Source organism: Lepisma saccharinum, chromosome 26 (assembly GCF_977018435.1).
Source record: "Lepisma saccharinum chromosome 26, izLepSacc3.1, whole genome shotgun sequence".
NCBI lineage: Eukaryota > Metazoa > Arthropoda > Insecta > Zygentoma > Lepismatidae > Lepisma > Lepisma saccharinum.
The window spans coordinates 33,145,580-33,289,758 of record NC_139254.1 but is presented as its reverse complement, the minus strand read 5'-3'; the positions used below and the strand labels follow the sequence as shown (position 1 = coordinate 33,289,758).

The 144,179-nt window shown below is 37.7% G+C and overlaps 1 protein-coding gene across 2 annotated transcripts; it reads right to left on the bottom strand.

Annotated features, from left to right (window-relative positions):
- Positions 1–44,646: 44,646 nt before the first annotated feature.
- On the bottom strand, positions 44,647–132,257 carry LOC145979545 (retinaldehyde-binding protein 1-like). 2 transcript variants are annotated; one of them, XM_083112515.1, is made up of 8 exons: positions 132,226–132,257; positions 63,327–63,506; positions 59,965–60,056; positions 58,043–58,193; positions 53,251–53,444; positions 52,738–52,848; positions 51,117–51,261; positions 44,647–45,019 (listed from the first exon to the last, which is right to left on the bottom strand). In XM_083112515.1, the coding sequence occupies exons 2-8, from the start codon at positions 63,481–63,483 to the stop codon at positions 44,952–44,954; spliced, it is 918 nt and encodes a 305-aa protein (XP_082968641.1). In that variant the 5' UTR covers positions 63,484–63,506; positions 132,226–132,257; the 3' UTR covers positions 44,647–44,951. The 2 variants fall into 2 exon arrangements, with proteins under 2 accessions (XP_082968641.1, XP_082968642.1); XM_083112516.1 differs by lacking the exon at positions 52,738–52,848.
- Positions 132,258–144,179: the final 11,922 nt, after the last annotated feature.

The window sequence follows — 144,179 nt, the reverse complement described above, 5'->3', positions numbered from 1 at the left end:
AAATTCGATCTGACAAACAAATATTACAGAACAGAAGTAAAATAACTCCACATTTTATTAATGAACAAGTTTTAGTATTGCCTCAAACTTTTAATTATGTAGAAATATAATTAAACCATTACTACAGAGGGGAGATACCACATTCTTATCTCATCTCTAATTTTGTATTTTGCAGACGCCTGCGAAATGACCAATTTGAAAGTATAGCAGAAAGTATAGTGTCTATATTCCAGACAGAAAGTGTTTCAGTTTATTATATTCCTCCAGTTAAAAAGAGAGATAGCAGAGTGAACAAATCCTGTATATCAAAGGGAAAGTTGGTGGACAAATACAGAAATAAATTTCGAGAATTGAGAAGTGTTGGGATTCTAGGCAGTGTATCCAGGACAATAGGCCTATCAGAAAAATCAGCAATTGATGTGGATACTACTATTTCAGGTAATTTCATAAATTTTGTCTGAATTATGATATTTAATGTGTGTTTTTCATCAACTTAAAAATTTTCCATTTCTTTATCCTTTTTATTTGTTTAACAGTGTAAATGTTCTCTAAAACCCGTTGTACCATTTTACAAATATTTGCGATAACAAATCTGTTACATGTAGTCACCTATTTTCTGCAGAGTAAGGCAGATTTAATTTTTAGTAAATGGGGACATACATATTAATTTTTGAAGTTCTTGAAAGGTTCTTAAAAGAACCATTGATTTGACTTAAAGTAGTATGGAATAGAGTTAAATGTGCTGTTATTCATTGATATGTTCCATTTGTAATGAAATTATAACATGGACGAAAAATGAAATGAAGAGTGCAAATCAAAGTCTTATAGGGCATGGTGGGAATGCCATCACATTGTAATCTGGTTCAATTCCCAGATAAGGCACAGTGCACTGGCAATAGCATTATGAGATTGTATTTTTTTCAGTTCTTATAGTTTTCTCATTACTGTGATTGATATTACACATAATTTACATTATTTTCATTATTATGTGTATCATTATGGAAGTTCAGAAATTTATCGGAGTGGAAACTATTGTGTAATATTTCCATATTCTCTGTTTATCTTAAAGACGAACAAGAAAACAGCAAGTCCTGGCTGGCAAATAGTTGCGAACCATGGCCAGAAGTACTAAAACATTGGAAGAATACTTGGAGCATGAGGCAGGAACAGAATCTGAAAAGTGATGGAAGCACAGTGCAACATTTTATAAAGGATTGGCCAGTACTACAGCACAGCTTGGGATATACATTGGTAAGCACACATCTCATTTCTTAATAAATGAATAAGTTGAAAGATTTGTAAAAATCGGAAGTGTTCAAAGCTTTGTACACATTAAACATTTGTGCTTTTTATTGTCCCATTTTTTGTTATATTATTTGGGTGCCACACACATCTATCTTTCCCAGGAGCTTCGTTTTCATATTTTCTGCTGGTGTATACAGTATTTCCAGTGCTATTTATATATATTAGGATAATTTGTGACTATATTTTTTTATAATTTATCGTAATGATGTTATCGTATTGGTAAAATTTGTCTACAGTACATATTCTCTCATAGGGGTTTGTAGGTAAGGAAAAGTTACATGTGCATATTGCATTGTGCCATGAAGTCACATTTAAGGGATGCGGGGGTTAGGGCCCTACAAAGTGGTGACGATTAGCCATTTTTGCTCCAGTATTAGGGCCTCGTAATGCTAAGCCTCGTCAACTAAAAAGTAGTAAACTCTCCTTGCCCCCCCCAAGTTTTAAAGGTGATGTGATCAGCACCATGCTGTGGCCACCTTTACTTCCCAGGGTTACCCCAGGTACCTATTTATATTCGGCTGAGTGAACCCCAGAGTCACTTTATGCAGGGACAAGGCCAAAAGATCTCTGATCTTACATCACCCACCCCAGGAATCGAACCTGGGTCTCTGATGTAGCAGTAAAATGCCATAAGACCACTGTGACTCCAGTTCTCTCACTAATAGCATATAGGTTGCAACTTTGTAGTTATGGGATGAATGTATGAGACAAGGAAGGCAGTGTATCCCAGAATATTAGGAAGTGCCTCTATGTTTTTGTTGTTTCTTTTGAAGAAAAGATAAAGAAACAATCATATATCGGAAGAGACTGGGTGACGAGGGTCAGTTTTCTTACTGCCTTACTGCAACTAACATGATTTCAAAAGGTATATGTGGGCAGTATGATTAATATCCTCCTAACCATTCACATTAAAAGACTTGAGACACTGTAAGATATTCACATTCACTTGATGTAAAAAATCCTGGTCATGGTGTATTGTCGATTTCACAATATGGGATAGAAGCACAGGACAAAGCTGTATAGAAATAAATACATCTACTTTTGTTCTGTCTTTTGATTGCTACTTATGTATATTACTACTTCTTTTTTTTTTTTTTTTTTTTTTTTTTTTTTTTTTTTTTTTTTTTTTTTTTTTTTTGTCTTTATATAGATAGAATCAGACTTTGAACAGGCACATCCAGAAAGTGTATTTGAACTTCTGACACAATGGGAAACTTTTTTCCAGAATTTAAGATCCTTAAAAAGTGGCTCAACAGATGTCAATTATATGAAACTAGTGTCGTTGTTAGATGGTGCTAATTTAAGTGATGGTAAGTTCAGAGTTTCATCATATTTCACCTGTATGATAAGAATGAAAAGAAAGAAATTAATCATTTCAAAAGCTAGGCATGAATACTTTATCAAATTCTAATTGGAGAAGGAATGGACGTATTTCATTATATACACTGTTGGCTGTTATTAATCTTAAAATTTTTAAAGAAAATATAAGTGAAAACGAAACGGATTAAATGTTGTTGGAAGTGTTTTTTATTTTCTTGCAATATACACCATTACAATTCACTCATTTACACCGATGTACTTGTCTTGCAAGATTGCCTCTTTAAAAGAACCCTTGACTTTACTTAATGTAGTATGGCATAAAGATAAATGTGCTCTTATTCACGATAGGTTAAATTTTTCGATGGCGCAGTGGTAGCGCCATCGCCTTGTAATCAAGAGGTCCCGGGTTCGATACCCGGTGGAACCATACAGTGGTTCGGATCCCACTTTAAACTGTAGGTCCAGTCCCGATTAGCTTTCTGTACATAAAGTGGACTTAAACACCAACTCAACTCAACGTTAAATTTTTAATTAAACTATAACATGTTACCATTGCTTTTGAAGAGATAGTGTTTAGTTCTTCATAAATCATATACCATATTTCTAGAAAGTGCTCAGGAGTCAGAAGTTTAGTGGACTGCTGTTTATCCATAATTATATAAATATTTCAAATAGAAGCATGCAGGTTATATTATTCAATTAATTCAGTAACATATTCTGCCTGCATGCTTCCAGTAGGTCTAGATAATATTAAGTATTTTTGTTAATGGATAATATTTTCCTTTGAAACATTTTCAAATTTTGCATTGAGAAAATGTTGAGGATGTGTAATCAATTACCTAAGTACCCTATTGGAACTATAATTTCAGATTCAAAGCATACAGTGCAAATCATGTTGCTTCCTTATATGCAACCACCTCCAGGGAGAATCAGGAGTGTGAGAAAGCAATGGAAACCATCCATCTTGGAAAGCCAGGAAGGAATTATATGTCATGCAAAGGTATTTTTGTTCACAATTCTTTCCATATAGATAATGTAGTCTCAGTTAGGGGTATTGGTGTAAAGAACTCATAGCATTGGAGTAGACAGCCATATAGTAGCTTGATAACTACATGGCCTCTGCTTGGCTGACTCACTACTCAAGGTGGTGTTCCAGGTTCAAATTTTAATATAATGCTTGACAATTAGCAGATCTCCCACGTAACTGATGCAAGCCAAGTGGGAGGCAAACATTTTTGGTGTTGATTCAGCATTGTGATGTCAATAGGAAATCTACATCGTAAGAAATAGAGCTCTGATTTAAAAAAGACAGATAACAGAGGGAGTGAGATTCGATGCAATGGGCTGCTGTTTCACAGAGTTGGAAGCTCGGAATGTGTATCTTATATCTTATATCATTACCAGTCACCATAATGGGTAAGATAAATAACCACATATTTTTTGCATTCCTTTTAACAATTACACACACACACACAGACACATATACAGAAGGAAGAGAGAGACAGAGAGGAAGTAATCTAGACTTCAGTGTCACACTTGTGGAATGTAGTGTTCACTTTTAGAAAATTTTAAATACGGCATCACAAATATATTCAACTTTCCATTTTATAACTTAGTATTACAGGTATTCTTATATTTTTGAGGGGAGGGGGTGTTAGTGTCTGACAAAGGGAGTGTCTCCAAGCATCACGACAAAAAAAATGTTCATTTACTTGTAATAACTGTTAAGTTATGAAAAGGAAACCACAATGCAAGCAATATGTACAGCAGGATGCATAAGTATTCCCAAGCAAATGGTCCCAGAACGTGTTTATTCTCTTTTTCAGTGATTGAAACAAAATACCAAACGAGCTGCTAACAACTTCTACACCAGCATACATTCACAGCCAGTCCTTAAAAACACGTCGGATGCAAGAGAAAAATCAATGGAAATAGTCATGGGTGATTTGCCAAGGAATACTTATGCATCCCACTGTATATACAATATGTGTAAATTGATAACAGTTTGGATTAAATAAATGCTAAAAAAAATGCAAATTCCATATGGTTTATTTTGAACTGGACCTACAGTGTAAAGTGGGATTTGAACCACTGTCTCTATGTTACAGAATGTTATCTTGAAAATACATTCTGCAGCAAATATTTCCTTACATGTAAGTCTTGAATGTTTTCTTTATATTTATTTCAACATGTTTGAGGGTCATAGAATTTTGTAATTCTGATTGAACTGACCAACCAACCGGCTCTGTGTATTTATTGTATTTTTTCTTTCTGTATTAGATTCCTGGAGACATTAACAGACTGAAATACAACAAGGTGCAAAAAATGCAGAATATAGGCCTCACAGTGCAGCCTTACATAATTGTAGTTGGGCCATCAGTGACTGAAATTCAGAGTTGTTATGTAAATATTGACAGCACATTGTACAAGATGACTTCAGTTTTGAAGAGCTTGGATATAAGTTTTAAGGCTTTTCATGTTCTCAATGCATCATATCCTCCAGAATCAGAACATATCTGCTTACTTATTCAACTGGCAATCTATCACATAACAACAAAATGGGATTCAAAAATTCCAAGAGTGTTTGAAGCACTCAGTGCTCTCCAGTGCATTCAGTGAAGGTGCAGTTTGCTGAGAAAGAGAAACTAATTTTGATCTTAACAAATAAAAGTATTCAATACGTTGTGTAATATGTAATGAAAGTGTAATATGTAATGAAAGTGTAATATGTAGTGATAGTGTAAAATGTAGTGTAAATATGTGTAAGTGCATTATAGTTGATTCTTCCATGTAATATTCTTGCACATCAATATGTTTACTTGCTATAGGTGCAAAAAAACTTTGGGTACTCCTAAATTGCTTCTTTGGCACATAAGTTACAAGCATTCTGGCACTTATTTGACTGCCTATCATTGTGCTCAAGGAACTTGTCAAAGAAGTTTCCAAAATGCATACACGTTTCGGAGACATCTAGAAACTAAACATTGCAGAAATAATGTTGCAGTTACTTATACTAAGCCACAGATATCTGGGACAGTGTGTCAAGAATTTCCTGCTAACAGTGGTCCTAAAAGTACAAGCACCAATGTAAATTCACTGAAGTCTGTACCTATTAACAGGTTTGTAAATTCATTGCATGCTTCTGCTGTATCGTTTATTGCTAAACTACACAGTAATTCCAGCTACACAAGAAACCAAGTTCAGGAAACAATAGAATATTGTACAGATTTTTTTACGCTACGGGTTACTTGACTTTCTGACTTGTAAAATTGAGTCTCTTCTGGTTGATAAATCAAATGAGACAACGGAAGATATGAGATGTTTATTGCAATCTGTGATGGGTCCTTTTGATAAATTACATACAGAACATCTCAGGTTCAAATATTTTACAGAATCAAAATTTCTCATTAAACCTAGCCAGTTTAAAATCGGTGAATCTATCTGTAACAAAATAAAATGTGGCCAAGTAGTTTTGGATATTGAGCATCACTATGGACAGTTCATTTCCATGAGTAAAGAGTTAAAAATCTTTTTGGAATTACCAGGGGTCTTAGACGATATATTTAAAAATATGTATACCCTCTCAGATTGCGAGGAACCTATAACACATTACATACAAGGTCAATTCTGGAGGCAGAGGGAGAAACAATATGAATATGAAATTCCATTGTTTTTATATTTTGATGATTTTGAAGTAGATAACCCATTGAGTTGTCACGCTGGTAAAAATAAGTTAGGCGCAGTGTATTATATAGTGGGTGGATTATCTGCAGAGTATTTGTCAACATTAGAAAATATTTTCTTGGCTTTGCTGTTTCACAGTGCAGATAGAAGTACTTTTGGCAATGAGTCTGTATTCAAGGAGCTAAAAGAAGAGCTTGTGTCATTGGAAATTCATGGGTTAACAGTTAATCACAATGGATTAGAAAAGCAGTTGCATTTTAAGGTAAGTTTGATACTAGGAGATAATCTTGGCATGAATTCTATTTTTGGGTTCATTGAGAACTTCTCAGGAAATTTTCCATGTAGTTTCTGCAAAGCGCACAAGAATTTGATACAGCAACTTGAAACCGAAAGAGCAGAGTTGATGAGAAATGAACAGAATTATGAAGCTGATGTTTTAGTAAACAATTATACCGAAACTGGAATTAAAGAAGAATGCATATGGAATGCACTTCCTGGTTTTCATGTCACAAAGAATGCTGCTGTGGATATCATGCATGACATTCTTGAAGGGATTTGTAGGTATGATATGGCTAGAATAGTAAAAAAAATAATTGAAAATAAGTACTGTACATTAGAAACTCTTAATGATAGGCTAAAATTCTTTCATTACGGCTTATCTGAAACAAGTAATATACCACCAAAGATTACGATGGAACATCTGAAGAAGGGTCAAATTATGTACTCAGCTTCTGAAATGCTTTGTTTTGTGCGTTATTTTGGTCTGTTGATAGGTGATCTTGTGCCTTCGGATAATGATTTTTGGTGTTTATATGTTGTACTTGCAGAAATTGTAGAAATTGTAACATCTCGAACTTACCAAAGTAGCATTTGCATATTGTTGGAGGCACTAATAGCTGAGCATAATTTTCTGTACAAAGAATTGTTCAAGGAGAATCTCAAGCCAAAGCACCATTTTCTTACCCATTATCCACAAATAATGAATAGAATTGGGCCCTTGATAAATATTTGGTGCATGCGTTTTGAAGGCAAACATAGAACACTGAAAAGTTATGCACATGTTGTTGCCTCAAGGCGAAATATAGCCTATACATTAGCCTTGAAACATCAATTGCAATTCTGTTTTAGAACTCTTAGTAGAAAAGGATTACAAATTGAAGTTGTTTACGGACCTGGAGACAGTATTAATGTTAAAGACATTCCGAATTTCTATCATTTCAGTCATAGAGTACCAGTTAATTTAAAGGAACAAGTTTATTCATGCTTGTCAGTAAATGTAAGAGGGATAGATTACAAAGTAGGGGATGTTTTGCTCATTTCTTTTGAATCAGATGAACCACTATTTGGTAAGATACAATATATTTTGGGAGATGACAATAAAAGTGTAAATTTTGTTGTAACATTAATGAAAACAATTGGTTTGAATTCTCATGTATTTGCATATGAAGTAGAGCATACTAATGAGTGGTATATCTTTGTTTATGACAGTGTATGTCAATATTCTCCAAGTAATGTTCACATTTCAGGTACTGGCAAGAAATATATATCAGTGAAAAGTAGCTTTTGAAACTCCACTATGTTTCTTAATTTCATATATGTATCAATGTAATTTAATTATAGTTCAGTTATTTTCTAAAGTAATTTTGTACAACTACTGTAACATTAATGAAAATGTCCTCAGTAGTAAATTTTGTGTACTTGTGCACTGGACTTGTACCATTAAAAGAGTATCATAATTTGTTTTCTTTAATTTCCATTTTCTTTTAAATTCATTGAATATTTTTCTATGTGTTAAAAATAAACTGGTGCCTCGCGTAACAAACATCCTACATAACAAACATCAGCACGAGATGGAAAATGTCCCACATTGCAAACTGTGCATAAATATAATCACACATGATTAACCCATCAGCAGATGTAGGTCATTATCTTGCATGGGAAGCATGTGGGGTACTCTATTTCATCTACTAGCAGCGACCAGGCTATATAATTCGTTAAAAACGATTGTTGTAAATACACTAAAGAAGAGACCGATCAAAACATGAAATGCTGAAATAATAATGAATTAGATATTTGTACTTGCATATATACTGTTATGTGTGTACTTTTTATAACTATTGTGTGTACAATATTTTCTATAACTTCTAAATTAAACAATCCTAGATTAGTTATTCACCCCCGTTGAGGTCGATAAATCAACTGATTGGAAAAGATCGATCAAAGATCAATTGATGACCAAGCAGTGTGGGCAAGCAAGGGTGTTGGTTTTGAGTGATGACGTCATAAATGGGTGGGGTTTATTTTGTTAGGAGGGATTTGATTGGTGTGACGTCATTGAATGGGTTGTGATTAATTTGTGAGGAGTGTTTTGATTGGTTGTTGGGGGGGGAGGAGGAAAAGTCGGTGGCGGTTGGGGAATTGATAAGATGGTTTCCTGTTGTTAATGATGAGGTGACGGTTTTCTGGGAATGTTGATATGGGTTGAGGTTTCCTGTTGTTAATCAGGAGGTGACTACGGTTAGTTTTCCGGGAATGGTGATATGGGTTTCCGTTGGGGGGCGTAAATGACTGTTGAAGTTGATAAGAGTCGACGGTTGAGAAGATAAAGGAGTTGGAAAGGAAATGTGTTGGGATGTTGAAGCGATATGGAGAGATTGTGGAACACGTGTTGGGACATGTCGGGTGTTTCTTGGAATGGGCATGTAGAAGTTCGTGGGAACGTTGATAAGGTATGACTGTGTGCAGGATACGTTAGTAGGCGGTGGAATGGAGAGCGGGCAAAAAGGAAAAAAAGTTTCCGAGAGGCAGCATGTGAATAGAATAAAAAAAGTTGTGTTCTCGGAGGAGGTGGAGATTCATAGTATACCGGGAAAAGAGGAGGACCGACGAGGCACGTGAGCGTTGGATGCCTTGCGCGAGAGAATGCGCAGAGAATATCAGGGAATTTGAGGAGGGGTAGGTAGGTATATAAGATGTTTTACCGTGTTTCACGTACACAGTTCGGCAGACTGTACGCTATCAGATAGTAATCATCTGCGATTTTGCTGACACTTGTTCCTGGACGAGCTAGGTATAAAATCTGTATTCCGAGGTGAGTACTATGGGTTTTGTATCCTGAATGCTGTCATTTGTCGGTGGGATGATTGGAAAGTCATCCCCACCTGAACCGGTAATTGATGGTAGTTCGCTACCTACTTCTCAATGTTCACCAAGGCCGCCGATGCGTTCAGGTGTGAGTACGGAAGAGAATAGGGATGTGTCGAGCTGGATTAGTGAAGAAGAATTTTGTAAATTGTGGGAAGAAAGGAATGCGGCACATCATGCATACAAGAAAGTAAAAAACAGCGTAAACGAAACTGTATCGACGGTGCTGGTGAACCTTTGAGAAAAAGGAAGCCGTTTGTGTTCAAGAATCTAACGTGCAATCTTCTATATGGGTATACGGAACGTCCTCCAGGTGAGACGATGTGTCTGGCATATCCTGTTACGGTTTCTGGTCGAGGAAAAGTGAAGTCTGGTAAACCAGAGAAGGCTGTAAATAACGGTTCAAAATTATTAATTTTCGATGCTCCTGTGAGGTACAGGGAAAGCCTTTTGGTTACTTTTTATATCTGATGAAATTCATCCACTGTTACTGAAAATAAAGATGTTTTGATGTAAATTGTATAATACTGACGCGTGCATAAAATAACAGTTTCTTTTTTATTTTCAGATGGCATTGTTACCTTTTGATTTCGACCTTTTGCATGCTGACCTTAAAAACGAGAATCGGAAGGGAGAAAGAAGAAACCTATGGAATAAGAACCAGGCTAAGCAAGCGGAGAAACATATTGCGTGTTACGTAGACTTTTGCGAAGAAAACAACTTAGCTGAAGATCTGTTAAAAAATCTGGAAGAAGTGTGCAAAGATATGGAAGTAAGAATCGACAATCTGATAAAAATGTTTTCATGTATAATCGGGAAAAAAGAAAAATCTGCTGTATTCGGGGATTTCGTCGAAAATATAAAACGTGGGCAGTATGTACCTTCCCATCTATCTCTTCGAGTGTGCTTTGAATTGATGGAGTTATTTAAAGGTGTCAGACAGCAGAAAGAAGAGGAGAAAATGGGGGACGAGGAGAAAGGAATGGAGAAGAGAATGGTGGAGCTTTTGAAAAAGAGAAAATTGAACAGCTAGAACTAACATTACTAATACACTAACACACTGTTCAATTTTCTGCGGTTGCATTCGAAGAGATAGATGGGAAGTTTATTGATTTGTTGCAATACAATTATTCACCTGTAGAGTTTCATTATGTGTAACAATTTCTGTGTATATATTTTGTAAACTGATGATCGACACTATTGATTTGTTGCAACACTGATATTATATAATTACTCACCTGTAGAGTTTCATTACGTGTAAGAATTTCTGTGTATATATTTTGTAAACTGATGATCGACACCAATAAAGGTTGCGATGTATAAATATGAACTTATTATTTGACAAAATGAAATTAAAATAAGGTACTTACATCGTCCCCGTTCTCCATTCTGATCCTTCGTTAACAATTTCCAAGTGTGAAATGATCGTAGAGAAACATATGCAGCTGCCGCAAACACAGATTCCAGTATCATATCGCCTTTCAAGATAGTAAGTTGATTGCTGAATCTGGCTAATTGGTATATCCGGTAAACTCTGATTGCAGTATCATATCAAATTGGTGTCAACACTTGCGAGATGAACTCACTGCTGACTAATCGGCATATCCGGGAAATTTGGATCGCAGTATCATATCAAGTTGGTGTCAACAGTTGCGAGATATCTAATTGCTGCATGTGGTTGATTGCTTGGCAGACTCTGATAGAAAAATAATAAGGGTTTTCTAATATAAAGTTCCTTCTTTCTGTTTCCGAATGTAACGGTATGAACCAGTGTTGTAATATCGGTAGGAAAAGTCTACAAATATGGATGTTATTAGTTGAGGCAGGTGTCTCCCATAATAAAGATGTATTTTATAATATCGGTTATATATGTTTTATAATGGGGTTATTGATTTGGTGTTATAAGTCCACTTTATGCACAGTAAGGCTAATCGGGATCGGACCTACAGTTTTAAAGTGGGACCCGAACAGCTTTTACAGGGAAATGCACAGTAAGGCTAATCGGGATCGAACCTACAGTTTGACTTAACCTTTGACCTTGGCCTTAACCTTTGACCTTGACCTTGGGATTGACCTTGAACTTTGACCTGACCTTGACTTTGAAAATTTCAAATTCGAATATCTCGGCTTCTAATTGAGGTAGAGGGATAATTCAAACGCTATTATACTCAGAAAAACATGCTCTTTCAGATGAACCAGGTTTCATCCTCCGCCAGTTTTCTATTTTCTTTATTTACGGTCGGAGACTCTTGATGTTACAATCAAATGAAAGGTCTTGCCGTGCAGATTCCGAATATGCAATCACTTCCGGTCTAGCTGAATTAGGACTGGCAGGACGATTTTTTAAATTTTATTTCCGGTCGGAGACCTTTGATGTTACATTCAGACGAAAGGACTTGCCGTGCAGATTCCGAATATGTCATAACTTCCGGTCTAGCTCAATTAGGACCGGCAGGACGACTGTTTAAATTTTTTGCATTTATATAAGTAGTTATGCACCCCCGTTGAGTCGAGTAGTTATGCACCCACGTTGAGTACGATATTTTTTTATTCTTTTTTGAAAACTTAAAATCGCTGTAACTCGGCTCCTAATTGAGCTAGGAGGATGATTGATAGCTTGTTGGACTCGGAGTGAAGTCCTCTTTCCGGTGAACCAGGTTTCATTGTTCTAGGACCAGCGGTTTCCTACTTTCTTTATTTTCAATCGTAGACCCCCCTTCCGACCACTCTAATGAAAGGTCTCGACGTGCAGATTACGAATTTGTCATCACTTCCGGTCTAGCTTAATTAGGAGCCGAGCTATTTCCTTATCTACGTCCTTCTTCCTTTGTCGATAGATAAACATTTCGGACGTTCCTTCGTTAAGAATTTATCTACATCCTGTGTCCTGTGTTTACAGATAAACATGAAAACCGTTACATAGCGATATCTACGAGGAAAACATGTGGTGAAGAGAATATGTCATCACTTCCGGTCTAGCTTAATTAGGAGCCGAGCTATTTCCTTATCTACGTCCTTCTTTCTTTGTCGATAGATAAACATTTCAGACGTTCCTTTGTTAAGAATTTATCTACATCCTGTGTTTACAGATAAACATGAAAACCGTTACATAGCGATATCTACGAGGAAAACATGTGGTGAAGACGGTTAACCATTTCCAGGATAATTACATAGGGTCAGTAGAACCGTTAGGATCGGAGATAACTGTTGCGTCATGTTTGCGTATATAAAGAACGGCGTTCTCTCCACAAAACAGTCTTCGTGAAATAATCATTGTACGATCATGGACGTACAGTTATCCGCTGACGATCTGTTAGTGCTATATCGTGACGGATATTACACAACATCTGCACAATTACGGGAAGTGTTGGCGATTATTGCGCAGAAAATCATCGCGGGAGAAAGTATCTCTTTGGTCGAGGAGTATGACCACTTACTACGGACAGTGACAACATCCGCACCCGATCTTTCAGGAGGAGGATGGACAGATATTCCCGAAGAGTCCCCAGGCCCCCCGTCGACACCTGATTCTGTATCCCGAGTCACCAAAGAGGCGCAGACATCCGACACAGGAACTTCTACAAACGCTGCATCCAGATCACACCCGGAGCCTTTGCCAGGACCGTCATGGAGACCGGACCCCCCAGCAGAACAGCCATCAAATGGGAAAGGTAAGAAAAGGAAACGTGCTTCAATGTCTCGTGAACAGATAGGGAATATAACATTACATAACATTCAAGAACGTGAATATCCTAAATTCCGTTCCAAGGGACGACGTGTTGAATTCAGTTTCTCACACCCGCCAGAAAATGTCGATCCTCACACTTGGATTCGCGAAGGTGTTGAAAATCTTCTCACCTACGTTAAAAAAGACAGCAAGGATGAAGACAAAATAGGTTTAACTTTGTCTAACATATCTGACCCAACTGTGAAAGATATTTACATCGGGTGGCATAGATGTGATCAGTTGCATAGTGATATGGTGTGGAACATTATGTACAAAATACTACAAAGTGCAAAAACCTTCACTGCTACAGATCGCTTAATTTTACGAGCAGACCATGTCAATATACCTGTTGGAGGTGGGGGTAATCGAACATATTGTTTACCTAATTATATGTTAAGCACTCAAAAAAGAAGTATCGTCGGTGTGCCGAATAGAAAAAAAACCACTCTGTTTAGCTGAAGCGCTGGTCATAGGGAAAGCCTATGCTGATAACGATCCTTCCTATACTCAATACAGAAGAAACAGAAATCTTCTCAAACCTGTTTTTGAAATTATGCGGAAAGCCGATGTAGATCTGACAGACAATACGTGTGCCGGAAGTGGAATTCCCGAACTGAGAAAATTTCAGCAAGTTCTCCCAGAATATAAAATTATTGTATACAACAATCTTCGTGACGTTAAAGATGTTTTGTTTGAAGGACTGGTTGAAAACGCTTCCAAATTTATATATCTTCTCTACGATAACCTGAGACAGCATTATGATGTGATAGTGAACCGTGTTGGAGCATTTGCGGCAAAACAAGAATGTCGCGGGTGTAACGAACTCATATTTCAGAAAGCTCATAACCATCTGTGTAAACAGTTATGTTCTATGTGCCGTTCAACTCCACCGTGTGTGCCTGAACAGGGTGTTCGTAGAATATGTCAAACATGTAACAGAATTTTCAAAAATGAGAACTGCTTCACAAATCATGTTTCTACACCGTTCCGAAACGGTACTGTCTGCAGCGAAATCCAACAGTGTCCCCGATGTTTCAGAATTATTCTCTCGAACAATAGATATGAGAAAGTACATAGATGCAACATGAAATATTGTACGGTATGTAATTGTGTGAAACCTATAAATCATTTCTGTTACATGTCTATACCGAAACCTAAACAGAACTCAAAATTTCTATTTGTGTTTTACGACTTTGAATGCTACACTGACATTAGTAGTGTAATTGATGATAGAACCAGGACCACTTATAAGTGTAGAAAAGGAGAGGCTATTTGATTGAACAATCCGATTTGCCTACACTTAAAACAATGGCAAGAGGGGCTTATACCCCAATTCTTCAGGTGTGATATGCCCTGATTTTTTAAGAATTTTGAATTCAAGTGTAGAAAAGGTGAAGCCTCTCAGACAGATTTGCCTACACTTAAAATTATGTCAAGTACCCATATCATCTTATTGTTTATAGTGTGTTTTTTCTGTCAAAATTCCAGGAGACCCAGTAGAGTGTGGTGCATAGCCCCATGGTTTTTATTGCCTTGTAATCAGGAGGTTCGGGTTTGAGTTCTCATAAAACGTGAAGCCTCCCCTGATTACAAAATGTTAATATTGTTGCCTTGTAAACAAGGGGCTCGGGTTTGAGTCCTGATAAAATGTGTAAGATTGAAATACATGTGGCAAAATAATATGTCCACACGTGAGATTTTGAGAATAATTATTGCTAGTTGATATACAACTGATAGCTCCCAGATCTGAAAACCTGGTAAAAAAGTGTTATACAACAGCATAAAAAGAGCAAAATTATTTTATATTGGGGATCACCAGGGCCTAGTTATTGTTTTGGCATAGTTCTGTTTTTTTTTGGACCAAGAAATTTTATATAAATAAACTACAAAAATGCCAAAACAAAAATATTGCAATCAGTGTAATAAAAATATATCTAGTTCTCATTGGGCCAGGCACCGGCATAATTGTGACCGTAAGAAATGTAGAAAGGCCACAAAAATATGTCCAAGATGCCATAAAATATTAAGCAAGGCATATTACAAATGGCATAAGTGTAATTCTTATGTACAGTCATCAACATTGCCCCCACAACCATCTACATCTGGTCTGAAAAGAAAGCATGAAGCACCTGTTAATGCTGGACCTGCAAAGCAGCCACGCTATGAACCCATCCATAGCAGTTTCAAAGGCCAATTAAGGGATCACTGTTTTGAATCAGAGCCAAAATGTGGCATTAAGAATTTTTTGAACAGTGTAAATCCTAATGTGCAGGCAATTCTAAATGAACAAAATGGCTCTTATAAGCTGTCTCTCAAATTGTTTGCACAATATAAGAAGCCAAATGGCACAAAATTTACACAGCCCCACATAACAGAAACTGTACCTGTGTACCTAAATGCAAATTCAGACAAAATAATAAGCAGTTTGATAGAACAATTGAATATTAAACACTCTGAATTTGCAGCAAAAGAGTCAGGATGGAGCCTATGCGGATCTCCACACAAGTTATATGTTAATATTTCTGAATTCAACCCATTACAAGGTTCCACTTATGTGCCATTACCTGCCAATATCAAAAACAAAACAGCCGTGGTTAATATAAAAAATAATGATGATAAATGCTTTTTGTGGTGTATTTTAGCTGCTTTGTATCCAGTTTCAAGCCATCCTGAGAGAATAACTTATTATAAACAACATGAAAATGATTTTGATGAGGCAATGGAGGGTTTAGAATATCCAATGTCTGTCCAGAATATTGATAAATTTGAAAAAAAGGCCAGGAATATCAATGGAAAACAATTACCTATTAATGTATTTATTTGTTCTACTGGCCGTGGCAATTGCTTGATAGAACCTCTCAGAATCAGCACATTTGATGATGAATCTGCTATTCCGATTGATTTGCTCTTAATTGAAAGGGATGGCACAAATCATTACACTCTGATACATAATCTTGAAGCTTTAGTCAGAACACAACTAGACAAATTTAATAGAATATTGTGCAGAAGATGTTTGTCTGTATTTGATGGTCAAAAAATGGTGAAAGGGGTTCGGGAAGAGAATGCAGAAATTGCTAAAAAGAAGTTAATTGAGCATCTGAAATACTGTGGGAACCATAAACCTGTTCATATGGTGATGCCTAATCCAAATGAAAATGCCAAATTCAAAAAATTTGAAGCCTTGTTGGAACACCCAGCATATATTGTCTGTGATTTTGAATCAAACCTCAAACCTCTTGCATTCTGCAATCCAGATCCTGAAGAATCTTCAATTACACCATATCATCTACATGAACCTTCCAGCTTTTATTATGTGGTTGTACAGGATGGTGTTGTTAGTAAAGAAAATTTATACATGGGAGCAGATGCCATCAAAGAATTTGCACTTAGAATAGAAAATGAGTGCCATGACATAGCATCTAATATTTTATTAAAATCAAAACCTATGTTGCCTTTAACAGAGAAACAGATTGAAGATTTCAACAATGCAGAAAAATGCCCGGTATGTGATTCTGAATTTTCAGATATAAATATCAAGGTGAAACACCATTCTCATACAGATGGTAAATTCTTAATGGCCCTGTGTAAAAGCTGCAATATTCAGATCCAGAGACCAAAATTTGTTCCTATATTTTGCCATGGAGCATCCAATTATGATTTTCATCATTTGATCAGATATGAGAGGTTTGACAAGCAGAATTTAAATATTTTAGCAGAAAATGATGAGAAATATATTGCTATTAGCAAAATAATTAAAGTTAATGGTGTTCCTATTCACATAAGATTTCTTGATTCATACAGAATTTTATCGGCTAGCCTGGCCACACTGGCCACTCAATTATCTGATGATCAATTCAAAATTACATGTGCATTGTTTCCAAATCAGGGTGTATATCCATATGACTATGTTACAGATTTTTCTAAATTTGATGAGTGTTCTCTGCCACCAAAACAACAGTTTTACAGCAAAATCAGAGGATCTAGAATCACTGATGAAGATTATCACCATGCCCAATTGATGTGGAACAATTTAAAATGCCAGACATTTGGTGATTATCACATGGCTTATTTAAAACTTGATGTGACCCTCTTAGCTGATATACTTCAAGCATTCAGAAAATCATCAATGCAAAATTATGAACTAGATCCAATGTATTTTTACAGTGCCCCGGGCCTAGCATGGTCTGCAATGTTTTTAAACACTAAAATGCAATTGGATCTGATCCAAGATCAAGATATGTACTTGTTTATGGAGCAATGTATAAGAGGAGGCATGGTGCAATGTTCTCAGAGATATGTCAGAGCAAATAACAAATATATGCCTGATTATGATCCAGCACTGCCATCAAATTATATACTGTATGTGGATGCAAACAGCCTGTATGGTTATGCCATGATGCAAAAACTGCCATATGCAGGGCTTGAGTGGGTTGAAAATTTCAATATTGAGAATCTTCAGGATTTTGATGACAGTGACTGTGGCCTCTTCTTAGAGGTTGATCTGACAATTCCTGATGATTTACACAACAAATTTTCTGATCTGCCCCCAATTCCCGAGGTTAAGTGCTCACCTGGCTCTAAACAGAAGAAGCTCATGATGACACTGGAGCCAAAACAGGGCTATATCATATATTACAAAAACCTCCAGTTCCTGATGAATCATGGTGTTCAATTGACCAAAGTTGGAAAAGTTTTGAGGTTCAGGCACTCAAAATGGTTGGAGCCATATATTAATACAAACACAGAGCTTCGACCATCTGCAAAGAGCCAATTTGATAAGGCCTTGTTTAAATTGATGGTCAATTCTGTGTATGGCAAAACTATTGAAAATGTCAGAAAACATACCGATGTTAAAATAATTACTGACCCAGCCTGAGCAAAAAATTGGTTGCAAAGCCTAATTTCAATTATAGAAGAATTTATGATGAAAATATGGCACTTTTCAACATGAAAAAACAAAAATTAAGTTTGATAAACCTATTTATGTAGGGGCTGTGATATTGGAATTGGCCAAATTACATATGTTAAAATTGTATTATGATGTGCTGAAACCTTTTTATGGTGATTGTGTAAAATTGATGTACATGGACACTGATAGTTTTGTTCTTGATATTCAAACAGAAGATGTTTATCAAGATATTGCACAGCCTGAATTGTTTCAATACTTTGATACCGGTGAACATACAAGGATTCAACACCACAACAAAAAGGTGCCTGGCAAGTTAAAAGATGAGACACTTGGTGATGTTATTGTGGCATTTGCTGGGTTAAGGGCCAAGATGTACAGTTTTGAAACATGTAGTGGCGCTGTTGCAAAAAAAGCCAAGGGCATTGGCAGAGTAACTGTTGAAAAAGAGCTCCAATTTGAAGATTATAAAAATTGTCTCAAATCATGTAGCACAATCAGAACATCAGAATCCAGAATTCAGAGTGTGGATCACTTATTGACTAAAAATGTTGTAAGAAAAGTGGCTCTGGACCCACATGATGACAAGAGATGCATTTTATCATGTGGCATACATACTTTGCCATGGGGGCATTGTGATTTGAAAAATGGAAATCAATGCCCAAACACAGAGCATGATTTGAAATAAATAAACATGCCTATGAACTTATTTGGGTTCAAAAAACAGGCTATTATGGATCTGCCAACACCACAACCCTCTTCTGATATGATATCTAAACTGAGTGGCTTGTTAATTATTCATCTGAACAGCATACTTACAGAAGTTGATGATGAAACAGGCAAAACATTGTACATATTTAACAATAATTTAAATCATTACCAATTACCTGTAGGTGGGCAATTTCAATTTATTACAACTCCTGAGGGTGATGTCAAGATTTCAGTAGGGAGAAATATTTATAGAATTAAGCACTCAAACATGATTTCTGGCACTGTATATACTGTTTCTGCTGGTGACTGCTTATATATTGAGGTCCCGGGATCATATGACAAGCTTATACCCTTTTTTATAGAATTAAGGATCAGATACTCTATAATAAATAACCACTAAAACAAAAATGCCTAATGATATATTTGGCCATACAAGGCATGAAGATCACAGTGATGAGATTCTGATGCTTGATGTCAGAGTCAAGAAATTAAGAACTGATTTACAAGCTTTACAAACCACACTCAATGCCAGTCTTCAATTAGAAATTACAAATTTGCAATCACAATGCATGGACCCTCTTCTTAAAATTGATTCTGAACTCAAATTGTTGCTTCAGAAATATACTGATCTGGCAACATTAGATAATTTTCAAAGTTTAGAAGAAGCTGTAGCAGCTCTTCAAGCCAAATTTAAGACCCAGGCCACCAATTCTGAGCAATTGAAACAACAATTGGAAGAGCAGATAAATAATGTCCAGGCACAGCTCCAAACAATTGTCAAAAGCATAAAATCACAAGAAGATTTTGATCTAGTGATTTCCACTCTAAAAGAACAGATTTAATCACTCCAAATACCTAATCTGGACCCTCTGAACAATGCCATAGCCGAGGTTAAAGAAAAAATTGAGACACTTGAAAATTTTATGAACAATTTGCCATCTTCTGATGCTTTGAATGCAATAACTCGGAGTGTTGCAAATATTAAGCTGCAACTTGAAACATATGAAGATTTTGGAAAAATTCAAAGTACCATAACCCATCTTGAAGGTACAATAGCAGCAGTGCAAAGTGATTTGGCAAATGTACAAGAATCTCGCCTGCCCGGTATTGTAGACACCCTTGTAAGTGTCCAGGAACAGATCACAAAGCTTGAAAACCTCAACACTGAATCTGAACTATCTCATTTTCATAACTTGTTAGATGATATCCAAACAAAACTTGAAATTTTACAACAATCCACACCCACTCAGGCAGATATAGCCCTGCTCCAAAATGCTATGCAAAATGTGGCTGATGCTTCTGAATTAAACAATGTGAAATTGGCACTTGAATCTTTGCAAAATACTGTGTCAAATCTGCCTACATCACAGGAACTTAAAAATATTAAGAGGGCAGTGAATAGGACATTGAAATCAGAAGATATCAAGAATATCCAAGCAGAGATCAAACATCTCACTCAGACAGTGGCCACTCTACCAACCAATCAACATATTAATGAACTGCATGCCCTGTTTGAGGATATCAGAAGGCAAGTCCATGATCTTAAGTGCTCAAAATTCAAAATTGGCAGTTATTGAAAATTTGCAACAAATTGTAGCTAATATCAAGCAACAGCTAGGGACCATGGAATCCAATCAAGCAAATGCTCTCTCTGTTTTTGCCACCCAGCTACAAGAGATTGTGCAACAATACAAGAAACTTATTGTGGACATAAAAATCAAGCCAGGCCATGATGATGTTGTTAGGACCATCAATGAGCACCTTGAATCTGTAACAAGCAGATTGCTTACAGCAGGAAAGGAAATAACAGGCATAATGGAGAATCCAAAACATACAGTAATTCTTGAATTGTACAGCATCCCCAACAAAGAATATGATTCTCCATTTACACACGGTGGCAAAATATATATGCTGTCCCCTGCACAATTTTATTACCAATTTTTTGTTGGGGGCACATTGAGACCAATCAAGATCAAATATTGGCTTCAACCACAGGCACACCACTACCCTACCTTATCAATAACAAATGCTGATAACTGCTATACTGAAGATGATGGCTCTCTGGAATTTAAAATACAAATAGGGGCAAATTATATTTAGAAAATCCTGTAGTATCAGCTGCTGAACACCCCATAGTTGCAATATTCTTGTTTTCATATTATGTCTAGACAAATTATTGTTGATGAATTACACAGACAAGCCCGACATAATTTTAAGAGACTCCCAGTAGTCACAAAGGGCATAGATGATTTATGGCAGAGCGACTTGATTGAAATGGCAAGTGGACAGTTGAAAAACTTAGACAAAATCAACAAGGGCTACAAGTATCTACTCACTGTAATAGACACATTTTCAAAATTTGCCTGGGCTGTGCCACTCAAATCCAAGACTGGAAAATGTGTTACAGTAGCCATCAGGACAATCATCAATCAGAGTGGAAGATCCCCGCGCTATTTGCAAACAGATAATGGCAAAGAATTTTATAATTCAGTGTTTCAACAATTTATTAAAAGCCAGGCAATAAAACATTATTCGAGTTACAGTGATCTCAAAGCCTCAATTGTAGAGAGATTCAACAAAACCTTAAAAAATCTTATGTATAAACAATTTACACTTCAAGGTAATTATAAATGGATTAATATTCTTCCAGAACTTCTACATAAATATAACAACTCGGTCCATTCCACAATCAACATGAAACCCTCTGAAGTAACTCCATCTGATGAGCAAAAATTGATCAGAACTGTTTATTATCCTAGATACCAGCCAACAATAAGAAAAGCCAAATACAGGGTGGGTGATCAAGTAAGAATCAGCAAATATAAGCACTTATTCAAAAGAGGTTTTACAAGAAACTGGAGTGCAGAATTATTTACAGTGGTTCAAATTAAACCTGGGACCCTTAACACATATATAATAAAGGATCACCGAGGAGAAATTCTCAAAGGCAGGTTCTATGAACAAGAGCTCAGCAAAACTAAACAGCCTGACACATATCTCATAGAAAAAATCATCCGCAGAAAAGGCAACAAGTTACTTGTCAAATGGCTAGGACTTCCAGAACACAGCTGGATCGATGCAAACAAAATTATAATATGAGCACCTGGGATGTTATAAAGAGGCTGCCAGAACCTGAACAGCAGATTAAGAGAAATGGCAAGTTGCTGCCTGAAAATATTAGATGTCTTATTGTTGGGCCATCTGCTTGTGGTAAAACTACACTAATGGTTGATAATTTTTTATTGGTACCCAACTGGTTAGACTGGAAAAACAGGCACTTGTATGTCTTCTCTAAGAGCTTGGAACAATTAAAATATCAGCAGCTGATGAAGCTATGTGATGGAAAGGATATTGCCACTTTTGAACCAGATGTTAAGCCACTTCATAAATGTCTCGATAATTCTGTTGTTGTGTTTGATGACATTATACTGGATAATCAAAACAAGGTTAGAAATTTCTTTACACAGGGCCGGCACAAAAATATTGATTGCTTCTACCTGGCACAGACTTTTTCAAAAATACCCAAGCAACTGATCCGAGACAATAGCAATTTTATATGTGTGTTTCATCAAGACCATACCAACCTCAAACACATACATGATGAATATGTAGGTGGGGACTTGAGCTACAATGATTTTTCCAAATTTTGCAGTAGGTGCTGGAACCAGGATAGTTATGGGTTTGTCACAATTGATATGACAAGAACACCTAATACTGGCAAATATAGAAATAAAATCAACAATTTTCTAGACATTGAAACATATATAAATAAACATGAAAAATCCAATTATTGATGATCTTAAATTAAGAGATTATCTTGTAAAAAGATTTAAGGGATGGAAATCAGAGAACCGAGGAATTTATGAAAAACACAAACAAACAGAACAGCCCATAATTGATGCTATTGGTGAATTAGGTAAGAATATCAAAACTGTTACAGAGCAAAATCAAAATTTGATCACAGAGCTTGTACCTGTAGCTGCAAGGAACATATTAGATTATCCATTCACCCCACTTTCCAATATTCATACACCTAGTCCTATTGCTCCTAGAAGAATTGAAGCTACTCAGGATCCTATTGAATTGGGTCTTCTTGCTCAAAAATATTTAACCACACCTAAAGACAATAAAGATGAGGTGTTTGGCTTATATGCTGACACAGTGCTTGATGGTAGCATCATACATAGAATTGGCAATTTCAGAGTAACTTTAATGGGAGATAATCTGATTGTATATTCAGAATCTCGTCTCGGAGAAAAAGGTGCTTTTGTTAAGTACCCCGGCACACCTGGATTGTGGGAACTGATGACTAGGAAGAGACCTGGCAGCTATACAGATCAAGATTATGAACACTACAAGGAAATATTAATAAAATCAGATGCTCTATACCAGAACAATGATCCCACACAAAAAAGAGTGAAGTCTAGCAGTGGGGCAAAATACAATAATTTAATCAAGCCCATATGGTCACAAATCAAGACTGGCAGTGGAATCAAACAATACAACACCCTGCCTAAAGAATTTGTGTGGGTTGATGATGTCAGGAAACTTGTAGACAGGTTATTGGTGATAGCTGGGGAGGAAAATGCTGGCAACCACAATTTTTACAATGGAAAGGTTGGAATTATGGACATGATAAGCACCAAATTGTCTAATTTTATAGTGAATGACACTAAGGGGATTGGATATCTTATAAAAATTATTAATACTCTACCACCCATTTTTTGGAATATTTCTGAGGGTCGGGGCCTTGTTAATGACATTATAAACAAGCTGCCATTTGAACTACACATTCCAGGCTATCAGTATTGTGAAAGTATTGTGACAGAAATTTATGCCTCCTAACACTATAGGAATAATTCCCAAAGGAGGTTACCATCATGCAGATCAGATGTCGAAGTTTGCATTGAAATGGCTAACCTACGTTGAAGAACAGAATGATGTAATACTTCTTCACGGCGGACGTACTCGTGAAAAATATGTCATAGGAGGATGTTACAGGGTGGACGTTTATCACGAGGAGACGAAAACAGTGTATGAGGCCCTGGGCTGTTACTGGCATGGTTGTCAACGTTGCATATCCGTTAACAGGGATATGTATCCGAAAGATGACGATGAAACCGATCAGGATAGTAACAGTCAGAAACACAGTGACATGTTGAACACTGCAGCCTTCAGATACGAGACAACATGTCGTAAACTTGCGGCTTTACGTTCTGAAGGATACCATGTCGTCACTATGTGGGAATGCGATTTCAACAAAATATTGAAAGCAGATCCTGAACTGAATAGATATCTATCGACACATCCTATTGTTTGCTGCATTCCTTTGAATCCACGAGACGCCTTATATGGAGGAAGAGTTGAAACAGTCAGGACTTATTACAAGATCAAGGAAAACGAGAAATTGCAGTACAACGATTTTACAAGTTTGTACCCTTATGTGAACAAATACTGTGCCTATCCTGTCGGACATCCTACAATATTTCTAGGAAATTCTATTCCTCCGGCAAATGAGGTTTTGAACATGGAGGGACTCATCAAATGTACTATTCTGCCACCGAAAACCCTTTTACATCCTGTTTTACCTACAAAAATGCACGGAAAACTGATGTTTGTATTGTGCAAGGAATGTGCTTTTAGATTAAAATGTGAAGGTACATGCAGCCATTCCGATGATCAGCGTATACTTTCAGGAACTTGGGTCATAGCCGAGGTGCGTAAAGCTTGCAGTTTAGGCTACAAAGTGATGTCAGTGTCGGAAGTGTGGAAGTATGAAACATCGATGTACGACCCTGTCACAATGACTGGAGGACTTTTTTCTGGATATGTCAACACCTTCTTGAAAATAAAACAGGAAGCGAGCGGGTGGCCTTCATGGTGTCAGAACGACGAGGATAAGCAGAAATACATACAGGAATATTTCGATAAGGAGGGTATTCTGTTGGAAGAAAACAGTATCGAAGTCAATCCCGGGAAACGTACTCTGGCTAAACTCTGCCTTAATTATTTATGGGGCAAGTTCTGCCAACGGGACAATCTTTCCCAGACAACCATCATCAAGGAATCGAAGGATTTCCTCGATAAAATGACTGACCCAAATATCGTAATCGGAGGAGTCGTATTCATCAATCAGGACACCGTTTTAGTGAACTGGAAATATGTTGAAGAGGCAGTCAGTCAGAACAGGAAAGTAAACGTTCCTATCGCTGCCTTCACAACATGTCATGCTCGTCTGAAACTTTATGAACTTCTAGAAAAATTGGGTGACAGGGTATGTTATTGTGATACAGATTCAGTAATTTACATAGATAGTCCTGAAATGGAATACCATCCCCAGACAGGTGACGCACTAGGAGAACTCACCGATGAATTGGCAGCTTTCGGCACCGATGCGGTTTGTGAACAGTTTGTTTCAACGGGACCGAAAAGTTACAGCATGAAAATAACAAAACCGTTCTCCGAAGCACAGTATATCTGTAAAGTGAAAGGGATTACATTGAATACCTCCACATCAGAATTGATTAATTTCGATACCATGTGCGACATGATAAACAATGAGAAACCTGAAGTTATGGTCGAAAATATTTTCAGAATCAGAAGAACAAAACAGTTCCAAGTCATCAGTACAAATGAAAAAAAGCTGTTTCAGCCAGTATTGTTGAAACGACAATTCGACCATGAACATTTATCGTTTCCTTTCGGATACTGTGCAGACTAAAATATGTCTGTAACGGTCCAGAGTTCGAACTCTTCGGGGCTGATATAAAACATGTTCGCAGACTGACAGACCTTCATTTTTCTTCAGAATCTGTAAGACGTTTCTTCAGCATGATTCCTAAACTTTCTCATCCTTTCACCATGATGGTTTGCGGAGCATCAGGAAGCGGAAAAACTACTTTTGTGACAAACATGGTCGATTCCATCGTTCATCTTGTAGAAGGATCCGTCAAGAAAATCATATGGTGTTACGATCAGGAGAACAGTATTCCGCAAAGTCTTCGAGATGTGCAATATCATAAAGGTATCGTCGATTGGCAGTCGTGGAACGGAAAAACTCCTACACTCATAATCCTGGATGATCTTATGATGGTTGCACAAGGGGAAAAAGTCGCCGACCTTTTCACAAAAGGCAGCCATCACAAAAACATTTCGGTGGTGTTCATAACACAGAATTTTTTCACCAAGGAAAAAATTGCAGGGACATTTCGTTGAACGTGAAGCACTTTGTTATTTTTAAAAATCCCCGAGATATGTACCAATTCACTGTTTTTGCAAGACAACTTCATCCTCATCGCATGAAGGAACTCGAAAAAGTATATATAGATGCTACCACGCAACCTTACAGTTATTTGTATATTGATCTCTCACAGTCAACACCGGATCCTTTACGTTATCAAACAGACGTTTTCAACCAGAATTACTCAACTGTATATCTTCCTCAGGAATGTTTAAAACATCGAGATGAGGAAAACGAGGAAGACACGTACCAACTCACGTTCTAACAGGAATAGACATTCCACTTCTTTCAAGAAACATTCACCTTTTTTGCACGTGTTGAAAAATTCGCCGCCCAAAATCCGTAAATCATTATTGAAAAGTGCTCCGAAAAAAACGATACGTTTCATCAGCGAATGCTGCCTGAACGTTTTAAAAGGAAACGTGAAAATTAAACCGTCCGCAAAACGTCGTCTGACACCTTACAAGTCGGTCATACGCAATCTAGTGAAACCGAAAGTGAACATCGAGAAACGCAGAAAGCTTCTTGTTCAGAAAGGAGGATTTCTACCTTTACTTCTAGGATCCTTGTTATCGGGTCTTCTCGGTACTCTCATTCCTCATTGAGAAATGACATCTTCTTACAAAAAAATGATCGTCCTTTCACCGGAACAGTTAGCACGTATTCGTGGTTCCGAATTGTGTGTGACTCAAAAATTATCCGTTCTAGATAAGAAGATGAATGATATTCTAAAAATGAAAAATATATCAGACGATCAAAAATGGCGTCTTTACAGAAAGGAACTGGACGAGTATTTATGGCTGAGTCGAAAATCCAAAGAACCATTACAGATTCCTATTGTTCAAGATAACGACGGTTCTTCTACTATTTCACCAGAATCGACGTATTTTCCTCAGAATCTGGCAGAGACATTACCCCGTAATACACGTCATCAGTTACAGAATATCATCGATGAGTACCAATCCACGGCACAACATTTGATAGACGAACGTCAGGAAAAAACACTTCCGGATCCGAAAACATTGAACTTCTCATCGTCGCCAACGGAAAGCCCTGGACCGTCTCATCGACAGAAGAAGAAGAAGAAAGTGACCGTCCGTGTTTCCAGGAAAACTACACCTTTTCTGAGAACACCTGACGCTTACAAACTGGTTCCTCTGAGAAAAAGCCGTAGACAGAGAGATCGGTCATGGGAGTCTCTAAGTTGAAACACAATAAAATTCTCACCAAAATATATTACGATCCCCGACACCATGCTTCATTCTCATCTGTAGATCGTCTGTGGAAAGCGGTACGGGATAAAAATATATCGCGCGATACGGTGAAAAAATGGTTGATGCATCAGGAAACCTACACTCTCCACAAACCTGCGAGAAAAAGGTTTCCTCGAAATCATTACAATGTATGGAACATAGACATGCTTTGGGAAGCCGATCTCAACGACATGACATCGATACAAAAACATAACGACGGATACAAATATCTTCTGACAGTGATCGACGTATTTTCAAAATATGCCTTTGCATTACCGCTAAAAAATAAAACAAGCAATTCGGTAACCGAAGCTTTTAAAACTATTTTCGAAGAAAACAGACGGAAACCTATTACACTACAGACCGATCAAGGAACGGAATTTACAAATTCTACATTCCAGAAATTTTTAAAAAATGAACATGTACAGTTCTCGACAGCAACAAATTACCCTGTGAAAGCGAGTGTAGTGGAACGTTTCAACAGAACATTAAAAGAACGGATGTGGAAATATTTCACCTCAAAACAGACAAGACGTTATGTAGATATTTTACCGCAACTTCTCGAAGGTTACAATACAGCTATCCACAGTTCCATAGGAATGGCCCCTCGAGATGTCAACGAAACAAACGTTTACATTGTGTGGAAACGTCTTAACAAACCTGACAAACATGTCTCGCAACCGTCTTCAGATCTGAATGTTGGTGATATTGTACGCATTTCTGTCGTCAAAGGACATTTCGAGAAAGGATACGAACAAACGTGGTCACGAGAACTTTTCAAAATCCATGCCCTTGTTCAGCGAACACCTGTACCTGTATACATATTAGACGACTTAAATGAAGAACCAGTAAAAGGTACATTTTACAAACGTGAACTGCAGAAAGTTTATTCGGATCCTGACGAAGAGTATAAAATTGATAAAATTTTGAACACCCGGGGAAAAGGAAAAAAATTGGAATACCTGGTTCGTTGGCTCGGATATCCGCCTAGTTTCGATTCATGGATCAAGGCATCTTCCGTAAAACAGTTATCGGGAAAATAATTTCCAAAACATATTTATATCAAAATATAACGGTACGGCGATCCAGTGAGTCTTCTGTGTTCGGCGAGAATGGATGATAATTTCTACGTTTACCTCCTATCATCTGCATCGGAGGAATTTTTTCCAGACAACACACTCACCCATTTCACCGTAAAACTTGCTAAACGGATCGATCTGTCTCCAGAATTGTGGGAAGTCGGATTGGCAGAACTACATTATTCAACTCTATACGACAATGTTTTGGAAACTGATTCTGGAATGTTAACTCTTCCTGTTCGGACATATGCAAGTGCTGAGGACCTAGTCTCTACCATCATCGAATCTCTCCCCGACGACCTGGAAATAAGGAGATCCGTTCTCGAGAAATTCTGGCATTTTTTGACGGAACCGCAATGGGGAACATTTGGATCTACTACCTGTACGGATAACACACTCTATATTAACGAACAACCATTTTATTTTCCTGCAACAACATATACGATAGAGGATCTGATTTATTTCCTGAAAACAGACCCTGCTAATGTAGCTGTTCCTACTCATCTCAGGTTTTTCTTCAAACAGGCCGTGTACAAACATCTATCCGTGATAGGGGTTCCGAAGCCTGAACCTGACGATGCTCCAACAAATACCGTTACACCCATAGACGAAACTGATGACTATGCTAAATTTCGATATGACATATTGAAATCTATTTATTCTACGCACGCAATGTCCAATAGTGTTGTGGATAAAAACCCATATATATTTATTTACTCTGATGTGGTGAAACAACAATTGGTCGGGGGAGAAATGGTACGTCTCTTGCGTCTTACCCGAAAACAATGTTCGGACACAAATACGTCTTGCACAGTACCCGTAGCCCATCAAACATTCGACCCGATTCATTACGTTCCTCTGGATAAAGCCTCTTTCGAAACAATAGAAATTGCGTTGTACGATAGAAAAGGAAATTTCTTACCTTTGAGAACTGGGTCCGTACCCACCATCGCTGTTTTACATTTTCGTAGAAAAGCAAAGTCCTTTTAAAAAACAGTAGACAGCTATTTCTCTCAGTCTTTGTCGAAAAGCGAATGAATCACCATGAATTCGCGGACCGAATATTACAGTAACCAAATCCGTGGAGGAATTGGCCCCATCTATCGTTCAACTAGAAATCAAAAAGGGAGAGGATTGGGGTCACTTTCGCAGGACTGTTTAGAATGGTGAAACCTCTACTCTGGAGCGGTGCAAAGGCGATCGGAAGAGAAGCTTTAAAAACAGGCGCTAACATTATCACCGACATTGCAACAAGCCAACAAACTCCGAAAACTATTGTTCGTCAACGGGTACGTGAAGCAGGTCAAAATCTTCAAAGTAAAGCACAACGGAAAATCGACTCTCTGGTAGGTTCCGGTATAAGAAGGAAACCTGCAACAAGAATTGCTCAGTTGATGTTAAAACGTTCAGCCACCCGTATTAGAACATCTACGATCCGTAATAAACGAGCATCCAAGAAACGAAGGAAAACATCTGCAAAATCTAGGAGAACACGTAAAAGAAAAATCAAACAGAAGGTCTCAGGGAAAGATATTTTTGGATAATGATGGAGGATAACATGTGCATGATCTCGCAGTTCGACCTCTTCCGGAAAAAACCTATTCAGCAAAATGTGGAAAAAACGTACACAGCCACCTACAAACCTATCGCATCCATCGATAATCAGAATATAATTCAGTTTGTCATACCGGCGGCAGGAACTGATTTTCTAGATCTTTCATCTGCATATCTCCGTCTGCAAACGCAAATGGTTAAACAGGATGGAAGTCTCATGAGTGCTTCCGAAACCGAAAATGCCCTCACAAAAAACTGCGGGGTCGTGAATTATCTTCTCCATTCACTCTTTTCCCAATGTACAGTGACTCTCAACGGCATTGCTGTAACAACCGCCGATAACAATTACGCATATAAAGCGATCTTCGAAGCAGCTATCAATTACGGAAGCGATGCCGCAAACACGCATCTCACGAATGCCCTATGGTATTTGGACACACCTGAACATCAAGATGAAATCACTGCCGGCAACACAGGTTTCACCACCAGCAAAAAATTTTTCCAGTATGTTCCGACGACCGGAAATCCTACGGAAGTGACAGCAGTGGTCGACCTTATGGGAAAACTTCACATAGATTTCTTCCACCAGTCAAAATACCTGATCAACGGTGTTGAAGTACGCATAGATCTAGCTAGATCACGTGACGCTTTTTACATTTGGGGAGACCAGACATCACCTACAGTAAGAATAAAAATTTTAAAGGCTGTTCTCGAAATAAATCACATCATTCCTACTCCTACCACCAGTTTGGCCATAGACAGAGCACTCACTTACGCTCCTGCTCATTATCCGTTCACCAGAAGCGTCATCAAAGCTTATTCTTACGTCGCCGGAACGCAGCAGATTTCGATCGATAATGCTTTTCAAGGTCCTTTTCCGAATGTTGTTCTTTTTGCTATGGTATCCACCGCCAGCTTTCTCGGAGACAGTAAGAAAAATCCGTTCGACTTTAGAAGTTTTAACCTATCTTCTTTCCATCTTGTGAAAAATGGAGAACTCGTACCTTCCGAACCTTTACAAATCACCACAGGAGGAAACAGCGGATTGATAACACGTGCCTATCAAACTCTATTTACCGGTACAGGCATTCACCACGCCAATTACGGACACCAGATCACACGGAAAATGTTCGAGAACGGATTCTTTTTCCTGATTTACGACATAACGCCAGACTCTTCAGGAAACGACACGCACACCAGTCTCCAGGAACAAGGCATCATCGGAGCCGAGATGCAGTTTTCTCCTCAGCTGTCGGAAAATATAACATGCCTTTTGTATGCTGAATTTGAATCTGCAGTAGATATACCTAAAGATAGAAGTGTCATCCTCCATCAGTGAGACCGAATTTTCCATAAATATGTGTGCCTGTGTTTCTGACTCCCAGTGTTACCGAAATAGCTCTTATGTAAACATTATACTGCTTGTGATGGAAAAACCCACCAAAGTGATAACCCGTACTATTAAGCATAGTAGTGTTTCTTCGAAAGTGACAACTTCAAAACCTGTGAACATACAATTGTTTCCCGAACTATTTGACAACAGCCCAGGAAGCATAGAAATGACCAAAGACAGACACATTATTATACATTATTGAAAACATAAGCAGCATGAACACGTCGCAGATCAGACAGATTCTATCTCGAAACTGTTCCACCAGAAACATTTTTTACGGTGTTTACCCGAGAGATCTTTTACCTCGGACGTTTCCTAAGCCGGCCTTGGTCATTGCAAACACTGACAAGTCCGACTCCCAGGGTACACACTGGGTGGCCTTCTATTTCGACAAAAACAATGTGGCCGAGTATTTCGATTCATACGGATTTCATCCTTTCTATCAAGAATTCGTAACTTTCCTGAACAGTCATTCCTCGGTCTGGACTTACAACAGCATTCCCTTACAGGGGATATTGGCCACAACATGCGGTCATTACTGTTGCGTGTATGCTTATTACAAAGCACGTCACGTTACAACCAAGGATTTCATCCAGACATTTCCACCAGGTATCAGTAAAGATGGATATTTCCTACACCGTTTTCGTCAGATCTTCAAATGTTTACCACATTACAAGTGTCCCAGAGGGGAACAAATGTGTTGTTCTATCCACACGATCCAGGCTCGTGTCATGAAGAAATCTATTTAAAATGTGTGCTGCGTATCTTTCTCTCAGTGCCATCGAGACAGTTCTAGTGAACACATCATGGAACCTCCTGCTGTTTCTATAATGGAGAAACACGACAAACTTGTGACGCGCATGACTAATCAGGATGATGTTTCCAAACGTAAACCTCGAAAACGTGTGCAACCCATTAAATTAGAAACCATTACTATCAAGAACGAGGCGGCTGACGAAGGAATGGATGTGACTACGGACTGTGATTTCATAAAGAGACGTAGGGAAATTGGTTTTTCCACAGACAAAATCGAGTGTCCTAAACTACATGACGTAGATGCATGTTTAGATCTCTATCTTGCAAACACATATTTTCTGAACAAGGAAAAAAACAAGTACGTAGCCATAGGATTCGAAAAGGAATCCCCTTTCAATTTGGTGTGGGAGTTTTCGCAACAGGGGAGATCACCCGTACGCATCCATTCTAAACAGATTAGAGAACTGTGTGCTTCAAAATCTGACTTACTGAATTACGTCGACACTGGTCGACGATTCAATTATTTGGTTACTGGAAATATCACCGTTAGTGGTGTAAATTTTTTCGGGAAACGTTGCATCTCGATGTATCAACATCATTCACCGGATGCTTTCATTTTCACAGCCTCTGAACTACATTTATTTATGTGTAATCTTTTCAGACCTCTGCAAAAATTAATGAACGAACGTTATCATAAATTACAACCCGAAATGGAGGCTTTTGTATATTGTATAAAAAAGAATATGGTTTCAGAAAAAAAAGATGTACCCGATGTATTGAACTATTTTTATGTACTTTGGTACAACGAACTGATGATTGAAATATATCTTGAGAACAATCTTGGACACACATTGGTATTGTAAATAAAATCTGTTATATATTTGCTGTTGTAAACTATCCATTGTATTTCATATTGTAAATAAACCATTGTTACTTTTATGTATTATGTAAAATTACCATTATCGATGTCCATATGTAAATATATTTCACATCGTGATCGAATCATATTGTTAACCTATATCTACAATTATAAATAAAACATTTGTAAATGTTCAAAAAATATTTTATTTCTTGTATTTATTACAATAGAAACTGTACATCTTCCAGACATTTTCAACTGCACAATTTTTTTTCACGTTCTCACATTTACTATGTTCTCTGCATTTTCCTGCAGTCTTTTTCACACTATCCAACTTTGGACATTCAAGTTCTTCGATGTTGCGCACAGATATTTTACCCATACGTTTTTCTCCAAGTAATTTTTCCAACCATTTAATTTTCTCCATACCTTTGACGTACACTTCCTGATTCACAAGCATAAAATATAAATCGTCTCCTAATTTTTCATACGGTAGCCACCCATCTCCCCAGTTCAGACCGTGTTTGTTGGTACGGAGCCAGTAATTCACCCGGCGATACTTTTCACTCAACAAGTGAAAACCATATGGAGATTTCACTAAACAGTCAAATGCGCTGTCGAAAGGAAATTTTAAAATCCCTACTTCTTTCCACACAAATTCTCCTCCTGCTCCGCGAAGACCTTGAATGTCCAAAAAACAGGCATCCATTTTGTTCAACAGGTGAAAACAGTTAAGGTATCTTCAATGCTGCCCCGGCATACGGCACACTTGTCCAATTGAGAGGCACAGAGACCACAGGCTACAAAATGTCGACACGGAAGAATTACCACACTGCAAGAGTTTTCAAAACATATTTTACAGAGTAGCACAGAATCCACACTCTGATTATCGGATGTTTTTTCAGAAGTTTCCACACTGTCGCAATATTTGCAACTTTTCGAATCACTGTGTAACGCTGCAACACTCTGTATGTAACTACAGGCTGGTATTGCCCGGTAATGTTCTAGAATCGGGCAATCTTCGGATGTCCAATCACACACTCCGTACCCACAATGGAAACATATTACCCTATCACTGAATCCTGAATAATAAAAACCTGCAGTGACTAATTCTTCAGCAGTCTGACGTAATCCTATTGGCCACTTTCTGTAAGTCTTGTATCTCGCATTCACCGACATATAATCGGTGGTAAAAGGACCGCCTGCTATCAGACGAGTATGGTAAGTATACACTCTCATATGTCGAACAAAAAAAACTCGTTTGATACTGTAGGTATCGGGTATGAAGGTTCAGCCAGAATATTCTCAAAATCAGATACTGTAGGTGAAGGGGTCCTTGGTATCGGCGATAAAGGTTCAGCCAGAATATCCTCAGGATCGTCGGGGAACAGCCGTCTGCGAAAATCGAAACCTTCGGGAGGAACCACAGGGAAACAAGGATGACCTTCTAAGTTAAGTAACAATGGACGATCACAGCCAGAACACCATACGGAATTTCTGTCTGCCAACAAAGAAAGCCACTCTTTCACTCTCTTCTTCAAAGCTTCGCCCAACTCTTCCTTCCTGCGACGTAGTTCGCAGATACACCCGTGACTCGGAAATCCTGTTCTCTCGTCACCTCTTCTTTTCCTCTCTTCTATCTCCTTCAAAGTCTCGCAGCGACGGTGAAGTCTTTTTCCTGAGCCGTTGACCACGTGACATCCACACCAGGGAGATTCAGGTATCGCTACATACATAAACGGGAAATAACTCAGCAACCGATCCAGGGCCGTTCGATCGCTGTCCAGATCGCCGCAAGACCGAACAAGTTCCCAGAACTCTTCGTAGCTGATCTCGTAGAAATTCACACCATTATCAGACAAACGTGTACCGCTTACATCCATCCTCACATGATACTATTATCCTCCATCCTTTCTATTTATACCCTTTTCCCTCCTACGTCACCATTTCCGTTAAACAGACTTCAAACTACAGGGCTCCGCCCAAAACATGTTCGGGCATGTTCACACAGAACCGTTACACCACCCAGAAATTGCAAATTCATCCAAACCTACGCCCAAAACATGTTCGGACATGTTCTATTCAGACAGAAAACCGTTACACCCATTTCCAGGAATCTCAGACTCATCAACAGTCTCAAAACGGGAGTATTTCAGACTCATCAACGCCATCTGTTTTCAAACACCGGAAACACGTACTCCAATTTATATATGACGTCACACGCCAAAATAGCGTAACAAAAACAAAATGGCGTCACAGGAATTAAAACAATTCAAAATAATAATATAATAATATTTAAATTAATAATAATTTAATAATATAATCTGGTCACGTGACTTCCATTTTGTGAAGTTACAAACAGTCACGTGACTCCCAGAAATTGCAAATTCATCCAAACCTACGCCCAAAACATGTTCGGACATGTTCTATTCAGACAGAAAACCGTTACACCCATTTCCAGAAATCTCAGACTCATCAACGGTCTCAAACGGGAAACGCCCCCCAAAAATAGCCACCTATCTTATCAACACCGGAAACCATTATCAAGTCCTCATTAACAACAGAAAACACTTCCCGCAATCTCAAACTTATCAAAGCCCCAAACCGAAAACGCCCCCCTTAATCAACTCCACACCGGAAACACTTATCAATCTCCTCATTCACAACAGGAAACCCATATCATTATGCCCCGCCCACTTTTTCCCAACAGCCAATCAAAACGCTCAAAACCCCCACCCTTGCTTGCCCACACTGCTTGGTCATCAATTGATCTTTGATCGATCTTTTCCAATCAATTGATTTATCGACCTCAACGGGGGTGAATAACTACTCCTAGCATTGAAGGTATTTTGATATTCCCAGCATTATTTTTTTTCTTTTGCAATGTTCAGAGATTTTTTTTGACCTGGTTAATAATTAAATTTATTGCTATGTACTCTCTCCTGGGAATCTTTTGGGCTAGACAGTGTATATCGGCAGAGAAGGGGACAAAGTGAACAGGTGGAAAGAAAAAAGCAGTACACGCTGCTGCAAAGGCTGGCAACTGAAGTCACTATCCCCAACCATGCAATTCCATTGCCTGTCACATTGGTGGAGCCCTCTCAAGTCACCATTTGTGCAGAGACTTGTTTTTATTTGCTCACTCCTGAGATTCCCGGAACAGAGTATAGTGACCTGTGAGAAACAGTGTTCTGCTCAATGAACAGCCTGGAACAGATTTTGTTCATTATTCGAGACACCAGTTTGTTTGTGTGTGGATGTGTATATGAGTGCAAGATGAAATAGGTCTCTGAACTGAAGTCACTTTGCCATGTTTTTCACAACCAGCTGATTTGGTATTTGATGCTGCTGCACTATACCCTAGCCATTCTTAATTGTTTTATTTAAATTCCTCATACTGAAGTGTTTATTATTACGTTAAGGTGGTATTTTTTTTTCAATGTCACTGCACAGAAATTGAGTAGACCACAAACATTTTGTAGCTAGAGTGAAATATGCCATAAAACATGATGCAAAAAATTATAGTGAGATTGGAATGTGTCATTGATTGATTGATTTGTTGTTTTAAGTCCACTTTATGCACAGACTGGCTAATCGGTATTGGACCTACAGTTCAAAGTGGGATACGAACCACTATGTGCCTCCACCGGGTAATGAACCTGGGACCCCTTGATTACAAGGTGACGACGCTACCACTGTGCCACAGTCCCGCAATGTGTCATTGCAACATATACAAGACAGTACCTCAAAATATAGTTCCCCTTTTTTCGCTAAGTGCCAGAGTCGAAAAGTTCTTCATCCCATAAAAATAGTGTCCAGGATTATTTGCTAAATAATTGTTATATTTGCATAATTATAAATATATCGTATTATTTATTACTTACCTTCTCAGGTCTTAGGATGATGATAAAAGTATCCTTAACTTGTAAATGTTAACAAACATGAAACTTTTAGGAGGGCAAGCACCCCCCCCCTTGCCCCGCCAAGTTACACCAATGCATACATGTGTGTGTGTGAGAGAGTGGTATACATATTATGTAAAAAAAAATATATAACAAATGAATTTCACGATAGTATATATTAAAAAAATAGAGTGTGAAATCCTTTTAAACAGGGGGACAATTCCCCCCACCACAACAATTTTGTCCTACAAAAATCCAGTTGGTAAAGGAATTTGTTTGCTTCTTTACAAATACCGCATTTTTTTATATGTAATATATACCTAAGTATATGCATCTATACTATAATCAGGTACTTACATTATATATTTATATTATATATACCTGATATATATTTCATCAGGTATTTATATTACATACATAAATAAATCATTTATTTTTAAAGAAGCCAACCAATTTCTTTACCAACTGGATTTTTTTAGGACAAAATTGTTGGTGGGGGAAATTCCCCCCTGTCCCCCCGGGGATTTCATACTTTTTAATAATCATAATTCCAACAAAAGATCCTTTACTGCCAACAAATTGATGTGGTTGATGGTACCAAACATCTTGCTCAGAGAACTACATCCAATTAGATACAACAAACAGAAGATTTGGTTGGATGAACAAATTTAAGTCAATCAAATAATTTTGTACTCTGAACCTTCACGTTTTGCTCGCGTATAACAAACAAGGGATTTGGTTGCTGTAACTAGGATTTGTTTCAGCCAACCAGACTTTTTTCTCAGTGTAGAGATATGTATTATTCGTGAAAGCATGAAGTAAATATATTATTTTATACGACATCATGTAAATTCACTACAGCATTAAATCCAATGAAACAAAAGGAAATTATGATAGAGAATGTTATTGGATATGATTAAAATTGCCACTTTTATACGTAAATAATTAGTTTTATATTTAACACACACATTGTAATTAAATATAATGAACGTCGCATCAGTGGCACATCAAAAATGAAAAAAAGACTAATATATATTCTTGATTTTAATCTTCAACCTGTTCATCTATTGATTCATAGGTGAAGATACGAAATTTATATTAATTAATTTTTTTTATTTTATTTTTATTATTGTTATTAATTAAACTGATTTTTTTCATATCTGAAAAATTCTAGTTAGAGGACCAGCGTATTGTGTATGCCCCATGCCCTGAACCCACGTAGGGCAGGCCCTGATGTGACTATATATGCAGAATACATGCAGACAATGTAATCTATGTAATAATGTAAACAATTAGGCGTTCCAAGGAAGGCTAAAAGGGCAGGTTCTTTTAGAAGCAGAATTGCATTTTCTTTCGTGTTGACTTGCTGATACGAGCATCATGTTAAGTATCACATACATATTATTCTCATTAGACAACGTTTGTCTCATGAATACAACCTGTATTTACTGGATATTTTATTTTTTTACGAAATGTTTATGCTTGCAAAAATTGTAACTTCTTTCACTTTAATTTTAATTTCTTAGTTTTATTTTAGGCTATGAGAAGCTAATCTGGAGTTGATTCAGACGCACAGTTTAGTGAAATGCACATCTGCGAAATGTCCTCCCACCCAGATTTCGAACCCAGGCGTAATTATACTATATTTCGTATTATTACCGAACAGCAATAGACAAAACATGTTAAAGGTTGAAACTAAGAATATGGCAGGCTAATACAATTTTCCCAAAAAATATTTTCCACCTTTGATAACATTTTATTGCAAAACTGAGTGTGTTCGATATCACCCCCTCAAGCGACAGAAGGCTCCGCTATTATTTTACCTGTTAAAGTGTCATTTTAATATTATAACCAATAACAGGCTATTATAATTATCTTTTGTTTACTTTGCATTGAATTTTCACGCTGTTGTGATTGAATGATTGATTTGCTATATTTTGCTTCGCTTTTATGAAACTTTTAGGCTAATTGCGAAGATGGAGATAAGTGATAATATAATGAAATTGATGACATAGACACACACAAACATCCATGTTCATGGTAGGTTTGAACCCGGGACCCCTAGCGTCGTAGAGCGATGTTCTTACCACTCCGCCACGGGGGGAGGCATGACGCTGCTGTGGAACACACTTTCATGTAAAATAGTATTGTCACTTTATGGTTTCATTCTATAATTAAACGAATAGTGCACTTTAACAACTTTTTATTAAAATACGCATTTTATGTACTTCTTTGTTAGAATATAATTTCAGCAATTTAGGATATATTTCAATCTGTGTAAACAAACAGAGAAGTCAAGAGAAATGAGATTACTTGAATAATTGGAAGCAACAGCGTCCTAAAAACTCGTAAGAACTGGCACGTAAACAATTGCTTTATTTCGCGCAGGGTCCGAGTTCTCCCCCCCCCCCTCCACACACACGCGCCTATGGTAATATATGATAATATACTGCAGTTACATATTTATCGGGACCTTGTGGAATAAGCACAAATGGAGAAATTATTTAATTCTAAGCTATTTTGTGTCACAAAGGGGCTATCTTTCTTTGCAAAAGAGAAAAGTTCCGCTAGGCAATATGCGTGTAAATTTTGTATTATCCAATATATATATAGCCCCAATCCCACCACTCACTCACTCACTCACTGACATAAATGTTCTCCATGAAGGAAGCCCCGGAGGCGAAAAACGCCCGATTACGACCCTCCATGAAATCGTCCCGAAAGGCCGAGAAAATTAAGAAATCGCTCACTTTGCCCTTCCTTTAGGGTGAAAATGCCCTTTTTTCACGTCCTTAGCAACCGTTTCCAAGGCTTTTCTTTTTTGCTCACATTGTTTCCTTCAATTCTTAATTGTCTAGCTACATTATATTTCTCACAGATCAATAGCACACAGATGAATCAACTCCTGGCTTTGAAAAGGTGCCTGAAACAAGGGTGACATCTACATAATAAGGAGTTTCAGCCCAGATACAATTACGTATATATTGGTAAACTCAACGCGTAAATATCTGCATTGTGCTTGTTTCAACTAAATGTTTAGGGGGTATAATGACATGCAATTCCTTAGAGCTTGCCGTGCTTGTTGTTCACCATGGAAAAGGACGTTGCTAGGGAACTTAAAGAATGTTTATTTTCACCCCGAAAACTAATGTAAGGAAATTATGCTAGACTTTCCGAATTTCAAAATGCGAGCATCAGAATTTATTACAGAGACAAGGTAGGCATTTTAAGGGAATGACGGAAAACAGTTATTATCCAATTACGTTCAAAAATGTGAAAATGACAAAAGAAGTAAATATAACATTTTCAATTTAGTGTCGCAATTTAATTCGTAAATGCAAAACATCCAACTAATTATCTTGAAACGGTTATTACTTACTCAGTTCATTATGAAGAAAATAGACAATAATAGTTTGAATATTTGTACCTTATTAGAGCCCATACACACATAAAGTTACTTTCTAAACTTTTCAAATTAGCGAACTTGTACACATCCAATTCAACACCATCTAAAACATGATTGTGATCACAACGTGGCCGAAGGTCACGCATGCGAGCGTACAAGACGTGGCCAAAGGCCACGTCGACAGTACGCGAGTCAGCTTATACAGCTCTAACTTTTCTCTGAAAAGGTAAACAACTCGTCTGTACAAAAGTAGAATTCGTTTATAATGTTTAAGTATTCCTTGTTAAGTTCCAAGTGAGCTGTAATGCACAGGTTACGGCTTGTTAACATCTTAACTACCATCAGCTGTTCAGCCTGCCTGACCACTTACGGGCTACCTCCTTCCTGCTCAAATTGTTTCAAAGATGGCTGTCTCTTTCCTCTCTAGTGTTTATATATATAGCTCGTTGGATGGAATGCACTGTTCTGTTAGAGGAGGTTCACCCAATAGTGGCAACATTTGAAAGTTTAACATATACCCAGTGAATTCTGGCGACCAGAAGCAAAATAAAATCTTTACATGTGCACAGTTTTTCCACAAAATCTATGAAGTTGATTGCATTTAACAGAAAAATATCAACTGTGATATGCATTTCATACAGATTAAAAAAATGAAAAAAATAATAGTATCAAAATAATATAAAAATCAAATAATATAAAATAAAACTTAAAAAAGAATGAAATTAAATATATTAAATAAAATGAGGATGATTGTGTCCGAGGTTAAGTATCACATAATGCATTGTGTCCCAGTCTATGTCTGGTGCTTTATTTTTAACAACACAGTGTAGTTGGGGGAGGACAACTAATAGCTTTATGCACTGGATTTTGAATGATCATTCCTATTCCAGAGTCCTCGGAGCTCCGCCTCTCTCGCGATATATTTCTTCTTGCCATCCACGATGATCACAATTTTTCCATCTTGGGTGTATACATTCTTAGTATCGAACTTTTGGATGGCTTGACGTATAGTAGTTGCACTCTTGCCATGCACAGGTCTACCCTGATTACAACGCACGAGTTCTTCAGTTTGCTTTTCTTCCTGAAGACTGCCGACCATGATCTGTAGCTCGTGAATTTCACAATTATGGGTCTTGTTGTTCCGGAGCGTTTTTGGTCAACACAATGCGAGCGACAAATATCTTCCTCTAATTTTTGGACCTAGCTCTTCTTCAAAAAGCGAAAGCGCAATATCGTGCGTGTTTTCGTTCTTCTTCTCAGGGATCTCGAAGAGGCGGACACTGTTACGTCTCTGGTATTGTTCTAGCTCGTGAAACTTTTCGTGCAGCTCCTGTATCTCAACATCTTTGCTGCGGAGCTCCTTGCGTAGGTCTTCGAACATGTCGCTCTTGAATTTCAGCGAATACTTAAGTCAACAATTACTTTCGACACTTTTGGTGTTTGGACTACCCGCTTTACCTCGTCGCATATCTGTTGCATAAGTTCACCCTTACCTGCATTGCCAGACGGTGATTTGCTCCAGGAGTTGCCCCCAGGTACAAATTGATTTGAGGTTGGATGAGCCCCGAAGCCGCTTAATGTAAATGCAGGTTCGAAGCTCGGGCTGCGCGTACGTGTTCCTTGTGTATATCTTCATAAATTGTTATCCTCACCTTCGCCATTAGCCAAAGATGTGCGAAGTAAAATAAACCAATCAATCTGTATAATATCAATATTTCATATTCGTATATCTAATATGGCCTCCCCGATGGCGCAGTGGTAGCGTTGTCGCTTTGTAATCAAAGCGTCCCGAGTTTGATTACAGGTGGAGCCACATAATGGTTCGGATCCCACTTTAAACGGTAGGTCCAGTCCAGATTAGCCTTTCTACGCATAAAGTGGACTTTAAAAAAAAACTAAAAAAAGGCTCAAAACTCATGCATCTAATAGTTGTTTGTGAAAAAAGAAACATGAAGATAGAACAATTAGGCACATTTTGCACATAGACAATTGAAACTCCCCACAAGGCACTTCCAAAAAAGTTAATCTGCGCTGGACTATGTGCGTTACAAGTAAGTGGTTGCTTCCAAACACTAACAAATTCGCACCCTAAAATGTTTATCTCTCTCTATAAAGAATATCAAATGTTGATTGAATAAAACTTCATGCAATACTTCTTAACTGTGTAGCTAATAAAATAATCGCACAAGCATTTTAAGACAAGAAATCGAGAAAACGTAGCATGCATGATGAAATCAATAACTTTCTTTTTAATTAAAAAAGTTATCAAATGTGCCTTACATTCAGTCACTAAATATTTACAATTTTAAAATTTTCTAATGCAATTACTTTTATGTAAAATATATCTGCTGGTCGAAAGTGGTGATGTTACACGTTACCGATGTTACAGACACAGAAAAGCTCTCAATATTTTATGCGTCCATACACTTGAAGAACAGTGAAAAGGGTAATGGTGAAAAAGTTTATCCATTTTCTTTGCAGTAGTGTAGTGCTTCTAATGGTAAATGCGAACCATGAATGAAATAAGCAGAACAGGAGCATCTTTGGTACACTTTTCTTGTTTCATCAAGTCTGCAAAATTCTCTTCGTTTGTCCATGGTGAAGGGATTGTTCCTTCAACACTTTCAATTGGTATCTATTTACAGAATTGCTCTTCAATGAACTCTCACGAACAAAAACACATGGTAAATGTTGGAATGTTGTAGAATTATTTAATTCCATTGTAAGAGGCGTATGTTTCAAGGGGACAATATAATAAATAATATTTTCTTTCACTGCCATTTGTTTGTGCTCTTAGACATGGCTTGCTTTATTAAGGCCGGAATCCTGAAATGTGGCAACGCTGTCTCGCCGGCCTAGACATCAAGCTAAGTAGCATGGACGCGAATAGCAAAATTGATGTTGACTCTTAAAGAAACACGGGAATCTGTGTAAAATCATAGGCGTCCGGAAGGGGGCAAGGAGGGGTCGTGCCCCCCTCCCCTGGAAAACGAAAGTCAACCAAGAATTATGTATTTCACACATAATTACATTTTAGTCACAATAATATTAGTTAATTATTGCATTAATACCATAAATTCAAATTTAAGCAAGGTTCTTTTTAGGGAACTACACTCTTTTGGGGGAAAATGTGACTTGTTTGCCCCCCCTGGAAAAAAATACCTTCCTTGTCCTCCCTGGAAAAAATCCTGTGGACGCCCATTTGTAAAATGTTTTCCTTTTTTCAAATCTGGACAGAAGATTGACATTACGATGTAAGTGGAAAACATACATTAACATTTGAAATATAAATTTGCAGTTAAATAACTTGAAATAAGCAGAAAATACAATGATAACTTTGCATTTCATACGCAGTATCAAGTATGGCTTGCCCATATTTTATTTGCTAGCATTTCGGAATGACATTCGAATCTAAGAACTAAATATTTAAATGATGGAAGTTGTAACATACTGGACTTAAAGTTTTAAAAGTAAGGTGTACGAAGTAGTTGTGGATGTGATATACCAGCATGAACGAGTGTTACATTCAGAGTTTAAATAAATCTTATGTAGCCTACATATTTCTGTACAACGTCTTTATTTTAGCAGTATATGACATAATTGCTAAGATTTTGTACAACATACAGCACATTGTATTTACGATGTGCATATGTACAAATATTTGTTTTGTTTGCATATAGCCCATGTATGTACATACAAGACTAAAATAATGCCGAATGCTGGTGACTATCTAGTCCCTGCAAGAAAGTGGATAATTTTGCATTTTTTAGAAATTAGAAAGTGTTACATTTCCGTTGTTTTTCCCTTGTGGAGATATGTTACAGTGAAGGAATTAGTGATTTTGTGTTCTACAGTTTGTGTTAGGCTAGGCAATTTTATGCTCTTAGAGGCTTGTTTGAGTTTGTATTGTTTCCCGAATTCTTGTTTGAGTGCTGTAGTTTAATCCCTGTACTTAATACAAGTAAAAGCTTAGCATGTGGTGCCTCATGCCCACAGCGTGGAATTTGCTTTTTGCGTAAACATATTTTAAGCCTCTATGTCATGGTTATAGCTCTTTGACGTCCCTAATTTATTTTACACATGATAATTATGAATATTAATTACATCAATATGGGATATTTATTATATTCGATGATTCACCACATTTGAAACGTAAGGAATGCTCCGTGAAATGTTTATATGCTGCTCAAAACATGTTGTTGGTTGGTCGATTTGGTGTTTTAAGTCCATTTTATGCACAGTAAGACTAATTGTGACTATACCTACAGTTTAAAGTGGGATCCGAACAAGTATGTGCCCCCCCCCCCAGGTATCGAACCCGGGACCCCTTAATTACAAGGCGACGACGTTACCACTGCGCCATCGGTGAGGCACTGCTCAAAACATATAATGTATATTTTTGACAACTTGATAACATATTGCTTTACTTAGGAAAAATAACGTTCAATACACTAGCGAATACAATTTGAGCGAATGAAGTTATTACGGGATGAATAGGCTACAATAAATTATTACTTTTTTTTTACTTTTGGACGTTCATTCTCTAATGTTTCTTCCGAGAAACATCGGCCGGATGATGTCAGGGTTTACAGGGTTGACAAATTGAAGGTCCGGCCTCTATTAAAGATGGCCGTGTCTTAGAGGATCTCATTTCTTCTTAACTTTTTCAGGTAGTTGAAAAAAGGTCATCTCTTCTTACAGTGGTAAGCAATTTATTTCTTCGACTTTTTCTTGCCTTTATCCTTCTTACCGACGTTTTTCAATCCATATGGAATCATTCCTGAAAATTAAAAAAAATGTAAATCTTTTATATATTTTATTATCTAAAAGTATATATCAGAAAGAAAAATATATTTTTCACTGTTGGACGAAGAACACCTACATTACCATTTAACTTGTACGTTTTACACCAACAATATAAATACATTGACGTAGTACCACGGTAGATCATAATGCAAATATTCAATTGTACACGTCTTTAATAATAAAGTTCCAAAAACTGCGAGTTATTTAAAATGTTTGCATGTATTGTATACAGGGTGGCTCAATAAGTCACTTAACACCCCCAGTACAAGGCCACTGCAGCGCACAACATGGAAATGGTGATGACCAATCAGTATCAGGCCAAGGGGGAACCACATTGACGCCACCCACATGGTTGGCGGCCATCTTGATGTCCGCTATCTTGAATTCAACTTCAGAATTTTAAATGGGAAGGGGGTCGTGCGACATATCAAAATGGGCTAGAATTTCACGAGAAATGCAATGGTGAAGGTTTTTTCGACGTATCTTTAACCAGTAAAAAGTTATGACTGAATTTTTGTACAAATTTGCTCCTTTTCGAGGTGTTAGAAAAATGCCTTAAAATATGTTTAGCGCTTCGGTAATGCATCGAGATCAAAGTAACGTCTATGGAGAGACGTTCGCATGCCATTGCACATTATTTTAATCGGATACATCCATGAAGAGCTGCACATTATGAATGGTTGTCGCGAACAATTTACAGTGTGACGCTTCCGTTGAATTAAAAGTCCTTCACAGTGACAAGGCTAATGTTTATGTTCATAAGGAAGTTCATAAACAGAATATTCGATGATTTTTATCTGATAACTAACTTTGGACAAAAAACTGGTTCATAATGTTCCCATAAGTGTTCTGGTGTTCTTCCCTATTGAAAAAACTCTGTAAAAAGTACCTTCTTTCATAAGCAAGGATGAAAAAAACTGTTTATTTAACAAATCCAAGTAGCCATAAGCATTTAAGGTTCCGTTGATGGAAAATTGACTAACCAATCGTGTTCCACACAGCACGCCACACCATTAACTTACCAACACTAACCATTCAGCTTTGATCTGTCAAAAATGGGTTATCAGATAAAAATCATCGAATATTCTGTTGATGAACTTGCTTATGAACATAAACATTAGCCTTGTCACTGTGAAGGACTTTTAATTCAATGGAAGCGTCACACTGTAAATTGTTCGCGACAACCATTCATAATGCACAGCTCTTCATGGATATATCCGATTAAAATAATGTGCAATGGCATGCGAACGTCTCTCCATAGACGTCACTTTGATCTCGATGCATTACCGAAACGCTAAACAAATTTTAAGGCATTTTTCTAACACCTCGAAAAGGAGCAAATTGGTACAAGAATTCAGTCATAACTTTTTACTAGTTAAAGATACATCGAAAAAACCTTCACCATTGCATTTCTCGTGAAATTCTAGCCCATTTTGATATGTCGCACGACCCTTTTCCTATTTAAAATTCTGAAGTTGAATTCAAGATGGCGGACATCAAGATGGCCGCCGACCATGTGGGTGGCGTCAATGTGGTTCCCCCTTGGTCAGATAACGATTGGTCATCGCCAATTTCAAATTCCATGCCGCAGTGGCCTTGTACTGAGGGTGTTAAGTGACTTATTGAGCCACCCTGTAGACGCTGAGAGTGCGGTTTTGAAATGAACCTGTTTGAAATGAGATCAAGACGTCAGGCGTCAGTAAAATTGAGATGAGACTGAAACATAACTTCCAAGGGTACAGTCTTGTACAAGAGTATATTAATTTTGATTTGATTTAGTTTATTTTACTTCGCGTTTTGTGCCTCTTGGCTAATTTGCGAAGATGGGGATGAGTGATGAAATGATGAAATTGATGAATGGACATTCACAAACAACCAAGCCCGACCGGATTCGAACCCGGGACCCTTGGCGTCGCAGCGCGATGTGCTAACCACTCGGCCACAGGGTCGGGCACAAGAGTATATTAAATTGAAGGGTAAAGTGTATGGAAATTAGACCTTGCGAAATGATATATTGTAAAATCAGACGCTATTTGCTCCTTGTCTAAAAACACAACAAATGTTTATTTATTCATGCGATGACTTCACTCAGTTACGTAGAATCAAACCAAAAGTTCTTAAATTCTCTCCCTCCTCATTCTTAAATACTTTGGTCAAGGTCATTTTTAAGTCAACTGTACGTAGCACAAGAGATTGTGTATGTTACAAACGCAACCCAAAATATAGAGTCGTATTTGAGAAACAAGTTAAAGCTTTATTTGCTAGGTGACCAATATGCTCCATGGGGATTAATCCGAACTTGGTCATGTTCCCCGGCTGACGAAGATTTGCGAATGAGTGTATCTCATGTCACAATTAAAACTAGCTTTTTAATTCATTTAATTTATGGAACTGTTTTTGGCGTTGTACCTTTCCAAATAGATAGATCGATAAACATTGTTCAGTTATATTATCAGCACTTTATTTCAAAAATACATTTCCACAAATATTTATTGCGTGTTGGTTATCATAATGCTTAACGTTTTCAATTCGTACTCTTATTGATAGACAAAACTACAGATGGAGCAGATAATGATATCCCATTATACAAGCATTTAGTATTTCTTCCAATCTACGAAATTAATATTCGTGTCTGTAGTAGCTTCCGACCAATAAACACAGACCGAAAGGTTCAATTGTTGACATGAAAAAGCCCATGAACTGGCCGGACGAGAAGATATATATGACATGAAATGGATAGACAATTCTTTGAATTAATCAAATTTCATATTTATCGTAAAATGTTTTCGAAGATTGATTGTTGACTTACATGTATAGTTGTGTTTCCCCGACAGTCAAACAGACAAGACAATTATATTAAATTATATGTCGCTAAGATAACTTGCAATTGTTTTAAAATTGACAAAATTTTAGATCTTCATATTTCTTAGTTTCCGATGTGCTGTTCTCAACAATTATTGTCTCTCGCAGCCAGACATATCGTGTTGGTAGATATACATCAGTTGACGAAACGTTTTTGTGACTTGTGAAACTGTCCGATTTATTTATTATTTTCCATGAACAGACGGACGGAGAGTCTGACGTATACTCTAAAAAATATATGAATAGCGATATTTATCAATAACAAGAGACTTTGTAATAGAATTCCACTTGGTCATGAACGAAAATTTCAAAATTGATAAAGTACTTTCCAGTTCATTGATATATTGAGTAATGCTACCCGTTAAATTAACGACAAGTTTGCTTGTAGGAAGTTGCACTTGATATCAATATCAATATAAATATGTTTATTTATCATTAAACATTTCAAAATGCAATAGATATCGTTATTGTAGGCGTCTGCAAACTTATTTATTTGTGGGTGTTTCAAGGGGAGTTTCAATTGCATCTCTGGAATATACTAGTCTAATTGTCATAATATCATGTTCCTTTTCCACATAAATTATTACGTATATGAAGAAAAAATTTCAACATTATGTCCCTGAAAACTATAGCACAGGTTTTTCTATCTTGTGACGTTATTTACATTATTTGTAAAATGAAAGTAAACAATTAAGAAACAATATTCTTACAGAATAACCAACTCTAGCAAATGTACTAATACGATACAAAGCTACATCTCCACAGATAACATCCGGCGTCCCCAGTTTTTGGCACCCAATCGCCACATACTTTCCCTTAGTATTAAGAAGTCGTATTGCAGGGACTAAAGTGGATAAAAGTGATGGGAGCAACTGCCTCTCCACTCACCCCTATTCGATAGCCTTACACCCATGGTTACAAAAATAAAACTCCTCAATATTGCACACTGCAAACATGTGCAGCTTGCATATGTACACATCAAACACGTTGATTTAGCCAAGCACAAAATTGAAACTTTTGCAAATTTGAAAAATCTTCGATTTCCTTTTCGCAATTTATCATAGGTTCATATTTAAGCATTTTATAGTTCGAGATAGTTTGGGGTTGAATGGTCCCCATGGCACCTCCACTGCGTACGGGCCTGTATGTAATATGTTTAAAAATGTTAAAAAATATATTTTAATTATCACAAAGATGTGTATATACTTGCAAGGATGGCTTAGAAGTCGGTCGACTCGAGCGACTGCCCAAGGTGCCGCCCTCAGGGGACCCAAAACAGGATATTCCCCCCTGGAGTGGCGCCAGAGCCAGTGCCAGAACACTATTTTCGGATCTGCCTTCAAAAAAATGTATTAGAAAGAAGGGGAGAAATGGAAAACTGATGACAATTAGGCAACAATTGCAAACCATAAAACAAGCATGGCAGGAACATAGAGACACACATACATACTCAATTTAGTGTGAGTATGGAGAATACGGTATGATATGTCATAAGAATGATAGAATCCCCTTTGAGTGCAGTATTAATTAATTTATTTTGTGGAAAATCTCTTCTCTTATCCGGTTTTGCAGTACCCCTCTAACTTTTTTTTTTATAGTGAGCTGTCTGTGGCAACAGGTTGAACATTTTAATTACCAAGTGTCTGTAAACATGTTGTATTGTGCTTATTATAGTTGATCGTGTGTCTACATTATAACTAAATTTTGTGTTATGTCAATGCAGAGTGTCTTAGATTGAATTCATGAACATTTTCTTTGGTAAACATTAGGCAGTTATGTATATATAAACATGGCATAGCCATTATTTTATATTGTTTTAAAAGAGGTGTGTATCAAACAGGTTGATCAAATAATCCAACCATATTTCTTAATGCCTCTTTCTGCGAAATGAACACATTTCCAGCAGTTGAAGATTTGCCTCATAATAAAATCACATAAGCCCAATGTAGAGCCTTATAAAATGGTACCAATAAATTATCAGTTATACAGAACCGAAGTCTATTTAATACGAGTTTTAAACCTCTAGATGTGGTGTTAAATTACCAGCGAATGACTGCATCTTCGCTGTGCTCTTCTGAGACACTGAGAATTAGTCTTGTAATGTAAACAAACTTCAATTCTTATATAATTTTGACACATTTAACTTTTGTCGACATCAGTGGCGTAGTAGCTAACACAACGCAGTCCCGGTCATGGGTGTTCTTTGTAAATGTTTCTTCACCAGTTGTATCAAATCATCATACTCATCGTCGCGATTAGCCAAAAGTGGAAGAAAAGTAACGCTAAATCACAAATATTCAAATGAAATCAAACAAATCATTTAACTTCAGAATTTAACAGCAACGTGTGGCAGGTATACATCGTATGCAACTCTGAAGTAGTAACTAGTCGAAGTTGCTACCAGGGGTCCCAGGTTCGAATCCACGCCTAGGCATATATTTTTGTAAGTGTCCGATCATAAATTTCATCATATTATCACTCATGCCCATCTTCGCAAATTAGCCAAAAGTGGCACAAAATGCAAAGTAAAATAAACCAAATCAAGCAATCAATCAACAGAAGCAACTACTTGATTTAAATGAGCAATGTGTTCTTTTATTATTCTAGTTTCAAGTGATTAGGTATTAGGAAAAGAAATTCCCATTTCCATTTTTATCACTTGCATTCATCGTATCCTACGCTCGCATTTTCTATTAATCAAATGTCCATCCAAATTTCATGCACAAACAGAGGCAAATAATGTAACAACCAACTACATAGAATGTGTGTGTGTTTGTGTGTGTGTGTGTGTGTGTAAAGAGAGAGCGAGAGCGAGAGCGAGAGAGAGAGAGAGAGAGAGAGAAAGTCAGTCTTAAGTGGCTCGCCTACTCCTCCGGATCCATGATCTTGTGGAACTTGCAACATCATTAAGCAAACAATTATAATTTGAAGTGAATTTGCATATTCAGATGTGAAGAAATCAAAGCCAATAGAGGATATATTCATGTTTATTTAAGTTGTATTGTAAAAAGTCAGCAATGGAAGAAATGAAGCAACTTTTTGCAATTTTTGAATTTCTTTGGAATATCTTAGATATTGAAATTGAGATGTGAATTGTATGTTCTGTACTTTACGTAGGGTGCACAGAGTAACTCATCGAACGGCTACAAATTAAGCAGAAGAATAAAAATTAAATTCATCTAAAGCACGAAAAATAGATATGTTTATACCTATGAACAATTCCTCGTTATCTAAAAGCTTTTTATAGAAAGTTGAGTTGTCGAAGGAGGGAGCCAATCCTCCGATATCAACTGGGATGATCTCCGGATTCACCATTTCCACAAAATCCTGCAGGTTACTTCCATGGAAGTGTATCTAGAATAGGGAATACATATATGTGATATAAATCGATTTTCTAAAAAATATATCAGTTTTGTATTAATTAGGGCTGAGCAAATGCAACTTAAAACAGATACTTATACCGATACCGATACTTATACCGATTCCCACCGATACCGATACTAACTAACCAACTAACTAACTTCTTAAACCCAAAGGTTCATGGCTACAGAAACACAGGCCTTCCATCTGTGCCTATCCTGAGCAAGATAAACATATTCTTTTCCATCCCTATCGATTTCCTTTAGGTCCATCTCAACGTTATCACTCCATCTTAGTCTTGGCCTTCCTACTGGCCTCTAACCATTAGGATTCTCAACAAGAATCCTGTAAACTCTTCTTTTCTCTCCCATTCGTGCCACATGGTCTTCCCACCTAAGTCTTCTTGATTTAATCATTCTAATAATATCTGGACATGAATACAAATTATGGAGTCCTGAAATATGGAACCTTCTCCACTCACCTGTCTCCTCATACGTCCAAATATTTTACTAAGGATTTCATTTTCAAATAATCTAATCATGTTCCTCTTTCAAATTAAGGGATCAAGTTTCACATCCCTAGAATACTGCAGGCAATATTACTGTTTTGTATATTTTAACTTTCAGTTTCTTAGATATTAAACGAGAAGACAAACGTTTATGAAGAAAAAATAATCATGCATTTTCTGAATTAACCCTGCTTTATATTTTCTCTTTAATATAATTTTTATTTGATAGTATTATTCTTAAGTACTTGAATTTGGAAACTGGTTCAAACGAGTTGTTTTCTATAATTAGATATTGATTATTACCTAACACTTGGTTTTGGTCTGCAAGCATATATTTAATTTTATCTTTGTTAAATTCCAAACCTCTCTCTTGAGCTGCTTTGAAAAACATTGTAGCATTATAATTGGTACCGATACTGATACTTGAAAATTGCAACAAAAAGGTTGCTCAGCACATTGATTTGTATTAGTGAGTAAGTATTCCTCTAATTACAAACATTAACGATTTAAAAATACCTATTATGTAATCACAAAATACAGTTTTTTAAAACAATATTGCTGCAAATCAATGGAATCCTCGAATTTTGCATAACGTTCAGAATAATTAGTCTCCGCGAAACTGTAGCTCGACATTTTGGCGGACCCAGCGAACGATAAAAATGCCGGAATAGTATCGGTAAATAAAATTTAACCGATACTTTCCGATACCAATACATCGGCATAGATACCGGCTCAGCCTTAGTAATAATTTCTGAATATAATGAGTAAACAAATTTCATTTTTCTCCAGTGAAATATTGGATATTCAAGATTTTAAGTTCAGTTTATGCAGAGTGGGATAATCTAGAAAGGATATATTTAGCTTATAGTCAGACGTATATACTGTGCATCGAAGCCGAGACCCTTACATCACAAGGAGGCCAAACCCCCACTATCACTACTTCATGTTGTATATAGACTTACCCTACTAAGAAGTTTTCCAGAGAAGAAGGGCTTGAACAAGTTGTGAACTAATCCGAACCAGAATGGTTCATTTATTATATTCACTTGTTTAAAGCGAAGTGGGAAACTATCCTGTGAAGAGGTTGGAAAATGTATTAAATGCATCCTCTTATATTTATAACGTAAACAATCATTTTTTTAAAAAATGTTGATAAAGGTTTTACAAGAAAATTTCCATGCTAAAATTTATATAGAAATATAAGAAACAGAACGGTAAATTGTACTTTTAGATAACAGATGAACAAGTAATTTACAATAACATAATTCACTAACATAAAAAGTAATACCAGCCCAGCTGATCGCAGACATCAAATCAAGTATATTTTTTTTCCATTCTTGGAGAGCATTTTTCTGTTTTTCTTGAAGTTCCAGTTTAAAAAAACTGATTCTATAACTATTTTAAATGAATGTACACTGTATTCGTTACTCGGATTCGTAGGCAAATAGTACAGTGAATATATGTAATGTAATCACCTGCAGAAGACCACCCCAAGAGCGTATCAACTTGGGAGTGCATATTCGTAAGTGTTGAAGGCCAAAACCTCCCATGTCAAATACCATCACAACACCCGACACTTGAGTGATGGGGTCCATGACACACTGCTCCAATGCGACATACATTGCGTTGAAGGACTCAGTTGGAGAAACCACACTGAAATCATTCGGACCTAAAAAAATGCACGTATCAACATTACTTACTCGCAAATGTGTGTGAAAAAATATGCATGTATGTTTTTAAATTTTAACACAATCACACAATACCCCCTCACACACACACACACACACACGCACACCACACACACACACACATAAATTAGTATCTATTGGTGTGCGTATGTTTGTACACTTATAAGCATGCTTTATTTTAAGATGTATCCAGGCCTAAATTTTAAAGATAATTGTGTTCGTATTTTCTACATCTACTTCTCTGTCCACGTCTCCAGAAGAAGTGAAACACATCCTATCTTCAATGCCTCAAAATCGCGCCAATGGTCCTGATGAAATGCCTTCTATTTTCCTAAAAAACGCTGCTTCCTCTCTCGCTATTCCCTTCTCTATTTTATTAAACAGATGCTTCAATGAGGGTACATTTCCAGATTCATGGAAAAATGCTAACGTGATACCATTATATAAATCTGGAGACAAGTGTGCTGTTTCTTCTTATAGACCTATTTCCCTTCTTTCACCACTTTCTATCGCCTGTGAAAAGATAATAAAGGACCGACTCTACAAATTTACCTCTCCATATATAAATACAGCACAGCACGGCTTCTTACCAGGCAGCTCCTGCTTAACCAACTTAAGCATTTTATTATCTGACGCTATCAACTCTATATCTGAAAATTCTCAACTGGATGTAATATATCTGGATTTTTCGAAAGCTTTTGACTCTATAAACCACAATTTCCTGCTTCATAAATTATCCCACCGTTTCAATATTCATGGAAACTTTCTCTCTCTGCTCAAGCACTACCTCCAAAACAGACAACAAAAAGTTGTTCTTTCCGGAATGTCTTCTTCTTATCAAGCTGTATCTTCTGGTGTACCTCAAGGCAGTGTTCTTGGACCTCTTCTCTTCATCCTGTACCTTGATTATCTCCCAGAATATCTTTCCGAGTCACGCAAGAACCTTCTCTTGTTCGCTGACGATTGCAAAATATATAGTAAAATCTCCAATTTCAGTGACATGACACTTCTGCAAAAGAATTTAGATTCTCTAATAAAGTGGTGTGAATTATGGAACTTAAAACTCAACCCTCAAAAATGTACCATGATGACCTTCTCCTTGAAGAAAAACACATTTAATACTAAATATTTCATAAGAAATAATTGTGTTCAAAGAGTTGCCGCACAAAAGGACCTGGGCGTCATATTTGACGAGAAACTTTCCTTTTCTGAGCACATCTCTACAGTCACAAGGGGTTCAATGCGTATGCTGGGTCTTCTCTATCGTTTCACGGAAATAAACAACTTGACTGCCCTCGGCATCTTTTACAAATCTTTTGTGTCACCTAAAATTGAATACTGTTCTCCGATCTGGTCTATGGCATGCCCCTCAAATTCAGATAGACTTAATTCCGTCCTAAATTTCTTCCTGGCCATTGTTCGACACCGAATTCCGTCCACAAAACACTTGCAAAAGTCCATCCTCCTGCAAATGTTAAATATCCAAACTCCACAAGAGAGACATAGACAGGCTGACCAAATATTTCTACATAAAATAGTGAATGGCAACCTCAGAAGTGACCGCCTTCTTCAGGAAATTCACTTTCGTGTGCCTGCCCGTTCAACAAGAAGCACTCAACTTTTTGCTTCTCAGAAGCCGAGATTGTGTCTCATCCAGCGCTCTCTGTTCCATAGACTGCCCAGTGAATATAATAATCTAGGAAGCCAAATAGACATTTTTGAAAATCTGGACAGTTTTAGAAGAAAGTTAGCAAAAAATATGTAAGTCTTTTAACCACATGTAATTTTTTTTTATGTTATTATTTTTGATGTATTATGTTATTATTTTTTTGTCCTTATGTTCTATAAAAACGTTCCAATGTAAAATGGCTAACGCTGTATTTGGAATCTTCTATTAAATAAATAAATAAATAAATAAATAATTCACTCGGAAGTCATGTGAATTGAGGGGTCTGGTGACAGAGGGGGCTATGCCACTTTGACAAGAAATGGAAATAAATTGAGTTTTCTAAAACATCGCGTTGAGTCATAATTTGTATAACAAAGGGTAATTTTTTCTGAACATATTGTCAGGTAAATTATTCAAAAGGAAAAGTATGAATTTCAATATAAATACCATTTATTATGAACATGTATGGTATATTGTTGTAGTATACCCATGTGGAAAAATCAATCTAGCACATCAAATAATTTGAACAAGGCTTAAATACTTTTGCCTGAGTGTAAATCATGTTCACAGGGTTACATATGATCTACATTAAGACAACTTCATATATCTTCTGGAGGATCTTCACTCTCCATTGTTTCTGTGGATTTTAGTTTTTGTTAAAGACCATGACAAACTGGAGGAAAATAAGGCATTATTGCCATGAGATCTTTTAACTTCAGGGCTGATATTAAATCTAGCACATGTTACTGCAACACAACCTCTGCCACTCCTATTGCGGACACCATCAGTAAGTGGCATAGCTCCTTCTCTCACTCAAAATGCTGGTAAGGACGTATTCAAGAACTCAGAAAATCTGCTGCAGAACAAGCGGGAGCTATGCAACATAGTTGTAGTTCAAATGATAGATGACAGATGGTAGTAGAAGACTGAAAATGGCAAAAAATAAAATTTTCAAGATTTGTGGCATAGCTCCCTCTCTCACTAGACCCCTCAATTTATTAAAACTAAAGCCATAGAAAAATAAAGATATATATATTTTTAGAAAACGCAAATGGATAATTTGTTGTTTAAAGACAATTATACCATTCCATGGGCTTGTGAAGAAGCATCAAAAGGGACGTGGTTCAAACTGACTGTCGCTTATTGCAAGTTCACAGGTCTGGATATAACCTCGGACTCCTTACTCCATCTTCTCTAGTAAGGGCATGTGAGGTGAACTCTAGGCACGTGTGGCCTATGTAGTCTGTGAATCATTTAGACATCCAAGTATTCGGTTAAATTTGAAGGTTCAAATTATGCTTTATGTTGTTGTGTAAGGACAGGAAAAATCATGATTGCAGGTAATAGATATGACTACCAATCAAAAATTGTGGATGTTGACTGCTAAACGACCATATTTCGGAAAGAAATGGTTCTACTTAAATGTAAGCCTAAATGTGTCTTATTTGTCTGATCATCTAGAGTTTTTCGACAAGAGCAGCCGCTAATTAATACGTCATGGATTACCAAAAAATATATTTTTTTCTGTATTAGCTTTATGTTTATCCTAAAATTACAAAAAAAAACTTGGCATCTGAGAAACAATATAAAATAAGCCGCAATCAATATTACAACTATATTAGTGATATTGGCACTAGTTAGGTGTAAGTGCACGTCCTCAATTTCGCATGTTGTTTTGCTTGTTTTTGCTTGGACAGTTTGTTCAACTTTGCCGCGAGTAGAAATTTTGAACAAATATGAAATGAAATTTTCATGGCCAATATTGAACTATATTTACAAATATCAAAGTCTTAAGAAGATTAGAATCGGAAGCTTTATCCCCTATTCCATCTGAGAATTCTTGCTCATAAGTCATGTTCATAAACGCTTGAAATGAACAATCACAAACCAACAAACGGTGTGTTTATGTGAGAAATCAAAATCATGAAAGAGGGCAGGACAAGGGAAAGATAGTGAACATCCACCATTTGCATTGGCCGTCATTTCTATTAGCTAACGTTTTCACATGGCTTTCCGTACTCACTCACCCATATACAACTGGTAATAAAGAAAATTTTAACATCCAAATAATATCAGCATAATGGCAGCCCTAGAAACTAATAGGAATTCCGAACACAATTGTTGCAATATAGTACGTTTGAGTCTCTTGCTCTCCAGACATCTAACTACAAAGAGAATGCGAATAGAGTCCAATTCTTTCGAAGAAATTCCGACATCCCGAAGTGTACAATGCGTCGTAAGGAGTTTTAAACAGTGCAATAAACTTATATGTACCAGACCATTAAAATGTGGTTGTCATGAAACAAAAACGTTATTGTTATGCATAAATTATATCTACAAAGTCTGATGGTTTTCTTGAGCTCCAGTGTTTCCGTCTGGGCCATTAGCATGGCAAACTATTACGAGAACTTGAAGCTGTGTATCGGACAAACGTCTAAAAGTTTTATCACTGTACTTAGGCACAAAATTCAATCACAGTGTCTACAAAATTCCAAAGTTTGAATCAATAAGATAATGTAAAGTCGTTCAGACAGAACTATTGTGATAAAAAAATATTGCACGTTTTTGTTGGATGGGTTCGTTTTTTTTGCAGGAATTCACTCCACAAGCGCCATCTTCATCTCGTTACAGTGCCCTGCAACTATCAAAACGTCGAAGTTTTTGTGGATGCGGCTTCACGCCGCCCACGTATGCATTCTTGTTTGATTTCTTTTTATTTTGGGGGGCCATACAGTACAGAGGATTTTCCGTCCGACTTGTTGCTGTGAAAATGAATTGCTAGGCGGAGCAGAGGCGAAATTTGGACCTCGTTAAACAAGCTGATTGACCAAGCAAACAAGTAATCATGCATGCATTGCTATAGGATAAACGGGACCAGTTTAAAGTGGGGTTGAACCGGGACTTTCATACCTATTCGGTAGATGATGACTGTTCTCCCTTCGTCGTCTCGTTCATCCAATACGGTGAGAGCCTGTTGGTCGTAGAACCTCTTCAACGCTCTCGGACTCTCCGGCCGGAGGATGTCAGGGTACCTCTCTTTCAACTCGTAGTATCTTTTGAGCTAAAGAAGAAGGTAATTACTGCTAACAAGTTTAACTTGACTCTACTGCCCATTTAAATTTACTATAGAATATGTCAAACTACACAAATAAATTGTCACAATGAATCAACAAGAATTTAAAGAGTACGGTTGGATGTTTAACCAGATATGTAAGTATGAACTTAGTTAACATCTGCATGTTCCTGTTGAACGTCACCTTACTCAAAAGACAATAACTTCATTATTAAATAAAGAACCAATAATATTATTCCAAAATTTTGTATTTATAACTAGTGTCATTTTAACACAAACCTATGTATTCGTGTACACATTGAAACGCACCCACCGGCCTGTGTAATGTTGTAATAAGATTGTTTCTCTTCACAATCAAACTTTTCAGAAGTTTGGCAACGAAGAGAGACACTGACTCACTTTACAGCCATTATACGTGTGAGATATACTTTTATCAGTTCAGTTAATATAAAAAATATGCATTTAATATCTAATCACTGCAATAGAATTTCTAAATAAAAAACTTATAACATAGATGATATTTTAATCTCCCACCTTCAGGAAAATCAACTCATTTGTACACAAGATAGAAACAATATCTCCAACTCCAATATGTGAAATATCATTAAACTTACATTTCATGGCATCTTCAATGTCGTCTACAACAACGAACATTCACCTCATTCTCTTCGGTTCTGTCGTATCCATAATTAGCATGTAACTTGCAAAATTGCTCCATCATTATGCTTCTTTTTTATAATAAACCAATATCTTCATTATCATATTTCTTTGTCTCCATAGCCGAACCTTTTAGATTCTTACAATTTTAAGAGTCTCATACGAATTTTGTCATTAACAGCAATTTCAACAGAAATTGTATCGATCACTGACAAGGCCGTTATAACATATTACAAATACAATACCTAAGGTAATAATCACAAATGTGTAACCTACATCCCTTGCATTTCCATTGGAGTACAACATATCAATGAAAGGTGTGAAAAATTCAACACTAATCCTCAAAACATGTCTGAAACCCATAAGAAAAGAAACATGGTGCCAATTTTCTATGTAAATGTTCATGTATCCTCTAATATCCTAACACATTATTTAACTGGTTAGGAAAAAACTGATTTTAAAATCTTCCGCCTAAATTTATCTACACAAAAGAAAATGAGTATTATCCTATTACCCTTAACGTTTACCGGATATATATATATATATATATATATATATATATATATATATATATATATATAAAAATGTACAATCTTGATTTTTTAGCTGTCTTCCATTTTCAATTTTAAGCTGAAAAGAATATTTTTTTCACCAATACATTACTAAACATTTGCTAAGCAGTTTCTCAAGATACAAATTAGGAATTCTTAGAAGAATATGTTGTTCACGCAGGAAAATAGTAACAAAAGGGCACATCATTATATTTCCCTAAGCTTGCTTAATTTATCATCGACACACGAAAATTGGTAAGTGGTAATTGTGAACAAATTTTATGTTTCTATTTCGTACATTAGAGATTTCGAAAGTAAGGGGGAAAATTCCTAAACTAATTGACACAGATCATCGACTTACCCTATTTTCATGACCTCTACCGTGACTATAGCCTGTCATGAAATTCACCATATTATCTATCTGAGGCTGCAAGCATATTTGTATGATGAAAAGTTTCGCATCAAATTAATCGAAGTGTCTGCTGACGCTTTAATAGAACAAAAAGGAGCTTTAATAGAACAAAATGATTATGTATGACAGAACAACTTACCAACTTTATTGCCCTCTCCTGTTCAAATTTTCTAGCTCTAAGAAACGACAGCAGGAAGCAGTCATCTAACCTCGAGTGAATTCTTTCCAGCTCTGTAATATAAATAAGGAAAATTCTAACACATTTTATATACCGAGTGAATCACCTAAAGTTTGCACCCCAAATATTTCAGAAATGCAAGGTGCTATTGATGTGCTGTTTTCACAGAAATGAAGTGTAACAAAGGGCTCATAATGTACACAGATTTTATAATTATAATAATGTGTATTTATTTTAGAAAGATACATTTTTTCAAATGGAACAATACCTATTGACAGTAACAAATTAAAACTAGAGAAAATTAGAATGTCAATGGTGTTTCTTTCAGGATTCTAGTACAAGTAGTTTTCGATCTATCGTAGTTTGAAAATTGTACAGAACGGAAGTTACTTGCGACATGTGTCAGTACTAACGTAAGGAAAAAGTGAACAAATAAAGTCGTTGGATTGTGAAGAAGAAATAGAATTGGCCTTCAAAGTTTATGTTCAAAATGACGCCCACCATCCTCAATACAAGCTTCCAGTCTGCCATGTAAAGATTGATGCATACATTCTAGCATTTCGTCAAAAATTTCAGCGCAGGCAGCAGTAATATGACATTTCATATTATCCGGTATTGTCAGTATGTCCTTGTAAACAGTCTCTTTTAGCTTACCCCAAAGAAAAAAAAGGGGGGTCAAATCTGGTGAACGGCCTGCCAAGCTACAGGTCATCTTCGTCTAATCCAACGATTTGAAAACAATCGGTGAAGATAAGCTGTGCACTATGCGCTGGACAGCCATCATGCTGATACCACCTAGTCTGGAGTGGAACGTCTTCTAACGTCTGTGGAAGTTGGTCTGTTAGGAGGTTGAGATACTTTTGAGAATTTAGTGTTCCTTCTGTGAACAAAGGGCCTATGAGCTGATGATTCTTTATTCCATACCACACATTTAAACTCCATGGACGCTGCCGTTCCACTTGACGAAGGCAATGAGGATTGTTTACCAACCAATAGTGCATCTTTCGGAGGTTTACTTGGCCATGATTTGTAAATGTTGTTTTATCACTAAACAAGACACATGATAAATCTTCTGTATGTTGTCTTAATGCCCATGTACAAAAGTTAACACGATTCTAGAAATCATTTCCATGCAGCTCTTGATGGAGAGAGGCATGATACGAATGGAATTTACGACGGTGGAGAACGCCTGACTTATGCCACTTCCTCGTACGATTGCACGGGAATAAACGTGTGGATGTACAGCAACAGCAGCGAGAACTTTAATTTCACCCTCTTCTCCAGTTTGTTTCTGTTACGTTTTGTAGGTGCTACACTTTCAGTTTCACGTAATTGGTTGAAAGGTTCACAATTAACTGTCGCGATGGGTGACGTCTGTTGGGATATTGTTCCGCATACAGAACAGAAGAATTAACAACATTCTTCTTACATTCTCCGTACACCATCAACATGTCGGTTTTTAGCATTGGTAAACACTATCTTCCACCACGTCCGACTTATTGCACTATCATCACGTAACTGACAAGGAAGTCGCAATGCAATCAGTGGACTGTAAAGGAAACTAACATACGAACATAATAGCTTTGTAACTAAGCAGTTGAATGGAGCAGACAACTGCAGGTCTGTACAATTTTCAAACTACGATAGCTCGAAAACTACTTACTAGAGTCCTGAAAGAAACACCATTGACATTCAAATTTACTCTAGTTTTATTTTGTTACTGTCAATAGACATTGTTCCATTTGAAAAATGAAAATAAATACACATCTAATAATTATGAAAATCTGTGTATAAGCTACAATTATGAGCCCTTAGTTACACTTCATCTCTGTGAAATCAGCACATCAATAGCACCTTCCATTTCCAAAATATTTGGGGTGCAAGTTTTAGGTGATTCACCCGGTATATCACATGATATTATAATATTTTTCCACCTTGACATGGCTCTTGGCCAAATCTTTTGCCCTTGCCGTCAAAGTTTTCGGCCACGTTTCGTGTAATCTCGTGTTAGAGATGGGGTTCCTCATTGCTCTTAATGTCTTTCAAAAGGTCAGCATTTATTACTAGAGTAAGAAGAAAGACTAATACGTTCGCGTTTGAAAAATTTAGAACGTAGTGTTATGTGCGTACGTACTCATAAGGTTATATGCGTACGATGGTGATATAGTTTCCATAAACACTTCACAATATCAAACCCCATCACATACACTCACACATTTTTAAACAGCTTCCCACACTACTTCATACACATTGACACCCAGCATCACATTCTGTTAGCTGGATGGCTGATCGCATTTAATGGTCTATTTAGAATGTCCCAAACGAAGTTTCCTAGTTCGAGTCAAGCTCTGAAAGTTCCTATTAATTCATCAATTATATATATTCATCACGTATCACCTTGTAATGAGCTGTAAATTGTAAGTAAACTGGCATGTTATATCTAGGAAAGATTTCTTTCTAGCAGGCGAACGAAGTTGGCAATACTACTGCAAATTCCATTTAACGAAGTTAATACTTCACGGTGCATAAACATGATAAACATTTTTCACAATTATGGTATTACAGTGCCTCCCATTCTCAACCTTTCATCACTTTGGGTCTATCACCTACCTCCCCTCCACTCCCGTAACGCTCCAATTAAGATACGCCACCGGTCATAATTCATTAACAACCAGGATTTCCAAGCATTAAAAACTGTCGAAATACGGTGGCAAAAGGAACAAAAATTTGGAAATATGGACTAACTAGAAAATTGAAAATCTAATATCAACTTCATTTATGATATTTCCGAAAGTATTGTTTTACATTTGTGTTTAATTTATGTTAGATAAATCTGATAAATTGTGTGCATATAGGATATGCTAGGTTAGGTAATGCAGGACAATATAAAGATAGATAAATAAAGGTATAGTATGATTAAAATGAATTGATTAGATCTTGTGATTTGTAAAGGTAAATAATAAGACTGAGGTTAAAATTATAACAATAAGTAATTCAAGAATCTTCGTGAATGTAGAATGCTTTAAAAATGAAATAATAATAGGAATTATTATATTCACATTATTAATGGAAAGTATCGGTACATTAAATTGGCTTAAAACAAACATCAGCACTCAATATACAACAGATTTCGTTTTTAATATAAGCAAGTAAGCCCACTTTTTTGGAAGTACAATAGATTATTTGGTTATAACACTTTAAAGAGAAATAGGTACATATGGAATGTACATTTATGCCTCGGTAGTACTTAATTTACACATGAAGGGGCCAGATTATGTGGATATTTAAGAATTAACTAGAAGGTGAATCAATTTTGCAGTTACCTTGAACTTTTTCCCGAAATATCTGGATTTCTTGAAGCAATGTTTCAGAATTCTCCCCTAGTTCTTCCCGGGCTTTTTCTGCCCATTCTGCTGGAAGGGGAGTGTATCTGAACCTTTCTTCAGAAAACAAAGATGACACGCGGGGTTCTAATGTCATTGTCGTTGGAAAAGCTCATCTATCTGAAAAGTAAACGTGAAATAATTCAGTGGTGTTATGTTATATTTGAGCACACGCAATACACGATTATGATATTTATTTTTACTACCTTTCCTCTTAGACTGGGATAGTTCTGTCATTGTTTTCTCCTTATAAGGAATAAGATTGAGATTGAACTTTGTCCTGGACCAGCAATGAACAGAACCACAGTGGACCTGTATTGAGACTTTTCATTTGTGTCGTTCCAAAATATGTATATATTGTTGAGATATTGTGATTTAAAATACGAGAAAACCTCGTCAAGAGATTATTTTATGCTTGTTTATTCACTGGAATTGTCCGACCGGCGACCAAACTCAAGAATGTGCAAACTTCGTAACTTCCTCAAAGCATTGACTGAGAGGCAAATACCTGGATCTAACATGATCCAGCGTTTTCGAAAGGTGTAATAACCTTTCGAAGCAAAAGATTATGAAAGCAAGCTCTTCCCGGAGCTCGCTCTCATTTCTCTTATTTTACTAGTACACGTTACAACGAACTAACTACAACGACGGTGTACGAAGTTTACGGCTGCATAAGCCTGCAGCCATTCGCGCGGGATTGCTCGGAATAGTGAGTCAAGGGTAACAGTATCGAACCTTGGCATCAGTCACAATTCGGTCTGCAAGAAGCATCTGGACAAGAACAGCATTCGCCTACCTGGTATGAACAAGCGTGAATAACCTTAAATTCAATCTTCAATATCTCCTTTCTCTTAGTCGGAGCAGGTTCAACTCACAAGTATATTTAAGCTCTACCTAAATGTGTTATTGAAGCATCCCTGTGACCTCAGATCCCTGGTAAAGATGGGATTACAACAATATATTACTGTTTAGGGACAAGTTGATATTTAACTTGATATTTGGCTTGTTTACATGCTGCTATTACTAATTTATACATTGCTGTTTGCATATTTTACCCACGCTCCAGTGGCGTCGCGTGAAGTAAATCGTTGGGTTTTCACACCCAGCCTAAATTAGGAGAAAATTTTACCCACCCTTTCCTCGCCAGACCGAGATAGGCTACAAACACATAGACAATCAAGAAAATCAATATTTGATAACAATCACAGAGGAGAAAACGCTAAACACTAAAGCTATTTGAGCATACAATTAACAAATTGTAGGGTACAAGGAAAAAATAATAAAATGAAGTGAAACAAGAAATATGAATATAATAATGCATGTTTTATGAAAAATACGAACATGGGACCTTGTAATGTGCTAGCCACTCCGTCAGAGCAAATCCATTTATGAAACACAAGTCAAGTTTCATTTATTTCGATTCAGTGGCGGCGATTGAGTTCCAAAACCGGGGGGGGGGGGGGGGCAAGGTGCCAACAAAACTGTGAGGGAGAAAAATACACAATATTTCCTTCTAGCATAGTTTGGGAGAAAAAGGTGAGGGCAAATGCCCCCTCCCTAATCGCCGCCACAGTTTCGATTTATCGTTTCCGCTTAACATCCCCCTCTCCCGTCAATACACCCAAAAACAGAGAAAAATTTCTAAGATAAACAATGAATTCTTTCCAGTTTGAATTACTGAAATGCCTTTTTCTCTCCTTATTTAGTGTTGGAAATTATTTTACCTATTCCTAAGAATTAACCAGAACAATGAAAGCCGGGCCCCGTGGCGGAGTGGTTAGTACATCGCACTACGACAGCAGGTGTCCTGGGTTCGAATCTCGGCCTGGGCATGGATGTTTCTGTGTCCAATCGTCATTTTCATCATATCAACACTCTTCCCCATCTTCGCAAATTTGTCAAAAGTGGCACAAAAAGCGAAGTAAAACAATTCAATCAAAGAAGAATAAAGAAATAAATGAACGAAAAGAAAAACAAGATAAAATATAACAAAAAACAACAACGCAACAGGAGTAAATCGAGAAAAAAACGAAAACGCAAAACACTGGGATAGAAACATTTTTTTCGCCCTCGGAACAAGTTGTCTTTGTCATTCTTCCTCACCTTCCCTTTCCCCTTGTTGGACAAGAAACAGATGTGAAGCCCAGTTTGTACCGTGTGTTCAGTGTTGGCAACTCCCCAATCAGGTAAAGTATGTTGATTAAGCTCTTAAATTTTTCTAAATGCAACTAAATTGTGCTCGGATGACTTAGGTCTTAAGTTCATTTTATGGATATATTTTGGGTGCAGTTATGATGTGAACATGCGTTGTTAAACAATATTGGTAATATCCCCCATTAAATTAATTGCAATGGTTTAAACAATGTAATTGGTCCAAACGCTTGAAAAAGTTTGAGAACATTCGACGACTGCAAAAGGAGGCGGCTTGTTTTATCTGTGACCCCAACTTTCTAGCAATTTCCTTCAATAAAAAGTTGTTCGTGACCTAAGTAAGGAACGATAAAGAAAATATGAAAAGAAGACGGTGGACCAGATGTGGCTGGATCTGCATGCTACCTTTTTTTTGTAACAAATAGGATCTGCGATTTCTTATTTTTTTCAATATATATTCCTTTGAATTCAATTTATCTGTCTCCTAGGGACGCATGTTTATAGATGATGCTATATTTTACCATTATCCCAAACACAGGGTGCTAGATGCCAACGAAGTTCAATTTTACTATGTTGAGCACAATTATGCTAGGGTTGGCATCACTGCGTGAGGCCGGACTCACTGTGTCCATTTCGGGCGAACGCGCAGCTGAAATTATGCTTTCCCGCATGAATCACATAGAATGTTATGGGACAAGCTGAGGCACTCGTAGAAGTGGCTCAACATGCGACGATAGAGCCTCTGGTAGATATGGAAATTTGTGTAAATGATCGTAAGGCCTAGAATTTCTGTTTTATTGTATGAAAGCGTCGTTTAATGAAATTATAAGTAGTAAAATAATCCATAAATAGCCTGGGTAGGCCCGGCCTCCTAGCCTCTCATGAGGTTTCGCCGCTGGTAAGTAAATGTGTGTATGATCCGTGTCTGTGTGTAATGGAGTAATGCGTGGATTCTTTAAACATGCTACAATCTACAAAATTGTGCAATGTTTGTTTGTTTAACCGATTATATATTTTAAAAATAATTTGAAATCCTCCACGAAACCTGCAGAATATTCGTTTTTTTGTCCTTGCCCCGAGCAAACCGTTTTCTGTCACTTTTAAATTATAAACAGATGTTGACGAAAGGAACACGGTCAACTTGAACAGGACAGAGAGTCAAAAACAGCGTGATATGACACTTCCAAAGTTAACCTCGGAAGGCATGTGCGCCGACGTCCGTCTTGTTTTCCCCTTTGCTTTTTTCGGCTTCTTCCGTCGAGCTAGATAGAACACGGGAAGAATACAGCAGGGGGAGTTCACTGCGCCAGACGTGCCCCGGGCTCTCGCTGCCTAACCTGGTGACCTTTTCTTGTCAACAGTCGAGGGAAATTGAGAAATTTTGAGCATTGTGAAGACTTTATTAACGAAAATAGCTGCTTTGTAAAATAAGTATATTGAAATTTAGTGTTTTATTCTGCAGCAAAGAAAACAAATTGAACATTTTCCTTTTTCGGTTGGGGGTTCGTGTGTTCCGTGAACCCCCTTCAGGCGACGCCTCTGGACACTGAAAGACGCACGCAAGAAGAATTAAAATCATACACAAAAACAACACTTTTTTCACCGCGGGAGACGGCTTCGGAAATAGTAAGATACCGACCGAACCGAACCGAATACAAGCGGAAAACAAAGATGATCAAAATTTGCCGACAAAGGAGGGCAGCACATGAGCTTTACTTGTCAATCCAACTTTTTACTAAACAATACTCGCGAAAATACAAGCACCGCAAATGGCACCCCTTGTGTCGGCGCTGGGAAAGGACAAACTTTTGAGGATGGACCGCCCAAACCCTCCTCTTCGATTTTATGGCAGGAAGATGGGAAAGAGATGAAAGGCGTTGGTGGGGGACGGGATCCCTGGGCTGGTTTACTCTCTTTTGTTGGAAATATTTCCACTTCCTGAAATAGAGATATGCAGTTACTTTTATTTTTACTTCTTCAGAACACTTTCCTTTGAGGTCAATATCTACCGACGGTTGCAGATTATGCCACAGACTAAGATTATGCTACATTTTACTGTTATACCAAACATAGGGTGCTAGGTGCCAAAGACGGTTAAATTATGATAGGTTTAGCACCATTATGCTAGGGTTGGCATAGCTGGTTGGTAGTATCTCTGTGCCTTTTACTCCTGCCACTGTCGCTTTCAGTTTTTCATCAGCGTTGATCAGATTTTTCATGGATATACGGATAATAAACCTTTTACTGCTCCCACAAAAATAGGCAATAATTAGGCTGGAGAGTTCAATGAACTAACCGATCTCTAACTATGCATTGGTAATGATCAGGCTGGAAAGTTCATAGGAACTAACCGATCACTGATCAATTTTGATCAAATTTTTCAAAATACATAGCTCCTAATTATACAGTCATGAATCAGAAGGGTTGGTCGTGGAAGATTCACTTTTATTCACTGCATTACATTTTCGTCTCATCCTCGTAACTTAATGTAACTTCATTATATTCATAATCAAATATACCATTATTTTTGATACGAAAACTTAGCTTCTTTTATACATTTTGTCAGTGCAATCTAGCGACTACAGATAACATCAACATCATAATGTATCAATCTTTTATTCATAACACTGTATTTCGGTTTTATATCATTTTTTCATTATTGTTGATGTCTAATGAGTCTATTGTTATATTAAATGGGTGTGTCTGTTATTATATATTTTTTAAAAAATGTACCCAGCTTACAATAAAAGCTTGCTCTCGTAAGCTTTCCGCAAGCTAGTGTGTGCTATCTGGGAATATTCCTTGGAGATTTGTGATGTTATAAGCGAGCATTGGCCCGATTCTTGTATGCAGTGTATTGTAGCCTTTCTGATTCTAATATTTTAAAAAGTTTCAATCGCTAATAGTAGCAAATAACAAGACGCTTACCAAAAAGAAAAAAAGTCAGAATCTTCTGATTCACTCGGCCCTCAGGCGTAAAACACACGAACTGAAAATGATGTACATGGCTACTGCCTATGCTAAATATATATAAGGAACGGGTTTTCCCGGTTGAGCTAAGAAGGATTTACTTTATTTTAGTCTCTATTGTATTGTAGCGTTTAGTAAGACTAAATCGAAATTTTCTGATTCTAAGAAGAAAAATATTAAATAACTAAATAAAACAAGTAAATAAGTTTAGAAACTCTAATGCTTCAATGCAATTATTGTTTCAATTCCAAGAAAAAGTATAAAAAAAGTATATACAACGGGAATACTATATGACCATTTTTTAGGTGCGTACGGGACAGAATTTTTTTGGGTCGGACGGGAAATGTTTTGAATCCCGACATTCGGGACGTGTCGGGAAATTCTCGGCACGGGAAATGTTCAAAACGTCCGGAAGCTCTGGAAATCTCGAATTCTACAAGTCATTTTTACTATAAGTGATTATTTTCGCATTTCTTGTACAAAAACGAACAATTTTAGATAAGTTCCAGACATTTACAATGCAGAAAAAGTCGAGAATTAAAGACTTTCAAAAATTACCAAAAATGATTAGTGACGCAGAAGTTATTGCAGCAGAGAATGATTTAAGTGTCCGTGTGCATAAATGCATTGAGACCGAGGGAAGACATTTCGAACATCTACTGTAAGTTGGTAAATGTGCATCACACTGGGTGCTTTAGCTATTCTTCTCGTTTTCGTTGTTCATTGGTCTCTGATTACTCTTTAGTTTTTCTTATCATCATTTCAGTTAGGCCTATTTCTCTTGTCAAACAATGGTTAGGCAATCAATTGTGAGAAAAGGACCCTTTTCGTTGGCGAAGCAGCCGTTAAACATTAAAACGAATTCCTTATTTTGCGTGACAGAAAACCATTCGTTGCCAGTCCTAAGCCTGGAGAAAGTGTGAAGGACGGTCAAAGTTGCAGCTCAAACAAAGCTTACAGTAGTACGGTGTTTCAAGACCGGACCCATTACCATAATTGTTTGTACAGGATCTTATGTACTCTGTCCAGTGTTTGTGTTTTGCTATTTACGTACGTAATTCCTCACTTTGGAACACCAACTTCAGAGGTCGGAATTGTTTTGATCTTCATTTTGAAACCGGTCAGTGGATTACAAAATCATGTTCGCATCCTTTTCACGTTTTCTGTGACCTTTAAAAAGAGGTATTACTCGACCCCCTTGCCATTTGAAATTTTCGAGTTCTTCCCTACCTTTGGACCCCCTTTTTTGGGTCACTCGGATTCATCTTTTTTTAGTCCCGCAGTCATCATGTAGCATATCGTTGGAAAGCTTGTGTCCTGCACTTTCCGAAACTGTTATGGTGCTGCACTTATCTTAATTGTTAAGCTCGGTATACTCGATTAGGGTCACCTTCCTGTTTTGCAAATCCATTTTCTACACGGAAAACGGTAGGTGGTACACACAAATGTTTCATATGACAATCGTATTTTCCCCCGCCTTTCCGAATCTGCATTCCTAACATACCCTTCCCATTTGAAAATCGCACGAACGGGGCATGTGCCCCCCACTAAAACAACAAGGGGTGGCTTTCGGGCTGTTGCAAATACTTTCTACGGATTCTTGGGCTCAACTTTTTGTTTTAACTTGATACGATCTCCCGTTCTCGAGAAAAATGTAGTGTCTGTGTCGCTCTGAAACACTCTGTACATACCTAGATTCAAATAATATGTAATGTTGATTACAATTGACAGTATCTGTAAGTGACATTAGTAGACCCAAATGGAGAATTGACAAACACCAATTGGAGCTCGGTGGAGCTCGCCTTAATGGATTTCTCTCGTAAGGCATGAGCTCCATTTGATGGCGCAGTGTTGCCAGCTTCTTACTCGAAAAATCACCAAGGTTTTTGGGGTAACCTAACCTAAAACAAGGAGCTGGCAACTTTTTTCTCGCAGTGTTGCCAGCTTCTCACTCGAAAAAATCACCAAGGTTTTTGGGGTAACCTAACCTAAAGCAAGGAGCAGGCAATTTTTTTCTCGCAGTGTTGGCAACACTACACCCGAAAGTAAAGCTCGGTGGGGCTTGCTTTGATGGTTTGCTCTTGTAAGGCATAAACCCCCCCCCCTATTTTCGGACACAGTATTACCAACATCTTACTCGAAAAAATCGCCAAGGTTTTTGGTCTAACCTAGCCTCAAGCAAGAAGCTGGCAACCTTGCTTGAGGCTTGTTTTACAGTGCATAAAGCAAGGTTGCCAACCTACTGGTATTTTTGCCATAGCTTTTTACAAAAAAGAGAGAGAAGAGAGAGAGGGAAGAGTTAAACAGCCGACAGTTTACCTACAGCTTTTTTTTGTCTAACCTAACCTAAAGCAAGGGGCTGGCAATTTTGCTTGAGGTTTGCTTTACAGTGCATCAAGCAATTTTTGGTAACCTACATATACTAAACAAAGAGAGCCGGGCACTGCCGTAAAAGAGAGAAAGATGGATGGGTGGGAACACTGCACGGGTTCAACGTCATCAAATAAAAATCGCCTTAATGGTTTTTTCTTGTAAGGCATGATTTCTATTTTCTCGCAGTGTTACCAACTCCTACCTACACTTTTTTTAGTTGGCAAGAGGCTAGAGAGAAAGAAAAACCTATAGCTGGGAACAGTAACCAGCGAATGCGCCATATCGTAATTTTCCAACTCCCGGGGGTTAATGTTTGTATATCGCGACCTTCGTAAACCTCTCTCTCTCTCGGGGGCGATGTGCCACACACACGCACACACACACACACACACGCGCGTGCGCGCATATGTATTGTAACACAAACAAACAAACAAAATAATAATTGTTGTTTTTAGGAGGCCTGGCCCCTATAACCTCGCCAGGGTGCGTGGTGCCCAACCAAAAATGTAAAAGTTTTCTAATGGCTGCGGTTATAGATTACCGCACCTCTGTAGGGTTTCACGTGTTTTTTTTTTCTATCTACAATCATATTTTTCTTATATATTTTTTTAATTTTTTTACAGGGTTTATTAAAGCACATATTTGAGGAAAACAACGCCACCCATATATAAATAAACCCCTCAAACTAACACTAATTAGAATTAGCCTACAAAATTTTTCTCGTAAGGCATTTTTTGTAAACACTCTACCACCAACAGATCACATATAAATAAACATACCCCGAAAAAAAAGGAAAAAAAATGCGCTCCATGAAAAGTTGCCCTGTGTGCAAGAGAACCATGTCAAGCCAACATTTTGCAAGACATTGTCGCACCTGCGTGCCAGGCAGGCATTTGGCTGCCACCGAACCATGTCCCAGGTGCGACAAACATATTACTATTGGTCATCTGAAAAGGCATATCACAACATGCAAAGTCGTCGTCGGAGCACCTGTTCCACAACCGTCGACCAGCTCGACCAAGAGGAAAGCGGTAGCCGACTCGCCACCACCCGCCAAACGCGTCAAGCCTGCGATGAAAGCAGACCGGTCTGCTTTCGGAGGAATATTAGAAGATTATGTCCGATTGTCGGACGGCTCTTGCGATGTTCGTAGCTTTTAAGAGGAGAAGCGAGCAGAGATAGTTTCTATTCTTAGTAATGCACTGGCTACGTACTCCTCCACTAAATTCTACGGTACGCTATGTTGCACATACAAGAAGCCGACCGATGAAAGATACACTTTTTTTCATGCAACGAAAGCAAAAACGCTGCATCTGGCGGATGGTGACAGCATTGGGGAAATTTACGACAAGTTTACCGAGGAGCTGCTTGTTAAACAGGAGGAGCACGAGGCCACAGGCTCGGGCGGTTCGCTGTGTGGAGAACCCCATAAATTGTGTGTTACTTTTAGTCAGTTTGCACCAATGTCCGGGTCTAGTTACGTCCCTCTACCACCAGATGTTGCAGCAAAGAAGGCTGTTCTGAATATTCAGAACAGGGATAACAAGTGCTTCGTCTGGTCGGTGCTAGCAGCGTTGCACCCCGTCGACTGGAAAAATCAACCGCGTCGCGTTGGCCACTACGAGCAGTACGAGTCGGAGTTGGAGGATGCAATGGTGGGAATCGACTACCCGGTGGCGCTTTCGGATGTTGGCAAGTTTGAGGCACGTGCTCGCAACTTACAATTAGCCATAAACGTTTACGGTCTCACCGAGAACAAAAATGAGGTCCACCCCATCCGGGTGAGCAACGTGAGCAACAACAACGAGGTACGAGAAATCAACCTCCTGCTCATCAAGGACGAGACACAACACCACTACACCCTCATTCGCTCGCTCTCCCGGTTGGTGTCGAGTCAAAAAAGCAAGCATCATGGTAGCATACAAGTTTGTCGAAGGTGTCTGATCACTTTTGACAACCGACAACAAAAACACCAGAGCTTACAAGGAGAAAACATCGCTGCCGAAAAGCTCGCCCTTCACATGCGTTACTGCAGTACCAACAAACCTGCACGAACTATTCTACCCAATCCTGATGCGACAGAAAAATTTAGCATGCACAGCGCCATGGCAAAGCATCCTGCCATCATTGTAGCGGACTTCGAAGCCTTCCTCGAACCTCTCTCCACCTGCTATCCCGATCCCGAAGTTTCTTCCACCACCCCTTACCAACTCCACGAGGCCTCAAGTTACGCCTACGTTGTGGTGCGGCGAGACCAACGTGTTGCCCCCGAGCCGTATGTCTATCGCGGTCCCGACCCGGTCAAGCACTTCTTGCAGAGGATGGTAGAGGAGGCCCAAAAGATAGGAAAGGTGTTGCTGTCCCCCAAGTGTATGCGACGACTTTCTCCTAAGAATAAGCGTAGGCACGAGGAGGCAACCAACTGCCCTGTTTGCAACTTGGTCTTCACCGACGATAACAGTAAAGTGCACCACCACGACCATTATGGTACTGGTAGCTACATCGGTCCGTGGTGCAACACGTGCAACTTAAAAGCTAGGGACCCGCGCTTTATTCCCATCTTCTTTCACAACGGCTCGGGATACGATTTTCATCACTTGGTACCCCATCTCGGCTACGATGATAGTCGTATCAGGGTCTTAGCACAGAACGAAGAGCGCTATATCAGCGTGAGTAAGTGGGTGTCTATCCCCGAATTGGAAGCAACTATCGAGCTTCGGTTTCTTGACTCGCTGCGTTTCCTCCATGCAAGCCTTGATGCTCTTGCAGGCAAGCTTAGGGACGAGCAGCTGACTATCACTGCAGCTAGTTTTCCAAACTTGGATGTTGGGCTCATCAGACGTAAGGGGGTCTACCCCTACGAGTACGTAACGGACCCCGACAAGTTCAAGGAAACATCGCTCCCTCCACAGGATAAATTCTACAGTCGGCTGAGAGGCTCTAACATAACAGATGAGGAATACCAGCACGCCCAGTCCATGTGGAAAGAGTTAGGTTGTCGAAATTTTGGGGATTATCACGACGCATATTTAAAGCTTGACGTGACGCTCCTCGCGGACGTTTTGCAGGCGTTTCGCGCGACAGCAATAAACATCTACCACCTAGACCCTGCCTACTTCTACAGCCTCCCCGGACTGGCATGGTCGGCCATGCTGCTCACGACCAGGATTAAACTCCAGCTTCTTAATGATGTGGAAAAGTTACTTTTTTTGGAACGAGGCATCCGAGGCGGTATGGTCCAGGTGACGCAACGCTATGCACGTGCTAACAATCAATACATGGCCACCGGTTACGATCCCTCTAAAACAACAAGCTACATCCTCCACACAGATGTAAACAACCTGTATGGATTTTCCATGATGCAGAAACTTCCGTACAAGGGATTCGAGTGGGTTAATCCTTCGGATTTCGACATGAAAAATTTCGAAGATTGTACATACGGATATTTTGCCGAGGTGGACATCAAATTCTCTGAGAACCTCCATGATGTATTCAGCGAGTTACCACCTGCTCCAGAATTTAAGCGTTTACCTAACTCGAATCAACCCAAGCTTATCATGGATGTTGAGCCCAAAGAGAGGTATGTGCTACATTACCTGAATCTTGCTTGGTTGATGAGGCAAGGTGTTACAATTGGTAAAATTCATCGCATCCTCAGGTTCGAGCACAGTAACTGGTTAGTACCCTACATCAAAGCCAATACCGAACACCGCATCGCTGCAACCTCGGAGCTTGACAAAAACTTCTTCAAGCTGATGAATAATGCTGTGTTCGGTAAAACGATGGAGAACGTGAGAAATCGCGTGGACGTTAGGCTGGTTACCAATGCGAAGCGATGTCGTAAGCTGGTTGAAAGCCCGTTCTTTAAATCAAGGACTATTTATAATAAGCAGTTGGCTCTGGTCCACATGGATAAACCTGTGGTGCACCTGACAAAGCCAATTTATGTTGGTGCTACTATTCTGGACTTGAGCAAGTTGCATATGTTTGAGACACATTATGGTACAATGTGCAAACATTATGATCGTGGCATTTCTCTTTTATATACAGATACGGACAGCTTGGTCTACCATGTTCGCACAGTTGATGCATATAAGGATATAGCGTCGATTCCACCTTTCATCGAGCTTTTCGACACATCAGGCTATCCCCAGCCGAACCAGTACGGCATCCTGCCCCGAAACAAAAAAGTGCCCGGTAAACTCAAGGACGAGAAGGACGGGGATGTTATTCTTGAGTTTGCTGGACTTCGGGCCAAAGCCTATGCAATTCGGGCCGGGGGGTCTGTCACCAAGAAGGCCAAGGGTGTAGGTAGGCAGGTTGTACAAAAGCATCTCGCATTCGAGGATTATGTTGAATGCCTGAAAACTCGCTCACCTGTTCTACGAAAAGAGTATCGAATCCAGAGCGTCAACCATAAATTGACAACCAACATTGTCAGGAAGATTGCTTTGGATGCGCACGATGATAAGAGGTGCATCCTGAAGTGCGGAATTCACACACTGCCGTGGGGGCACTATCGCTTAGCAGAAAGCAAAACCTGCAACATATGCCCATCTTCAACAGAAAATTCATAAAAACAAAACAAAACAAAAAAAAATTATTTTGTTACTCAGTAAAAAAAAAAAAAAAAAAAACACTTTGACTGTCATTACAAAATAAAACTTTGACCGTATCCTTAAATAACCAGCATGCCTATGAACTTGTTCGGTTTCAAAAAACAGATCATCATGGAAACTGCACCGTCCATACCAGATCATGAAGTCTTACCTTCTGTGTTACCTAAACTCAACGGTCTGTTGATCATTCACCTCAACAGCATTTGGACGAAATTGGATGAAGACGTCGGCAAAATTTTTTATGTTTTTAATAACAATTTACATTTTTACGAAATTCCGATCGACGGGAAACTTCAAATCACCGTGAATCCGGAGAACGCAGGCGAAATCAAAATTTCTACCGGCAAGAACATTTTTCGAATCAAGCACGACAAGATGCTTTCTAACATTACGTACGACGTTTCCGCTGGAGATTACCTGTACGTGGAACTCCTCGGAGATTACGACAAACTCATTCCTCTCTTCGTAGAATTACGAATCGTCTATCCTATTATAAATAACCGTTAACCAAAAATGCCTAACGACATTTTCGGCAACACCAAGCGTGTAGACCACGCAGAAGAGATTCTCATGTTGGACATTCGAGTTAAGAAGTTGAGGACCGATTTGATCGCTTTGCAGGAGACCTTAAACAAAAGTTTAGAGTCGGAAATCGCTACGCTCCAAACGCAATGTCTCGACCCCATTCTGAAAATCGATTCCGAACTGAAAACGCTCATAAAAAATTATGTCGACGTACCTTCTTACGACAGCGTTCAAAATATACAGTTGAGCGTGGATTCGCTTCAAAATGATTTGGCCAAATTACAGCAATTTCAATCGAAAAATGAAGATTTGGAAAAATTGAAACTCGAAATCGAAGAACGAACTTCCGCAATCGAAAAGAATTTCTCCGAACTTCAAACCGTGGTGAACGATATTGATGTAGAACGCTTGCACGTCGTCGTTTCCAAATTACAAGAAGAATTCACCGGCACGTTGGAAGAAATTAAATCCAAGTTACAGACTTTGGAAGATACCATGACGAACCTACCATCGTCGGACGAACTGCAGGTCATCGGTAAAAGCGTCGCGAATATAAAAATTCAATTGGAGGCCTATCAAGATTTCGAACACATTCAAACCACCATCGCTACGCTTCAGGCGTCCTTGGAATTGATCAACGAAGAAATTAAAAATATTCACGCTGAAGCGAGCGCGTTGACGAGCATTCAAGACACGTTGAGCATGGTTCAGCAGAAGATCGAATATTTAGAAAATTTGAACGTCGAATCCAATCTTGCTCATTTTCATCACGTACTGGACAACATACAGGGTGACTTGGATTCGTTACGGACGAGCGTACCTTCGAGCGAAGATTTGGAAAAATTGAAAACGGCGGTGACGGCACTATCCGATTCGAGCGATATCAAAAGCTCATTGAGCGATCTCGAGAGTAAAGTGGCCAATCTCCCCACCTCCAAAGAATTACATGCTTTGAAAAGAAACATATCTCGAATGCTGAAACGACTGGAAACGGAAACGGCGAACGTGGAACAGATTCGAGACGAAATTAGTTCGCTGGTGTCGACGCTGCCCACTTCGCAGAGCGTCGCCGATCTTCACATGCAGTTTACAGAGATGCGAAGCATCGTGAACGATCTTACCGAGAAGAGCTCGAAATTGAATCAAGTCGAGAACCTTCAGAACATCGTCGTCAACATCAGAGATCAAGTTGGAGTGCTGGAATCCACGCAGGACTCGACGCTGGCCTCTTTCGGTGCCAAGCTGCAAGAACTCAACGAAAACTACAAGCAGTTGAACGTGGAAGTGAAAATCAAACCGTCATCTTCTACAGTAACGGATACCATAGTCGAATATTTGTTGCTCGTACAAAATACACTGGGACAGCTTCACAGCAACCTCGTTAGCGTCGACACTAAATTTGCTAAACTGCATTCTCTGCAAGCCATCGAAATCAACAGCGTACCCAATCAACAGAGAATCTCCACGTTCGTCGAGGGTAACAAACTGTACATGTTACATCCTTATCATCCGTACTACAAGTTTCTCCTCGATGGCACGATTCAGATAAACGAATTTTCGTACTGGTCTCACGGCAGAAAAGCTAGCGTTCCCACCATGACTTTGATATCGAATCGTGGTGTCCAGAAAGCAGGAAACATTCCTCTGGCACGTTGGAACGAAACGCGCAACATATATGAAATACACGAAGACGAAGATCTCACCGTTTTCGACGTGAGTGCCGGCGATAAGCTGATCATTCAAAACACGAGCGAAGTGCAACCCTCTTTGAATCCCATCACGCTTGTGCTTCTCTTGAAACGTAATCTCTAAAAAAATGTCTAGGCAAGCCATCGTCGAAGAATTGCATAGACCTGCACGCCGCAACTACGAACGTTTGGCTGTGGTAACCAAGGGCATCGACGACCTCTGGCAAAGTGACCTCGTGGAGATGAGTAGCGGCAATTTGAAAAACGTACATAAATTGAACAAGGGCAAAAAGTACCTTCTCACCATCATAGACACGTTTTCAAAATTCGCATGGGCTCTACCTTTGAAGGCGAAAACGGGAACATGCGTCACGGAAGCATTCAAGACAATTTTTTGCGAAAGCGGCGGCAGACGACCACGGTTTCTGCAAACGGACAACGGTAAAGAATTTTACAACGCTGTATTCCAAAAGTTTATTCAAAAACACAAGATTCGACATTATTCGACCTTCAGTCACATCAAAGCCAGCATCGTGGAAAGATTCAATCGAACCTTGAAAACACACATGTGGAAACGATTCACGCTTCGGGGAAATTACAAATGGGTCGACATCCTGCCGGAACTCGTCGACACCTATAATGATACGGTACACAGAACGATAGGCATGAAGCCAGCCGACGTTACCAAGTCCGACGAGCAGCGTTTAATTTCTACAGTTTACTGTCCAAAGTACACACCCACGACAAAAAAAGCTAAATACAAAATTGGAGACCAGGTGAGGATCAGCAAATTCAAACGCACCTTCGAGAAGGGGTTCACAAAAAATTGGAGCACGGAACTCTTTACGGTGGTTCGAGTTCTACCTGGAAACCGACACACGTATATAATAAAAGATAGTAACGGCGAGATTTTGAAAGGAAGATTTTACGAAGAGGAACTCTCTAAAACGAAACACCCCGACACGTACCTCATCGAGAAAGTATTGCGTAGGAAAGGTGACAAACTGTTTGTCAAATGGTTGGGACTTCCGGAAAAGAGTTGGATCGACGCGAACGAAGTGATCTTGTAAGTACGTGGAACGTGGTGAAGCGTCTACCGGATCCGGAAAGTCAAACAAGAAAAAAAAAAAGAACGGCGAGTTGCTTCCCGACAGCATCCGCTGTCTGATCGTAGGTCCTTCGGGGTGTGGGAAAACAACACTGCTCGTGGACAATTTTCTCCTCGCACCGAATTGGTTAAATTGGAAGAACAGGCACCTGTACGTGTTCTCGAAAAGTTTGGAGCAATCCAAATACCAGCAACTGATGAAAGTGTACGATGGTCTGGACATTGCAACGTTCGCCTCGGAAATAAAACCACTCGACGATTGTCGTGAAAATTCAGTCGTCGTGTTCGACGACGCCATCCTGGAAAATCAAAATGAAATTCGCAATTTTTTCACGCAAGGTCGTCACAAAGGAATGGATTGCTTTTACCTAGCTCAAACGTTTTCCAAAATTCCAAAACAGTTAGTGCGCGACAACGCTAATTTCATATGTTTGTTTCGTCAAGATCACACCAACCTCAAGCATGCGTACGATGACTACGTAGGCGGAGACATGAACTACAATCAATTTTCGGAAGGCTGCTCTTCTTGCTGGAACAGTGACGATTTCGGATTTGTGACGATCGACATGACGAGAAAACCCAACGACGGAAAATACAGAAACAAAATCAACGACTTTCTAAACGTTGCAACGTTGTGAGAAACGACGTGTATAAATAACATCATGACGAAACGAAAAATCGAAGACGAAAATCTCAAGCTTCGCGATTACCTCGCGAAACGCTTCAAAGGTTGGAAATCCGAGAATTGCGGATTCTACGAAGAGAAGAAACGTCAGGATCAACCTGTGATCGATGCCATCAGCAGTCTAGGTAAAGAAATTAAAAGTGTCACGGAACAAAATAAAAATTTGATTAATGAACTCGTACCGCTCGCAGCTAAAAGTTACGCCGTACCCACGCCTATTTCGAGCATTCCTTCGACGCCGTTCGAACTGAAGGATGCACCGGCACGACGTCGAGCCATAGGCAGCACGTCTTCGGATAAAATCGAGTTGGGACCTTTGGCACGAGACTACCTGAGCACGGGGAAATTCGACAAGGATGAAGTGTTCGGATTGTATCCCAGCATGGAAACCAGCGAAGGCGGTGGTGTGGTGTGGAAGATTGGGAAATCGAAGGTGACCTTCGAAGGCAACGACATTAAAGTCAATTTAGGCGACAAGGATAGTTGGAACAGGTATCCGGGTACGGTGGGACTGTGGGAACTCGTCGCCAAAAAGCAGCCGAAAGATTACACCGACGAAGATTACCAAAGTTACAAGGAAATTCTGATCATGACGGATGCCTTGTACCAGAACAACGACGCCTCGCAGAATAGGGTGAAATCGAGCAGCGGCGAGAAGTACAGGAATCTCATCAAACCGATTTGGAACCAGGTCAAAACAGGCAGCGGCGTCAAACGCTACAACACGTTACCCAAAGAATTCGTTTGGGTGGACGACGTGACGAAGCTCGTGGACCGATTGTTGGTGATAGCCGGCGAAGAGAATGCAGGCAATCGTAATTTCTACAACGAGAAGGTTGGCATCGTGGACATGATCAGCACGAAACTTTCCAACTTCATCGTGAACGACGACAAGGGCATAGGTTACCTGATCAAAATCATCAACACGCTGCCTCCGAAATTTTGGAACGTGGCCGAAGGAAAGGGACTCGTGAACGACATCATCAACAAGTTACCTTTCGAGATGCATCTACCTGGCTACCAGTACTGCGGACCGGGTACCAAACTCGAGAAAAGATTGGAGAGAGGAGACAAGGGTGTGAATCCGTTGGACGCGGCATGCAAAGATCACGACATCGCCTACAACACCACGCAGACGGATCTGGACGCACGTCACGAAGCAGACAAGAAATTGGAACATTCGAAATTGGAACATTCGCAACTTTCGAAAGGTTCGTGAGCAGAGACGCATCGTTGGGTGAACGGGTCGCCGCACTAGGCACCACCATCGCCATGAACACGAAACAAAAATTGGGGTGGGGTATATAAATAACATACAGTGAAAAAAAAAAAACAACATGTCTCGTATAACTGATTTGCCACCCGAGCTACTATCTAAAATATTCAAAAAAGTAGTAAACAGAAATGTTAATAAACTTGTAATCGTAGCAAGAACAACGCCGGAATTTCGCATCCCTTGTGAAATAGTTCTCAAGGACCATCTTCGGGAGATCAGCGGTCTGAGGTGCGGTGATCTCAACATTCTGCTTTCGGCTGCAGGGGAAAAATTGAACGAGAGGTCGGACGAACTGGCGATGCGGGGAAGAAGACGGTACACAGTAGATTGGTACAAGTCTGAGCAGGAGAGGAAAGATATCACTACGCATATCATCGCGTTTTCCGAAGCACGGACTTTCTTCCTCTGTTAAAAAAATAATAATATATATACGTGTCAAAAAACTTGATATATAAATAACACACATCGTGAAAAAAAATAATCTTCGGTATATATAAATAACACACATCGTGAAAAAACAATTAAATTTCTCTCTAACACTCTGAAATTTTTTTTTGATATGACGACTGAAAAAATGAGTGATCTCCAAGCATTAAAACAAATGCTAAATTTGTCAGTCGAGTATGTAAAAATTCAGGAATTGGAAGTCGACAAACCTTACACGATAACTTCCGGTTCAATCGTTTCTACCCAGTATGGTCCCAAGGTACGCCTGTTGCTCAACGCACAATACAGTCTATTTTTACCAGATCGATACGCTAACATGTTATCCGACGAGAAGCTAGCTATCTTAATCGAGAACAAAACTCGAATCGTGTACAAGGGGACAAAGGAACTTCTTGGCAAGAAAACGAAGCACGTAATAGAATTTGTGTAACGACTGCGAGACCTTGAAAATATATAAATAACATACCGTAAAAAACTACACAAGAAAAAATCTCAGAATATATATAAATAACATACCGCGAAAATAACACATAGAGCATCAACATGAAGCCCAAGGGTGTCGTGTACCAGATACCATATTCAAATCTAAAAAATCTAGGTGCTCTCGATGGGTTACTCACCAAGAAACAACGCGAGAAGAAACGTTCTTGCTTGTCGAAAGGACACGGAATGAAATTACTGCTCAGCACACCTCAATTGAAAAGATTGCAGCGTTCGCGGAAACAGCAAAAGATCGGAGGTTTCATATTCAGCATCCCGGCCATCCTGGCAGCATTGGGGGCCGTTGGAAGTTTGGCCGGCGGAAGTGCCGCCATCGCGAAAACCGTCATCGACTCGAAGAAGAACAAGGCCGAGTTGGAAGAACAGAAACGTCACAACCTGGCCATGGAGAAGAAGGGGAAGGGCGTGATGAAAAAGTTTAAAAAAAAGAAACAGAAGCACTCACCAACCGAGACAATGAATCTCTGATCGAACCGTTACAAATCAAACACTTCAGAGGAGTTTTCATGTCCGACTCGTTACCTTCAACCGTCAAAAGAAGAGAATGTGGAGTAGTCAACTTGGACGGTCAAGAAAATCCAGGCACGCATTGGATATGTTACCACAAAAACGATAATGATAAAGCATTCGTTTTCGATTCTTTCGGAGGCGTTCCACCTACAAATTTAGTCTATTATCTGAAAACAAGCAAAACCTCTATATACTACAACGACGAACGCATTCAAGATTTCGGAGACGTGAACTGCGGTCATCTCTGCCTCTCCGTGCTCGCCTTTCTCTCTAAAATAAATAACCCTACGATCGAGGATTTCCAGAAAGTACTGTGGAACCTGAAACTGCATCACTAGGATGGGCGTGTTCCATCTCACGAGCGAATCTTCAATCTTGAAACTCACGCTGCACGACGACATCGTCTATCCTAAATCCGTGGCTCTGCGTGCATTCTACAGCATGTACCTCATACCTAATGTTACGCAGCACAACAACAAAATTAGCGTCGGAAGCGAACACATCGTCGTCACGCCAGGACAATACAATCTTTCCACTTTGCAAGCTCAATTACCCAAAGGCACATACCTTTCTCAAAATTCGGTCACGCACAGAGTGGAAATCCTATCCGCGACGGAGACCGTGGACCTGGGCACCATGGGAGAACTTTTAGGTTTCGAGAACGACACCAAACTCGAAGCTGGCATCAAGCACGTAGCAACAAACATTCCTAAATTTTTGGCCATAGAGACTCTGAACGTACACTGCAACGTGGCAGAAGGTATGATCACGAAATCTTCGGACGGATTGTTAGGAAGTCACAAGCAGACGGGAATCATAGCCACTTTCAAACCAAGTTCCGAGTTCATGGAACCGATCATCTACACACCCTCTTCGCCAATCTATTTTCCAGTATGTCGCAACCGCATAGACGACATAGAGTTGGTGGTGACGAACGAGAAAGGAGAGGTGGTGGATTTCGCAGGTGCCACTACGACGGCCATCGTGGAGATCAACGTATAATAAATAACCATACATGTAAAATGGAGCAAATCGAAAGTTACGAATTGCAATCTTTCCCTCCCAACCGTCGCACGTTCGCCAATCTGAACGAAGGGAACAGGGAGATCGAATACGAAGTGGACGTAGGCGATGGGTTCATTCATCCTCACAGAGCAGACCTCTACCTTCAATTCGACGTGGTGAAGAAAGAAAGCGGAGACGCGTTTCCCGCAGCAGCAAACTTGATACTCGTGGACAACTTCGTGCCTCACCTGTTCTCGCAGGTGGAGGTGAGGAAACACAACACCGTCATCGACAGAATAGACTATCCAGGCATCACGTCGACGGCAGTGGGAACGTTGAAATTATCCAAAACGGACGCAGCATACTATCAAGCGGGAGGATTCGAAGCCGGGACCAAAATATCGACGAGAAGTCACACGGTGCTCTTTCCCATGCGTCTGCTGCCAGGTTTCTTCTCGGACTACAAGGAGATCATGTGGAAGGGAGGACTGAGGGTCACGTTTCGAAGAGCGGCCAACGACAACGACGCACTAATGCGATACGCTACTTTGGGTCCGGACGGCACCACACCGATAGCCAACACTCTACCCGAAGCAGCCAAGTGCGTCATCCAAAGCATGGAATTGAGAATGCCGGTGGTGGAATACGAAACAAACTACGCCCTCAAGTACAAAGCGGAGATCTTGAAAAGTCCGCAGGTGCCGATTCACTTTCACGGTTACCAGTGCGTGCAGAAAATGGCGTCGGGAAGTCACATGGAATTCGACGTGACGACGCAGTTCAACAACATACAGTTCGACATGCCAGATTTCGTCGTAGTGCTTTTTCAGACCGGGAGGGACAAGAATCAGGAAAAAGATTCCAGCAAGTTCGACGACTGCAAGATCAAGAACATTTATCTGAAGAATGGACGCAACGAAGTGTTCCCGCGCGAGAATTACAACCTCGACGTGACCAAAAACGATTACCTCAAACTTTACGAAGCTTACACAGCTTACAAACGCGTGACCGAGGGAAGCGTGGACATGTACTACACGCCCAGCGAGTTTAAAGCACGGAGACCCATGACCGTCATCAACACATCTAAGAGGAAGAAGGTTGTGGTCAACGATCGAACCAACATCAAGGTCGTCTGCGAGTTCCAAGATGCCTTGCCCGAGGATACCCTATGCAGCGTCATCCTGATTGCAGAGAAGTCCTTCACCTACGACGTGAAGAACGAGAGGGTCACAGAGCAGTTTTAACAAGTTTTTTAACATCTTTTCTTGCACAATAAGAAATTTTCTGCACTAGCACAATCAGTTACAATGGCACAATACGAATTTCACTAGTTCAGATCAGTTACATTAGTTATCAGTTACAATATCTTTTTTTGCACTATAGCACGAGACAATCAGAAAATTTGCACAAAAAAAAATTGTTTTTTTTTTTTACACATGAAAATTAACAATAAAATTTCTTTTTTATCGTTTCAGATGCTGTCGAAACATCAAAAACACATACACACACACTAGAAAAAAAGCATGCAGCTTTATTTGTAACACACACATACATTCTCCATCTCCATCAAGAAAATATTATAATAAACATAATCATTTTTATCTATCTCGCAATAAAACTCTATATCCAAAAATATCACAACATCAAATAACACTAGAGTCGTTAGTACACGTTGCATGCATTACGGAGGTCCTCTGTAGGGTTTCATGGAAGTTTGGGGGAAAAAAAAAACACGTGAAACCCTACAGAGGTGCGGTAATCTATAACCGCAGCCATTAGAAAACTTTTACATTTTTGGTTGGGCACCACGCACCCTGGCGAGGTTATAGGGGCCAGGCCTCCTAAAAACAACAATTATTATTTTGTTTGTTTGTTTGTGTTACAATACATATGCGCGCGCGCGCGCGTGTGTGTGTGTGTGTGTGCGTGTATGTGGCACATCGTTCCCCCGAGAGAGAGAGGTTTACGAAGGTCGCGATATACAAACATTAACCCCCGGGAGTTGGAAAATTACGATATGGCGCATTCGCTGGTTACTGTTCCCAGCTATAGGTTTTTCTTTCTCTCTAGCCTCTTGCCAACTAAAAAAAGTGTAGGTAGGAGTTGGTAACACTGCGAGAAAATAGAAATCATGCCTTACAAGAAAAAACCATTAAGGCGATTTTTATTTGATGACGTTGAACCCGTGCAGTGTTCCCACCCATCCATCTTTCTCTCTTTTACGGCAGTGCCCGGCTCTCTTTGTTTAGTATATGTAGGTTACCAAAAATTGCTTGATGCACTGTAAAGCAAACCTCAAGCAAAATTGCCAGCCCCTTGCTTTAGGTTAGGTTAGACAAAAAAAAGCTGTAGGTAAACTGTCGGCTGTTTAACTCTTCCCTCTCTCTCTTCTCTCTCTTTTTTGTAAAAAGCTATGGCAAAAATACCAGTAGGTTGGCAACCTTGCTTTATGCACTGTAAAACAAGCCTCAAGCAAGGTTGCCAGCTTCTTGCTTGAGGCTAGGTTAGACCAAAAACCTTGGCGATTTTTTCGAGTAAGATGTTGGTAATACTGTGTCCGAAAATAGGGGGGGGGGTTTATGCCTTACAAGAGCAAACCATCAAAGCAAGCCCCACCGAGCTTTACTTTCGGGTGTAGTGTTGCCAACACTGCGAGAAAAAAATTGCCTGCTCCTTGCTTTAGGTTAGGTTACCCCAAAAACCTTGGTGATTTTTTCGAGTGAGAAGCTGGCAACACTGCGAGAAAAAGGTTGCCAGCTCCTTGTTTTAGGTTAGGTTACCCCAAAAACCTTGGTGATTTTTCGAGTAAGAAGCTGGCAACACTGCGCCATCAAATGGAGCTCATGCCTTACGAGAGAAATCCATTAAGGCGAGCTCCACCGAGCTCCAATTGGTGTTTGTCAATTCTCCATTTGGGTCTACTGACATTCTTGAAAATCCATGACAGTTTCGAAACATTTTTCTTAGGTCACTTATTTATAAAATCAGATTAACCGCAACGGCAAATGAAAAGCAGTAACTCTCCAAAAAAGGATCGAGGAGGTAAGCGACGAGCGAGACTATTTTGTTGGTGCAGATTCCATTTTTATATGGCCTATGTTCCTAAATAGCAATAGTAGTGTAATTGGCTATATAACTGGGGCGATAAATGATGAGGTGTTTTGACGGAATCGAAATATTTAAAACTAAGGCAAAATGTCTATAAAATTTTATTGTTACTGTGTAAAACCAACGATTTTTGTAAAAAAAAGCTTCCGAGAAAAGATGACCACCTCAAATTGATGTGGCTAAACCTGAATTTGCTAAAATTGCTGTTTATAAATTTGTTAAAAATATGGCTTTTCTCAATATTGTTTTAACTACACTTAAAATTAATCCAAGATGCTCTTAAGAGCTACACCTACCTACACACACCCACACACATCTATCTATACCCTCCCACACACACCTATACCTATATATATTTACCCATACATATATATACAAGTCTACTTCTGATCTACTTCTATTGCGTCATGTTGTGCAACAAATTATTATTCAATATTATGCAACAAATTATTAGACGTGTGTTGTTTTCTGATTGGTTGGTTATGATGTAATGGGTGTCTTCTGATTGGTTCACTGTTTCAGATGCGATTTGCGCTTAGGCTATTTAAAGAGTTCTTGCATTACAGATCAGTTAATATTGTGAGAATAGTTGAAGAGTATAGAGGTGTTGTTCCAGTGCTCCTCATATTATAGCTCTGTTTGGTTTGATATACTGAATTTTTTATTATTTATATTAAACATATTTCTAGTATACTGAACAAGAATCTTATATTTTATATAAAAGAGTTTGATATTTCTTACATCCAGCTGTAATTAGTTTATATTTAGAGTTTTGGCTTGCAGCTGTTGCAATTTGTTTCCGTGTGTTTTACAAGATCAATACATAACACATGCTATTGGGTCATTGCCTTTCTATGCATGTCTGCACACGCAATTGAGGCAGGTTAGTCTTTCAGTAGGTCACTGCTTTTCTGTCGATCAATACTTATTCCATCTTCGTGCATGTAAGCTATATTGGCATTACAATTTGTCATAGTTTTATTAAGTATAAAATTTTAATTTGAATCCCAAGAAATTTGATATAATAAACCTAGGATAAAAATTAATAATATTAACATATTAAATATATACAATAATTATACAAAATACACTGCTGAACCTAATTCATATTTTATATTAAATATAGAGTTTTAATTTAAATCCCAAGAAATTTTATAACTAATAACAAAAATGCCAAATCAAAAATATTGTGATCAATGCAATACGAATATTTCTAGCTCTAATTGGGCTAGGCACCAAAAGAATTGTAATCCAGACAAATATAGAACTCCCACAAAAATATGCCCAAAATGTCATAGAAAATATAGTCTGGAATATTTCTTATATAAACATAAAAATAATTGTTCTGCACAACCATCTACATCTTCATCTGGTCTAAAAAGAAAACTTGAAACACCTATTAATTATAAACCAGCAAAGCAGCTCCGCTACGCACCTATTCATAGTAGTTTTAATAGTCAACTAAAGGATTTCCGTTTTATATCAGAGTCAAAATGTGATATTAAGAATTTTTTGAATAATATAAATTCTGATGTGCAGGATATTCTAAATAAACAAAATAGCTCTTATAAATTATCTTTCAAATTATTTATACAATATTAGAAATTAAATGGAACAAAATTTACACACCCCCACATAACAGAAACTGTAGCTATATATTCAAATACAAATTTAAACAAAATAATAAGCAGTTTGATAGAGCAATTAATTATTAAACACTCTGAATTTGCTGCAAAAGAATCAGGATGGAGTTTATGTGGAAGTCCAAACAAGTTATATATTAATATTTATAAATTTAACCCACTACAAGGTTCGACATATCTGCCATTACCTGCCAATATTAAAAACAAAAAAGCTGTGGTTAACATAGAAAATAATGATGAGAAATGTTTTTTGTGGTGTATTTTAGCTGCTTTGTATCCAGTTTTAAATAATCCAGAAAGAATAAGTTATTATAAACAACATGAAAATGATTTTAATGATGCAATGGAGGGCTTAGAATATCCAATGTCTATTGAAAATATTGATAAATTTGAAAAAAAGGCCAGGGATATCAATGGTAAACTATTGTCTATTAATGTGTTTATTTGTTCTACTGGTGCTGGGAATTGCTTGATAGAACCTCTCAGAATTAATACAGTTGATGATGATTTTGCTGTTCCGATTGATTTGCTTTTAATTGAGGGGGATAGCACATACCATTACACTTTCATACATAATCTTGAAACTTTAGTAAGAAAACAAGTAAATAAATCTAATACAATATTTAAGTTGTGCCGAAGATGTTTAACTGTATTTGATGGTAGAAAAATGGTAAATGGGCTTCGTGAACGTAACATAGAAATTGCTAAAAACAAATTAGTTGAACATTTAAAATATTGTGGAAATCATAAACCTGTTCATATGGTGATGCCTAATCCAAATGAAAATGCCAAATTTAAAAAATTTGAAGCTTTGTTGGAATACCCAGCATATATAGTTTGTGATTTTAAATGAAACCTCAAACCCCTTGCATTCTGCAGCCCAGATCCTGATGAATCTTCAATTACATCATACCAGTTACATGAACCTTCTAGTTTTTGTTATATAGTTATACGGGATGGTGTTGGTAGTGAACCACACTTATATATGGGACCAAATGCCATCAAAGTATTTGCACATAGAATAGAAAATGAGTGCCATGATATAGCATCTAATATCTTATTAAAATCAAAACCTATGATGTCTTTAACAAAAAATCAGATTGAAAATTTTAAAAATACAAAAAAATGTCCGGTATGTGATTGTGAATTTTCAGATACAAATATCAAGGTGAAACACCATTCCCATACAAATGGTAAATTCTTAATGGCTCTGTGTAAAACCTGTAATATTAAGATCCAGAGACCAAAATTTGTCCCAATATTTTGCAATGGTGCATCTAATAATGATTTTCATCATCTGATCAGGTACCAGGGGTTTGACAAGCAGAATTTAAATATTTTAGCAGAAAATGATGAGAAATGTATAGCTATTAGCAAGATAATTAAAGTTAATGGTGTTCCTATTCACTTAAGATTTCTTGATTCATACAGAATTTTGTCGGCTAGCTTGGCTACTCTGGCCAGTCAATTATCTGATGATCAATTTAAAATTACTTGTGACACGTTTCCAAATCAGGACTTGAAATTAATTAGGCGAAAAGGTGTATACCCATATGACTATGTTACATATTTTTGTAAATTTGATGAGTGTGCTTTGCCAGCACAAAAAGCATTCTATAGTAAACTCAGGGCCACCGAAATCACTGATGAAGATTATCACCATGCTCAGTTGATGTGGACTAATTTAAAATGCCAGACATTTTGTGATTATCATAAGGCATATTTAAAACTTGATGTAACTCTTTTAGCCGATATACTTCAGGCATTTATAAAATTTTCAATAGAAAATTATAGGCTAGATCCAATTTATTTTTATAGTGCTCCAGGCCTAGCATGGTCTGCAATGTTTTTGAATACTAAAATGGAATTGAATTTAATCCAAGATCAAGATATGTATCTTTTTATGGAGCAATGTATAAGAGGAGGCATGGTGCAATGTTCTCAGAGATATGCCAGAGCTAATAATAAATATATTTCTGATTATGATCCAGAATTGCCATCAAATAATATACTTTATGTGGATGCTAACAGTTTATATGGGTATGCTATGATGGATAAATTGCCATATGCAGGGCTTGAGTGGGTTGAAAATTTTAGTATTGGGGATCTTCAGGATTTTGATGATAGTAACTATGGCTTGTTCTTAGAAGTTGATCTGATAATTCCTAAAGATTTACACAACAAATTTTCTGATTTGCCCCCAATTTCTGAATTTAAGTGTTCACCTAATTCTAAACAAAAAAAGCTAATGATGACTTTGGAATCAAAACAAGATTATGTAATATATTACAAAAACCTTCAGTTTTTGATGCATCATGGTGTTAAAGTGACCAAGGTTGGCAAAGTTTTGAGATTCAGGCACTCAAGATGGTTGAAATCATATATTGATACGAATACCGAACTTCGAACATCTGCAGTAAGCCAATTTGATAAAACTTCGTTTAAATTAATGGTAAATTCAGTATATGGCAAAACAATAGAAAATGTTAGAAAGCATAGTGATGTTAAATTAGTTACCGACCCCAGCCGGAGCAAAAAATTAGTGACAAAGCCGAATTTTAATTATAGAAGAATTTATGATGACAATATGGCACTTTTTAATATGAAAAAAACAAAAATTAAGTTTGATAAACCTATTTATGTAGGGGCTGTGATATTAGAATTGGCAAAATTGCATATGTTAAAATTATATTATGATGTGTTGAAACCTTTTTATGGTAATAGTATAAAATTAATGTATATGGATAGAGATAGTTTTATTCTTGATATTCAAACAGAAGATGTTTATAAAGATATATCATATTCTGAATTAATTAAATATTTTGATACCAGTGAACATTCAAAAATTCAACCCCACAATAAAAAGGTGCCTGGCAAGTTTAAAGATGAGACACTTGGCGATGTTATTGTAGGATTTGCTGGGTTAAGCACTAAAATGTATAGTTTTAAAACATGTAGTGGTGCTGTTGCCAAAAAAGGTAAGGGTATTGGTAAAGATACTGTAAACAAAGAGCTTGAATTTGAAGATTATAAAAATTGTATCAAGTCACAGAGGTTAATCAAAACATCAGAAAATAGAATTCAGAGTAAAAATCACTTGTTGAATACCAATATTGTAAGAAAAGTAGCTCTAGACCCACATGACGATAAGAGATGTATTTTATCATGTGGCATACATACTTTACCGTGGGGTCATTGTGACTTGAAAAGTGGTAATCAATGCACAATAACAGATCATGATTTGAAATAAATAAACATGCCGATGAATTTATTTGGGTTAAAAAAAAGCTATTATGGACCTGCCGACACCAGCACCCTCTCCTGATATAATATCTAAACTAATTGGTTTCTTAATTATTCATCTCAATAGCATACTTACAGATGTTGATGATAAAACAGGTAAAACATTATACATATTTAACAATAAATTAAATCATTACCAATTACCTATAGGTGGTCAATTACAATTTATTACAACTCCCGAGGGTGATGTCAAAATTTCAGTAGGGAGAAATATTTATAGAATTAAGCACTCAAACATGATTTCTGGTACTGTATATACCGTCTCTGCCGGTGACTGTTTATATATTGAGGTCCCGAGATATTTTGACAAACTTATACCTTTTTTTATAGAATTAAGAAATAGATATTTTATAATAAATAACCACTAAAACAAAAAATAAAAATGCCTAATGATATATTTGGCCATACAAGACATGAAGATCACAGTGATGAGATTCTGATGCTTGACGTCAGAGTTAAAAAATTAAGAAGTGATTTACAAGTTTTACAAACCACACTCAATGCCAGTCTTCAACTAGAAATTACAAATTTACAATCACAATGCATGGACCCTCTTCTTAAAATTGATTCAGAACTTAAATTATTGCTTCAAAAATATACTGACTTGGCAACATTGGATAATTTTCAAAATTTAGAGGAAGCTGTAGCAGCTCTTCAAGCCAAATTAAAAACTCAGAATATCAATTCTGAACAATTGAAACAACAACTAGAAGAGCAGATTAGTAGTGTCCAGGCACAGCTCCAAACAATTGTCAAAAGCATAAAATCACAAGAAGATTTTGATCTAGTAATTTCCACTCTAAAAGAACAGATTCAATCAGTACAAATACCTAATCTGGACCCTCTAAACAATGCCATAGCCGAGGTTAAAGAAAAAATTGAGACACTTGAAAATTTTATGAACAACTTACTATCTTCTGATGCTTTGAGTGCTATAACTCGTAGTGTAGCTAACATCAAACTGCAACTTGAGACATATGAAGATTTTGGAAAAATTCAGAGTACTATAACTCACCTTGAGGATACTATAGCAGCAGTACAAAGTGATCTGACAAATGTACAAGAAACTCTAGAATCTCGCTTGCCTGGTATTGTAGACACTCTTGTCAGTGTCCAGCAACAGATCACCAAACTTGAAAACCTCAACACCGAATCTGAGCTATTTCATTTTCATCACTTGATCGATGATATCCAAACAAAACTTGAAATTTTACAACAATCGACACCTACTCAGGTAGACATAACCTTGCTCCAAGATGCTATGCGTAGTGTGGCTGACGCTTCTGAATTAAGTTATGTGAAATTGGCACTTGAATCTTTGCAGAATACTGTAGCAAATCTGCCTACATCTCAGGAACTTAAAAATATTAAGAGATCAGTTAATCGCATACTGAAATCAGAAGATATCAAGAATATCCAGACAGAGATCAAACAGCTTACTCAAACAGTGGTCACTCTACCAACCAATCAACATATTAATGAACTTTATGCTCTGTTTGAGGATATCAGAAGACAAGTTCATGATCTTACAACTGAAAGTTCAAAATTGGCAGTTGTTGAAAATTTACAGCAAATTGTAGCTAATATCAAGCAACAAACTAGGGACCATGGAATCCAACCAAGCAAATGCTCTGTCTGTTTTTACCACCCAGCTTCAAGAGATTGTGCAACAATACAAAAAACTTGCTGTGGACATAAGAATAAAACCAGGCCACGATGAGATTGTTAGGACTATCAATGAGCATCTTGAATCTCTAATAAATAGATTGCTTACAGCAGAAAAAGAAATAACTGGTCTAATCGAGAATCCTAAGCATACAATAATCCTTGAATTGTATAGTATCCCCAACAAAGAATATGACTCACCATTTACAACAGGTGGTAAAATGTATAAGCTGTCCCCTGCACAATTTTATTACCAGTTTTTTGTTGGAGGCACACTTAGACCAATCAAGATCAAATATTGGTTACAACCACAGGCATATCACTACCCTATTTTATCAATAACTAATGCTGACAACAAACCAAAAATCACCAATATAGAGTTAGAGGATTTTACAGATCCCAATACATTAGAAATATCTTATGCTGAAGATGATGGTTCTCTGGAATTTAATATACAAATAGGAGACAAATTATATTTAGAAAATCCTGTAGTATCAGCTGCTGAACACCCTATAGTTGCAATATTCTTGTTTACATACTATGTCTAGACAAATTATTGTTGATGAATTACACAAACCAGCCAGACATAACTATAAGCGACTACCAGTAGTCACAAAAGGCATAGATGATTTATGGCAGTCTGACTTGGTTGAGATGGCCCCTCATGGGGGACACCTGAAAAATTTAGACAAGGTCAACAAAGGATACAAGTATATACTTACTGTCATAGATTCATTTTCAAAATTTGCCTGGGCATTGCCGCTAAAATCTAAGACTGGAAAATGTGTTACAGAAGCTTTCAGTACAATTATTAATCAGAGTGGAAGATCACCACGCTATCTACAAACAGATAATGGCAAAGAATTCTATAATTTGGTGTTCCAACAATTTATTAAAAACCATTCAATAAAACATTACTCGAGTTACAGTTATCTCAAAGCTTCTATTGTAGAAAGATTCAACAGAACTCTAAAACATCATATGTATAAACAATTTACCCTTCAAAGTAATTATAAATGGCTTACTATTCTACCAGAACTTTTAGATAAATATAATAATTCAGTTCACACTACAATCAACATGAAACCCTCTGAGGTAACTTCATCTGATGAGCAGAAATTGATCAGTACTGTTTAGTATCCTAGGTACCAACCAACAACAAAAAAACCTAAATACAAAGTTGGTGATCAAGTAAGAATTAGTAAATATAAGCACTTATTCAAAAGAGGTTTTACCAGATATTGGAGTACTGAATTATTTACAGTGGTTCAAGTTAAACCTGGGGCTCGTAATACATATATAATAAAAGATCACCGAGGTGAAATTCTCAAAGGCAGGTTTTATGAAGAGGAACTCAACAAAACTAAGCAGAGAGACACATATCTGATAGAAAAAATTATTCGCAAAAAAAGCAACAAAATACTGGTCAAATGGCTAGGTCTCCCAGAACACAGCTGGATCGAGGCAGACAAAGTGATACTATGAACACCTGGGATGTTATAAAAAGACTACCAGATCCTGAACAGCAGAATAAGAAAAATGGAAAGCTGCTGCCTGATAATATTAGATGTCTTATTGTTGGACCATCGGCTTGTGTTAAAACTACACTAATGATTGATAATTTTTTATTGGCACCCAACTGGTTAGACTGGAAAAACAGGCACTTGTATGTATTCTCTAAGAGCTTAGAACAATTAAAATATCAGCAGTTGATGAAGAAATATGATGGACTGGATATAGCCACTTTTGAATCAGATGTTAAACCACTTCATGAATGTCTGGATAACTCTGTTGTTGTATTTGATATGATATTATACTGGAAAACCAAAACAAGGTTAGAATTTGTTTTACACAGGGCCGACACAAAAACATAGATTGCTTCTACCTGGCACGACTTTTTCTAAAATACCAAAACAACTAATAAGAGACAACAGCAATTTTATATGTGTGTTTCATCAAGATCATACCAACCTCAAACACATACATGATGAATTTGTAGGTGGTGACTTGAGCTACAATAATTTTTCTAAGTTTTGCAGTAGGTGCTGGAACCAGGATAGTTATGGGTTTGTCACAATTGATATGACAAGAACACTTATTGTGGTAAATATAGAAATAAAATTAACAATTTTCTAGACATTGAAACATATATAAATAACCATGAAAAGACCAATTATTGATGATCTTAAATTAAGAGACTATCTTGTAAAAAGATTTAAGGGATGGAAAGTAGAGAACCGAGGTATCTATGAACAACACAAGCGCACAGAACAGCCGATTATTGATGCTATTAGTGAACTAGGTAAAAATATTAAAACTGTTACAGAGCAAAATCAAATTTGATTACAGAGCTTGTACCTGTAGCTGCTAGGAACATATTAGATTATCCAATCACCCCACTTTCTAGTATTCATACACCTAGTCCTGTTGCTCCTCGAAGAATTGAAGCTACTCAGGATCCTATTGAATTGGGTCTTCTTGCTCAAAAATATTTAAGCACACCTAAAGACAACAAAGATGAGTTTTTTGGTTTATATGCCGACACAGAGGTTGATGGTAGAATTGGCAATTTTAGGGTAACATTTATGGGAGATGATTTGATAGTATATTCAGAATCTCATCTTGGAGAAAGAGGTGGTTTTGTTAAGTATCCTGGAACACCTGGATTATGGGAATTGATGACTAGTAAGAGACCTGGCAACTATACAGATCAAGATTATGAGCATTACAAAGAAATATTAATAAAATCAGGTGCTCTATACCAGAACAATGATCCCACACAAAAAAGAGTCAAGTCTAGCAGTGGAGCAAAATACAACAACTTAATCAAACCCATATGGTCACAAATCAAAACAGGTAGTGGGATCAAACAGTACAACACATTGCCTAAAGAATTTGTCTGGGTTGACGATGTCAGGAAACTTGTAGATAGGTTGCTGGTGATAGCTGGGGAGGAAAATGCTGGCAACCACAATTTTTACAATGAAAAAGTTGGAATTATGGACATGATAAGCACCAAATTGTCTAATTTTATAGTGAATGACACTAAGGGCATTGGATATCTTATAAAAATTATTAATACTCTACCACCTAAATTTTGGAATATCTCTGAGGGTCGGGGGCTGGTTAATGACATCATAAACAAGTTGCCATTTGAGCTACACATACAAGGCTATCAGTATTGTGGTCCAGGTACCAAACTAGACCATAGATTAAACATAGGAGACCCTGGTGTTAATCCCCTAGATGCTGCTTGTAGAGACCATGACATAGCATACAACACACATACCGACCTTGACAAGCGACATGTAGTAGACAAGAAATTAGAAGAAGCTGCTTTTGGTAGATTTGTAAGCAAAGATGCTTCTTTGGGTGAGAGAATAGCAGCATTGGGGACCACCATAGCTATGAACACCAAACAAAAATTGGGGTGGGGGTTGTAATAAATTAACTAAATTAGCTACAATTTAATTGTGATAGTTAATTACAGAATATGTATATAATAAACAAAAAATGAAAGCCAAGGGTGTTATGTATCAGATACCTTATGCAGGTCTTAAATCTCTTAAAACTATTGATAGTCTTCTAACCAAAAAGCAGTGCAAGAAAAAAAGCTCTTGTATTGCCAAGGGACATGGTATGAAATTATTAATTAGTACCCCCCAATTAAAAAAATTACAGCAATCTAGAAAAAAATCACATATAGGTGGATTTATATTTAGTATCCCAGCTATTTTAGCAGCTTTGGGGGCTGTGGGGAGCTTGGCTGGGGGATCAGCTGCCATAGCAAAAACAGTAATAGATGCCAAGAAAAATAAGGCAGAATTAGAGGAACAAAAGCGCCATAATCTGGCCATGGAAAAACAAGGCAAAGGTGTTAAGAAAGTTATGAATAAGTTAAAAAAAAACAAGAGCCGCTTACCAACCAAGATATTGAAGCTTTAATAAAACCACTAGGCATCAAAAATTTTAGAGGAGTATACATGTCTGATTCTTTACCAGAACAACCACTCAAAAAAGAGTGTGGAATAGTTAATTTGGATAAGTACAAAAATCAGGGCACTCACTGGATTTGTTATCTTAAATATTTAAACAATGAGGCATTTGTGTTTGATTCATTTGGAGGTATTCCACCTGAGAATTTAGTAAAATATCTAAAATCAACTATTCTTTATTATAATAATACCCGTATTCAAAATTTCAAAGATGTTAATTGTGGACATCTATGTTTATCTATTCTTAGATATCTGTCTCAAATAAATAAACCATCAATTGAAAATTTTCAAAAAGCTTTGTGGTATCTAAAACATCATGGGAGTATTCCATCTTACCAGCCAAAATTCAATATTGAAACTCAAACTACATGATGATATAGTTTATCCCAAAACAATAGCTCTTAGAGCATTCTATGGCATGTATTTGATCCCTAATATTACACACCACAACAACACAATCACAGTTGGTGACCAAAAAATTGTTATTACTCCAGGCCAGTATAATTTGTCTACTTTAAATGCTCAGTTACCTAGAGGTATATTGTTAACTCAAAATTCTGTTACTCACAGAGTAGAAATTGTGTCTGCTACAGAAACAGTAGATCTGGGTACTATAGGAGAGGTATTAGGATTCGAGAACAACACAAAACTTGAACCAGCCATCAAACACACTGCTATTAATATACCTAAATTCCTGGCCCTAGAAACTTCGAATATTCACTGTAATGTGGCCGAGAGTATGATCACCAAATCAAATGGCATAGGCACTAACAAACAAACTGGCATTTTTGCAACATTCAAACCTAACTCTGAAATTATGGAACCGATCATCTATACTCCATCACCAACATTATATTTTCCTGTGTGCCATAATAGAATCGACTACATTGAGTTGATGGTCACTAATGAGAAGTTGATTTTGCTGGAGCCACAACAACTGCTATCATAGAAATTAATATTTAAATAAAAATACATACAAAAATAAATAAATAAATAAATAAAATGGAAAATATTGAGAGTTATGAGCTACAATCATTCCCCCCAAACCGGTGGACCTTTGCAAATTTAAATCAAGCCAACACAGAGATTGAGGTTGACCTTGATGTAGGAGATGGATTTATACACCCTCACAGAGCAGACCTTTATATTAAATTTGATGTTGTAAAACTCGATGGTACAGATTATCCAGCTAACACAAATATAAGATTGGTAGACAATTTTGTGCCACATCTGTTCTCTGAAATTGAGATTAGAAAACATGGTGTTGTAATAAACAGAGTAGAATACCCTGATATTACCTCTACAGCTTTGGCCACACTAAAATTATCCAAGACCGAGGCTTCTTACTACAAAATAGGTGGATTTGAGGCTGGTGATAAAATAATATCTAAGAGTCACACAGTATTGTTTCCTATGCGCCTGTTGCCAGGATTCTTCTCAGATTACAAAGATATTATGTGGAAGGGTGGTTTAAGAATTACATTTAGAAGAGCTGCCAATGATAATAATGCTTTGCTGAGGTATAGTTCATTAAACTCTACTGGGGCAGTTCTGCCTAATACCCTACCTGATGAAGGCAAATGCCTTATTCAGACTATGGAGCTAAGAATTCCAGTAGTTGAATATGAAGCTAGTTATGCTCTTAAATACAAAGCAGATATACTAAAAAATCCACAGGTGCCTTTACAATTTTATACATATCAATGTGTGCAGAAGCCTGCCACTGGTAGCTATTATGAATTTAATGCTACAAACCCATTCTCCAGTATACAATATGACATGCCGGATTTTGTGGTGGTACTGTTTCAGACTGGAAGACACAATAATCAGGAAAAAAATTCAAGTAAGTTTGATAGCTGCAACATCAAGAACATATATCTTAAAAATGGCAGAAATGAGGTGTTCCCTAGAGAAAGTTATAACTTAAACATGTCCAAGAATGATTTCCTCAAATTATATGAGGCATTTACAGCATTCAAAAGGGTCACAATTGGGAATACTGACATGTATTACTCACCAGATGAATTCAAAACACAGAGACCCATGTTTGTCATCAACACCTCAAAAAGAAAACAAGTTGCGGTTAATGACAGGACAAACATTAAAATTATCTGTGAATTCCATGATACACTTCCTGCTGACACCATATGTAGTGTTATTCTTATAGGTGAAAAATCATATGTTTATGATGTAAGAAATGAGAGAGTCACAGAGCAATTCTAGAAAACCTCTGCATATTACATTGTCTTAGTATTAGATATACAAGTTGTGCCTGGTCTTGAATTAAAATATTCCAGGTTAACATATTAACATAATAGTACAAAAATATTTTGAATAAGTATTTAACATTATATTACAGTGTACTACTGTATAATCAAAAAACTCTTAAGAGCATCTGGATTAATTTTAAGTGTAGTTAAAACAATATTGAGAAAAGCCATATTTTTAACAAATTTATAAACAGCAATTTTAGCAAATTCAGGTTTAGCCACATCAATTTGAGGGGGTCATCTTCTCTCGGAAGCTTTTTTTACAAAAATCGTAGGTTTTACACAGTAACAATAAAATTTTATAGACATTTTGCCTTAGTTTTAAATATTTCTGTTCAGTCAAAACACCTCATCATTTATCGCCCCAGTTATATAGAGACACTACTAGCAATCACATGCAAATTTCTCTGGAGTCTTCACTGTTGTAAAACCGGCAATGAAACAGGAGAGAGCTGAACAGTCTGGCATCTTTAATCAGTCGAAAGCCATCGGCAGCAATTTAGAACGAATTTAGAATGGAATCTTACAACCTGCCACTCATGGAAGCATATACAATACCTTCAAGGTAGAATGCTATTCACATGCCTGCCAGTTACATTATCTACTCTTCCACGTGGAATATCAATGCAAAATTGAAACCAGAGATTTTTTTTTTAATTTTAGTTCTTGCGTTTATGATTCGCAAAAATTACATAACAGTAATTCCACTTCACATTTCTTGATTTTAAGTAGTGTCGATAGGAAACATCCTTAAGTTCAAACAGTACAGCTCTCATGAATTTCGATCTTTGAAAATGCATTATTCTTATAAATTATTTAAATTAAACATTTACATGCCTGTACACATAGCAAACTGTTTGTAAGGAACATGGCTTTACTGCCTGCAGGAGAGAATTTGACTTCCCTTGCGCTTGCATCTGACATTTTGAAATCGTTAAGGGGAGGTTTAAATTTCCAATCCTGGGCCACGCATGAGTGTGTTATTGTTGTTGTAGCATTATTTACCTAATCTAATCCTTATTCATTCTCAATATCACTATTAACTCAAGAAATAAAAAGGCGACAAAAATTGAATATAAAGTTAATTTTCCCTGTGTGTCGACCAGGCTAAATATATAGGTTTTTGAGAGCTAGCTTCATTCTTATCATTAGCTCCGAAAACTTGATAACCTCACAACGATATCTCCAGATAATGAACTTCATTCAGCAGCATAAAACTTCAAGATGTATTTTACGTAATACTTTTCTTTGTACAGTGTCTCTCAAAAGTTTTAGGACAACGACATTTTAAACTAGGCAACCCAATTTACACAAGGCGTTGGTGGGTTGCGTGTAGAGTTAGGCTCAATTTCAGGGTTGCCACATGAACAATAAATATTTATAAAATACGCGAAAGAAATAAAAACAAGTATTAGTGCATAAAAAGTATTAAAAATATCAATATTATATCGCAAGTGAAAAAATTCTTTCTGAAAGAAAAATAATAGGTTTTCTAGCATTTCATCGCTGATGAGTCTACAGAAATGAGAAGAGGTGAGAGAAAACGAGAGGTGACAAATGACAGGAGAAAGAGAAATCGAGAGGAGAAGAGGAAAAGTAGAGGAGAGAAGAAAGAGAGGATAGACGAGGAGAGGAGATGTAGTGAGGAGAATGGAAAAATATTCTAGGAGAGATGAGGAAAATGGAGAAAAGAAGAGAAAAGAGAAGGAAAACGAGATGAGAGAAGAGTGGGGAGTAGAGTAAAGGAGAGAAAAAGAGAAGAACGAAAAGAAGAGGAGATAAGTGCGTGGAGTCGGAAATCTAAGACAGGAAAGGAGATACGAGGAGTGGAGATGAGTGGGATGGAGATAAGATGCGAGAAAAGTAGGGAAGGCGATATGAGATAAAAGCAGAGCAGAAGGAGGGGAGGGAAGAAGAAGAAGGTGAAGAGAAGAACAGAAGGGACTGAAGAGAAGAGGTAGTTGCAGAAAATATCGTCTCAGCGTCAAGAATTGATGCATTGGTCAAATTATCGACATGAAACATTCAATAACATTTTGAAATGTATTGGAGAATGTATTAAATCGGTGCGAAATGCCTTTTGGCTTAGTTCAGAGCAAGGTAAAATCTTCCATGTAAGATCTTTGATTTTACCTGCGATTATACCACTAAAAACATGAATGTAATTTTAATATTTATAAGAATTATCCAATTTTTGTCCACTTCTCGGTTCGTTGAAATGGAGATTTTGTAATTTAATATTTCCCGTCACCCCATCGTTAATTCCAAACTGAATCATTCCGTTTCACACGGGGTGAACAATGAACACAATGGGATAGGTCTAAAACTTACGAAAATTTTCTGCCACCGGAAGGGTTTGAACCTACGACCATCAGATTGACAGTCCTGAACGTTAAACACTACACTACAAGCTTTCGCTCCTGAAAGTAAGTAGAAGGAGCTGACTAATGTGAAATGTAGATGCAACTCTCCTCCTACATATAATGTGCAAAAAATACTTGTTTGTAACAAAGAAAACGAAGGTAGTACGACTCGGAGAAAACATTTAATGGAGAATTGCACATGATGAGAACTTTTCATTCGATATTTTCGGAGGTATCCTTGCATTGAACTCGAGTGGGAAAAGGGGTAAAATTAGTATGTCCTGAATTGCCACAAATATAAATAGTTATTTCATTAATATTTGTCATTGTCTTTGAAGCAGTACACAATTATCGTTAAAGTATTATAATTCACGATCTTATACATGAAAATATCCCTTTGAACGTGTGTCAATTCATTTATTTGTTTATTTTTTTTTATAAATTCCATTTGCAGAACAATGTAGCTACTATACACTGCTATTACAATTAATGTTACCATGCTCTTGTTTGTAATAAAAGGAGAATTAAAAAAAAGAACACCTCCTAAGGAGGATCGAACCTGATTATTTCTTCGAGAAATAATTTTTCGAAGTGATGAAGAAAAAAGAGAATATTGGTAGTTGTGAAAATGCGAGTTATTTCTTCTAACTTATTATTGTGATTAGATATTATTAATGAAAAATATCAAGAGGCTTGAACATTACAGGACCATGTTCTTTTCCTGTGATACTGTAACAGACAAAATGCTTGTTTACTGATGCAAGTCTTGTGTTCAGAACAGTCTTATGAAATGTATTTGCTGTTGCGTAAGGTAACACGAAATAATTACACCGTTTGCGAACTACCAAATCTGCGCAACGTTAGACGTAAACAGGCAGAAAATTTTATTCTTCACACTTGACAGTATTAGTCAAGAGAGATTCGTGGGACACTGTGTTAAGGTGCTGGAGTAAATCCTTCTTATTTTTCTTCCTCGAAGGACAACAATTTTTAAACTAGAGCAAAAGTAGTTCCGCTCTTTCGTATTTCTTTTAAATTCTTCCACATTCCTTTCATTGGGTTAAATATAAATAAAAGAATTGCTTGCATTTCTGTCATTGACGTAGACCAGGCCAGTACGCAGGATTTCTTTGAGGGAGTGGCCAGACCCAAATGTGTGTGTGTGTGTGTGTGGGGGGGGGGTGGGGGTGTGTGTATGTATGTATATATATATATATATATATATATATATATATATATATATATATATATATATGAGAGAGAGAGACAGATATTACAAAATAGTTCAAATAGTGCGAGCGCTATGCAAAAGTCATGGTAATTCTATGTTTGGAAAATAATATATTTATAAATTAAATGTTGCGTACTAGGAATTATTATTACAATAAAGAACATGTCTAATTGTGAGTTAAGAAAACAACAACAACAAAGAGACATTCTCGCATCACGATTGCAGTTCGAAAAAGTCGGGTCAGAAATTGAAAGTAGCGCACTGTCCTGACTAAATCGGTGAATCGGACGTCTGCTAGCCTTGCATTATAAAACTAAAACCATCCAATATGCAGCCTGAAGACTTTTGCGCAAGAAACAGATTCATTTATGTAAGAACAAAATTGACATGTTTACACATTTCTAAAATCGACGATGTTATTTTCGTAGTTATTGATAGGTTCATATTTAAATATTTCAGGTTTCGAGGGGGGCATGGCCCCCATGCCCCCCCTGGATACTGGCCTGACGTTAGTGACGTAGACAGTGGGAGAGAAATTTTGGAGAATCTTTGTATTAAATTTATTATTTACATCCACCTTATGCTCAGATAAGTTTATTGACAATCGTGAACTTTTCGTTTAATATATAATATTTGGTTTTAAACGACGGGAGAACATTGGTCTAATTTTCTTACTTGCTCTTTTGTGAAAATATATACTTCTACAACAGCAATCGCGTTCGGAAACGGTGAAAAAAATGACTTGGTTTTCAAAGACAGGCAACCTTGGTAGCGTAGCTTGCTCGCGTTCAAAGTGACTCACTCAAACTATTCAAGGCCGCTTCTTATTGCAAAACATTGTCCGTCGTTGAACCCAGCAAGTTACAAGTGACCAAAGTCGAATTTTAAAGAGAATCTGAAGAATGATAGATTTCATCAGAGGCGGCTAGGTGGGCACTAGCTCAACATGCAATAGTTTAAGTGATAATTTCTGACAACGAAGAAAACTTATTGAATAAGTATTGGGATAGTAATACGCGTACCCGCTCCTTTTTAACAATGTAAGCTCGAAGACAATCTGTATTCCATTTGTTTGTATTGGCAACTTGGTCAACCTGAGGTTATTATAAGGAACTATTTCCTAGATGTTCATGTAACCGTTACAAAATTACAAATAAAATATATTCACAAGCTTACATATACTAACAACGAAGAAATAAATTCAGAGTTAATTTTCAAATGCATGTGTATAGAGTAATTCTAGAAGTACAGGGCTATATCAGAGTATTGAACTTCTTTTTGCAGGATAACGTTTACAATATTGACGCGACAGAATAATTAAGAACTGTTGCTCCAAGGGAAGCAAAGGACGTAGTGTATTGGTTAGAGTTCTTGAAAGCATTGATTGTGGTCCCAGGTTCGATCCTCCTTAGGAGGTGTTCTTTTTTAATTCTCTTTTTATTACAAACAAGAGCATGGTAACATTAATTGTAATAGCAGTGTATAGTAGCTACATTGTTCTGCAAATGGAATTTATAAAAAAAAATAAACAAATAAATGAATTGACACACGTTCAAAGGGATATTTTCATGTATAAGATCGTGAATTATAATACTTTAACGATAATTGTGTACTGCTTCAAAGACATTGACAAATATTAATGAAATAACTATTTATATTTGTGGCAATTCAGGACATACTAATTTTACCCCTTTTCCCACTCGAGTTCAATGCAAGGATACCTCCGAAAATATCGAATGAAAAGTTCTCATCATGTGCAATTTTCCATTAAATGTTTTCTCCGAGTCGTACTAAATTCGTTTTCTTTGTTACAATCAAGTATTGTTTGCACATTACATGTAGGAGGAGAGTTGCATCTACATTTCACATTAGTCAGCTCCTTCTACTTACTTTCAGGAGCGAAAGCTTGTAGTGTAGTGTTTAACATTCAGGACTGTCAATCTGATGGTCGTAGGTTCAAACCCTTCCGGTGGCAGAAAATTTTCGTAAGTTTTAGACCTATCCCATTGTGTTCATTGTTCACCCCGTGTGAAACGGAATGATTCAGTTTGGAATTAACGATGGGGTGACGGGAAATATTAAATTACAAAATCTCCATTTCAACGAACCGAGAAGTGGACAAAAATTGGATAATTCTTATAAATATTAAAATTACATTCATGTTTTTAGTGGTATAATCGCAGGTAAAATCAAAGATCTTACATGGAAGATTTTACCTTGCTCTGAACTAAGCCAAAAGGCATTTCGCACCGATTTAATACATTCTCCAATACATTTCAAAATGTTATTGAATGTTTCATGTCGATAATTTGACCAATGCATCAATTCTTGACGCTGAGACGATATTTTCTGCAACTACCTCTTCTCTTCAGTCCCTTCTGTTCTTCTCTTCACCTTCTTCTTCTTCCCTCCCCTCCTTCTGCTCTGCTTTTATCTCATATCGCCTTCCCTACTTTTCTCGCATCTTATCTCCATCCCACTCATCACCACTCCTCGTATCTCCTTTCCTGTCTTAGATTTCCGACTCCACGCACTTATCTCCTCTTCTTTTCGTTCTTCTCTTTTTCTCTCCTTTACTCTACTCCCCACTCTTCTCTCATCTCGTTTTCCTTCTCTTTTCTCTTCTTTTCTCCATTTTCCTCATCTCTCCTAGAATATTTTTCCATTCTCCTCACTACATCTCCTCTCCTCGTCTATCCTCTCTTTCTTCTCTCCTCTACTTTTCCTCTTCTCCTCTCGATTTCTCTTTCTCCTGTCCTTTGTCACCTCTCGTTTTCTCTCACCTCTTCTCCTTTCTGTAGACTCATCAGCGATGAAATGCTAGAAAACCTATTATTTTTCTTTCAGAAAGAATTTTTTCGCTTGCGATATAATATTGATATTTTTAATACTTTTTATCCACTAATACTTGTTTTTATTTCTTTCGCGTATTTTATAAATATTTATTGTGCATGTGGCAACCCTGAAATTGAGCCTAACTCTACACGCAACCCACCAACGCCTTGTGTAAATTAGGTTGCCTAGTTTAAAATGTCGTTGTCCTAAAACTTTTGAGAGACACTGTACCGGATGGCCCCTAAAATATCTTTGTTCATTTTAATACGATAATCGGGAGTAATGCTACAGTATAAATTTGAATATTACAGTACTATTCACTGGCAAGTTCTATCACCTGCTGTTGAACTAGGGCCCATTTAATTAGAAGGTGATATCTGTAGGGCGACAAAAGGGAAGTTCAAAGGTCACTTGACCGTCCTACAAGAAAAAATTACGACTTACATTTCCCAATAAGAATCTGGCGCCTGGTCCCATAGCCATTAAAATCCTCTGTGGGATTATGGGTTGCCCTTACGTGTGCTGAATGCCCCTTTAACAGCTTCAGATTTTAGAAAAGATTTGGAGATTTTAAGAAACTTTTATCAGTTTTAGTCTTAGTAGGGAGTTCATCTACGATCGCCTATATACGTGTATGTGTGTATATGAGTGTGTGTACACACACGCACACACACACGCACACACACACACACACACACACACCACACACACACACACACACACACACACACATATATATATATATATATATATATATATATATATATATATATAAAATATGTATATATGTAGAAAAATACACTAAAAATTTGTTTGTGGATTTAAAATCTTGCCCACCCCCCCCCCCAACTCCGAAATAAGTTCCGACGTCCCTGCCTAAGATCTCACGCACAGTCTCTATAGATTATTCATACACATTGCACACCAACCCCCCTTTACGTCCTATACAGATACATCTCCAACACTGCTTCGACCAGTCAGCATACAAACGAGGATCAATGTATGTCCACAACCATTCAGGGTCTGAGAGTTGCACGTAAGCGGCACTGAAGGAGCATTACATTCTTTGGGGTTGATTCCCAAAGGTATCAATTCTTTGACAAGGTGGAACCTGGCCCACCGCAAATTAATCCTCCCTGTCAACCTATATAGAAAAACAGTCTTGACTGACCATCAGACAAAGTGGAGCCTGGGCCACTCATAACTCTCCCTGGCAACTTCATGTACAGTCAGAGAAAGTAATTTGTGGGCCATGTGAACTACGATAGAGGAACTAATAACAATCACACACGCGAGTGCCCTCCCGACTTCCTCCTAATCACCGAGAGCTGGTCCTGTGAAGAAGCGCCCACGTCCTCTTTCGCTATCCCTGGTTACACGGCCATCAAAAAAGACAGGACTACGAAGGGTGAAGGTGGTATTATCTTATATCATCGCGAAGACTTAAATGTCAAAGTCGTTTCAACATCCACCAATTATGAAAATAACGATGAAATTGAAATTATAAACATAGCGATAAAGATTCGAAACACAACCCTGGGAATAATCGGGATATACAAAGCACCCAATATATCCCACACAAAATTATCACGTTTAGAAACCGCAATCTCTGAAGTTTTCCCGTGTGTTGACAAATTGATTATTTTAGGAGATACGAACGTAGACTTTCTTTCGCCACACAGACTTCGATCAATTCTTAATTCTGTCGGCCTTACGCAAATTATCAATAAACCAACTAGAATAACGGAAAATAGCGAATCACTCCTGGATGTCGTAATAACAGATGACCCTGCCATTGTACGTTCATCAAATGTAACTGTACCTATCGGAAACTCAGATCATTGCATGGTAAGTGTCACCCTTGCCATTGAAAAACCGAAAAGGGAAAAACATTATTTCACATACCGTAATTTCTCAAATTTCAATAAGGAGAAATTTGATGATGATGCAGCAAAAATTGATTTGGCACAAATTAACAGCTACGACAACATCGAAGATAAGGTACAGTATACCTCTACCAATATTATCCACCTTTTTGACAAACATGCACCTCTCCACACTAAACCGGTTAAGCATAAAAGTGTTCCATGGATATCCGAAAACACGAAATTACTCATGAAACTCCGCAACAGAGCTTTATTCAAATATAAACGTGAAAAAAAAAATTACAACTGGGAACACTACAAGGAACTAAGAAACTTTACAACTACGGTGCAACGACAAGAGAAAAAAGCATTCTTTAACCATCACCTATGATCTAATAAAAACAACAAAGACCTGTGGAGCAAACTCAAGGCGTGGGGAGTACATAGTAAAACTACTAATAATGAAATACCCTCTGATATACGAGACGTAGATAAAATAAACGAACATTTTTCAAACATCTGTCGTGAGGCCGACTGCTCGAAATCAGCCTTAAATAAAACCAGTAATTTTTTTAACTCCAAAATATTTAATGAAAGTGCACAACAATTTCATCTTAAAGAAATCAGTGAATATGACACAATTAAAGCAGTAAATAATATACGATCCAATGCCTATGGCAATGATGGAATAAAAATAAAAATGCTCAAACTATCACTTCCGTTTATCTTAAGTCACCTGACACATATAATAAATTTCTCCTTTCGGACTGGACAATATCCAATCAGCTGGAAAACAGGGCGCGTGATCCCTTTACCTAAGAAAAAAGTAACATCGTCCTTAAACGATCTTCGTCCTATAAGTCTACTACCCACCCTTTCCAAGATCACCGAAAAAATTGTTTACAATCAAGTTAGAAATCATGTGAACAGCCTCAATCTCCTTCCGAAATGCCAATCGGGCTTCCGCCCTGCTCACGACGGCGTTGCTAAAAGTCGCGGATGATATATTTCGCTCAATGGACAAGGGTATAACAGTTGCTCTGGTTTCACTGGATATGACAAAGGCTTTTGACAAGGTTCATCACGACCTACACTTAAGCAGTAGCGTAGCGTCCTAATACGCCCATACGTCCGGCGTTCCCTGATTTAAAATTTTAAAAATGCGTAAATGCTGTAAATATAAAGTAAAACGTGACTAATTATATACATGTTTGAGCATAATGGCATTATAAAAGCTATTTTTCGCGATCCGTGTACAACGCTCCACTAACAGCTCTCCTTGTATCATTTCTCTAATGTCTTTGCTTGCCGGACGCCGGCTAGGTTTGGCGTACAGGACCATGCCTGCCTATAGGCAGAGAGAAGGAGGGAAAGCTTGTGGCTTGGATCTCTACAGCACGGGCGAAATGCTCTCGCCATACGCTGGCGTACGGAGCGGAGCACCTGATTGGTTCTAGGGGCCATGTGACCTTTCCTGCCTTCCGATTCAAGGCGCTGTACTTCCGATGCAGACGACAGAAGTAGAATTTCTACCCGGTTTTTCGTGCTCGTGCCTCTGCTCGTGCTGTGTGATGCTACAATACGCAATATTGACTGACGTATCTTTAATGACCACTGCATTGGGTAATTTATCGCAAGAACAGTGAAGTGCATTAAAAATTAAAAGAACAAAACAGTTTTTGTCAAACAAGTTGATAAAGTCCTCGTGGTAGAAGTTCAGCCTGTGGCTGCTCTACCACCTAACCCACAAAACTATTTATTTAAAAAAAAATATTTTTTCGTTAGTATCTAACTGCTTAATATTGTGCCAGTGGAAATGTTTAGCATTCGTTTCAAAACTTTTAACATCGTATGATCTCTTGACAAAATTATTTTAAAATGTTTATCAGCATTCTCAAGATACAATTAACAGTGGTCTGAAACTCTGAATTACTACTAATAGGCACTGTTACGTCAGTAGAGTGTACGATTGTTGGATCATCCACCCACTTTCGTGTCAGTGTTTTGCACAGCGCGCTAGGACGCCAGAGGTTTCAGGTTCTAATCCCGGCCTATGCATGTTCTTTGTGAGTGTCTCTTCATCAATATCATCACTCATATTCATATTTGCGATTAGCCAAAAGTGGTAGAAGGTGAAGTAAAATAAACCAAATCAATCAATAGTTGTATCATCCACAATAAGGAAGTCTACTGTTGTTCTAGAGGCGCTTGTGATTCAGGTAGTTTTTTTTTATTACTTGCGTCATGCCGAAATGTTTCCTTGATTATAAAATACTGTTTTGCTACACATGTGTTACGTGTGGAGCAAAATACTCCGAATGGTGTACGGTGTTTCTGACTTGAGCAATTTAATTAAAAATGGTATAAAACATCAGTGCTCCAAGCATTTATTGCACACTGAGGCATCTTATTTTCTAGATAAAACAAGCATGGATCATGTTTTATCGGAACCCGTATGACTTAATGTAATAAACACAATGAGATTTTAAATAGACAATACATATGTCGGCTAATTCCATAAGTAAACTCTTAAGCAAAAAAAAGAAGGCCTACCCTTCCTTCTAACTTGGCGTTCCCATCCGAAATGCTCATGCTAGGCCACTGCTCTTAAGCAAGTTGAAATATTATAATTTTTCACACCCCGTACTCAAATGGTTCAGATTGTACTTGACAAACAGGCAACAGAACGTGTTCCTAAAAACTGCCACGCCCTCTCTCTCTCTCTAACACGCTTCCGCTAGAAACTGGCGTTCCGCAAGGATCAATTCTAGCTCCTCTCCTATATACAATCTTCACAGCAGATTTAGAAACCAACATAGAGCATAGTACTGTACACTTTTATGCCGATGACACCCAAATTCAAATCCCATTTCCACCAAAATCACCAGATTATGCAATAGCTTTACTTAACAAAGATTTTGCAGCCATCAATACCTGGTGTAATGCAAATGGTCTGAAAATAAATCCACAAAAGTCTGTTTTCACCGTCATGGGTTCCAAGAATAGCCTCGCAATGATAAACCCGAATAATCCACGCGTCAAAATAGAGACATCCGAAATTCCACAATCAAAAAGTATAAAGAATTTAGGGGTTATGTTAGACGAACACTTGAACTGGGACCTTCATGTTCAAGAGCAAACTAAGAAAGCCTACGCAGCACTAAGATCCCTCTATACATTTAATGAATACTTAAATACAAATATTAAAATGAAACTTGTGCAAACACTGATTCTCCCTCTTCTAGACTATTGTGATATAGTATACGGTGCAAACTTGTCTGTTCGATATAAAGTAAAAATTCAAAAAGTTCAAAATTCGTGTTTACGCTTCGTTTATAACATTAAAAATTCGATCATATTCTTCCAACCCTGAACGAGAACAAAATGCTAAACATGAACAGACGTCGCAGACTTCATTTCTGCTGCTTTATACAGAATCTTTTGCATAAAAAAATCCACTAAAATTTATTCGAGAAACTAAAAACCAGAAGGGAAATACACAACTACAAAACAAGAGGAACAGCGAAACTTGAACTCTTCAAACACTCACTGGACATTTTCAAATCGTCTTTTACACTTTCAACGGCAAAAACATGGAATGAACTTTCGCCCTCCATTACCTCCCTCCCCAGTCCTAAAAAATTTAAGAATAAACTAAAGAATTTTCTGTTAGATGAGCAATATCTCTGTTCAAACTCCCACGAGTAAGACTACACAGTACAGTTCAAATTACATACGAGCCTCGCCAATCCAATCCAATCCTTGACAAATCTGCAACTATATTGTAATATTTACATATGCGTTGTTCTATCGTACCTCACAAAACTACCATAATCATGTACATCAATCTCAACATCCGTGCGTGAATGTCCTGCTCAGAAATGTTTAGTATGTGTGTGTCTTAATGTGTGTGTGTGTGTGTGCGTGAATGTTTTTTTTTCTCTCTTTCCTTTTTACGTGTTGTCTTGATTTTTATTTTTTTTAAAATCTCGTCTTTGTTCTTTCCTCGTAACCATTTTTTTTTTTATTTTATTGTATTTTCTTCTCTTTTTTATGATTTTGTTTATGTACACTAGGTAAATGTCAAACGGGGTTAGGTGGGAGAACAGCCACAGGCTGAACCTCGCCCTTTAATAAAGAAAATTTGAATTGAATTGAATTGAATATCGTAACATCTTAAAGCCTGTTGTCTATGCAACCCAAATATCAAAGTTATCACTTAGGTTTGACTGCTGAACCTGGCTTCTCCGGAACGATTGAGCATAGACAACAGTGTGAGTCATACTCCCACTCCCAGCCATAACAAGCAACAGCTGGGTGCCGTGAAACCTCCAGGAAAAGTTTCAGAAATTGGTTTCTTAACAGCAACTACTCGTAAGGAAATGTTATCTTTACTGATATTAGAGTCACTGTCAAGAAAGTTCACTGAAGTGGTGGTTTTCATCAAATCATCATCGCGCAACACAGATGCTGCCAAACCCAGAACTCCTTGAAAAAGATGGGAGTTGAACACAACTACTTGACAAATGATAAGACGAATCGATATTCATGAGTCCCAACTTAGAATTTTGTGTAAGGCATTGATCATCATGTTCTATCATTAACTTCATAACTTTTTTAATCATCCTTTGTTGACGCAAGTGCTTGAAAAGCAATATAAAATAAGCAAAATTAAGAAATTCAGCGATTTCAGGCAGCGACTCAGTTGCATGTAGACAAAGTTTCATTTCGTTCTGCTTCATTGTCATTTTCTCTCCACTTTGCCTGCCACAATTAACCTGATGTTGATTAATGCAATATTAATTAAAATAACCAACCAACGAAACAATCCACAAAGTGCACCAAAGAAGCGCATATTATGAATAGGTAAACTATGTGATATTTTGCTAATTTAGAATTTAGTAATAAAATTGGAATTTTGGGGAGTCCAGTTAAGTGGCTGCACATCCATTACGTAATCACGATATCATCAAATTGTACGAAGCGTATCTACACTTACGTAAAATATCAGTCCCCGTGATGGAATATGTAGCACAAAGCCAGGGCTTTAAGATCAAATTTGTTTTGGTATTGTTTTTATTAGTAATTAGAACAGTTTTCTTCCTTTGAAGTTAAATTATTCATGACAACGATTTATGATTACATTAAACACATGAATGAACATACAGAATAATTCCATTTTGGTCGGAACTCGAACTCGGAAACTTGTTCGGCCAGTAATACAAATATCCATAAGGCATGAGTGTTTCATTGGAGATGTTTCTCTACTTCCTTCATTTTATCACTAATATATTTCTTTAATGTACAATAATAAATCACAACTAACTAAAAATAAATATTATATTGCATTTTCACATGCAATGTTTTTTACGGTTAGAGTGTGAACTGGCACATGTTTACTTAGATTGTTCTTTATTTATGTTTCGTGTGTAGTTAAAGATAGGGAAAATACTTGTGGAATGATTAGGGCTATAAGAATTCCGACCGTGACGGACTGGTTAGCACAGTGCGCTACGATGTCTGATGTCCTGGGTTCGAATCCCGTCGTTGGTATGGGTGTTCTTTGTGAGTGCCCCTTCATCAATTTCATCATATCACTCATCCTCGTCGTCGCGATTAGCAAAAGGTGAAAGAAAAACGACGCTAAATAAGAAAATAAAAATAGGTTTTAAGAAGCATTTATTTCCGAACGTGTCCTACATTTTAGAGTTATGTCTGGCCTTCGGAAGGAATTTGAAAAAAATCTCAAAAGTCTTATACGTATTTTGGGCATCACGTAACTTCAAATTAGATGGAGAAATATAAAATCGGAGGCGAGTCTGAGATAACGAGGTTCCTTCGAGAAGTATGTTTAAATCTACTGGATGTGCTACTGGATGTCCGTAAAAAAATACAGTACAATCCCAGCTCAGAAATTACTTCCCGATTTTCTAGATCCAGAGAAGTCAGGATATATGTATAAAAAATCTTACTTTGTGAAGTTTTACTGATACTATAAGTGTCGCTAATTTGTTCGAAGTAACACGTTTCATTCTAGAAATTACATAAGCAGTCCTTATTGGAGAAATAAGGAACACAATTCTGTTTTTTCCCAGTGTATAGTAGTATTTTACATTTCAACAAACAAGAACTTCCAGACTTTGTTTACGAAATTGTGAACTTTTTCCTTACAGAATTCATGAATTGTTTTCCCTTCTTGGCAACGTCTTGACGAAAACGTTCTGTCTTGCATACAAAAGTTGAAATCACATACGGCCGTGCTATTAATTAGCAGTTGAGGAATTCTCAACTCAACCGTTCAGTTCAACATTAATTTTTGAGCTGAAGATGTGTCATATTCTCGTTATATGCTAAGATGTCCTAGTAACCTCTTATATGTACTGCAAATGCATTCGTGTCCAACATTTTGAGACAGTTTTCCCTACTTTCCGGTGAAGAGTGATGTGATAGCCCTATGTGTGATGAAAATTGTTTTTACGCAATTTCAAATATCATTTATTCCAGCATTTCCTTCAACTTCTAATACCTTGTTATTACCTCCAATGCTTACACGACGTGACCTCCCCAATGGCGCACTCGTAGCGTCGTCGCCTTGTAATCAAGGGGTCCCAGGTTCGATACCCGGTGGAGGCACAAGTGGTTCGGATCCCACTTTAAACTTTAAGTCCAGTCCCAATTAGCCTTACTGTGCATAAAGTGGACTTAAAACACCAAATCAACCAACTTACACCACGTTTCCTCCGTGCTCGACCTTTAGGTTCAGAAATGTTTACAATACCCCCATCTCCCGCGTGTAAATAGCAGGAAACCACACTCTGGATTACCATAATCTATACAACTTGATTACTACATATTTTACGAAAATATTAGAATGTTAGATTGATATAACTGTGGATTGGAGCAAACGAAATAATATACCTGTTTTATACGCCCACTGGAAAGAGCGCATGCATGCTGAGAGTCACGCTGGCAGTGAAGGTCACTGATCGAAGCAGTTGGTGCTTGCTTGCTTGCTCAAGGAAACATGAAATTTTTTTTACTTTTTTTTTCGCCACACTAATGGTGAACATTTACAGGAGCGTAAGGAGTAGTATCGTAATCTATTGGAATTAGATTTTGTGGCGTTTAAAATATATCATAACAATATGTACATCTCTTTTGTGACCTACACTGAACAGTTTCGTTGACATGTGAAAGCAGAAATTTAGAAATCCTTCTTCCTTATGATTTCTAAACAACCGAAGAGTGTGGTGAACGTGAAACTACTTATTGTTCGCACACAACGATATGTATTATACAAATAGTATCTAATCAAAAATCATTTTACATCACATAAAGTGATTTTTAAGACAATTCTACCACGTATCCAACCAAAATTCAGATTGATTCCGAGATTCTGTTTGGGTTATTTGTGTTGCATTTCTACCTCTTGCGATAATGGCGGCGATGAAGATGATGGGTATTGATACGAATGCAATGCTACATCTAATCCTCAACAGGTTTCGAACCTGGATTCTCTGGCTTTGTAGAGAGTTACGGTGATTTTTATTTTTATTTTAATTTGGTATTGTAAGTCAACTTTATGCACAGTAAGGCTAATCGGTACTGCATCTACAGTTTAAAGTGGGATCCGAACCATTATTTGTCTCCACCAGGTATCGAACCCGGGATTCCTTGATTACAAGGCGACTTCGCTACTACTGCGTCATCGGTACGGTGACTACGGTAATGAAGGATTGAAAGCAGCAGTAAGACTAAGCTATTCTATAGTCAATATTGGAATTGTTAATGAATATTATGAATGTCAATTCAAATTGGAAAACAAAATACTACGAAATTTCCATAGTGCCGTTACAAATCGTTATTTTTCTCTTTCCACATTACTTTGCTACTAGGTATTTGCATGCTAAGATGTAGGAAGTGCTACACTTTCAGTCTGTGGAATTGAGATTTATTTCTGAGAATGAAGTAGTGGGAAAAGGATCACCTCACATGTTTGGATTATACCCCTCCCCCACACGCACACAAAGGATATCGGCTCTTGTTCTTATAACGAAATATAACATGTTTCAATTGTGTCAAGAAAACATGGAGCTTATTCACATCCCTACGGAACTTGGAAGAAAGACCACGTAGATATTGGGTAGTTCTGTTCCGACAAAATCGGGATATATATAGTAAATTAAAAAGCAAAGTGCTACCTTCCAAGCCATGAAGTCGTATAGGGGGTGTGGAGATAAGGCCCCAAGCTTTCTTGATCAGGCAGAAAGTGGGGATGATGTGATCAGCACCACACCCCTGGCAGCCTTCCCCCCATCCCCCCGAGTTCCCTCCAGGTACCAACTTTATACCGACGGTGGGTGGGCACCAGAGCCGCTTCAACAAGTGGACAAAATCCCGATTCTCCCCCGTCGCTGATCGAGCAAAGATCTCTCGCATGGTAATAAAACGCCCTAACGACTGAGCTGCTGCGGCACATATAGTATAGTAACCTATGTAATTAAGGCAAGGATTATTTTAGAGTTTCGTTCAACGTTTTTACGCGAATCATTTTCGGAGATATAACGTGTAGCTCTTTTCGGTTCTTCGACCTGGCTTGTAAAAAAGGCGATTTTCTGACGAACAACATTCCACCTGACAAGTCACGTGACTTTCCTACATTTCCTGTGTCTTTTGGCTATTGCATGAAAGACGAGTTACTCTCGAGACACACAGAATCACCCGATCACCTAAACGTGCAATGCGTGTTGCCTATTCTTCTGGCATTATTTACTGCCATTAAATACCTTTTTTCCATCACTGTACAAGAGGTCCTTGTAACCGATAGACGAGGTGGAGCCTTGATCACCGAGAATAATCCTACAAGGCAGTAATTTATTATCCATATAGACACACAGGTAAAATGTCGTATTGCGTCTTGCCGACGTATAGCGTGAGGGAGCGGGCATTTCGGATCACTCACTAAGAAAATCGAACCCGCGTCTTCCGCGGGGGAGTCAGACGCCCTACTGACCAAACCATCAGGACTCAACATAGTATGTAGGCAGCATAAATAAAGAGCACATCTCACAACTGTGCAGCTGCCCTTTCTACGCAGGAAAGATTGCAAAAACCTTCCTGCACCTTGCAGTGTACATCAAAGTTCAACTAAACGGGGAGCGCCATCTCGCGATTAGACTCACCATGCACAGGAGTAGTGTGATTTACAATACAACCAGGATCACTTATAGGTGTAGAAAAGAAGAGCTCAAATGATTAAACAGCCCGATTTGCCCACACTTAAAATTATGCCAAGATCCTCTTATTCCCCATTTCTTCAAGTGTGATATGCTCTTAATCCCCAAGAATTTTGAATCCTAGTGTAGAAAAGAAGAGTTCATATGCCCCGATTTGCCCACACTTAAAATTATGACAAGAGGGGGCATATAGCCCAATTGGCCATGTGTGTCCATATTTAAATCTAAAGAATTTTGAATTCTAGTGTAGAAAAGAAGAATCACCCTCAGACAGATTTGCCCATGTGTGTAAAAGCTACATCTCTCAGTTTGTTGTCCATAAACTTGTCAAAAATATGCCCCCGTTGATATTGTTTTGACTACACTTAAAACCTAAGGCAAAAAGCCACACACCTACACACCTACACACCTACACACCCATACGCACACACACACCTACACACCCACATACACACACACACACACACACACACACACACACACACACACACACACACAAAGCACATTGTTGAACCCAACTGATATTTTTTATTAAGTATAGAGTTTTGATTTGAACCCCAAGAAATTTTATATAAATACAAAAGCCAAAAATATTCACACACATACACACACACACACACAAAATATACAAAACACACTGCTGAACCCAACTGATATTTTTTTATTAAGCATAGAATTTTGAATTGAAGCCCAGGAAATTTTATATAATAAACAACAACAAAAAATGTCAAATCAAAAACATTGTAATCAATGCAAATAGAATATATCCAACCCCAATTGGGCTAAGCATCAAAAGAATTGTAATCCAGACAAATGCAGAACTCCGACAAAAATATGCCCTAAATGCCATAGAAAATATAGCATGGAATACTACACATATAAACATAAAAGTTCTTGTTCTGCACATTCATCAACATTGCTCCCACAACCATCTACATCTGGTCTGAAAAGGAAGCATGAAACACCTGTTAATGCTGGACCAGCAAAGCAGCCACGCTATGAACCCATCCATAGCAGTTTTAACGGCCAATTAAGGGATCACCGTTTTGTATCAGAGCCAAGATGTGACATTAAGAATTTTTTGAACAGTATAAATCCTGATGTGCAGGCAATTCTAAATACACAAAATGGCTCTTATAAGCTGTCCCTCAAATTGTTTACACAATATAAGAAGCCAAATGGCACAAAATTTACACAGCCCCACATAACAGAAACTGTACCGGTATATTCAAATGCAAATTCAGACAAAATAATAAGCAGTTTGATAGACCAATTGAATATTAAACACTCTGAATTTGCAGCAAAAGAGTCTGGATGGAGCCTATGCGGAACTTCACACAAGTTATATGTTAATATTTTTGAATTCAGCCCATTACAAGGATCTACATATCTGCCATTACCTGCCAATATCAAAAACAAAACAGCCGTGGTTAATATAAAAAATAATGACCAGAAATGCTTTTTGTGGTGTATTTTAGCTGCTTTGTATCCAGTTTCAAGGCATCCTGAGCGAATAAGTTATTATAAACAGCATGAAAATGATTTTGATGAGGCAATGGAGGGTTTACAATATCCAATGTCTGTTCAGAATATTGATAAATTTGAAAAAAAGGCCAGGCATATTAATGGCAAACAATTATCTATTAATGTATTTATTCGTTCTACTGGCCGTGGCAATTGCTTGATAGATCCTGTCAGAATCAGTACATTTGATGATGATTCTGCTGTTCCGATTGATCTGCTCTTAATTGAAAAGGATGGCACATATCATTACACTTTCATACATCATCTTGAAGCTTTAGTCAGAACACAACTAGACAAACTTTAGTAAGAAAACAAGTAAATAAATCTAATACAATATTCAAGTTGTGCAGAAGATGTTTGTCTGTATTTGATGGTCAAAAAATGGTGAATGGGGTTCGGGAAGTGAATGCAGAAATTGCTAAAAACAAGTTAATTGAGTATCTGAAATACAGTGGGAATCATAAACCTGTTCATATGGTGATGCCAATGCCAAGTGAAAATGCCAAATTCAAAAAATTTGAAGCCTTGTTGGAACACCCATCATATATAGTCTGTGATTTTGAATCAAATCTCAAACCTCTTGCATTCTGTAGCCCAGACCCTGAGGAATCTTCAATTACACCATACCAGTTACATGAACCTTCTAGTTTTTATTATGTGGTTGTACAGGATGGTGTTGTTAGTAAAGAAGATTTATACATGGGAGCAGATGCCATCAAAGAATTTGCACATAGAATAGAAAATGAGTGCCATGACATAGCATCTAATATTTTATTAAAATCAAAACCTATGTTGCCTTTAACAGAGAAACAGATTGAAGATTTCAACAATGCAGAAAAATGCCCGGTATGTGATTCTGAATTTTCAGATGCAAATATCAAGGTTCATCACCATTCTCATACAGATGGTAAATTCTTAATGGCCCTGTGTAATAGCTGTAATATTAAGATCCAGAGACCAAAATTTGTCCCTATATTTTGCATGGTGCATCCAATTATGATTTTCATCATCTGATCAGGTACGAGGGGTTTGACAAGCAGAATTTTAATATTTTAGCTGAAAATGATGAGAAATATATTGCCATTAGCAAAATAATTAAAGTTAATGGTGTTCCTATTCACTTAAGATTTCTTGATTCTTACAGAATTTTGTCTACTAGCCTGGCTACACTGGCCACTCAATTATCTGATGATCAATTCAAAATCACATGTACCATGTTTCCAAATCAGGACCTGAAATTAATTAGGCGAAGGGTGTATATCCATATGATTATGTTACAGATTTTTCTAAATTTGATGAGTGTTCTCTGCCACCACAACAAGAGTTTTACAGCAAAATCAGAGGATCTGGAATCACTGATGAAGATTATCACCATGCCCAGTTGATGTGGAACAATTTAAAATGCCAGACATTTGGTGATTATCACAAGGCATATTTAAAACTTGATGTGACCCTCTTAGCTGATATACTTCAGGCATTCAGAAAATCTTCCATGCAAAATTATAAGCTGGATCCAATGTATTTTTACAGTGCTCCGGGCCTACCATGGTCTGCAATGTTTTTAAACACTAAAATGCAATTGGATCTGATCCAGGATCAAGATATGTATCTGTTTATGGAACAATGTATAAGAGGAGGCATTGTGCAATGTTCTCAGAGATATGCCAGAGCAAATAACAAATATATTCCTGATTATGATCCAGCACTGCCATCAAATTATATACTGTATGTAGATGCCAACAGCCTCTATGGTTATGCTATGATGAAAAAACTACCACATGCAGGGCTTGAGTGGCTTGAAGATTTCAATATTGAAGATCTTCAGGATTTTGATGACAGTGACTATGGCCTCTTCTTAGAGGTTGATCTGACAATTCCAGATAATTTACACAACACATTTTCTGATCTGCCCCCAATTCCCGAGGTTAAGTGTTCACCTGGCTCTAAACAGAAGAAATTGATGATGACTCTAGAGCCAAAACAGGGTTATGTCATATATTACAAAAACCTCCAGTTCCTGATGAATCATGGTGTTCAAGTGACCAAAGTTGGAAAAGTTTTGAGGTTCAGGCACTCAAGATGGTTGAAACCATATATTGATACAAACACAGAGCTTCGAACATCTGCAATGAGCCAATTTGATAAGACCTTGTTTAAATTGATGGTCAATTCAGTGTATGGCAAAACAATTGAAAATGTCAGAAAACATATTGATGTTAAAATAATTACTGACCCCAGCCGGAGCAAAAAATTGATTGCAAAGCCCAACTTCAATTACAGAAGAATTTATGATGAAAATGTGGCACTTTTCAACATGAAAAAAACAAAGATTAAGTTTGATAAGCCTATTTATGTAGGGGCTGTGATATTGGAATTGGCCAAATTACACATGTTAAAATTGTATTATGATGTGTTGATACCTTTTTATGGTGATTGTGTAAAATTTATGTACATGGACACAGATAGTTTTGTTCTTGATATTCAAACAGAAGATGTTTATCAAGATATGGCACAGCCTGCATTGCTTGAATATTTTGATACCAGTGAACATACAAAGATTCAACCCCACAACAAAAAGGTGCCTGGCAAGTTAAAAGATGAGACACTTGGTGATGTTATTGTGGCATTTGCTGGGTTAAGGGCCAAGATGTACAGTTTTGAAACATGTAGTGGCGCTGTTGCCAAAAAGGCCAAGGGCATTGGCAGAGTGACTGCAGACAAAGAGCTTGAATTTGAAGATTACGAAAATTGCCTCAAATCATGTAGCACAATCAGAACATCAGAATCCAGAATTCAGAGTGTATATCACTTGTTGACTAGCAATATTGTAAGAAAAGTGGCTCTGGACCCACATGATGATAAGAGATGCATTTTGTCATGTGGCATACATACTTTACCATGGGGTCATTGTGATTTGAAAAGTGGTAATCAATGCCCAATTACAGAGCATGATTTGAAATAAATAAACATGCCTATGAACTTATTTGGGTTCAAAAAACAGGCTATTATGGACCTGCCAACACCACAACCCTCTTCTGATATGTTATCTAAACTAAGTGCTTTGTTAATTATTCATCTGAACAGCATACTTACAGATGTTGATGATGAAACAGGTAAAACATTGTACATATTTAACAATAACTTAAATCATTACCAATTACCTGTAGGTGGTCAATTGCAATTTATTACAACCCCTGAGGATAATGTCAAGATTTCAGTAGGGAGAAATATTTATAGAATTAAGCACTCAAACATGATTTCTGGCACTGTATATACTGTTTCTGCTGGTGACTGCTTGTATATTGAGGTCCCGGGATCATATGACAAGCTTATACCTTTTTTTATAGAATTAAGAATCAGATATTCAATAATAAATAACCACTAAAACAAAATGCATAATGATATATTTGGCCATACAAGGCATGAAGATCACAGTGATGAGATTCTGATGCTTGATGTCAGAGTCAAAAAATTAAGAAGTGATTTACAAGCTTTACAAACCACACTCAATGCCAGTCTTCAACTAGAAATTACAAATTTACAATCACAATGCATGGACCCTCTTCTTAAAATTGATTCTGAACTCAAAGTGCTGCTTCAGAGATATACTGATCTGGCAACATTGGTTAATTTTCAAAGTTTAGAAGAAGCTGTAGCAGCTCTTCAAGCCAAATTTAAGACCCAGGCGACCAACTCTGAGCAATTGAAACAGCAATTGGAAGAGCAGATAAATAATGTCCAGACACAGCTCCAAACAATTGTCAAAAGCATAAAATCACAAGAAGATTTTGATCTAGTGATTTCCACTCTAAAGGAACAGATTCAATCACTCCAGATACCTAATCTGGACCCCTTGAACAATGCCATAGCCGAGGTTAAAGAAAAAATTGAGACACTTGAAAATTTTATGAACAACTTGCCATCTTCTGATGCTTTGAGTGCAATAACTCGGAGTGTTGCAAACATCAAGCTGCAACTTGAAACATATGAAGATTTTGGAAAAATTCAAAGCACCATAACCAATCTTGAGGGTACAATAGCAGCAGTGCAAAGTGATTTGACAAATGTACAAGAATCCCGCCTGCCCGGTATTGTAGACACTCTTGTAAGTGTCCAGCAACAGATCACAAAGCTTGAAAACCTCAACACTGAATCTGAGCTATCTCATTTTCATCACTTGATCGATGATATCCAAACAAAACTTGAAATTTTACAGCAATCAACACCCACTCAGGCAGATATAGCCCTGCTCCAAAATGCTATGCAAAATGTGGCTGATGCTTCTGAATTAAATAATGTGAAATTGGCACTTGAATCTTTGCATAATACTGTATCAAATCTCCCTACATCACAGGAACTTAAAAATATAAAGAGGGCAGTGAATCGCATATTGAAATCAGAAGATATCAAGAATATCCAAACAGAGATCAAACAACTTACTCAGACAGTGGCCACTCTACCAACCAATCAACATATTAATGAACTGCATGCCCTGTTTGAGGATATCAGAAGACAAGTCCATGATCTTACTGCTCAAAATTCAAAATTGGCAGTTATTGAAAATTTGCAACAAATTGTAGCTAATATCAAGCAACAGCTAGGGACCATGGAATCCAATCAAGCAAATGCTCTGTCTGTTTTTGCCACCCAGCTACAAGAAATTGTGCAACAATACAAGAAACTTGTTGTGGACATAAAGATCAAGCCAGGCCATGATGATGTTGTTAGGACCATCAATGAGCAACTTGAATCTGTAACAAGCAGATTGCTTACAGCAGAAAAAGATATAACAGGCATAATTGAGAATCCAAAACATACAGTAATTCTTGAATTGTACAGCATCCCCAACAAAGAATATGATTCACCATTTACACCAGGTGGCAAAATATATATGCTGTCCCCTGCACAATTTTATTACCAGTTTTTTGTTGGGGGCACACTGAGACCAATCAAAATCAAATATTGGCTTCAACCACAGGCACACCACTACCCCACCTTATCAATAAAAAATGCTGACAACAAACCAAAAATCACCAGTGTAGAGTTAGAGGATTTTACAGACCCCAATACATTAGAAATAGCTTATGCTGAAGATGATGGCCCTCTGGAATTTAATATACAAATAGGAGACAAATTATATTTAGAAAATCCTGTAGTATCAGCTGCTGAACACCCCATAGTTGCAATATTCTTGTTTTCATATTATGTCTAGACAAATTATTGTTGATGAATTACACAGACAAGCCAGACATAATTATAAGAGACTGCCAGTAGTCACAAAAGGCATAGATGATTTATGGCAGAGCGACTTGATTGAGATGGCAAGTGGACAGCTGAAAAACTTAGACAAAATCAACAAGGGCTACAAATATCTACTCACTATAATAGACACATTTTCAAAATTTGCCTGGGCTGTGCCACACAAATCCAAGACTGGAAAATATGTTACAGAAGCCTTCAGGACAATAATCAATCAGAGTGGAAGATCACCGCGCTATTTGCAAACAGATAATGGCAAAGAATTTTATAATTCTGTGTTCCAACAATTTATTAAAAGCCAGTCAATACAATATTATTCGAGTTACAGTGATCTCAAAGCCTCAATTGTAGAGAGATTCAACAAAACCCTAAAAAATCTTATGTATAAACAATTTACACTTCAAGGTAATTATAAATGGCTTAATATTCTTCCAGAACTTCTACATAAATATAACAACTCGGTCCATTCCACAATCAACATGAAACCCTCTGAAGTAACTTCATCTGATGAGCAAAAATTGATCAGGACTGTTTATTATCCTAGATACCAGCCAACAACAAGAAAGGCCAAATACAAGGAGGGTGATCAAGTAAGAATCAGCAAATATAAGCACTTATTCAAAAGAGGATTTACAAGAAACTGGAGCACTGAATTATTTACAGTGGTTCAAGTTAAACCTGGGACCCTTAACACATATATAATAAAAGACCACCGAGGAGAAATTCTCAAAGGCCGGTTCTATGAAGAAGAACTCAACAAAACTAAACAGCCTGACACATATCTCATAGAAAAAATCATCCGCAGAAAAGGCAACAAGTTATTTGTCAAATGGCTAGGACTTCCAGAACACAGCTGGATCGATGCAGACAAAGTGATAATATGAGAACCTGGGATGTTATAAAAAGGCTGCCAGAACCTGAACAGCAGATTAAGAGAAATGGCAAGTTGCTGCCTGAAAATATTGGATGTCTTATTGTTGGGCCATCGGCTTGTGGTAAAACTACACTAATGATTGATAATTTTTTATTGGCACCCAACTGGTTAGACTGGAAAAACAGGCACTTGTATGTCTTCTCTAAGAGCTTGGAACAATTAAAATATCAGCAGTTGATGAAGCTATATGGTGGATTGGATATTGGCACTTTTGAATCAGATGTTAAGCCACTCCATGAATGTCTCGATAATTCTGTTGTTGTGTTTGATGACATTATACTGGATAATCAAAACAAGGTTAGACATTTTTTTACACAGGGCCGGCACAAAAACATTGATTGTTTCTACCTGGCACAGACTTTTTCTAAAATTCCGAAGCAGCTAATCCGAGACAACAGCAATTTTATAAGTGTGTTTCATCAAGATCATACCAACCTCAAGCACATACATGATGAATATGTAGGTGGAGACTTGAGCTACAATGATTTTTCCAAGTTTTGCAGTAGGTGCTGGAACCAGGACAGTTATGGGTTTGTCACAATTGATATGACAAGAAAACCAATAGTGGCAAATACAGAAATAAAATCAACAATTTTCTAGACATTGAAACATATATAAATAACCATGAAAAGGCCAATTATTGATGATCATAAATTAAGAGATTATCTTGTAAAAAGATTTAAGGGATGGAAATCACAGAGCCGAGGAATTTATGAACAACACAAACAAACAGAACAGCCTATTATTGATGCTATTAGTGAATTAGGTAAAAATATCAAAACTGTTACAGAGCAAAATCAAAATTTGATCACAGAACTTGTACCTGTAGCTGCAAGGAACATATTAGATTATCCATATTCATACTCCTAGTCCTGTTGCTCCTCGAAGAATTGAAGCTACTCAGGATCCTATTGAATTGGGTCTTCTTGCTCAAAAATATTTAAGCACACCTAAAGACAACAAAGATGAGGTCTTTGGCTTATATGCTGACACAGATCGTGATGGTAACATCATACATAGAATTGGCAATTTCAGAGTAACATTTATGGGAGATGATATAATTGTATATTCAGAATCTCATCTTGGAGAAAGAGGTGCTTTTGTTAAGTATCTTGGCACACCTGGATTGTGGGAACTGATGACTAGTAAGAGGCCTGGCAGCTATACAGATCAAGATTATGAGCACTACAAAGAAATATTAATAAAATCAGATGCTCTATACCAGAACAATGATCCCACACAAAAAAGAGTGAAGTCTAGCAGTGGAGCAAAATACAACAATTTAATCAAGCCCATATGGTCACAGATCAAGACTGGCAGTGGAATCAAACAATACAACACCCTGCCTAAAGAATTTGTGTGGGTTGATGATGTCAGGAAACTTGTAGATAGGTTATTGGTGATAGCTGGGGAGGAAAATGCTGGCAACCACAATTTTTACAATGAAAAGGTTGGAATTATGGACATGATAAGCACAAAATTGTCTAATTTTCTAGTGAATGACACTAAGGGGATTGGATATCTTATAAAAATTATTAATACTCTACCACCTAAATTTTGGAATATTTCTGAGGGCCGGGGGTTGGTTAATGACATTATAAACAAGCTGCCATTTGAACTACACATTCCAGGCTATCAGTATTGTGGTCCAGGCACAAAATTGGAGCATAGATTAAACAGAGGTGATCCTGGTGTTAATCCCCTAGATGCTGCTTGTAGAGACCATGACATAGCATACAACACACATTCTGATCTTGACAGGAGACATGTTGCAGACAAGAAATTAGAAGAGGCTGCATTTGGTAGATTTGTAAGCAAAGATGCTTCTTTGAGTGAAAGAATAGCAGCATTGGGGACCACCATAGCTATGAACACCAAACAAAAACTGGGGTGGGGGCTGTGAATATGTATATAATAAACCTAGAATGAAGGCCAAGGGTGTTATGTATCAAATACCTTATGCAGGTCTTAAATCTCTTAAAACTATTGATAGTCTTTTAACCAAAAAGCAGCGCAAGAAAAAATGGTCTTGTCTTGCAAAGGACCATGGTATGAAATTGTTGCTTAGCACCCCCCAATTAAAAATATTACAGCAATCCAGGAAAAATCACATGTGGGGGGTTTCATATTTACTATCCCGGCCATCTTAGCAGCACTTGGGGCTGTTGGGAGCTTGGCTGGGGGATCAGCTGCCATAGCAAAAACAGTAATAGATGCCAACAAGAATAGGGCAGAATTAGATGAATTGAAGCGCCATAACCTGGCCATGGAGAAACAAGGCAAAAGTGTTAAGAGAGCCATGAATAAGTTTTAAAAAAACAAGAGCCGCTTACAAACCAAGATATTGAAGCTTTAATCAAGCCACTGGGCATCAAAAATTTTAGAGGTGTGTACATGTCTGATTCTTTGCCAGAGCAACCACTCAACAAAGAGTGTGGCATAGTTAATTTGGATAAGTACAAAAATCAGGGCACTCACTGGATTTGTTATCTTAAATATTTAAAAGATGAGGCATTTGTGTTTGATTCATTTGGAGGTGTTCCACCTGAAAATTTAATAAAATATCTAAAATCAGCTAATCTTGATTACAATAATGCCGTGTTCAAAACTTCAAAGATGTTAATTGTAGACATTTGTGTTTATCTGTTCTTAGATATATGTCTCAAATAAATAAACCATTAATTGAAAATTTTCAAAAAGCCTTGTGGTATCTGAAACATCATGGGGGTATTCCATCTCACCAGCCAAAATTCAATATTGAAACTCAAATTACATGATGATATAGTGTATCCCAAAACAATAGCTCTCAGAGCATTTTATGGCATGTACTTGATCCCTAATATTACACACCACAACAACAAAATTGCAGTAGGGGATTAAAAAATTGTCATCACTCCAGGGCAGTATAATCTGTCCACTCTAAATGCTCAATTACCCAGAGGTATAGTATTAACTCAAAATTCTGTCACTCACAGAGTAGAGATTGTATCTGCTACAGAAACAGTGGATCTGGATACTATAGGAGAGCTGTTAGGCTTTGAGAACAACACAAAACTTGAACCAGCCATCGAACACACTGCTATTAATATACCTAAATTCTTAGCCATAGAGACTCTAAATATACACTGTAATGTGGCCGAGGGTATGATCACCAAATCAAATGGCATAGCACTCACAAACAAACTGGCATCATTGCAACATTTAAACCTAATTCTGAATTTATGGAGCCCATCATCTACACTCCATCCCCAACATTATATTTTCCTGTGTGCCATAATAGAATAGATAATATTGAATTGATGGTCACTAATGAAAAAGAAGAATTAGTTGATTTTGCTGGAGCCACAACAACTGCAATCATAGAGATTAATATTTAAATAAAAATACATACAAAAAAAATGGAAAATATTGAGAGTTATGAGCTACAATCATTCCCTCCAAACAGGAGGACATTTGCAAATTTAAATCAACCCAACACAGAGATTGAGGTTGATCTTGATGTAGGGGATGGCTTTATACACCCCCACAGAGCAGATCTATACATCAAATTTGATGTTGTAAAGCTCGATGGAACAGATTATCCGGCAAATTCAAATATAAGATTGATGGACAATTTTGTGCCGCATCTGTTCTCTGAAATTGAGATCAGAAAACATGGCGTTGTTATAAACAGAGTGGATTATCCCGGCATTACCTCCACAGCTTTGGCCACACTAAAATTATCCAAAACCGAGGCTTCTTACTACAAAATAGGTGGATTTGAGGCTGGTGATAAAATATTATCTAAGAGCCACACACTGCTGTTCCCTATGCGCCTGTTGCCAGGATTCTTCTCAGATTACAAAGATATTATGTGGAAGGGTGGTTTAAGAATCACATTTAGAAGAGCTGCCAATGATAATAATGCTTTGATGAGGTACAGTACATTAAACTCTACAGGGGAAGCTCTGCCCAATACCCTACCTGATGAAGGCAAATGCCTTATTCAGACTATGGAGCTAAGAATCCCGGTTGTTGAATATGAAGCCAGTTATGCTCTTAAATACAAAGCAGATATAATAAAAAATCCACAGATTCCTTTACAATTTTATACATATCAATGTGTACAGAAGCCTGCCGCTGGTACTTATTATGAGTTTGATGCTACAAATTCATTCTCCAGTATACAATATGACATGCCGGATTTTGTGGTGGTTCTGTTTCAGACTGGAAGACACAATAATCAGGAAAAAAATTCAAGTAAATTTGATAACTGCAACATCAAGAACATATATCTTAAAAATGGCAGAAATGAGGTATTTCCTAGAGAAAATTATAATTTAGACATGTCCAAGGATGATTTCCTTAAATTATATGAGGCATTTACAGCATACAAAAGGGTCACTACTGGCAATACTGACATGTATTACACACCAGATGAATTCAAAGCACAGAGACCCATGTTTGTCATCAACACTTCAAAAAGGAAACAAGTTGTGGTTAATGACAGGACAAACATTAAAATTATCTGTGAATTCCACGATACACTCCCCGATGACACCATATGTAGTGTTATTCTCATAGGTGAAAAATCATATGTTTATGATGTAAGAAATGAGAGAGTCACAGAACAATTCTAGAAGATTTTTGCACAATGCATTGTCTTAATACTAGTTTGATATGAATAATAAAAATTTCTGTATATTAAATCAAACAAACCTATAATTCAATTTATACAAATCTGCTGTATTTTTGTGTTTTATAAAAAAATATGTGGAGCACTGCAACAACATACCCACACTCTTCAGCCACTATCACAATACTAGCTGATATGTAATGCAAAATCTTTTTATCGTGAAGGTACCTTAAAATATACAGCTTAAAAGGCTACGACTCTTCCGGATGAGCCAGCTCCGCCATTTTCCTACTACTGCAGAAATAACCGGAAGTGGACCGGAAGTAAATATGTGTGTGTGTGTGTGTGTGTGTGTGTGTGTGTGTGTGGGTGGGTTTGGGTGTGTTAATACGTTTGCTCTAGTTTTAAGTGTAGCCAAAATCAATATCAAGAGGGGCTTATTTTTAACAAGCTTATGGACAACAATCTCACAGATGCAGCTTTTGTAAGTGTAGCTTAATCAATCTGAGGGGGGTCATACTTTCCCGGGAAATTCCCGAGGGCATTTTTACAAAAATCTTGGATTAGACAGAGTACCACACTTGAGCAAAAAGCTCATATGGGCATGTTGAGCTAATTTTAAGTGTAGCCAAATCTGCCTGAGGGGGGTTCATACTTTCTCGTCCTGGTTGTATTGTAAATCACACTACTCACAGGTACTGTGAAAGCCTGGACAAGCGGAATAATCTTATTTCCTGAACTGGCCGTACACTGTTCAACTAGCAGAGATATTAAAACTTTTAATAATACATTAATTTAACAAAAACTTTATTAATATTTAGAATAATGGCACTGTAAATTAGGTAATACATTATCCTTCATCTGTCCTTTCTGCTAACTTGCAATAGAAATTCGTTGGTGTTGTGCGACCCCTAAATATTATTCGATTGAGCTGAAATTATGAATAGTTAATGTTTATGTATATTGTCCGAAAATAGGAGGATGAGAAGAAAGAAATTCATAACTTTATTTTTTTGAAGCACCCTATATATAGAGAGAAAAAGGTCTAAATGTGGGCACCCCTTTTTATGTTGTCACTTTCGGAGCAAGAATATTAATATATCAAGCACCTGCCTTTAAAATGCATAACTATGAAATATATACTTACATGTAATAGTATTCCAAAGTATAGAAGGTCTCAATTTTTTTTTAAAAAAAAGCAATTTCCAGAAAATGGTAAAATGATGTATTTCAAAATTGTGGTGTAAATGTGGGCTACTAGTGGCAATATCACAAAATGCAATTAAAATTTTAAAAAATAGTCATTTATCGCTAAATAAAATTCATATTTATGAATAATTTGTTGTTTTGAAAATCACGCGCAATGGGAAAAATCGAAATTAAGAGAAACATCCAAATAATTGTTGAAAATGTGATCTCAACATTAGCCCTTATGTCATAGCCAATATTTAGACCATCATGCTATTTTTCTTCTTCAATTTATTTTCGCTCTGTGTGGTACATATTTCACAAACAAATCATGGCATTATAAAATACCACATTTGTTTTATGTACCGCTAATATCATAACCTATACAAAGCAGATGAGAATTCAGAAAAAGTTTGGTTAAAATATAGCTGCAAAAAGTTTTCGGAGATCGCAATTCTATAACAGAGTCCAAGGCCGAAACTAACCACCACTTTCTCTTGCGAATTGGCGCCGCAATCCTTGTCTTTGTGACATAACCAGTTCCAATAGCCTCTAACAGGCTGCAGCACCCGGGAGCGCTGATAACTCCAAAACCCATATTTAAACCTTATATATATATATATATATAGACACACACACACACACATTGGAAAATAAATATTTAGGTATTTATTTTCTAATTAGAAGCCCTGTGGAGTCTTGAAGCCTGTTGAGCTACATAATTCATCACGTAAGAAATCAACAAAATATATAAATATTAGTCTACCATCATTGATATGTCATTGCTTAACATTTTAACTATTACATGAAAACCAAATATGGACTTAATTCTTGAACATGTCATTTTGACTCATGATTCGAATGAACACTGCACAGCATAAACCAAGACGTTTTGCTGTCTAGAAGTAACTGTTACCCTGACATCAGAAAAGAGGCGAAACATGATTGTTGTTACACCAGACATACTTACTACTCTTTATATTCTTTACGAATATTGCAATTCATTCGAGTTATTGTGCAATGGAACAGCAACATCAAATTAAATTCATTATGGGTTGTTTTCGACCAGGGGGCGTATATGGACATTATCCATATGTAATGAAGATATTCTGGATTCGGTTCTCGGTGCTGGTACATTCCATGTCAAACAGATGTAGTATGGAAGTAGTCTATTACTGCTGAACGTTTCCTTTCTATTATTTGGTAGTTTAGCAAGGATATTATTGAAGAATTATATATAATGTTGCTCAAACGTTTCTTGTTCGTTTGGATTTAACAATGTCATTCCTATTCATAATATTGAGGCACGGCTATTCGGGAGAGAGGCACAAGCAAGTTTTGGTTGTACATATCATCCAAAGACTACAAACTTTCAAGAAAGTTGTATGAAGGGAAACCTTCAAGCCGTATGTGAGATTTTCAGTGACAACTGTGGGATAAAAATTGTCAGTGTATGTAGTCAATATCAAAATTCCACAAAGAAAACTGTACAAATGGTTCGGAAGCAGTGGCGGCGATTGGGTTCGAAAACGTTTGGCGGGGGAAAGGTAGAAAACGAGGGGGCAAAAACACATTTCTTCCCTTTGTAGATACGGTTTGGTATAGTGAAGGGGCAAAAGTGTCAAAAGCTGGGGGCGGGGGAAGGGCAGCGGCCCCCATAAACGCTACCAAAGTTCGGATGAGTCAAGTGATGCCACAAATGACATCAAATGTGGTTATGTTATGAAATAATGAAAGCATAAAGATGAGAAATTTCAAGTTAAAGATCCTCGTTGTCCTTACACATGATAATTTAATGCTTATTAAGAGTTCATGTCCTTACAATTATCAAATAAATTGAAACATGTGGACTGTAACACTGTATTATTTTGAACTGTGTTTACATATTATTATTCTCAATTATTAGAAATTTATAATAAATAACAATCTAAAGAGGCATATGCGTACCTTTTGCTGGAAACGTCTTGCTGGGATCTGCTTAAAACTGACAAAACTATCAGTTGGCAACTCATTATAAATTTTTTTATCGTTATCATAAGAGTTTAAGGAGCAGTTATTATCTCTTAGCATTCAAGAAGTTTTAAAAATATCTGCTCGAACAGACATTTGGAAAATGATCAAATATTTGTCGTACCATAGTAACACACACAATACAATATTTACTTTTTATTAGGCGTATCACGACAATCAGTATGACCAAATGCTGATAGATAAGTTATGATAACAAATGCACACCTGCAATCCGATTCCATGAACATTGTAATATAATCGTGAAGGAATGAAGTATATCTTGTAAAATTCGTCAGCACATAACGAACAAACCACCTGACAGACAAATATTGCCAGTCACTTATCTTATATTATGCTTCCTAAAACCCATTCACAAGCGTACGAATTATTTAGTACTACATTGAGATTTGTGTCTCAGTTATTCTAATCAATAAAACAAATATATCATGTATATTTTCTATAAATTATACAGTGCCCTTTTTAGCCTACGTGCCCGTGGAGCGGCGGCTAGCGCGACGAGAAGTAAGATCGCATAAGCCGGCATTTAGACGCACAGCTGTACGCTGACTTGCCACTGGACGCGTCAGTGCTTCATTATCCAGGTGTTCTGTTTGCACGTGTTTGTGAAGTGTTAGGGTGTTAACAAGTGTTTTATGAGGTATGTGTGTGGAGACAACCATGTGTAGAGGTAGAGTGGGAGGTAAGGAAGGTAACCCCTAATGCATAATAGACTCGCCCTAGATAGTCGCGCGTGGGCACGTGATATGCGTAGGAGGTCGAGCAGCAATGAGTGGTTTTGCTGCGAGACAACGCGCGGCCACATACGTCAGCTGTTACAAAGAACACTTTGGAGACGTTAGGGTGGACAGTGTTGGACCACCCACCATATAGTCCTGATCTATCGCCATGCGACTTCCATATATTTGGTCCTTTGAAAAATCCACTGAAGGGTCTCGGAAATGAAGTCACGGACAATGTTCGCAACTAGTTTCGATTGCAGCCGAAGGAGTTCAACGACCATGGTATTCACCGCTTGGTGAAACAGTGGGACAAGGGCTTGTGTAACTTTGGAGATTACGTTTGAAATAAAGCTTGTTGAATTTATTCAGTGGCCCGTGTTCCGTTTCCATCTGATCCAACGTAATAGTGTTTTGTTTTAGTTTACGTATTACTGGTGCTTTCTGCAGTCCTGATAATGCCACATACAATTTAAAACAACAAATATTTATGTACGACTCTTCCGTCATTACTAATTCCTGTAGGGAAGTTAGAAGGCGTTTTGCAGCAGAATTCCCAGATGTTCCCGTTCCACACAGAGAGTGTGTTCGGAATCTTGTATACACATTTATGGAAACAGGATCTGTTGTTGATAAGAAGGGAAGGTTGGAAAGCGTGTGCTTTCTGAGGAGAAATTAGAAGACGTTGGAGCACGATTGGAACATAGTGCTTAGAAATCCCTCAGACACCTAACACAAGAAACATCTCCATGTCGTCTGCGCAGCAAGCTACCAAGCTTTTAAAGTTGAAACCATACATTAGAAGAATTGAAAGAAAATATCGGGGTAGTAATTGAAGCAATTTTGGAAGAGTAACTGATACTATTTAGTGAAATTTTCGGTTAAAAAATGCCGTAAATGAGTGGGAGCAGGAGGACATTATTTCCAATGCCTCTTGTAACAAGGCACGTGCTCATTTTTATTGTAACTGTCAATGTAATTGTACAAGCTTATTTCATTGCTTATTTCCACTTACGCAGATGTTGCATCCAGTTTGACAGCGAGAATAAGAAAGGCACTGTGTGTATATATACACACACGAGTGTGTTTGGGTGTGGGTGTGTCTTTGTGTGTGTGTCACGTTCCTTCATAGACAGGATACTTCATATTGTTAGTTCAGAGGCGGTAATTCGTTAACTTATTTCGTATTTATGGAATTTACTACAAAATGTAAGAAATATATAAATAAGATCAAATGTATTTCTTTGTGCAGTTTTGTAATATTCTTGACTGGTAAACTGCACGAAGTTGTATCGAAAGGGTTACTAATTAGTGCTGCCATCTGGAGAGCATTTGCAGTATCACTATCTAACGGAAACTTTCAGTACTAGCATGTCAACATACAGCGTGTTCCGTTCAAACCTTCCACATTTCAATTCAACATTGCTAAAAGGTTATGAATAGAGTCCGGATTTTAGGCAAAATGCGTATTAGTTTCCGATTCTGGTATACAAAAATTGAACACAAAAGTACAGCGATCCGAAGGTTCTTAACATTCTGAATAATACTTTATGTTGCCTTTTTTTCCCCTATTTCACCTTATGCTGCCTTTTTCAAACACTTTTGCCTTTTTTGCCTCTTTTGTCATTCCGACAAGACATTTTTTTAAAATTATATTTATCTTCTTCTATTTGATTTAGTTTTTCAATAACCATTGTTATTCAAATAATTATTTGTAAATACAGTTTTAAAGATTTGAGAAGAATTTAAGTCCATCTCTTCAATTTTCAATGCCTGTTCTTCAATTTTCACTGCCTCTTTCTGAAACGTGACTACCTTTTTTTCAATATTTCGTTGACTTCTTGCCTGCTATTTATAATACTTTTCAATGCCTGAACATCCGGGCTCTAGTTATGAAACACAATGGAATGCCATTGGTGCTAGACGAGATAGAAACTCAAAGAATTTTATTGCATGACCTCGAAGTTCACCGTTCTCTCACTATGCAGCGCCACAATCGCATAAACCACAATGGCGACTCCGCAACAGCACGCACAATCTGTATTCTGGTATGCAGACCAAATCAATCAGAAATTACCGAAGAGAATATGGAGGTGAAGCACCAGATGGGAAAGACATTAAGGCATGGTGCGCGAAGATCCTGCCTACAGAAAGGGTTAATAAACAATCCGGATGTTCTCAAATTGAATTTTATTCGTGCTACAAACGGTGCACACTCAGAGGTTTATGTATTGGAGTTCAGTGTAGAGGTGTATTAGTGTATTTGTGTTTAGTGCTTCATGCCATAAAATTATTTAAGTTTCTCTTTCGTTTAGTACCACTCGCAGTCCATTATGTTTCATAACCTTTTAATAATGATGAATTGAAATGTGGGAGGTTTGAACGGAACACCCTATATAACTTTCATAAACCAGCTACATATTTGTTTTTTTTATAGCCAATATACATTTTGAGTATTTAAAATATATGTTTGTTGTAAATTGTTACACAGGAAATGAAAATACATTATTACGTAACATGTTTGCATATATACTCACTCATACAAATATACCTAGGTATACACACACATGTAATTGAAGAAAATGTGTAAAATGTATCCAATTCCAATATCTAAGGACTACAATAATGAAATCAATGTCTTTGATAAAGCATTGTATACAATCTTTAATTTTTATGCATCAATAGGAAATTAAAAAAATATGAATTGAATTGACAGTCGCAACTAGCAGATTTTAAAATTAGATTTTTAAATAAACGATTTTAATTATCGGATGAGTACTAGCTAGACTATTCATTAAAATAATTGCATTACTAGATCCATTAGAATTTCAAAACCGAGGTATATCTATCATGTTCTCTCCGTGGTCAGTAGTTTCCACCAACATTTACTAATGATTTAATGCACCATGGGTTTTTTCTTAACTATTGTCAATTGATTCATGTAGTACAATAGTAACTGTATTGTTTGTTAGTAGTGCTAATTAGTTGTTTCAAAGTAACACTTGGTACGAATTCTTTTTTTTTTATGGATTTAACCTCAGTGGTAGCATATTTTGACGATTTTTTTTGTTGATTTTATAGCGTTTGACGACTTTTCAGTGCAATTTTAACTTGTTTCAAAGTAACACTTGGTACGAATTCTTTATTTTTATGGATTTAACCTCAGTGGTAGCATATTTTGACGATTTTTTTGTTGATTTTATAGCGTTTGACGACTTTTCAGTGCAATTTTCACCGCATCTAATTTTTTCCCCACTCACACTTGGTACGAATGCCACGATCTTACGTGATATAACTTAACCTATCCTTTTTTTTATGCTAAACTACACGAGAGCCTCTATGTGCTTTGACCTACTAGTAGTGTAATCAGACCGTTTCACCAACCTCAATTGGGGATCAAAAAAACCTTAAAAACTCACTTTCTCTCCACGTTCCGCGCCTCATTTATTGCGCTGACGATGTTTTGCAGCGAAGAAAAGAGCACCAAAACATCAAAAACTCACTTTACTCATTTGGGGTTTACCAAAACCTCAAAAAAAAAAAAAAAACTAATTTTCTCTCCACGTTCCGTGCCTGACGAAGGTGGTATGGTACGTTCTGGAACCATCCTTTTGATCTATTTTTTTTATTTTACGACGTTTTACGGGCTAAACTAACCTACAATGAGAGAAAAGTGGACAGAAAAAAAGCTCTGGCATAATTTTTTTAAGCTCCTCCTGCAAATTTTTGCTCTCGTCCTTTGACCTACAACTTTTGAAATGACTTACGACATTTTCCTATAAGTCTGCTGTCTCCTCTTACTGTAAAAAAGGTCCCTCAGTGTAATCTACTACGACCTTGTGTGCTCTCAGCGTAATCTGCTACGATGTTTTTTTTAAAAAAACAACTCATGTGTGTGATCTTCTGCGGTGTGTGTGTGTGTGTGATAATCAAAATTATTTTTGTTAAGGCCCTCAAAATAGAAAAAAATAATATCCCCAGCCATAGAGAGTGGGGTGCGTGTGGTGCACAACACAAAGTTCTATAATGGTCATGGCTATCAAAGCCATATGCCTCTGTAGAGAGTTTCATGTGTTATTTTTTTTTTTTATTTGCGCATCGAACTAACTTACATTGGATCCCGATAGTGGTGTGTAGCGTTAATTTGATCGGAGGCGCCTTATCGACAGGATCGTCGTTCTGCAGTCCCGTCGAGAGAAAATCCAAATTGTACACACGCTTGCCGAAATGCTTTCGTATGCGTGGAAGGGTGTGCTCGGACCAGTGTGGAAATTTATTTTTCGCACCGACACCGAGGTTTGAGAGCGTCTTCGTGCTCGAATTATTAGAGGGACTCGTGGTCGAAGATGCGGTGTCCGTCGTGCTGGCGATGCTCGTCATCTCTCAATTTCGTCGTTGGTCTCGGGACGTTAAGGCTTCTATCAAGAAAGGATTCAAAACAATTTTGTCGGGCTGGCGCAAATCCAAAACTAATCCACTAGGATGATGAATTAATTGCAAATTTGTAGCATCGACGTCGGACGACGATCTAAACCAGGCGCGGCATTTTTTGGCATACTCTGTAATTGTTCGTGGTGGGTTACAGCGAGGAAGATTCCGTGCCTACGAGTATAACTTTCAAATCCGAAGAAATGAGCGTTGGGGTTGTGTTGCTCAACGTCTGCAAGAAACACATCGTGTGGCAAAATTCGCAGCACGAGTCAGGTACCTCGCAGCAGGAGAATTCGATGCGAATGTTGTTGCCTGGGATGAAATGGAGCAAGCAGCACGCTTCGTTCTCCTGCTGGTCTATCTGGTCGAGGATCAAGCTGAATCCCAACTTCGGAGAAACGACCGCTTTAACGGTATTGTTGCTGTTTGCCTCGATTCCAAATAATCGCCTGGCTCCGAAATTGCGATCATCTTTTTCATGTGAAAATAAGAAAAAAGAGCGTTCGCACGACGTCGACCCACGGCGAGGGGATCTTTACCCAGTTCACGCGCTCGATGCGCTCCCGAACGAACGCCGAATCTTTTTGGGGAAGTAGCGTTCTTTGCTCGCGTCCAAGTTGAGAGAATCGATGTACGTGGCCCAAGACCACACGTTGTGCTGCTCGCCACAATCCTCAACAATCTGGTGGAAACGAAAATTATCCGGCAAGATCGTCCGTTCGAAGGTTTTGTACTGGGTCGATATTATTTTTTTCCGTCCTCAGGAGGCGCAAAAATTGAGTTTTGAATGCATCAGTTTCGGTCACGTCCTGGTACAAATCTTTCAGGACGTTCAACTTGTTTTCCAGAACCGTATAATGCAACACCAGGTAATTGATGTTGCAGTGTATGATGAAGAACGTCGGGATGATGCAGCAGAATCGATAGATCAGACCCCAGCCTAGAAAGTAATGCGTGTGGAAACGATGCTGGGTCGTCCACGTGAATTCGTTCAGAACGTGGCTGACGCAGACGGTATTCGGAAAAATCGTTCGCAGGTACCTGGCCGGATCCTTTCCGAAAACCTTCTCGAAAACGTGTGACGCCAAGCTAGAGCGTTGATGCAATCGCTCTTGAAACTAGCCAGCTGTGGGGGCTGACAGATCGAGCTTCCTCCCCAGATCGAATTGCATTGCGTGCCTTTCTACGAACGCCAGGTAAGCCTTCGCCGTGGGCCATACAATTGTCGTGACGATCTGTTCCCCCGAGAAATTCTATATAAAATAACATACCTGAAATTCTATTCACAGTATAGATTGAATTTTTTCCCCAAGAAATTCTATATAAAATAACATACCTGAAAATTGTATTCACAATATAGATTGAATTTTTTTGAGTTTTGTAATCACCCCGAGAAATTTCATATAAAATAACATACCTGGAAATTATTTTTTTGGTTTGTGTGATCTGAGAAAGCATAATGGAATCCACCAGTTTGATCGAATGTGTTACTTGCGAAAAATTAATATCTAAAACTAATATTAGCAAGCACAGGGCAAGATGTAGCGAAACAGGTTCGAGAATTAATCGTTCGTTACCTTCTAAGTCTTGTGCTCGATGCGGAAAGATGATCAGTATTGCACATTTAAGTAAACACCTCAAAATTTGCAAACCATCGACCGGACAAGGAACATCGAAAAGGAAAATCGATAATTCAGAAACGGAAGCTTCCACTTCCAAGCAAATTAAATTATCCAATGAACGCAAACCAATTAGATCTGCATTCAACGACCAACTCCAGGATTTTTCAATTAAGTCAAAAGCAGTCCGTGATATTCTTAGTTTCTTGCATGAAACGAAAACATCTGTACTAAATATTTTGAAAGATAAACTTGAAAACAACTCTATAAAAGTATACGTTGTTCTGTTTTCCGAATACGAGAAAGTTGATGGCACAACGAGTATTTTTTATCATCGTACAAAAAACCAGACTCTTCATTTTGCTGACGTCGAAAATTTGGACAACTTCTATTATAAAGTTTCCAACGAGCTGGTTAAGAAACATGACGGTTTCGAGGCTAAAAGGTCGGGATGGTCTCTGTGTGGAAGTCCTCACACGTTAACCGTTTACGTGAACCGATTCTCGCCTCTTCGCTCTTCCAGCTACGTTCCTCTTCCACCGAACATTCAACACAAGAGGGCTGTGTTAAATATAGAGAACAGCGATAAAAAGTGTTTCCTTTGGTGTGTGTTGGCAGAACTTCATCCGATTCATTGGTCAAATAATCCAGAACAGGTTTCTAATTACAAACAATACGAGAGCGAGTTTGAAAGTGTAATGTCTGGCATCGAATACCCGGTGACATTGTCGGATATAACAAAGTTCGAAAATCGTGCAGGAAAACGCATCGCTATTAATGTATATTCCTTCACGTCAGATAAATATCTCGTGCATCCCGTCAGGATAAGCGATATCGACGATGACGATGCTCGTGTGATTAATCTTCTTCTAATTTCAAACGACAGTGTTCACCATTACTGTCTCATTCGTTCACTATCACGCTTAGTCAGAAGTCAATCAACCAAGCATGCAAACCACATCGAAGTTTGTCCAAGGTGTTTGACCACGTTCGACGATCAAAAACAAGTCGATTATCGAAATTACACCGGACGTCAGATTGCTATCGAGAAACTTGCCGAACATAAAATTTACTGCGGTGACAACAGACCGACTTGCATGTTGATGCCGAAAGCAAAAGAGGTCGAAGAATTTAGGATGCACAAGGCATTTTTCGAACATCCTGCAATCATCATTGCTGATTTTGAGTCTTTTCTCAAACCGTTGTCGTACTGCGAACCAGACCCCGAACTTTCATCCACAACACCGTATCAGTTGCACGAAGCCTCGAGTTTCGGATATGTTGTCGTGCGACAGGATAGGATAGATGAATCGTATGTTTACCGAGGACCAGACGTAATCAAACATTTTTTTGAAAAGATGGTTGAAGAGGTTGAGACCATTGGCAGCCTCTTACACGAATCGAAACCAATGCTTCCATTATCCAGCGATGAACTTCAATCTCACAATAACATTAAAACGTGTCCGGTGTGCGATCAACGTTTCACCGACGAGAACCGGAAAGTATTTCACCATAATCACTTCACCGGAAACTACATCGGTGGAATCTGTAACACGTGTAATCTAAAGATCCAAAAACCTACGTTTGTCTCCATATACCTTCATAATGGCAGCGGTTACGACTTCCATCTCTTAATACGGAATCTTGGATATGATAGACAAAAAATAAATATTCTAGCAGAGAATGAAGAAAGGTACATCAGTGTCAGCAAGCGAGTATTGATTCCGGGAACAAACGAAACTGTGGAGATGAGATTTTTAGATTCTTACAGATTTTTATCTGCGAGCTTGGATGCTCTTGCCAGCAAACTTTCGGCTGAACAATTTAGAATAACGAGAGCTAGTTTTCCCAACGTAGACATAGAACTCGTTAGACGTAAAGGGATTTATCCTTACGAATATGTTAGTGATAATTCTAAATTTAACGACGACACTCTTCCACCTTAAAAATAATTTTACAGTCGACTCAGAGAGAAAGGAATCACGGACGATGAATACGAACATGCGCAAAGGATGTGGGACAAATTAGGATGTAGGACACTCGGCGATTATCACGATGCCTACTTAAAACTGGACGTGACGATACTCGCGGATGTTTTTCAAGCATTCAGGAAAACGTCGGCGAATATTTACAAATTAGATCCTGCATATTTTTACGGTCTCTCGGGCTTAGCGTGGTCTGCCATGTTATTACAGACAAAAATAAAACTCGAATTGATACCGGACGTGGACATGTTATATTTTATCGAGAGGGGGATACGAGGTGGAATGGTGCAATGCGTACAGAGACATGCAAAAGCAAATAACGTTCACATGACAGAAGAATACGATGCTAACGAACAATCGAAATACATATTTTATGTGGATGCAAATAATTTATACGGACATGCTATGATACAAAAACTTCCTTACGGCGGGTTCGAATGGGTGGATACCACTTCCATTAACATTCATAATTTCAACGACTGTGAATTTGGCTTGTTTATAGAGGTGGACCTCGAATTCCCCGACCATCTACACGATTACTTCAAAGATCTACCTCCTGCACCCGAACTAAAATGTTCGCCTGATTCAAATCAACGTAAGCTTCTGTTAACATTGGATAGGAAAGAGAGATACGTTCTCCATTACAAAAATCTTCAATTCTTAATTGAGAAGGGAGTTCAAGTAATAAATGTGAGAAGAATAATGAAATTCAAACATTCCGAGTGGTTAAAATCTTACATTGAAAAAAATACGTATCATAGAACACGCGCCACGTCAGATTTAGATAAAGATTTTTTTAAACTCATGAATAATGCTGTTTACGGAAAAACAATGGAGAATGTCAGGAAGCACGTGGACGTGAGATTAGTTCCCGATTCAAATAAATGTAGAAAATTGATAGCATCGCCGACATTCAAATCACGAAATATATATGATGAAAACCTGGCCCTGTTTGTGATGGATAAAAAAATAATCAAGTTCAACAAACCAATCTACGTGGGGGCGACGGTTTTGGATTTATCTAAACTGCATATGTTTGAATTTCATTATAATGTCATGAAACCTTTCTATAATGAAAATATAACACTTTTGTACACGAACACGGACAGTTTTATTTATTCCGTACAGACATCTGACCTCTACAACAATTTGAAACAACCGAAAATGATTGATCATTTCGACACATCTTCCTTCCCTCAACCAAACAGATTTCATCTCCCTTCTCGCAATAAAAAAGTGCTTGGTAAAATGAAGGATGAATGCAACGGAGAAATCATTCTGGAGTTCGCCGGCTTACGTTCCAAAATGTATGTGGTAAAAACAGAAACCAGCATCACCAAAAAAGCCAAAGGTGTTGGTAAAAATACCGTGAAAAACAATCTTGTGTTCGAGGATTACATCAATTGCCTCTATTCACAGTCGAGGATTCTACGTTTGGAGACAAGGATACAAAGCGTAGACCACGTGCTTACCACAAACAAAGTTAAGAAAATTGCGCTTGATCCGCATGACGATAAAAGATGTATTTTGTCTTGTGGAATCCACACGTTGCCTTGGGGGCACTATCGTTTAGAAATTAGTAAAAATTGTAGGCAATGCAAATGAAAAAAAACAAACTTAAACTGTCTCACATACACGATAAATAACTAGCAAAGGACAATGAATCTCTTTGGTTTCCGAAAGCAAACAATGGAGACTGTACACCGCACGACGAAAGATCTACCTTCCATGTTAACTAAACTCAACGGTCTACTGATTGTTCATCTCAACAGTATTTGGACGAAATTGGACGAGGACGTTGGTAAAATGTTTTACGTCTTCAACAACAACTTACATTTCTACAAAATTCCGATCGACGGGAAACTTCGGATCACCGTGAATCCGGAGAACGCAGGCGAAATCAAAATTTCTACCGGCAAGAACATTTTTCGAATGAAGCACGACAAGGTGCTTTCTAACATGGCGTACGATGTGTCTGCAGGAGATTATCTTTACGTGGAACTCCTAGGAGATTACGACAAACTCGTTCCTCTCTTCGTAGAATTACGAATCGTCTATCCTATTATAAATAACCGTTAACCAAAAAAATGCCTAACGACATTTTGGGCAACACCAAGCGTGTGGACCACGCAGAAGAGATTCTCATGTTGGATGTCCGAGTCAAAAAGTTGAGGACCGATTTGATCGCTTTGCAGGAGACCTTAAACAAAAGTTTAGAGTCGGAGATCGCTATGCTCCAAACGCAATGTCTCGACCCTATTCTGAAAATCGATTCCGAACTGAAGACGCTGATAAAAAATTATGTCGACGTACCTTCTTACGACAACGTTCAAAATATACAGTTGAGCGTGGATTCGCTTCAAAATGATTTGCTCAAATTACAGCAATTTCAATCGAAAAATGAAGATTTGGAAAAATTGAAACTCGAAATCGAAGAACGAACTTCCGCAATAGAAAAGAATTTCTCTGAACTTCAAACCGTCGTGAATGATATTGATGTAGAACGCTTGCACGTCGTCGTTTCCAAATTACAAGAAGAATTCACCGGCACGTTGGAAGAAATCAAATCCAAGTTACAGACTTTGGAAGATACCATGAAGAACCTACCATCGTCAGACGAACTGCAGGTCATCGGTAAAAGCGTCGCGAACATAAAAATTCAATTGGAGGCTTATCAAGATTTCGAACACATTCAAACCACCATCGCTACGCTTCAGGCGTCTCTGGAGTTGATCAACGAAGAAATTAAAAATATTCACTCTGAAGCGAACGCGTTGACGAGCATTCAAGACACGTTGAGCACGGATCAGCAGAAGATCGAATATTTAGAAAATTTGAACGTCGAATCCAATCTTGCTCATTTTCATCACGTACTCGACAACATACAGGGTGACTTGGAATCGTTACGGACGAGCGTGCCTTCGAGCGAAGATTTGGAAAAATTGAAAACGGCGGTGACGGCACTATCCGATTCGAGCGACGTCAAAAGTTCGTTGAGCGATCTCGAGAGTAGGGTGGCCAATCTCCCCACCTCCAAAGAATTGCACACTTTGAAAAGGAACATATCACGTATGCTGAAACGACTGGAAACGGAAACGGCGAACGTGGAAGAGATTCGA

Coding starts and splice junctions, on each gene's coding strand:
- LOC145979545 (XM_083112515.1), bottom strand. CDS start 63,483: ATGACATTAGAACCCCGCGTGTCATCTTTGTTTTCTGAAGAAAGGTTC. Junction 52,849..53,250: donor CTTGGGGTGGTCTTCTGCAG/GTGATTACATTA, acceptor ACCTCTTCACAG/GATAGTTTCCCACTTCGCTT. Junction 51,262..52,737: donor CTGGAAAACTTCTTAGTAGG/GTAAGTCTATAT, acceptor TCCCTATTCTAG/ATACACTTCCATGGAAGTAA.